The 135,025-nt window shown below is 56.9% G+C and overlaps 8 protein-coding genes across 18 annotated transcripts; 4 read left to right on the plus strand and 4 right to left on the minus strand.

The window, feature by feature from the left end:
• Window positions 1-10,159: 10,159 nt before the first annotated feature.
• On the minus strand, window positions 10,160-32,940 carry ARL16 (ADP ribosylation factor like GTPase 16). Of its 6 annotated transcripts, none has more exons than XM_039502443.1 (8): window positions 32,808-32,940; window positions 31,001-31,160; window positions 30,698-30,757; window positions 30,133-30,200; window positions 29,613-29,691; window positions 13,229-13,342; window positions 11,913-12,028; window positions 10,160-10,923 (listed from the first exon to the last, which is right to left on the minus strand). In XM_039502443.1, exons 3-8 carry the CDS (start codon window positions 30,740-30,742, stop codon window positions 10,752-10,754), a joined length of 594 nt encoding a protein of 197 aa, XP_039358377.1. In that variant the 5' UTR covers window positions 30,743-30,757; window positions 31,001-31,160; window positions 32,808-32,940; the 3' UTR covers window positions 10,160-10,751. The 6 variants fall into 6 exon arrangements, with proteins under 6 accessions (XP_039358377.1, XP_039358374.1, XP_039358375.1 ...); XM_039502440.1 differs by having other exon boundaries at window positions 32,234-32,917; XM_039502441.1 differs by lacking the exon at window positions 31,001-31,160 and having other exon boundaries at window positions 32,808-32,927.
• Window positions 15,047-28,841, plus strand: HGS (hepatocyte growth factor-regulated tyrosine kinase substrate). Of its 3 annotated transcripts, none has more exons than XM_039502437.1 (21): window positions 15,047-15,197; window positions 17,697-17,781; window positions 18,190-18,265; window positions 18,911-19,003; window positions 21,014-21,137; window positions 22,021-22,073; window positions 22,664-22,732; window positions 22,967-23,091; window positions 23,528-23,606; window positions 23,733-23,831; window positions 24,267-24,362; window positions 24,755-24,793; window positions 24,883-25,026; window positions 25,229-25,442; window positions 25,687-25,859; window positions 26,097-26,237; window positions 26,317-26,494; window positions 26,573-26,706; window positions 26,983-27,099; window positions 27,437-27,532; window positions 27,851-28,841. In XM_039502437.1, the coding sequence occupies exons 1-21, from the start codon at window positions 15,161-15,163 to the stop codon at window positions 27,959-27,961; spliced, it is 2,283 nt and encodes a 760-aa protein (XP_039358371.1). In that variant the 5' UTR covers window positions 15,047-15,160; the 3' UTR covers window positions 27,962-28,841. The 3 variants fall into 3 exon arrangements, with proteins under 3 accessions (XP_039358371.1, XP_039358372.1, XP_039358373.1); XM_039502438.1 differs by having other exon boundaries at window positions 25,232-25,442; XM_039502439.1 differs by lacking the exon at window positions 15,047-15,197 and adding an exon at window positions 16,718-16,762.
• A 19-nt stretch (window positions 32,941-32,959) lies between the features above and the next one.
• On the plus strand, window positions 32,960-39,451 carry MRPL12 (mitochondrial ribosomal protein L12). Its single transcript, XM_039502448.1, has 5 exons — window positions 32,960-33,259; window positions 33,619-33,805; window positions 34,305-34,385; window positions 34,823-34,960; window positions 38,727-39,451. The coding sequence occupies exons 1-5, from the start codon at window positions 33,186-33,188 to the stop codon at window positions 38,841-38,843; spliced, it is 597 nt and encodes a 198-aa protein (XP_039358382.1). The 5' UTR covers window positions 32,960-33,185; the 3' UTR covers window positions 38,844-39,451.
• Window positions 39,452-41,176: 1,725 nt separating this feature from the next.
• SLC25A10 (solute carrier family 25 member 10) lies at window positions 41,177-49,193 on the plus strand. The gene is made up of 11 exons (XM_039502447.1): window positions 41,177-41,353; window positions 43,155-43,274; window positions 43,752-43,866; window positions 43,950-43,998; window positions 44,442-44,483; window positions 44,866-44,909; window positions 45,814-45,884; window positions 46,043-46,135; window positions 46,653-46,730; window positions 46,977-47,033; window positions 47,562-49,193. Exons 1-11 carry the CDS (start codon window positions 41,264-41,266, stop codon window positions 47,661-47,663), a joined length of 861 nt encoding a protein of 286 aa, XP_039358381.1. The 5' UTR covers window positions 41,177-41,263; the 3' UTR covers window positions 47,664-49,193.
• A 6,102-nt stretch (window positions 49,194-55,295) lies between these two features.
• Window positions 55,296-80,676, plus strand: GCGR (glucagon receptor). 2 transcript variants are annotated; one of them, XM_039500247.1, is made up of 14 exons: window positions 55,296-55,398; window positions 70,675-70,840; window positions 71,059-71,155; window positions 72,338-72,445; window positions 72,987-73,108; window positions 73,332-73,438; window positions 73,644-73,797; window positions 73,886-74,045; window positions 76,197-76,257; window positions 77,868-77,937; window positions 78,927-79,015; window positions 79,286-79,424; window positions 79,577-79,618; window positions 79,829-80,676. In XM_039500247.1, exons 2-14 carry the CDS (start codon window positions 70,787-70,789, stop codon window positions 80,102-80,104), a joined length of 1,479 nt encoding a protein of 492 aa, XP_039356181.1. In that variant the 5' UTR covers window positions 55,296-55,398; window positions 70,675-70,786; the 3' UTR covers window positions 80,105-80,676. The 2 variants fall into 2 exon arrangements, with proteins under 2 accessions (XP_039356181.1, XP_039356182.1); XM_039500248.1 differs by lacking the exon at window positions 55,296-55,398 and adding an exon at window positions 67,849-68,554.
• Window positions 80,677-96,924: 16,248 nt separating this feature from the next.
• On the minus strand, window positions 96,925-109,039 carry MCRIP1 (MAPK regulated corepressor interacting protein 1). Of its 3 annotated transcripts, none has more exons than XM_039501984.1 (6): window positions 108,902-108,980; window positions 106,177-106,332; window positions 105,948-106,027; window positions 105,523-105,641; window positions 99,092-99,193; window positions 96,925-98,665 (listed from the first exon to the last, which is right to left on the minus strand). In XM_039501984.1, exons 3-6 carry the CDS (start codon window positions 105,953-105,955, stop codon window positions 98,601-98,603), a joined length of 294 nt encoding a protein of 97 aa, XP_039357918.1. In that variant the 5' UTR covers window positions 105,956-106,027; window positions 106,177-106,332; window positions 108,902-108,980; the 3' UTR covers window positions 96,925-98,600. The 3 variants fall into 3 exon arrangements, with proteins under 3 accessions (XP_039357918.1, XP_039357919.1, XP_039357917.1); XM_039501985.1 differs by having other exon boundaries at window positions 106,177-106,329; window positions 108,902-108,924; XM_039501983.1 differs by lacking the exon at window positions 106,177-106,332 and having other exon boundaries at window positions 108,902-109,039.
• A 4,516-nt stretch (window positions 109,040-113,555) lies between these two features.
• Window positions 113,556-116,751, minus strand: PPP1R27 (protein phosphatase 1 regulatory subunit 27). Its single transcript, XM_039500249.1, has 3 exons — window positions 116,546-116,751; window positions 115,201-115,351; window positions 113,556-114,381 (listed from the first exon to the last, which is right to left on the minus strand). Exons 1-3 carry the CDS (start codon window positions 116,730-116,732, stop codon window positions 114,258-114,260), a joined length of 462 nt encoding a protein of 153 aa, XP_039356183.1. The 5' UTR covers window positions 116,733-116,751; the 3' UTR covers window positions 113,556-114,257.
• A 3,902-nt stretch (window positions 116,752-120,653) lies between these two features.
• P4HB (prolyl 4-hydroxylase subunit beta) lies at window positions 120,654-133,195 on the minus strand. Its single transcript, XM_039501577.1, has 11 exons — window positions 132,939-133,195; window positions 132,615-132,821; window positions 130,986-131,119; window positions 129,945-130,082; window positions 126,299-126,403; window positions 125,913-126,038; window positions 125,299-125,499; window positions 124,432-124,552; window positions 123,309-123,490; window positions 122,752-122,838; window positions 120,654-121,735 (listed from the first exon to the last, which is right to left on the minus strand). Exons 1-11 carry the CDS (start codon window positions 133,114-133,116, stop codon window positions 121,655-121,657), a joined length of 1,560 nt encoding a protein of 519 aa, XP_039357511.1. The 5' UTR covers window positions 133,117-133,195; the 3' UTR covers window positions 120,654-121,654.
• Between the last annotated feature and the right edge of the window lie 1,830 nt (window positions 133,196-135,025).

Raw genomic sequence — 135,025 nt, forward strand, 5'->3', positions numbered from 1 at the left:
ACAAAACACACGAACCAGGGGTCACCCAATGAAATTCATAGACAGCGCAGCAGGTTTAACACAAACAAAGGAAGCGCTGATTCACAAAATACAGTCAACCTGGGGAACTCTGCCAGAGGATGCTGTGAAGGCCAAAACTATAACTGGGTTCAAAAAAAGTTACACAAGTTCCTGGAGATAGATCCATAAATTGCAATTAGCAAAGATGGTCAGGGACACAACCCCATGCTGTGGGTATCCCATACCCTCTGTCAGAAGCTGGGACTGGACGACAGGGGATGGCTCACTTGATAATTGCCCTCTTCTGTTAATTCCCTCTGAAGCTCCTGGTCCTGGCCACTGGTGGAAGTCAGAATGTTAGGCCAGATGGACATTGGGCTCACCTAGTATGGCCAGTCTTTCGTTCTTAGCTTATGCCAAGGCTCTCCTGACTCAGGGTATGGGAGAGACAGACCCTGGCAGGACTCATCACTAGCTGGGAGAAGTTAAATGGATTCACCTTCTGTGCAACACCCCGAGTTCCCAGAATAGCTGTGGCCCAAATCGAGCAACCCAGTAAATGGCCAGCGCTGTGGGGTGGGTCAGGTTCCTTGCGAGATGCTGCCAGAAAGAACGTGAATGCTGAGGGGGAGGAGGGATAGCTCAGCGGTTTGAGCATTGACCTGCTAAACCCAGGATTGTGATTTCAATCCTTGAGGGGGCCACTTAGGGATCTGGGGCAAAATCAGTACTTGGTCCTACTAGTGAAGGCAGGGGGCTGGACTCAATGACCTTTCAGGGTCCCTTCCAGTTCTAGGAGATAGGTATATCTCTAATTATTATGAAGCTAGTGCCTGCTCTGGCCAGGGACATGTGCTCCTGGCAAGTTTGTCTACACTACCAAGTTTTGTTGACAAAACTTATGTCGACACCCAAAAGTCAACAAAACAAAAGTTGCCAAAGGGCATTCGCACTTGCTCCCTCTGTCGACAGGTCATGTCCACTCTGGGGACACCATCACAGACAGGGTGAGCAATGCACCGGGGTCGGGGGATGTATCCCACAGTGCAGTGTTGTGGGAAGGATGCGCTGATCGCTGCCCATTTGGGATGCTCTCCAAGCAGGGGCAGCTCCAGGCCCCAGCACGCCAAGCACGTGCTTGGGGCGGCAAGCCGCGGGACCAGCGGACCCTCCGCAGGCAAACCGCCAGAGGCAGCCTGCCTGCCGTGCTTGGGGCGGCAAAATCCCTAGAGCCGCCCCTGTCTCCGAGTTCTCCCACAGCCCCCTCAGCTGCCGGGAGCAGCATCATGAGCAGCTCTGTGAGCAATCCGTGCTGAGAAACGGCAAAGCAGCACCGCAGTCTGTCCCGTTCCCGCGGCAGCCTGCCAGCCGCTGTGTTCCCAGTGCCGGGCAGAACAGGAGCAGGCCAGTGATTTGCTCTTTGTTTGTTCCCAAAGGGAGCAGCACACAGATACTTCCCGGAGCTTTGAAAGGGGAGGGCGCCTGCCTGCAGGGCAGCAGAGATCAAAACACTGGGCAGAGGGATCAGGGCCAGAGTTGTGGGATACTGGCGGAAGCAGCAGTGTCTACACTGGCTCCTTGTTGACAATAAAGGGAGGGAGCAAGACAAAAGTCTCTTGTGGGGGTGGAAGTTTTTTGTTGCCAAAATGGGGTGTTTTTCATGACAAAAGTCCCAGTGCAGTGCACACTCAGTGCAGTGTGCAAATGGTGCAGGGAGCATCCAGTGCAGTGTGCAAATGGTGCAGCGTGCACCCAGTGCAGCGTGTAAATGGTGCAGTGTGCAAATGGTGCAGCCTGCACCCAGTACAGCATGTAAATGGTGCAGCATGCACCCAGTGCAGCGTGTAAATGATGCAGCCTGCAAGGAGTCCGGGGCGGGGTGGATGCGGGGCTGGAAGGGGTCCGGGGCGGTGGAAGGGGTCCGGGCGGGTGGATGTGGGGCGGGGGCTGGAAGGGGTCCGGGGGGGGGTGGATGCGGGGGCTGGAAGGGGTCCGGGGCGGTGGAAGGGGTCCGGGCGGGTGGATGCAGGGCGGGGGGAGCGGGGGCTGGAAGGAGAACCCTAACAGCTCAGGGCCGCGTTCCGGAGCAGGTCCCCCCGCCGTGGCGTGGCCGGAGCCCGGGGATGGGTTGTGGGGGGAGCCTGGTGGGGGGCTCTGCCCGGCTGCCGCTCCCCGGGGCTGGCCCGAACAGGTGCCATCACGCATCTCCTTCCTCCCTTGCCAGGTGCGCCGGACCTCGCCTCGCTCTGCCCAGCCAGGCGGGGCCGCAGCCCAGAGACCCGGGCCGGGCCGCTGCGCCCTCGAAGCTGTTCCGCCTTAATGAAATCTGCTGCTTCGAGCTTTGGCTAAGTCCGTTCAGCGGGTGCCCGTGACAGACAAGCTGAGCCGGGTTCAGCCAGGGTTAAATTGATGCAAACCCCAGTGAAGCTGCACTTAACCAATTGAAGGAGATTAACTAGATCAACTGATGGTGCCACTCTTCCAGGCCAGCCCAGGCCCGGCCTCACAGGTTGTGTTGGGCTAAACCCCCCACCAAGCTGTATTTGAAGCTTTCTGAGCCTGGCCATGGGACCTGTGTGTGTGCAGAGACTGCCTGAGACTGGACTCAAAAGGTAAAGTCCAGACAAGAGCCCGCACCCAGTGATGCTGATTGATGTGAGACCCTTTCAAAGAGCCACAGCAAAGCTTTAGCATAAATCAGGTTCTTCCAGCACAGCCCAAGGACGCACAGATGGGTGCAGAGTTTAGGGGAAGGGGAAAAACAAATAGGGATTTAAAAAAACCAGCACAGCAGAAGTTCCTGTATAAGAGGAAACAAAATGCCCCCAGGGTAGGGGGCTAGATCTCACCTTAGACAGGGGCGGCTCCAGGCCCCAGCACGCCAAGCGCGTGGTTGGGGTGGCAAGCCGCGGGGGGCGTTCTGCCAGCGCTGCGAGGGCGGCAGGCAGGCTGCCTTTGGCGGCTTGCCTGCGGAGGGTCCACTGGTCCCGCGGCTTCGGAGGACCTCCCACAGGCAAACCGCCGAAGGCAGCCAGCCTGCCATGCTTGGGGCGGCAAAATGCCTAGAGCCGCCCCTGGCCTTAGACAATTCTACACAGACAGGGTAACATTTTCAAAAACACTTAAGTGACTTAGGAGACTGGCTCTGAAGTCCCCACATCATTTTTGAAAATGGGACTTAGGTTCCTAAGTCACTTCAGCATTTTTGAAAATTTCCCCCCTGCACTTTTTGTGCTAAACAAGGTTTCCTAAAGAGGCAATGGCAGCAAGCCCCAAGAGCCTGACTTCCAGACCTCAGTCTCCCCCTCTGCTAGGGAAGGGGACGCTGGGACCAGGACAGCAGGAGAGGGAAGAAATGGGTCACAGTCGTCACTTGGTTGCAACAGAAGCTGCTCTGTGGTACTAAGTGGCAGCTCTGGGCTGTTGACTGCACGGAGGGCACTGGAATGTGAGGGAGGTTTCTCTCTGCTGTCACCGTTGCTTCACACAGCACCTGTATGAGCACAGTACCCGGATAAGTAGTGTTCTCTCTGTGTATTCGTCCCTCGTAGCGAGGCAGAAAGCCCTGCAGACTCTGTGCTTTACTCTGTTGTGTTCAAAACGCCTTGAGCTCTGTTCTTCTGGCCTGAGCCAATGCCCGTTGGAGCTGACAGGAGTCTTTGCTGGGGTGGGTGGATCAAAACAGGTTCTGGGTTCCAAAGACCCATTTGAACTCCCACCTTCAAATATATCCCTGAGCTCTCCCCCATTCATAGAGGTGTCTCAAAATGTCACTGGGGCAAGATGGGAAGGAACTATCTATCTGGTGACCTGACTCTCCATCCATCCTGGGTTCTTGCCCTGCTTTGAGTGAAATTAATCATTTGAGCTTTAATGTTTCCGGATTTAGAATATTTATACAGATCCTTCTTTTGTTAAGGAAAGTGGAATCTGAGCACAACCTCGGTGTGTCTAGTGCTGTAAAGAAACTCATGAGGAGGTTACAGGGCAATCGTGAGTATCTTTTCCAACCTCCTAGCTGACTGTGTGCAGGGTTGTAGGAGCTAGGGGTTGGACTTGTCCCATGTCGGTGCTTTCAGAAAGTTTTACCTGCTGTGCACTCCGAAGTGACTTGAAAACAGGATGTAGCGTCTCCAAGTAACTCGGGTGATTTTGAAAATGTTACCGTGTGCTAGTGCCAGCATGTTCCACTCATCCCAGGCAACGTCCCTTTTTGTTCTGGTTTTTGTTTTTTTCCCCAAGCAAAATATTTTGTCACTCTTTTCCATCTGGAAGGCTGTCCTAGTCCAATGGGCCTTTATTTTCCTCCCCAAACCAGTTACCTCTTTCAAATGTTGGCTGGCTTTATGCGACCACACACACAGTTGTTTTCATGTGTATATGCAGAGCAAATTTTGCAATTACTTTCAGACGTTTCTAGATATACATTTATTTTCATATGCTTATAAATACAAATAACTCTGATCCACACATGGTTGTGGAGGTGACGGGGTGAATGTGCAGGGCCAGGAATCTGGGAGGGAGCCAGGATCGACTAATTTAAATCACCAATTTTATTTGGCAGGCTGGAAACCTTGATTTAAATCACCAAGTTTAACTGTGTGTTGCATTTGAACTTAACTTTTCTTTAGAAAAATAACTAAGTCTTATCGGTTGGTAACCATTTAAAACACGTTACTTTACAACTAACCGTAACCTTTCCACTCAGTTTTTCTTTTTGGTAGCCTGGAGGTTACATCATATCCATACACATTTATTTAAGCAACTATATTGTTTAATTTAAATTTTTTCAGATTCTTAATTTTTGTATTTTTATTATGTTATAAAATGGTAACTGCATTTCATTATTTACTAGTTGATGATAATGAAGTTTTTACTTATGGTCTCTTTCAATCTCTATTTGGATGAAAATTCAATTTTGCACAAAAACAGCATTTTAAAGTGTGTTTTATTAAACAAAATTATCATAAATGTGCTGGATACGCCAGAAGAAAGTTTCTCAAAACATACTTTGCTTTTAAAACTAACTGGTATATTAAACAAAGGAAATATCGTCTGTAACTAGTTTGAACGGATTGTTTCTGGTCCCCATGCCCTTCACGATTTTAGAACTAGCAGATCTCATCTCAAACCTAGTTTTTATTCATAGTCCAGAAGAGGAGAACAAGCCTTCCTGCTTTTTCAACTCCCAAATGGTTTCTTTACTATGAAGAAGCTAGTCACTGAAGTGAAGTAGATGGATAAACTGAAATGAAGAAAATATTCCCTCAGCACCTGCAGAAGCAGCTATTGCTGTTAAAAGCTGGTTTAGCCCTTTAGCAAACTCAGGTTCCAGGTGCTGTGCTGCCCTGCATTGGAAGGGTGGGGTTCGTTAGGGGAGGCTGGAGGAGGAGGGGAGTGGGCAGGAGGAGTACCCGGAGAATGACACGGGTGAGAAGCAGGGTACTGTGGGAGAGCTATAAGGGCATTGAGGGAGGCTGGGAAAGACTATACCATCCGCTACCCTATATCCGCCCAGGTGTAAGAACACACAAACGCAGGCACACGGTTCCTGTGGACTTGCAAAAGTCTGCTGGACGAGAGCCCTGCGTTCGGTGAACTCCGCACGCCTCAGCAAGGCTCCCCTTCCCTGGGCCTTATCTTCCAGCCCGATTGTCACCGTGGTGCTCATTCAAAACACTAGTAAACTGCAACCAAAAGACATGTTTAAAAAGGAATGGAGGTGGGAGGTGTCCCACTGGAGTCGAGCTCCCCCAAAACAAGATTACGTTTTCGTTAGGAAGCCCAAATGGAAGGATGTCTGTGGCAGTAGATCCATAATTATTCATTTCCAGAGTTCTCCCTCGTCCTTATTCCTTGCCCCGCTTATACCCCCGCCCCCCAGACTTCGTGCTTTCTCCTTGGATTGTCGGAAATACTCACAAGCCAATATAACAAATTTGTAGCAGATTACAAATTCCATGTCGTATTCAGGGGATCCAAATCATGAAGATACGGCTGAGTGGGGAGCGGTGGGGGGGATGGGCAGTTCTGGGTGCTAATTTCTTATTCTCTTATAGCTCAACGCCTGGACCTGTTCTCGAGGTTTGTGAAAAAACACAAGGGCAAAATCATTACGTTTGGGAAGCAGCAACATTTTCAGCTGCGCATTTGTGACCTGGACGAGACGTTCTATGCAGGGCAGTCGGACATGCTGGAAGACTGGGAAGTGCTTTACCTGCCGAAGCCTGTGAAAATGGAGGTTCTTGGCATCGTGGATGACGTGCCATGTCTGGCCACTGGACAACAGCTGGTTATCCTTGCTGCAGACAACGGCAGCATTTATGCATATGAAGAGGAGTTGTTGCACAGAGTTGGCAAGACCTTAAAGGAGTTTTTAAGAGAAGGGCTACAGCTCTTCGGAGAGGACGTCTATCCATGTGCAAAGGACCTGGAGCCTGAGGTAAGTCATCAGCATAGCTGTCTCTGGGAGATGCTGGCAGCTCCAGGTGCCTTTGAGGGAGAGATGTGGTCGGAGTACAGGAGTGGGAGCCAGAAACGTTTCACGCTAGCTTCTGCTCTGGCCTTGCATGAGTCACCCAACCTTTCTGCTTCAGGTGCTTACCTGTTGACAGGGGATAGCAGGCCCTGCTCACCTGCTTCCTGAGGGGTTGTGACCATTGCTTAGTTAATGTTTGTAACCAAAAAGGGCTAAGAACACTTCTACAGGGGATGCTGGAGGACTGGGAGGGGATACCCCCAGCGCAGGAATCCCTAAGAGAAGAGATGTTGAAATCCTCTCCTTTCAGCTCGCTAACAGCCATTCTTGTTCTTCTTGCAGAGTGAAGAGAAGTGGGTGAAGGACCCAGAGATCAAGCAAATCAGGCAGAGCACCAGAGACTTCATCAAGAGTAAAGAAGAGGGGGCACTCTGCTGGTCGCCGGTCCCGTGGCTCCGGTGGACCTCCCACAGGCGTGCCTGTGGATGCTCCACCGAAGCCGCAGGACCAGCAGATCCTCCGCAGGCACGTCTGCGGGAGGTCCACCGGAGCCGCCTGCCGCCCTCCCGGCGACCGGCAGAGCGCCCTCCGTGGCATGCCGCCCCAAGCACGCGCTTGGTGTGCTGGGGCCTGGAGCCGCCCCTGCCTCTGGGGCACCTGGCATTGGCGACTGTCGGCAGACAGGATACTGGGCTGGATGGACCTTTGGTCTGACCCAGTATGGCCATTCTTATGGTGTCCCGAGCCTCTGTTTGCCAGAAGCTGGGAATGGGCGACAGGGGATGGATCACTTGGTGATTCCCTGCTCTGTTCATTCCCTCTGGGGCACCTGGCATTGGCCACTGTCATGATACAGACAGGATATTTATGTTCTTTGGCTACAAAACAGAAACCTATCTGTGCCCCAAAACAGCACTTTCCCTCTCACCTCTATGACTACATTGTGTCTTTAAATGGCTTCTATGAGGGACTTTGTCACAGACTTCTTGAAGAGTTCCCATCGTTACAGTGACCAGCTGCTGTTTAACTACTCTGTGCCTGACACAGGCGCAACATTCTGGTTTTCAAGATGTGCAAGTTTGTCCTGCTACTCTGGGCATTTTCTTTTGAAGAATGGCGTTGTCCCTTGGGGAGTGGAACATGGAGCAAATACCGGATGCAGAGTCTTAGTGACTAATGATGTATGTTCCCAGGTGACGGAAGTGAAACGTTTCACTACCATCCAGGAGCTAACAAGCTTCCTGCAGAGCTTTAATGCGCAACTGTGGAATGAATCACCGGAGGGACCTCATGTGCTGAATGCCACTGAGTTCACCTTTTCAGCCTCAGTTATCACTTGCTGCTTCTACGATGATCCCCAGGGTGGCGCTGACCTCCAACCCTTCTATGGTGCTTCCCTCTCATGTAAGGGGCGCCATGAAAGATACATCATGATCGAGTTGTCCTCTGTAAAAACATGGCACAAGGCCATGGCCTATGCAGTGCATCATGGGGCCACTGGCCCGGCCATCACCTTCCCAGAGGGGGTGTATAGCCAGGCCTTTCAGTTCAATGTTAAAGAACAAAAGTATCAGGAGAAGTCACCCTGTAAGAAGTGTCAGCACATGTTTAGGAATGTGAACTTTTGGCCCCCGGCCCTTCCCATTGCCCCCACAAACAGGGACAAGGGGCAGTATGGGAACTGCGCTGAGGTGGAGTCCTTGAGCAAGCTCCTGCTGGGGACCAGAGTGGTGGAGGAGGGGGTTCGGTCAACAAGGACCCCCCCTCTAAACTATGAAGCCATAGAGCGGGACTTCACAGGTACAATCGAGGCAAAAATTAAAGCAAATCTTATTCAGAAACTGCGGTCAAGACAGTTCAAGGCCAAGCCATTACAGGTTTTCGATCCCCAGTGACTGAGAGTGGCAGTGATGGGGGAGTCAGGCTGGCATTCTGTGCAGCACCCTCCTGATTGGGGGCTGTTGCAGGGGTCACAGGCTGCTCTGGTTCTACTGCCCCCTCCAACACAGCCCCCAGCAGCAGAGCCTGCCCAGAGTGCATGTTCTATGAGGACACCCCCCAGCCCTGCCGGTCCCATATACTTGCTTGCAAGTGGTGTACAGGGTCTGTGTGCTGGAGGGAGCACACCCCCCAGCATCTAACTGGATAAGGACTGGGGTAGAGGGGGGCACAGCTCATGTGTCTCTGAAGCTGTTTGATTGGTAATTCAGCCTACGCCACCTCCTGACTCTCGAGGAGAAACAAAGGGGACTTGCTAAGGCTTTGATGCAGCCCCTGGGTCCAGGCTCTCCACTCAGAGCCCAGTTCCTAGCCTATCGCACCAACACTGGGGGCTGCACTAAGTTTGGAGCCTGTCAGTGTTTGTGGGAGGCTCCATTTAGAACAAGTCCCTTCCTGCAATAGAGCTGCCATCTTGGGCCTCAGCTAGTCCATCCCCCAGGGACTGATACACGACTGCTTCTGATTGCACATTCCCTAGTGTTTCAGCCAGCCCTTCGCTTGGGGGGACTGTTCCACAGCCTGACCCATCGCCCAACTTTTCCTTTTCTTAGTATCATCTCCTTCCCCGCTGTTATTCTGCATGGGTCCCCTGGGAACAATTCCACTCCCTCCCAGCTGTTCACATCCTTCAGACATTTAGCTGGTGATGCTGCTTCCCATCTAATCTAACACTCACAGCTCTGACTTGGCCAGCGGCACTCTCTGGGGATACCGTAGCTCAGAGCCATGGGGGACACCTTTAGAGTTCAGAGACAGTCAGTGACAGACACCCAACTGTGAATTCCTCATTACCAGAAACTGTCATGAGCTGGAGTGAGACCTCTTCTCTTTGCAAACTGGCCCTCAGGATGGCTGTGGAGTGTCCAAGCCCCACCTCCCTGGACAAGGATCACCAAGTATACTACACCCTCACTATAACGCCCTTCACAATAGCAAACCTGGTCTCTGGATCCCACCTCCAGCCCTGCCCAGGGGGCAGAGAGCTCTGCCTGCCCTGGGGTTACAGCCGGGCAGATTGCTCCTCCGGCCCCGGGGCCCCAGCTGTGGTTCTGGGACCAGAGGAGCTCTCAGCTCTGCTGTGGGGCTTGAGGTGTCAGGGCCTCCCAGCAGGGCTCTTTCCCTATAACAAGCCCCTAGCTCTAATGACCAAATGGCTTGGATTCCCAGGGGTTCATTAGAGCGAGGGCATACTGTGTGTGCCCACCTAAGACCAGATGCTTCCTCCTCACTTGGTGGCAGATGCTTCCCCTTACACAGAAATGGAGCTCTTGTGTGACTGGCACCGTGGGACTACAGCCTGCTGTACTGGAAATGCAGGTGGTGGGCATGAAGGTGGCTTTACATTAGACTGTAAACGCTTCTGCCGTGGGACCTGTTCTTCCTAGCTGTTGGTACAGCACCCAGCGCAGGGGGGCCCTTCGGTGCCAATGCAATGCAAACAGTACAAGTTTGGTCTATTGGATATGGGTTTGGAGTCCTGTGCAGATTGGCTGGTTTTGCTGTATGTAAATAAACTCACCTGGTTTTACCTAACCTACTTGAAGTTTTGGGGCAGGGGCCAGTGCATCTGGGAAGCCCCTCACACACCTTCTGGGGCATTATAACAACTGTTTTGTATACCGCTAAGAAGCCTAAAGTGGCCTGCCCTCGGAAGACACGGCATTAAACCAGAGGGAGAAGGGAACTACACTCTGCTCTTTAATAAACTGATAGCAATGTTGAATCACTAACAAACCCCTCCACAGAGCTCCTGCCTGCAGATGGGCTCCAGTGGGCAGGCCTATTACCTCCTAGCCTAGAAGCAGCATAGGGCCAGCAGTCAAAGCAGGAAAAGGTGGGGTGGGGCGCTCCATCAGCAAGGCTGCCAAGGACAGGGGAGTCACAGGACAAATGTACTCTAGTAAACATGAGGCTGTGGTCTCTGCACATCCCAGCCCCCCAGCAGTACGTTCCTCCTGCCCCAGGGGGCAAGCAGGCTGACTCGCAGTCTGGAATGAATGAGAGAAAGTCCTGAATTCACAGTTTACTTTGCAATTCAAGGTACCAAAAGTCTGGGGCAGCTCCATTGCTACCACCAACCTGCTGGGAGCACACACTGTCTTGCTGCTGCCCCCCTGCTCTCATTCCCAGGTGGAGGGCTGATGAGACTGCTGCTCAGCTACCTCTCCTGCTCCTGGATCCTAGTCTTGGTGACAGAGTAGGTGTGAGCTGCCTGGAGTCAGAGTCAGCTCCCATCAGCTGGCAGGAAACACCAAAGCTGGACACAGCAAATTCATCTGGGATCCTTGAGAGTGGAACGAAGCCATTGCAGCACGTCGGACAGCCCCGTGCCGTCACGGGCGCTGGTCTCCACCACAGTGATGGGCTGGTTAGCACAGGTAATGATATCTTGAATCCGGAACAGCGATTTCATCTCCACCAGGGACATGTAGCAGGGCAGGTCACTGGAGCCACATTTGGGGATGGGAAGAAAGGGAGGGAGAGAGAGAGAGAGAGAGAGATTGTGCTAAACCATCAGTGACCCAACTTAGAGCAATTGGAATTTCTGTTGAGCCATCCCTGTGAGGGGCTGCACAGGGTGACTGGCCTTTTAGAGAGCATTAGGGCCAATTTACCCACAACTAAGGCTGGTCAGCCAGCCTTGGGGTTAATTGATTGCCCATGTGGTTGATTAGTCCTCAATTAGGGGTGCCTGACTGTAATAAAATAGCCAGAATTCAGTAAGGAAGGGAACCCAGCAAGGTGATGGGGGGGGCTCCTGGACAAAGGAGACTCCAGGCAAGAAACAACCCAATAAAATCATGGGAAACTGGATGAGAGCCGAATCCCAGCTCCGGGGAGTAGACCTGGTGAGATCTTTATGCTATGTTAGCCAAGGGACTGGTGAGAGTACTGCCCAGCTCTGGGGAGCACTGGGAAGGCCTTGAGGTAGTATTCTGCGTTAAGGGCAGAAGGACTGGTGAGAACAGTACTCCAGATCTGGGGAGGAGAGCTGGGGGGAGAGGTGTTGTGAACAAGGAAGATACAACGACCATGTAAGAGGAATCTCCAACTCTGGAGCTAGGAGTGGGACCCAGGACCTGAGTGGAAGCTCTTTCCTTGTTTGGGATTTGTTCTGTTAATTAAAGGGATATTCTTCAATGCAAGAATGTTTGGACTTAATTACAAAGACAGGTTGTGGAAGCTGAAGCAGCACCTCTAGTGCTGCAGCTGGTCACTTTAGGATGACAGAGGGCCCTCAGCGGAACCAGATGAAATGGATAATCTAAAACGGGTAGAGCATTCCCCCCAGCCTACCTGCCTCTCAGGGACTTATCTGGCTGCAGATGATGATATAGGCAAAAAGTGACTGCACCAGGAGTCCCAGATTTCCTCCCTTTGCCCTCCCCCATGGAAACTGATCACTTTCAGCCTGGAGGAATCCTTGCCTTACATCTTATTGAACAGGATCAGGACGGATGCCGAGGCAAGCTGCTCTGCGGAGAGAAGTGACAGGAGCTGGACGCAGGATGAAGAGATCTGGGTGGGGTTAGCCGCATCAATCATGAACTGGGAAGAAGCAGAGCGAAAGATCCAGGTGGGAAATTAATTAAAATGTAAGGCGGTCGCTTGGGAGATGTGGGTTACCCCACAGACCAGCTCCAGAAGGGGGAGTGGGAGGAGATTAAAACACAAGGGAAACGAAGTGAACCCCCGTAAGTGAGAGGCCCTGGTGTAGAGTTCTAGGGCCTGGGGGCCCTTCCCTGGATTTGGAGCCTCACTCCACAGACCACTTGATGGTTATGTGCCCCCCCGCTCCCCGCCATGCCTATAAACACACAGGGCCCCAGTTGCTCAGGATTAGCACAGCTCAAGATGATGGAGTCACCCTGCTGTAAAACAGGTGAGTGAGATTAGAATCAAGCCCACAAGGTGATCCAGAGGGATCTCACAAGCCCTGAGTGATAAGTTGCAGGGAGAAGCTGAGGCATGAAAAATGGAAGGCCAGTGAAGAGTCTGGCCCTGAGGTGAGGCGTTCCCTCACTCCATGGCCATTTCCACTCATTCGAGGACTTTGGACAGGGGGAGTAGGACCTGTGCTACTGTGGAAGGATTAGATTTTTTTCAATAAGTGTCAGTAAATGTCAATTTCACTGTACACACAAATGGGTGAAAAAATTATTTCCATTGATAAGTCAAATTTACAGATAGGCAAAGTAAGAAAAATGTTGCTTGAGAATGTGAGAGACTCAGAATTGTCTGACTCCCCCACCCCCATTTTCTCCAATTGTGAAAATTTAAATAAATAAAAATTTGAAAAAATGCTTAAAAATAACAGTGATATCTGCTGAAATGATTTTAAAAAAATCTATTTCTGCCAGGCCTAATTATGTCTAAACACCAGTGATTTCCCCTTAAGTGAGTATTACAATGCAAAGAACTTTACACAGTGACAGGAGACAGCGTGGTCTGAGCATGGCCAGGATTCCTGGGTTCTATTTCATTTTGCCATTGACTTGCTGTGGGGTCTTGGGAAAGTCACTTCCTCTCTCTCTGTGCCTCTGCCTGCCCAGCTGTACAATGGGATGTATCTCCCTCTCCCAGAGGGAGCTGTTACCATTACTCAGACATGGTGGGTCAATCAGCCCTCCACATGCAGTGCAAGGCAGTTCCAATGTAGCCTGAGCCAATGGAATGTCGGGTTAGATGTTGGTGATGGGCCAGGAAAAGGTCACATTCAGAATTCAGACCCAAGGGATCTGCACTCACCAGGACAGAGCTGCAGTCTCCATAGTAACTAGGCCAGATAGGGCCCATGCAGCCCCCCAGCTCCCGAATCGTGATCTTCTTCTGGATCAGAAGGTCAGTTAGATTTGTGCCTACCTGCAAGGTTAGATGACAACACCAGCCAGAGTCAGTCTCTGTAGAGACATTTGTGTTCCTCACAACCGAGTCCATCTCGTGTTAGTACATCACTGAACTGCTGGTTAAAAAGGTGACCCTTTGGGGCCTGTCTATGCTGTGAAAGAGCACTACGGCATGGGGGTAGGTGTGCTGCAAATGACACTGCCCTATTCATAAGGGAGAACCAGTAAAAGGAAGAGGATTGGATTGGATTACTAAGGCTGCAGTAAATCAAAGAAGAGGGGCAGCTATGGGAAGAAACTTCCCAGCAGAAGTTCAGTCAGCAGTCACCTGCAGGGGCCTCACCCACCATTCAGGGTTTAAGGGGGTGTCACATAGGGATGGGATTCCCTGGGACTGACCAAGTGGAGCAACATTGGCTGAACTGGTATCAGAAGGTTTCTGCTGATGTCTTCTGAGTGACGCATGCAGGTTCCTCCAAGACGGCCTTTTGTTCTGTGTAGCCGCTAGCCAGGCTGAGTCTCCCTGGCTCTGTTAACACCTTACTAACACAAATGCAACAGAATCCTGGCCCCACTGCCTCACATTGACCCACCCAGAGAGCAGCAGCCTGGCCCCTCATAAGGTTGATCTACAACTAGCTGAGCGGTGCTGGACAGAAGCCCTGGAGTCTGGTCTCGACTGAGCACTCAGCCATGGCCGCATCGGGCCAGCAAACGGCACCGAAGACCCTGACACTGTGAAATGCAGACAGGCCCAGCGAGCCAGAGCACTGCCCGGCCATACCGTGGGCAGTGTGGGGGGAGGCTCCCCAAGTTCTCGGGACCCATCCTTGGAGCACAGCTGTGCAGGAAGCTGTTAAGGAGCAGGGGAGGAAGGAAGATCATCACCAGACACTGCTTCGCCCAGGGGCCCGGGGCTGGAGCTCGGAGCACTGCCCCCCTCCCGGCTTGAGGGGGTTTCCATGTATACGGGGTTACAGTCTGGTTCAATGGCTCTCAGCCCCCCAGCACCTCCCCAGGGACCCCACGGCGCTGGCCAGAGACTAGAGCCGGGCATCGCCGCCCCGTCCCGGGAACGGGCACCCCGGGAACATGCCACCTCTGCATCCCCCGCCCAGTTCCCTCCGGGCACCCCCCGGAAACACGCCCCCCCTGCACCCCCCGCCCAGCCCCCTCCCCTGCCCCAGGCACCCCGGGAACACGCCCCCGGCACCCCCGCCCAGCCCCTCCCCGCTCCGGACACCCCGGGAACACGCCCCCGGCACCCCCGCCCCACTCCGGACACCCCGGGAACACGCCCCCGGCACCCCCGCCCAGCCCCTCCCCGCTCCGGGCACCCCGGGAACACGCCCCCGGCACCCCCGCTCCAGGCACCCCCGGGAACACGCCCCCGGCACCCCCGCTCTGGGCACCCCCGGGAACACGCCCCCGGCACCCCCCGCTCCGGGCACCCCCCGGGAACACGCCCCCCCGCCCCCCAGACTCCTGCGGCCGAGGCAGGGTCTCCCCGGGCGGGGCCAGGATATTCTGCAGCCGCTTCACCAGCAGGGTCTTGCCCACGCCCGAGGCCCCGAGCAGCAGGTACATGGGGCAGCGGGGCCCGGGCCCTTAGCGCAAGGCCATTACCATGGAGATGCGCTGCCCCGCTTCCATTGGCGGATGCAGCAGAGAAGCTGAGCGCTCACTGGTTGGTTGTCCTGTCTCTCTGATCTCCCGTTATCCAACCACGACCCGTTCAGAGGAAGCCCCGCCCCTGGCGGAAGGCGGAAGCGGAAGTGCGGCCTGTGGCGATCTGAGGCCGAGCGCAGCCGGGTCGGCTGGTTTCGGGGGCACCATGGGCAGAGGCGGCGGCACCTTCGAGCGGCTCCTAGGTACCGGGGGTCCCGGGGTGCGCGCGAGTCGGCACGTGACCTTTGACCCTCGACCCCGGGGGATTCGCCCCCCCACTCCCCCGCGCTCATGCCCCGCAGGCTCTGGGGCCCGGGAGCCAGGGCAGCGCTCGGGGCTGGGTCTGTGCGGCCCGGGGGGCTGGGTTCGGAGTCTGGCGGGGGCCTGCGGGGCTTAGCTGGGGGTGAATGACAACAGCCCGGGCTGAGGAACCGCTCCCCCACCTCGGAGGCCCGGCCCTGGCCTCTCCCTGTGAGAGGGGCCCAGTACCTGCCCCGAGGGCCCAGCGCAAAACAAGCTCCCTAGCCTGAGCCTGACCAAGGCGGGTTAACGCTGTACCAGCTGCTTCTCCTGGCCCCATCCTAGTCCTCCAGCTCTCGGGAGAGCCCTCTGCACAGGGCTAAGACCAAAGCAGACTGTGAAGAACTTCAAAAAGATCTCACAAAACTAAGTGACTGGGCAACACAATGGCAAATGACATTGAATGTGGATAAATGTAAAGTAATGCAGATTGGGAAAAATAACCCCAACTGTACAGACAATATGATGGGGGCTAAGTTAGCTACAGCTAATCAGGGAAAAGATCTTGGAGTCATCGTGGATAGTTCTCTGAAGACATCCGTGCAGTGGCAAGCAAAAAAGCAAACAGGATGTTAGAAATCATTAAAAAGGGGATAGAGAATAAGACGGAGACTATCTTATTGCCCTGATATAAATCCATGGTACATCCACATCTTGAATACTGCATACAGATGCGGTCTCATCTCAAAAAAGCTATACTGGCATTAGAAAAGGTTCAGAGAAGGGCAACTAAAGTGACTAGGGGTTTGGAACGGGTCCCATATGAGGAGAGATTAAAGAAGCTAGGACTTTTCAGCTTGGAAAAGAGACTAAGGGGGGATATGATAGAGGTCTATAAAATCATGAGTGATGTGGAGAAAGTGGATAAGGAAAAGTTATTTACTTGTTCCCATAATATAAGAACTAGGGGCCGCCAAATGAAATTAATGGGCAGCAGGTTTAAAACAAATAAAAGAAAGTTGTTCTTAACACAGCACACAGTCAACTTGTGGAACTCCTTGCCTGAGGCGGTTGTGAAGGCTAGGACTATAACAGGGTTCAAAAGAGAACTGGATCAATTCATGGAGGTTAAGTCCATTAATGGCTATTAGTCAGGATGGATAAGGAATGGTGTCCCTAGCCTCTGTTTGTCAGAGGGTGGTGATGGATGGCAGGAGAGAGATCACTTGATCATTACCTGTTAGGTTCACTCCCTCTGGGGCACCTGGCATTGGCCACTGTTGGTAGACAGGATACTGGGCTGGATGGACCTTTGCTCTGACCCAGTACAGCCGTTCTTATGTTCTTATGGAATCACTTTTTCACTTGAAGCCCCATGACAGTGATTTAAAGATCAACATCAATTATTTCACTGCTCTTCATAACAGGTGTCTCCAGCCAATGCATCAGTGTGGGCCGCGTTTGTGTATCTCACCATTCTGCCCCACAACCAAGCCTGACACCTGACTCCCACACTACCTGTGAGCAGGTATATGGTTATTCCAATACAGTGCTGGGAGGTGGCTCCTGATGCTCATGGCAGAATGGGACCTCTGGTTTCTGTCCCCTTTGTTCTCCCTTTTAGACCAGGTGCTTTTCCCTTACCTTGGAAAACCCACCTTGCTAAAGATCAAGTTCTGCTATGTGACTAATAGCCTGGTAGCAGAGTGGGAGGTTCAGAACTGTGTCAGGGAGTGTGATACACTCAGGAAGCATAAAATATTGTTAATTAGAAAAACAGGTGTAGCTGTTGTGGGATGAACAGAGGCTTGGTGTGGTGTCTAAATCATTCCTTTGACAAACCTGAAAATAACAACTATGATTGAAAGATTGAGAGTGGGGGAGGGGCCCAAGTTTGTTAGTGGGTTATGGACATCAGCTTGGACAGCTGCAGTGACAGGATGGTAAGACTGCCACATAGAAACCTAGATAGGTACAGAATATAAATCCTGAGTTATACTAGCAGTACCTAGGAACCTCTTTCTGCAGCTTCATAGGCCTAGCTGGGGAGGGGGGGGGGTCATAACTTACTTACTGCAGACTGAAGTGTAACAAGTTTGGGAATTGAGTCCTTACATTTTCAGGCGAGCAGGTCAATTTTGGTGACGGAGCACCATAAAAACCCTGTACTTACCCACAGTGAGTGGATGTGTAAGAACAACTTTTGTTTTGCTGTATGGGTTTTGAAACCAGAGGCACCTTGAAACCTCAAGGGACTTGGGAGGAGCCAAGCAGTTCTGATTAGCAGCACAAAAATACCAGGGATTGCAAAGAATCTGTGCAGTTACTGAGCGTCTGAGGGTCTGAATGACTGACGGGGAGTCACTGATCCGAGCGAGATCTCGTATGTGAATATAACTGAGAGGGTGAAACAGAGGCAGGCCAGTTCCGAACTAGCTAATGGATATTTCAATTCCTTGCAGATAAAGCTACCAGTCAGCTTCTGCTGGAGACAGACTGGGAATCCATCCTGCAGATCTGTGATATGATTCGTCAGGGAGACACTCAGTAAGTGCCATATCACTTCCTGATATGCTCTAAGCATTGACATCCTTTTCTGCCCTGCTCACTGCATGAAGGCTAAGAACATAGGCCTAGGCACCCTGGGTCAGCCCACTGGTCCACCCAGGCTGTTACTTTATGTGGGGCAGGTGACAATGCAATTCAGCATCTTGAGATAATGTTTCTGACTGGGGAAGCTGCAGCTCATGTTCTACCTGGGATCCTGAGAGAAAACGGGCCTTGAACATCACTGTTCTTCCTCTTTTTCTGCTTGGCTTCTGGAGTTGCCCATGCCATAAACTGTGTTCTTTCCCATTGCAAGGATGGGGTTAGTGGCCTATTAAGTGGCAGCTGGACTCTTCCTGCAGGTTCTCATCTGCCTGAAAAATATGTGTGCTCTCTCTCTTTTTCCAGAGCTAAATACGCAGTCGGTGCTATCAAGAAGAAAGTCAATGACAAGAACCCCCATGTGGCTCTCTATGCACTAGAGGTAACCTGAAGCCAACCCAGCAAAGTGAAGTCTCTCCAGGCCTCTAGTAACATGTAGCCCAGGTGGACGCTCACTCTTCCACAGACTTTTCTCTGAGGAATGAAGTCCCCAGGAGTACAGCTGACAGCTGTGCAGAGCTCACCCTCCTCTGATGCTGTAGCTTGGAGGGCGTCAACCCATGGCCTGTGATCTGCTGACCCTGTTTCTTTATTTCCAGCTGCCATACTGAATTAAACCTCTAAAAAAAGACATGAAATCCTGTCATGCTGTTGCTGTACCAAGCAGGTGGTTGCTGTAATTGCAAGTGGGACATTATGGGATCCTAAATGGCAGGGGGGCAAAGGCCACCAGTAAGTTCAGGGGGTGTTCCTTGTTATATCCCTACATTAAAGTGTGACCCTACTATTACCAAAAAGTCAAGACCCCCAGTTCAAGATGCTGCTGGGCTTTTGGAAGTAGCAGATGTTTCTCTGACTGAAGTTGGCACAAAGTGTTCTGGGTTAGATGGTGCCCCCTGGCTTGTGTGCAGGTTACAGTGCCCTGCAGACAGGTACAGTCCACGCTGCGACTCTGCTCTCATGCTGCTGGTCCTGGGCTCTGTAGGGGCTATGGGTATTAATCTAATCTAGTTCTTTTTCCTTGCAGGTCATGGAGTCTGTGGTCAAGAATTGTGGCCAGACAGTCCATGATGAGGTGGCCAATAAACAGACTATGGAGGAGCTGAAGGAACTATTCAAGGTAGAAGCACCTTGCTCACTTGTTTCCCTCTGGATAGGGTTGGGGGAGAAAGGTGGAGGCATTGAAACTGTAAATGCAGCATCTTTCTAGGTCACTGTTAACACAGAGGCCCTTGGGGATTTGGAAATGGGGCAGCAGGAGGGCATGGGAGAAACAGAGTGGGGAGCCCCTGTGTAGAAATCCATGTCAGAAGGAGCGAGCTGAACTGCTCAGGTGAACCACAGGGTCTGTGTTACTTGGAATTTCTCATGAAGCATCATGGGCAGCTCCAGGAACCAGCTGCTGGGGAGGGAGTGTCCTGAAAGCAAAGCTGCTGTCAGGCTGTGGAAGGAATGATGGCTAATACTGCAGCACATACTACACTGCTCTTTGGGGGCCAATTGATGGCAAGTCCTCACCTTGGTATTGGGCTTGGTTTAGTCAGAGCCAGCAAAGGCGAGTGAAAATACCCATCTGTGGGGGTGGAGGGGCTGGTAGGAAGAGGTGCTGGAGGGGGATGTGGGTTCTCTTCCCATAACCCAAGATGAGATGGAAAGTTTAAAACGAATAAAGAAATCCCTTTACTCTGAGTGTGTAACTAATCTATGGGACGAGCTGCTGTAGGATGTCGATGTCAAGCCAATAGCCGAGCAAGATTCAGAACTAAGCTTAGTGCTGGCATGAATGAGAACAACATGTTCAGTGACACCGGTGGGATGATGCTTACGTGGGCTCTTGATTCTCGCGTTCCGGGGCACAAGCCTGTCTCCACCCCAGCTAGAGAGGCGAAGACATTCTCCTGCCCCATCTCCAAGGCACACAGTGGGACAGGAGTACACAGCTGAGTTCAGTAAAGGGATTTTACTCCTTCCTCTGTAGCATCTACCACTGGCTGCTAGCCGAGGCAGGTGACTGGCCATGTCTAGCAGCTCCTGTATGAGCATTGCTAATTCTGTCAAGGAGTCTCTTCTACTGTCCTCTTCCTAGGAAGACTCTGGCCTAGTTCAGCTAGATCTGGTCTGACATAGTAACTGCTGCCTTGAGCCTGGCTTTTCTTGATTTACAGTGGCAGCCACTAAGTTAGGTGGCGGGGGCTGGTTTTCTGGCAGCCCTGGTATCCTAGAGTTCAGTGTGGCTTGAGCATACCGTCTGTGCTGGGGGCGGGGCGCATGGGGGTTCCCCAGACCTGTGCAAATGAGGGGCTCTGAGTCGGTCCATTTGAGCCCTGGAGCAGCCTCTCCTCAAGGGTGCTTTCTGTCTGGCCAGGCACTCATTGTGTACCCTGGGCTCCGTGGGTTGCTAATGCAAAGCATCTGTTATGTCACAGTCACTGCCTCTCTAGTGACTGACACCGTACTGAACGCAGGCTCATGGACTGCTCAGAGGGGCGTTCGGGTAGGTATTGAGCTTCCTGAATATATGATCAGATCAACAGTCTCTGATTCTTCTCAGGTTCTTATGTGAGCTGTGCTCAGAGCTCCCTAAATGCCCGAGGTGCATTCTTGCGCATTACTTTAGGGACTTTCGCTCTTCTGAATCCCTGACTGCTGCTGAAGTAACTTGGGTTGCCCCTTGGCTTTGGGGGTTCTGTCGTCACTCTCTTTGTGGTGCAGGCTCCTCTCAGGTCTGTCTGAGTTTGGAGCTGCAGATGTCTCTACAAACCTGTACTGAGCTCTCCCACAATTGAATGTGAAGCTTGAGAGTGCTTGGAATCTGCTTCTCTGCTTGCTGAGGGAATTTCCCGGAGCAGCCAGTCATGTGATTTGGTGATGATCAGCTGATGGCAGTGCCCCTCTTGGAGGCTGGTTCAGACTGAAACAGGCAGTGCGGAGCTGCTTGCAGCTTCCTGAGCTGCAGCGCCTCCTGCCTGCTGAAGGTCAGGAATTCCTCCCGTTGCCTGGGGTATGTTTGGAGTGTTCCTGACAGGGTGGGGTTGTGAACCGGAGTTAGTGTCTGTGAGCTGGGGGATGCTGGGACAAAGAGCCCCCACAACAGCCCGTGCTGGGCTCAGATGCTTTCCCCTCTGTGCAGAGACAAGTGGAAGTGAACGTTCGCAATAAGATCCTGTACCTGATCCAGGCCTGGGCTCACGCCTTCCGCAATGAGCCCAAGTACAAGGTGGTGCAGGACACCTACCAGATCTTGAAGGTGGAAGGTAAGGACTCCGTGGGGAAAAAGGGGCAGGTGAGTCTCCCATTGTGCTGACAGCCAAGCACAGAGGATGAGCCATGGGAGGGCAGGGAGCAGGCAGCAGTTCCAATCAGGTGTGGGAGAAGGGCTTGTACAAACGGGTTTACACACAGTGGCCTCCCTGCTACCTGATGGACCCGTTGGGGTGACTTGAATCCAGTTCCTGTTGCAGAGCAGCCTCCACCAAGTGGCTGCTTCACTCTGGTCCTGCAGCCCACTAGGAATGATGTGGTTTGGCAGCAAGTCCCTGGAAGCCAGAGCTGGAATGTTCTCCTAGGAATGAGCACGTCCTCCTGGGAATGGCTCCGTTCCTGGGCACTGTTCCTGGGGTGGGCAGCTGAGAACTTGGATGTGTGTCTGGATTTCCCCAAAGTGCTGGGTGCATTGGAAGGCAGTGCCTGTGATTTTGGGCATTAACTCCCCTGATTCTGCCTGGGATGAGTGGCTGCGAATCTGTGGGAGTCCCATCCTGGCAGGAAATGCTGCATTTCTCACCCTGATCTCAGGCTTCGAACATATGTTTTACCAAAGGGTCCCAGTTGCCTAATCTGAGTGTGTGTGGCCGGGGTTGTGCTCTGCATTCGGAGTAGACTTGCCAGACCTGGGAGCAGAGGAATGCCCTAGGATCTGTTCATCGATGTACGGACACTCGCTCTCCCAGCTCCCCTGTGAGGCAGGTGACTGTGGCTCAGGTTAAGTGATTGCTTAGAACTCCTGCACAAATGGCAAAGCGGGGACTAGAACCTAGGAGCCCTGCCTCTGTCCCCAGCTCTGAGCACTAGGCCCCACTGCCTCCAGTCTGGTGGGACCCCACTTTACAGTGAGATGTTGTTCCACTCTTCCTGCAGGTCATGTGTTCCCAGAATTCAAGGAGAGCGATGCCATGTTTGCTGCAGAAAGGGTGAGCTCCCCAGGGCAGAGCAGTGGGGAGGAGCTCTGGCATTACGGAGGGGGCTGCTGCTGTCATTTCTGTCCGACCCTTTAACTGGTGGTTAAATAACATCAAATCCCAGAATCCCAAAGCACCTTCTGTGTGTTGTACAGCTGCCTGGATTCTATACTCCTCACCGGGGTGCAGCCAGCCCTGGGGCGGGGGAGACAGTTCAGGAAAGGAAGTGCTGAATCCCCTCTCCCCTGGGCCTGCCCTGGCAGGGAGCCAACCCAGAGCACATAGAGATCAGTGATCCCACATGAGGGCAGCCTCCTAGTCCTGTGGCTTGCCCAGGGCTCCTGCCCAGCATGCTAGGGCGTCACTGGCTCAGCACAGGAGCATCTGACCGTGACTCACTTTTGCGCCAGTGGCCACGGAGCAGACTTGCAGGGGAGAGCGCCTCCTGCTGCGGGGGTCTCCCCCATCCAGGGAATGGCCTGGCTTGGGCTAGCCAGTGGGAGCTCCAGGGTGGCAGCCCGAGAGGCCCTCTGGAGCCAGCATCAGGGCTCTGGGTGCTAGGCCCTGGTCCTTTCCTTATGCAGGTTTCTGTGCTCTGGCAGGCTCCTGACTGGGTGGATGCTGAAGAGTGTCACCGATGTCGAGTGCAGTTTGGGGTTGTGACCCGCAAGGTGGGTGCTGCTGCTTATTCCTCTTTAGTTCCCTTCCCTGCATGACACCGCTGGGGACTTGGTCTCCTCCTCCTTTGCCCCGCAGTGTGGGCTTGGCTGGGAAGCTGAGCTTTAGGGGAAGGTGGTCAGCAAGCACCCTGTGCAATGGCCATGGAGGGGCACAGCCCTGGTACTGGGAGGGTGCCTCCTAGTACCAGCTGCCAAGGCTGACCTCATCCCTCTCTTTGTTTGCAGCATCATTGCCGGGCCTGTGGGCAGATCTTCTGTGGAAAGTGCTCCTCCAAGTACTCCACCATCCCCAAGTTTGGCATTGAGAAGGAGGTGCGGGTGTGTGAGCCCTGCTACGAGCACCTCAACAAGTCAGTATCTCCAGGGGGTTCTGCACACCGCACGTGGGTTGGAGCGGCCAGGGCTGGTGGTTGGCATGGGGCCTGCCTTCTGGAGCAAGGAAGGGTCACCTCAGCCCCGTGTAGTGGAGCCTCTCTGAGTCGGGTTCCCCAGGGGCTGGGCAGCCTGGCAGGAGACGGGAGGGATTCAGGAGATGGCACTCAACGATGGGAGTGTACAGCTGACGCCAGGGACTGGCTCTGCTGCCTCCATTGCCCCCATCCACTGACTGGTAGCTGGGAGCTGCGCTCCTTGTTGGGGATGGGGTGGGGAGGGCGTGTTGTGCCCCGGGCTGGGGTGGAGTAGGGCCATGGCCCTCACTGGGACTGGGACAGGATGGGGCCAGGCAGGGCTCAGAAATGCTGCCTGTAGGCCCGGGTTTCTACTGTCACCTCTATCTGATTGTAGGAAAGCTGAGGGCAAAACTGCTGCCACCACTGAGCTGCCACCCGAGTACCTGACCAGCCCCCTTTCTCAGCAGTCCCAGGTAAGTGGCTGGCTGGCTGTCCTGCCTGCCAGAGGTCTGAGCTTGGCTGCAGGCAGGGTTAGCCCCAGCAGTTCCCTTCTCCTCCTGCTCACTGTCCCACTGAGCAGCCCCCCTCTCCATCTGCAGCTGCCCCCGAAGCGTGACGAGACGGCCCTCCAGGAGGAGGAGGAGCTCCAGCTGGCCATCGCCCTCTCGCAGTCAGAGGCCGAGGAGAAGGAGAGGATGGTTTGTACCCAGCTCTAGGGCTGCGTGAGGGCGCACTGCCTGGATGCTCTCCAAGCCTCTGGCAGGTTACTGCTGTGGGCTTTGCACCAGCACCAGCCGGTCCCCAGCCCTGGGCTGGTCGGAGCCCTTCCCTGGGGCATAGTGGGTCAAGGGGGGTGCTGTGCTGCAGGTCTAATCCCTGCCATGGGTCTGGGGTGAGGGTCTCTTTCACCAGGCTAGTGAGGGCTGGTGCTGATCATGCCAGTGGGGCAGGGCCTGGCAGTTGTTAGCTGTGCAGACCCCATGCAGACACTAGCAGCTCCTGCCTCCCAATGGCTAGTGAATGTGCAGTGGCTGGGCCTGGCCCGTGCGAGGTGCCTCGCCCTCCAAGCCAGGCTTGTCTCGAGCTGTTGAGCTGGACAGTTCTCAGGGCTGATCTTGTACCTCCCTCTGCAGAGACAGAAAACCACCTACTCTGTGTACCCAAAGGCTGAGCCAACGCCTGTCACCTCATCCGCACCCCCAGTCAGCACCCTCTATTCCTCCCCTGTGGTAAGTGCACAGCTGCCCTGTTGGGTCAGCACCCCCAGATCTCTCTGTCAGGTCACCGGGGTAAATCCTTGCTCAGAGGGAACCAAAGCCGTGAGAGCATGGCACTGAAAACACTGCTGTGCTGGGGGCACCCAGGAGACCCTGCTCTAAACACTGGGTGCACTATTCCTCTGCTGCATGGACAGGAGGTGAATCACCGCCTGGCTGAAGGAAGAAAGAAGTGCCCGCTGTCCCTCCCAGTTCTGCACTCCTGCTGTTGCCTGGCACTGGGTGGCAGGATATGCACAGGTCTGGGCAGGGTATCTGTCATAGCAGTGAGTTGTGTAGTGGGCTGCGGAGTCCTCGTGTGTCTCTAAGATCTGACGTCCCCCCTTCTCTCTTTTTCTCCCCAGAACTCCTCTGCTCCACTGGCTGAGGACATCGACCCCGAGGTAAGGACACAGGCCCTTCTGGCGCACAGCGTAGGCTGGTTCCCAGTCAGGCTTGGGCGCTGATCTTCTCCCTCTGCTTTTCCCGGCAGCTGGCTCGGTACCTGAACCGTAACTACTGGGAGAAGAAGCAGGAGGAGGTTCGCAAGAGCCCCACCCCGTCTGCTCCACTGTCCCTCTCAGAACCAGCTGCCCAGCCTGGGGAAGCTCATCCCATGCCGCTCGGTGTCGTGGAGGTAAAATAGGGGCCCGATCTCACACCCGTCTCTCTGAGGTCTGGCGGGGTCAGTTTGAATCAGTGCTCCCTGGGAATTGCCTGGAACCAGCCTTGCCCCGGTCATGAAGCACAAGTCCGGCTCCGGTCTAGGTGTGGGTTGTGGATCCCCACTCCTGAGAGGGCGGGGCTCAGGGGCTGACTGTGCTGCCCTGTGTCTCCAGCAGCAGTACCAGAACGGGGAGTCCGAGGAGAACCACGAGCAGTTCCTGAAGGCTCTGCAGAATGCCGTCACCACCTTCGTCAACCGTATGAAGAGCAACCACATGCGGGGCCGCAGCATCACCAACGACTCAGCCGTGCTCTCCCTCTTCCAGTCCATCAACAACATGCATCCCCAGCTGCTGGAGTTGCTCAACCAGCTGGACGAGCGCAGGCGTAGGTGGCTTCTGCTCCATTCCTCGGGGTAGGACACGACTGCTCCCTGCCAATGGCTTGTGAGCAGCTCTCTGGGACTGTGTGGAGACTGCCGGGGGGGTGTCTCTGTGGAGGAGCATACCCCATGGGGGCCGCCTGCTCTGTCTGGAGGCAGTTAGTGCTCAGGGCTGGGTGAGCTCAGCAGATAGCAGGCCTGGATGCTGCCTTGCCCTGCAGGAGCCTGATGCTGCGTTTTTCTCCCCAGTGTACTATGAGGGCCTGCAGGACAAGCTGGCACAGATCCGGGATGCCCGCGGGGCCCTGAACGCTCTGCGGGATGAGCACCGCGAGAAGCTGCGCCGGGCGGCCGAGGAGGCAGAGCGCCAGCGCCAAATCCAGCTGGCACAGAAGTTGGAGATCATGAGACAGAAGAAGCAGGTGAGGCAGGGAAGTCTTTTCCAGGTGCCTCATGGAGGGCAGGTGTCGTGCCAGGGCCATTCCCAGGGCTTGCTGGTGGCCATGGCAGCTGTTCCAGTTTGTGCCCTGGGCTGGGCGGCTCTTGGGTGGCTGGAGGCAGCACTGTTCTGTGGAGCGGGTGGAGTCTCTGGGGTTGGCCTTGGTGTATGAGCTGCATGGCCAGGCTCCTGAGGTGTGTGGTGGTGCCGCTCCCTGCAGGAGTACCTGGAGATGCAGCGGCAGTTGGCCATCCAGCGGCTGCAGGAGCAGGAAAAGGAGAGGCAGATGCGCCTGGAGCAGCAAAAGCAGACCATCCAGATGAGAGCCCAGATGCCAGCTTTCTCTCTGCCGTATGCCCAGGTACAGCAGCCATGCCAGGGAGCCCTCCCATGAGCACTCTCCTCAGAACTCTCCCCTTCACGCTCTCTCCTTTTTGCAGCTCCAGGCCATGCCAGCAGCAGGAGGGGTGATCTACCAGCCATCCGGTCCCACCAGCTTCCCAGGCACCTTCAGCCCCGCAGGCTCTGTGGAGGGCTCTCCCATGCACAGTGTGTACATGAACCAGCCAGCTCCAGGCAGCACTGGCCCCTACGCACCGATGCCTGTTACAGGGGCAGGTGAGAGCCTGGGCCATGCAGAGGTAGGCAGGACTGGAATGCAGCAGCAGTCACCTCACTGTGCCCTCTCTGCTCCAGATCCCAACATGGTGAATGCCTACGTGTACCAGGCAGGAGCAGGAGGCGGGCAGGCAGCACCGCAAGGGCAGGTGGTTCCCACCACCAACCCAGCCTACTCCTCGTATCAGCCGACACCGACACAGGGCTACCAGGCAAGTGAGCAGAGCGCTGGGTCCCCCTCGCCCGCGGTGTGCCGTACTCGCTGTAAATCTGGAACACAGGACTCTGCAGTGGGTGGCACAGGCTGTCCCCTCCCAGGCTCTCGGGATCCCCTGCCGCACAGTGGGGGTGGGGGATCAGTCCCAGATTGCCTGGGTCTCCCCTGGTGTCCCCTGTGGGATGGGTGCTCCCTGGACCCTGAGGGTGCTGGGGGAGAGCTGCGTGGCTGCCTGGGGTGCCCCACGCTCACCCTGTGCTCTTCCCTGTAGAACGCTGCGTCCCAGTCACAGAGCGTCCCTGCCATCTCGCAGGCCCCCCAGTCTGGCACCATGGGCTACATGGGGAGCCAGGCTGTCTCCATGGGGTACCAGCCCTACAACATGCAGGTGAGCACCCCCCAAGGGTGACTGGCTCGGTGCCCTCTTGCAGACTGGCTTGGGGGTGGGGGTTGGTTCCATGGAGGCTGCTCACCAGCCAGGGAGTGAGCGTAAATGGGGCCTCGGCTGGCACTTGTGGGGGAAGGGCGATAGGGCTGGATTTTCTGTATCCCCTTGACCCATGTAGGAGACGTACCCTGGCCCTTCACTGCTACTGTTCTGAGCCCCAGGTCCCTGGCAGCGTGGGCCCACTGGGCCTGGCTGGGAGCTTGAGGGTCTTTGCCCCCTCGGTAAGGGGCAGTGGTCTGGCGGCCACTCTGATTGCTCTCCCCTGCCCCCACTCTAGGGCCTCATGTCGACCCTTCCTGGGCAGGAGCCGGCTCTGAGCAGCCTGCCACCCCAGCAGACTTACCTCTCGGGACAGCAGCCCATGTATCAGCAGGTGAGTCTGCCAGCCCTGCATGAACCCGGCATCTCCTCGTCACCCTCACTTCAGCTCCCTCCCCAGGCAGTCGGTCGCAAACTGCCCTGATTACCCCCCTCCCTCTTATCGCCAGGAGCCTTGGCTGTGGCCCTGCCTCCCCTATGCAGGGCGCTGAGACCTCCAGATCCAGGTGTATTCACCTAAGGGCTGGGCATGGGTGCGAGTGACCAGCTGGGGTGGGGCCCTGTGCCGCCACCAGCAGCCCTCTGGGTAAGGTTTGTGGGAGGGGGGTGCCAAGTGAAAACTGCCTCTTAACAAAGGGTTTGGCTGTTCCAGATGCCGCCCCCTGGAGGGCCCCCCCAGCAGCAGCAGCCGCCTCAGCAGGCCCCGTCGCAGGTACAGCAGGCCCAGGGCAGTGGCGAGGCCCAGCTCATCTCCTTTGACTGATCTCGGCGAGGGGGCTGCCCAGTGTAACACTATTGTCTGCAGGAATCACTATGTACTTAACTAGCCATTTCTGTCTCTTCCCTGCCCCCTTCCCTGTGGAATGGCCCTACTCAAGGGGAGGGTGGGACCCTGGGGCCCCACCAGCTGGCATGCACCCTCCTGGCCTGGCAGGGGCCTCCCTGCTGCTCTGGCTCCCTGTGGCTTTTTCCCTGCGCTGTCCCCGCCTGGCTGAAACGAGCCATGGTTGCTGGAAGTGAAACCCGTCCCCGCCCCGACAGGGAGAACGAATGGGCGCTTGGCCCTTCACGAAGAGACTTCTGCAAGGCAGAGGCTGCAGCCTGGCTGCTGGGCTTCCCCCCAGGGCTCCGTGGGCAGGATGGTGACTGGGAGCCAGGCCTGAGAAGAGCTCCAGGAGAGTGAGCAATAATGCCACAGGCCAGGGCCTCCCTTCCCTGCTCTGCAGCAGGCGAGAGATTTAATCATGCCCCAAGTACTCGCTGCTGCCTTGACCCCAGAACAAAGCGGGCAATGAGATCTGATGCAGAGCTGCCCCTGTGCACAAAGCTCGGCTTCTGCCACTATCCCTCTCTGCACAGTGTGCACCATGGCTGGCTCCTCCTCTGCCCCAGTAGGAGCCTCAGCCCCTCACCACAACTTGCACCCCCCACCCTGATCCCCTGCCCCTCCATGGGAGCCTGGCCCTGTGCTTGCATTCCATGCTCCTGGGAGCTCAGGCCCTTCCGCATGCCCTATGCCCATATCCTCCACCCCCTCCTTGGGAGCCTGGCCCTCCCTGCTTTTTGAACACTCATCTCTCATACGTAGTGGTGGAGTAGCCAGAATGGAAACAGTGACAATAAAATGTATTTAAAGAGCTGTTGCTCTGGGCCTGGTGCTGCTGTTCCTGCGAGAGCAGGGCCACTGCAGAGGGGTTTGGTGGAAGGCTGCTTGGCAGGCAGTGAAGCGGGGCTGTAACATGCTCCAGTGGTGATGCCTTCGGTGCCAAGTAGGGCCACTCCTCCTGCCCCCATATGTGCGTAAGAGCAGACAGGGTCAGCCTGAAGGGAAGGAGGATCCCTGCCTGGGCCTCTCACGCTGCAGGGGCTTGGATGCACTGCTCACTACTCCTAGGCTGCTGGCCTCAGTGCAGGCCCCAGGGAGCAGCTACCCTCAGCCCATGGCAGAGACAGATTAATTTAAAAGCAATTTATTCTTGGGTGTCCCTATCCCATTGGCTTCAGGCAGCCATGCTCAAACATCCTGCAGCCCCGCTGGGCCTATGCCAGCTCCAGCTCCCTCCTCTGAAAAATCAGGCAGTTGGTGTATTCTGGCATTTCCAGCTGGCAATGAGGAAAACCGGCATTAAGGTGCAGAACAACCAGGCTTCTGAAGGGCTTTAGAGAAGCAAGCAAGGCCTCCAGGTGTGAGCTGCAGGGTTGGAGTAGAGCTGTGTGTGTGGAGGGGGGCTGAAGTGCAGCGGGCTGGGGCCAGCTGCAGTGCTGTGGCTGGAGAAAGTTTGCCACTGCCTGCTCATGCTGCCAGTCCCCCATTTTCATAGGAAGTACAATTCAATTCAGCAGCTTCTAGGCTCCCTGCAGCTTAGCCCCAAGCCTTGAAACCTGCCTGTTTCCCACACCACACTGAACCTTACCATACGCTCGAGGGGCAGTGCGTTGGGGGTGGCCAGCTGCCGCAGCTCCTCCACATCCCGCAGCCCCCAGCCTGGATTCCTGCCAATCAAAAAAACAAGAGAAGGCTGGAGAGGCACAGAGCAGTGTGCCGGTCTCTGGGGTGGATATGGCTGCCCTGGACTTTCCAAGGGGTGGGGCTGGCCTCATCCCCAGCTGCTGCCACGTGATGAGTTCCAGCCAGCCCTGGGATATAAATGGGTATGCTGCCTGGGGAAGAGCCTCCTGCAGAACACAGCCTGTGCCTGTAAGTAGGAGCCCATCCTGGGGAAGCTGCCAGAGGTGGCTTGTGCTCTCCCAGGTCGGGGAGACAGTTGCACCTGGGAACAGGACGTGATGTGTCCAGGCTAGAGCCCATTGCCTGTGGGCTGGATGCAGATTTGACCCCTTCAAGGCTTTCACAGGGCAGGCCAGCCCCTAACTACCACAATGCAGAATTGCTGGAGCCCCTGGGAAGAATTCAGCTCCTGGGGCACACCTCACCTCTCCTGGAGCTTCTCCTCCAGCTCCACATTGCATTCAGGGCTGATGATCCCATTGATGGCAAAAGGCTGCAGGCACAAAGTGCAGTCAGAGTCGCTCCTTGCCCTTCCCCAGTCCTCCCTTCCATGCCCTGAGGAGGTGGGGGCAGCAGCTGATGGATGTTTAACCCCTAGGCTTTATTTGATTTCAGGCCTCTCCCATGGGGTCTGGACATGGCATTGCCAGATCCAGCAGGCAGGGCTACAGGAGGGGTAAGATGTAATACAGTGTGGGCTAGGACAATAGCAGCCGGTGCCTGCCACCTCGCTGGAGGAGCTGCGCGGAGCTCTGGGGACCCGCATCCCCATCTGCTGCTCAGCAGATTGCACAGCCTGTCCTCGGGGGAGGGAAAACACAGGCTCCTGGAGACCGTGCAGGGGTCCCAAGACCTCTCTGGTGGTCCACAAAGGGGCCTTGGGCTTCAGATTCCTGGAAAGACATACCGGGTAATACCCTCCTGCTGCTGGGGGGGGGTGGGGGGCATGCAGCAGAGGTTGCTGGTTGGGATTCTATTCTGCATACTTACCCCATAGATCAGGCACACTCCCCCAGGCTTCAGCAGCTGGCCCATGCCCTGGAATAGTCCCTGAAATGCAAAGGCAGGATGTCATCCAGGTGGGCACGGGGGGGCTGAGCCCAGGGCAGGGCCTGCCCCATATCCCAGTAGGAGCAGGACAAGGTGCCAGCACTGCTCCTCCCAAGCAATAATCCCTTGGGGCGACGCGGGGTGCAGGCCTGAAAGGGAGAAAGAATGTTGTTCCCACAAAGGGTTGCTTGCTGTGGCGCCCCCATGTTCCCTGCAGGGCTCAGTTTGTCCATACATGCACACCTCCAGGCCTTGGGCAAGGAAGTGCAGCAGATTGAGGATGATGATGACATTGCAGCAGCCCTGGCTCAAGCCTGCCCACTGGTCCCAGGGCTGAGAAACATCAATGGCCAGCGGCGTCTTCACGTTCTGCACCTTGGTGGCTCTGATGTAGTCAGAGATGCTGGAGGAAGAGAGACAGGTAAACCGGGAGAGGCTGCTGGTGTGTGTCTGGTGGTGCTGAACTGCACCCAGACAACGGCTGCCGCCTCCTGCTCCCACAATGGGAGATGCTGCAGGAGCTGCCCTGAGGTGCCAGGCTGGGATCCATTTAGCTACTGCCAGGGCCACAGTACTGCCAGCATCACCCTGCAGTGCAGGCAGTGGCTGTCTTGCTGATTCCAGGGCAGGGAAGAGGTGCATTCAGCTAGACCCTTCCCCCTCCATTAAAAGCCACAAAGGGGCAGGAAGTGAGGCCTTGTAGGGGATGCATCTGGCTGCTCTCACCCAGACCATGGGCAAACACCATCTCCCTCCCTGTTTTGCTGTAAGCACTGATGCCTGGACCAAGAAGTACCCAGCATGGCAGCTGCCTCCAAGGGAGTGCAAGAGGAGGGATAGGGCTGCAGAAGAATTGCAAGCGAGGTGGGCCATGCAGCCTAAGCCCAGCAGCTCTACAGATGTGTCTCCTTGCCCTTGGAATTTGTCCTGTGCTGGGGCCACTATAAGTGTCACCCCAATGAAAGCTGTTATAAGCCCATGGGGGTGGGAGTCACTGCTAGATGGCATGTTCCCCTCCCCCTCCCCGATGCAGGTGTTATATGTTCTGATTAGCCTAAGCCTGAACAGCCTAGAAGGACTTAGCAGGGTTTGCACAATTTCCAAAGGCGAAGTGAGCACAATCCCCTGCTGAACACCAACAGACCCTTGTTGTCACTGACTGAAGTGGCAGTGTTTGAGAGCTGGGGCCTACCCCCCCACCCCTGTGGACTGGGGAAAGGAGCTGGCAATGCTGTGGGAACAGCAGGTCAGGGCCTTTGTGCTCCTCACTACAGACTCCCCACCATGTCTGTGATTGGAGCTGTAGGCAGCCCCACCACCATGGGAGTGAAATCCTCAACTCCCCAAATCCTTCCTCGTACGAAGCAGTCAGCAGCCTGTCAGCAGCCAGGATGGGGACACGAGCAGCTTCCATGCTGTGGGGTGCTGTCCCTGCCTCTGCCCAGGGATCCTGGAAGGACCAGACACAAGACGTACCTCTCATGGGCAGAGGGGCTGACTTCTGAAGGCTGCCAGGTGACATTAGGCAGGGCTTGGGCAAAATGCACCACATGTTGCCCAGTCCCAGAGGCCAGCTCCAGCCCAAAGGCTTGGCTTGTATTATCCACGGAGTCAGCCAGCACCTCCAGGATCAGCTCCTTATTCCTCTCTGCCATGGGAGACACCAGCATCTTCTGCCACTGACCACAGGTCTTGAGGTTTCCACTAGAATGGGGCTGCCTGGATTTCTGCTCCTGCCTCTTGTGTGACGGGGCTGGCTCTGCTCACAGAGGGCCCGGCTTAGATTTATTACGGCAAAGGAGATTACTGAGTGACGCTTGGCCCGGGAGAGCGGCTGCTTAGGTGGGGCGGACAGATGGGGGAAAGGCCTGTGTGGTTTCTCCAGCCACGGGAGGCCAGCAGGGTGTCCAGGCCCCAGCCCTACAGCCACGGTTCAGGGCCTCAGCGTGTCTCTTTGGCCCCGGCTGGGAATGCTGCCCAAGGCAGCGTGTCCCCGCTGGGCGCAGCCCCGAGGGCAGGGCCCGCAGCACCCCACAGAGCCCAGGCTCACACAGCAGGGCATGGAACCCAGGCGTCCTGGCCACGCCCTCGCACAGGCCCCGCCCCTGTCTGCGCCTCCGCGGCCACTGCCGATCAAGTTGCTCTTGTTGCGGAAGCGGTGCATGCTGGGTAGTGTGTAGTCGTTACTCGGAGGATTTAGCGCGCGCCGGAGGGTGACCCGCCTGAGCCATAGAGACGTGGGAGGCGGAGGCTAGACTGTCACCCTTTGCCAGTGACATGGCCTGGGCAGGGCTAGAGCGCCCCGGCGACCATAGAGACTGGGGGGCAGAGCGCCGCCGCCGCCGCGTCCTTTGCCTGCAGCCCGCCTCCGAGGCCGAGCGTCTCCTTCCTGCTGCCGGGCCCCAGCGTGCTCGGTGCCGGCGCCGCCATGCTGCCCGCCGCCCGCCCCGTAGGGGGGCCCTGCCTGAGGGGGCTCCGGGCCGCCGCCCGCCTCCTGCTCCGGTACCGGGGCCGCCCCGCCCCCACGGGAGCCCCGAGCGGCCGGGTCCCTGCGCGCGGGCGGGCGGGCGGCCCTGGGGCAATCCCGGGCCGGCGGCGGGCGGGCGCCCCCTGCTGGCCGTGCAGCCCCGGCCCACGCGCGGAGCCTACTCGGGGCCTGCGGGTCCCGCCGCCAAGCTCGCGAGGCGCGGCCCGGTTCCCGGGGCGGGGGGTTGGTCTGCGCGGGGCTCCCCAGATCGGTATCTGCAGCGGCGGGGCTGTGCGCGGGGCACCCCCGAGCCTGGCTAGAGCTGCCCTGCCCGGGCTGTGTCCTCCCCGCTGAGCCGGCAGAGCCTGACCGCGCCGCTCTTTCCCTTGCACAGGCAGCAGCTGCCGGGAGTCTGTGCTGTGAGGATGCTGCGGACCAGCTGCCAGCGAAGGACAGAAGCCCTGGCCAGCGCCCCCTTGGATAACGCCCCTAAGGAATATTCCCCCAAGATCCAGCAGCTGGTGCAGGACATTGCTAGCCTGACACTACTGGAGATCTCGGACCTCAATGAGTTGCTGAAGGTGGGCAGGGTGCCTGGCCAGACTCCAGCCTGTGCTCTGCCCCTCCGTGTGAAGGGGGTCGCGACTGGTACCTGCTGGGGGGGGGCACAAGTCTCCCCTCTTCCCCTCACCAGATTCTCCATGGAGCTCCTAGCTGTTTGCGACCGCCTCTCCCTGTGGCTGCAGCTGGCCAGCTCCAGGAGCTGCTGCACAAGAAGGAGGCCCAGCTAGCAAACCCTGGCAGAAATTGGGGGGCACGTGATTTCCTCCCCCCCCCCAATATGTAACCTCTGGAAAGTGCCCCACTTTGTATAGTTGGGCAGGGTAATGGCCTGGGCTGTACTAAGTTGGGACATGGAGGGAGGGCAGGATACAGGAGCAGTTGATTGTCAGAGCACAGAATGGAGCTGTTCCTCTGTCCTTTGTCTATGGCTGAGGTGTTCTATGGCTGTCCCTCTTCTTGCTGGGAACACAGGGTATCTGTTCTGTGCTGTTGATTACACCTTGTTATCTTCTGCAGAAGACACTGAAGATCCAGGACATGGGGCTGATGCCGATGGGTGGAATGATGCCACCACCTGCAATGCAGTCAGCCACTCAGGTAACTCCCAGTTGCTCTGCTAGGGTCCTCCTCTGTGCCCCTGGACAAATGCCAGTGGAAGGGAAGCGCTGTCTAGGAAGATGGGCATTGGTTTAACCTTGTACTTTGGCAAATTTAGTTCTAGTGAGTCCAAAAATGCCCCACCTGTGATTCTGAAGGTTGGTTCTGAGCTAAACAGACCTACTCCAGGTTCTCCTAGGGATCTTTATACCTGTGGTGGTTCTAGACAAGGAACTGGAGTGTTGGTAGAAGTTTATATAGCTGCCTGTCAATCTTGGAGCATCTTTCTCTGTGCAAGTGCTGTGCCCCTCTGCAGGTTTGCAGTGAGGTGAGTTCCCCGGTTGGCCAGAAGGGGCTGTTTGTCAAGTCCTGTGTGTGGCAGGGCGGAAGGGTCCTGAATGCTTTTGTACTTGGCCTCACTAGGCTTCTGGTTCCAGGTAGCAGAAGAAGAAGAGACCCCCAAGAAGCAGGAGAAAATTCATTTCACTGTCAAGCTGACTGAGGTGAAGGCTGTGGAAAAAGTAAAACTGATCAAGGAAGTGAAGAACTGCATGCAGGGGCTGAACCTTGTCCAGGTGAGGAGATGGCACTTACCTCTGCCTGTATGATCTTGGTCACTGCTTGAGCAGCATCTCCCTGGGGCTGTGCTGAAAGCTCGGAGCCTCTGCCCAAACTATTTTCAAAAGTGCTTTTTAAAATGGAGACATTGGCTTTACTTCAGAATAGCAGCTTGGATTCCTTGGTGTCCTTGGGCTCCCTTTCCAGTGCACAGCAGTGTCCCAAGTGCATGGGGATTGAGCATTAGGCCTTCCAACAGGAAGGCTGTGTCTACACTACCATGGTAAGTCGACCTATGCTACGCAACCCCAGCTACGTACCTTAGGTCGAGTTACCGTGGGAGGTCAATGGGAGAAACTCTCCCGTCGACTTACCTTACTCTTCTTGGTGAGGGTAGAGTACAGGGGTCGACTGGAGAGTGATCTGCTGTTGATTTGATGGGTCTTCACTAGACCTGCTAAATCGACTGCCAATGGATCAATCTCAGAGCGTGGATCCAGGCTGTAGTGTAGATGTAGCCGAAGTGTCTGCACCCCCTTGTCTCCATTGCTTCCTTCAAAACAAGGGTCTCTTCTTCCCAGGACTTCTGTGTGGTTGGTTTCTAGAAGCAATAATGCACATTCTCACCAGATGGGGGCAGCAAAAACCTACCCCATACCATGAGAGAGGAAGACACGCCCCCCCCCACTCCCCCTTAACAGCAGTAGAGTTTGTTTATCCTATTAAGTACAGGAAATCCCAATCAACAGCTTAATTTACAGGCACAGGTTAAACAAGCCATGTAAGGCATTTTTTACTGAACATGTGAAAAGTCAGGGCCTAAGAGTCCAAAGACAGAGTTGTCAGAACAGTTCATATTGGAGTTGGAGCTTATTTATCTTAAACTCTTCTGATGTTGCTTGTGTATACTGGAGGTGGAAATAGTTCCGCAGACCTGTTTAAATTGGGCAAACCAGCAGCATTTAACAAGCAAATGAAATATTTACATTTTAAAGACTGCATTTACTGATGTGCGATTAGATTGTCTTCCTTCAGCTCCCTCTTCAGCATCTCAGGGAGACTTGCGGAGAGCCACAGCAGAAAAGTTAACTTCTCCTCTGTCACCTTCTGTGAACTGTCTGCAGATCTTGGCAGAACCCTTCAATAGCAACTCATCTGAACTTTCTCCATGATTTACAGGGAATGGCATGCGTCCATCCATTTCATACAGGTGTCCATCCACATTGACAAACAGAATAAAATAGAAGTTCACTTCCTCCTCCTCTACTTGACACTGGCCTTCTGGTGCAACAGCACTATGGACTTCCTGAACAGCCTTGTTGTTTTCAAGGTGTTTTCAGTCACCAATGCCTGTGGATGCAGTAAATTGGCACCCCTACACATTGTACCCAGGTGCACTCTCCCCAGCAGGCAATGCCACAATTTATCCTAAGATCCCCTGCAGGGCTCTCTGGGCTAGCTAGGGCTTCTCATTGCAGCTGGATTCAGTCCAGCAATGGCTTCTCTCTTGAAGGAGTTTTGTTAATTCAGAGTTACTCAGGGATATATCCCTCTCATTCACCAGCCTCTGTAAGCTGAAATTCCAGCCCTGGCCTGCTTCCCTGCATACACGTGGCTGTGGCAGGGCACTCTGTCCTCTCAGAGGAGACTGTTGTCTCATTCTGGGTTTCTCACACCCGTAGGAGCAGGGATGGTTTCTGTTCTACAGGCCATCTTTAGTAGCTGTGGTCTAGGCCCAATATGAGGCAAGGATGGTAAAAACTATCAGGACATAGAAAAGGTAGAAATATATAACAAATATTTCTGTTCTGATTGGGAAAGAAGCAGTAGGAGCAAAACACTAGAAAAAAGTGATTTTTAAAACAGCAGCTAGCCTACACGTGTGTGCATCTTATCTAAAGTCCTGCCATCCCATAGTGGTGATGATGTATCTGGCTGTGTCTACACTAGCACTTCTGGTGGTTGGGGTGGGGGGCGGGAGACAGCTGTCCCTGACTGACCTACTTTTCATCAACAAAAATGCCAGTGTGGATAGCGCTATGTTGGCAGGAGACGCTCTCCCCAGCACAGCTACCGCCCTGGCCGGGGGTTGTTTGTGCCAGCAGGAGAGCTTCTCCCACTGGCACAGAGCAGCTACGTGGGAGACCTTCCAGCAGCACAGCTGTGGTGGTGCAGCTGTGCCACTGTAAGGTCTGAGTGTAGGCCTAGCTTCTTCTGACCTCTCTCCTTTTCTCTTCCCCCTCCCACTAGTTCCTGTGTCCAGCTTCCCCTGCTCCCCTAAGGGGGTGCTCCTCTTAGTAACCCTGTGGGAGTTCTTTTGTTTTGTTGATGGACTTTGGCCCTTCTGGTCACCCTGTTCTGTAGGCTCAGCAGGAGATCAAGCAAAATTCATTTGAACCAATTGTTTCGGCATTGTCCGTTAGCAATTCTTAAGTGACCATCCTGGGCCATGTCCTCTTTCCTGCCTGTAGAAATACTTAAACCAAGCCCTCTGCTTCCTTCCCCAGAGCTAAAGAGGAGCTAGCTCTGTGTACCTCAAAACTTGTACTTTCCACCAACAGAAGTTGGTCCAAGAAAAGATAGCGCCTTACCTACCTTGTCTCTCTAACCCAATATATTCATACGGAAAATACCACCCCAATAACCAGCTCAACATACAATATTAATCCATTATTAAAATTCAGCTTTATAGTCATCACGTGCATTTTTACACAGCCTAATCCAGGGTCATACATCTGGGATTAAAGTGCATGTTATGATTATAAAATGGGGGACCATGTCATGGAAAATGGTAACTTTGAAAAGAATTTAAGAATCATGGTAGAAAATCAGTTGGATGTGAGCTCCCAATTCATTGCTGTAGAGCTGGGGCATCTAAATGCACCCGCGTCCTAGCCAGCGGTGGAGCATCTGCTGAAATGCCGCCGAATTTCGGCGGCATTTCGGTGATGACGCTGCTTGCCGCTGACAAGCAGCGTCATCGAGAGGCGTCGCTGCCGAAATGCTGCAGAAATTTGGCGGCATTTCGGCAGATGCTCCACTGCCGCCACGGTCCTTCGGCTGGCACCCGCCAGACGAAAAGGTTGGGGACCACTGCTGTAAAGGATGAACTCTTAGATGTATAAAGTGGAAAATATCAATCAGGAGCAAGGAGGTGACATTCCCTCTGTAAACAGCTTTAATGATCCCATTACTGGGATACTGTGTCCATTTCTGGGTGTCAACACTTCAAAAAGATTGTTGGCAAATTGGAAAGGGTTTGGAAGAGAGATACAAGTATGATCTGAGGTCTGAAAAACTTGCCTTAGAGTGAAAGACAAGAGGCCTAGTGTATTTGGTTTCACCAAGACAAGGTGTAGCAATGACTCAATCGCAGTCAAGTACCTATAAGCGGCAGAGATGTCTGGTTGCAGACAGCTCTCCTGTCTAGTAGAAAAAGGCAGAACATCCAATGGCTGGAAAATGAAGGTAGGCAAATTCAGGCTAAAAACAAAGTGAATGTTTTTAGTAGGGAGGATAACTAACCATTGAAACAGCTTACCTAGGGACATGGGGGATTCTCTATTGCTTGAAATGCTTAAACCAAGACTGAAAGGCTTTCTGAAAGAGATGCTGTGGTTCAAACAGAAGTGATGGGCTTGATGTAGAGATTATTCAGGGTGGTTCTCTGGCCTGGGTTATATAGGACATAGAGGATAATAATGGTCCCCTATGGCTTTAAAATCTATTAATCTAGTTAGTGAAAACAGCTAGTTTCTGACTGTCTCTCTCTCTCTCTGGCAGGCAAAGAAACTGGTAGAGTCACTTCCACAGGAAATCAAGGCCAATGTATCCAAAGAGGAAGCAGAGAAGATTAAAGCAGCACTGGAGGCAGCAGGAGGGACTGTGGTTCTGGAGTAGATGGCCCACTCATGGCTGAGGGACTAGTGTACCTCCTGCCCATGCGGGGCACCTGTCCACTGACTGTCGCAGGGTTCCTGTGCATTTCCAGGGGGCTGAGATCTGCCCTGCTTTTCTGCAGTGGGCTTTGCTCTGTTACGATGGCCCTGCACCAGTGGGGTGTGTTCAGTGGGGGGGCTGACATTTGTACCAGCACCGTAATGAACTCTGAATCTATTAAAAAGGTGTGTGGGAGGGAAAGTCTGTGAACCAGTGATGTGTAAAAGACCAGTCCTCCCCGAAGCCACTCACCAGACTGTGCACGCCAGCCAGCAGAGCTGCCTGAGGGTGGAGTGCACCCATGCGCCAGCCCATGTGGCTTTGTGCCACCGAATAGGCCTGTCACTAGGCTGTGATCACTGATATTTTCACCCCATGTATCTACTCTTTTTCCTGTCCCCCTCTTTCCAATGGTATCTTCCCAGGTGCCTTCTGTGTGTGGGGGGAGGGAAGTCCTGTGCTAATGCAGGAGTTTGACCTTTCGCTGCAACTCAGACAATCTCAAACTAGGCTGTGGCTAATTATTTACAGGTGAATGGATAAGGAGCTGAGGGAAGGGGTATTTTTCTTGCAGGGTGACGTTCGGGTTGGGGTGGATTCTCCTCCCTAATGGGAGTCTGAACAGCATGGAGGCTTGGACTCCGTTCTGCTCAGCTGACTGCTGCTGTGCAGGGTGGGCACCTGTCTATCGCAGGTGACTGATGTGCACTTGGAGGGAGGATTTGCCAGCCCAAACTAAGGCCATGTCTATACTTACAGCAGCAGAGCTGTGCCTCTGTAAACTTGTAAGAGCGCTTGTGTAGCTATGTTATGCCGACAGGAGAGAGCTCTGATCTCAACATAATAAAACCAGCTTAGTGGGTGATGGGAGAGCGTCTCCTGCTGCCATAGCAGTGTGCACACCCATGCTTATGCCAGCAAAATTTATGCTTGGGGGGATGTTTTTTTTCACAGGCCTGAGCAACAAAAGTTTTGCTGACATAAGTGCTAGTGAACCAGAGCCTGTGGGAAAGTCCCCCTGAACCCAGGCCAGCATCTTGTTTCTATGACCCTCCGTCTCCAGTGTCATTGGCTAATCCTGGCCACTGCTGGCCACCTTCATTCACAGCCCCTCCCTTTGCTTTACCTTTCTGAGCTGTTAATAATCCATGGGGGAGGGGCTCTGCAAGCCCAGCCCATCACTGCCCATGTTTGCTGAGCTGCCACTCGGCCAGGCAGAGGGGCAGCCTGGCCAGAGGGCAGCTCTGCATTCAGGTTATGGGTAGGCCAAGATCTGAAAGGGGTGCTACAAGCTAGCCAAGGTGCTGGGGAGTGGGGTTTGGAGCTGAGTTTACTCTCCAGCAGTTGGCCAGCCCACAGAAGGCTGCACATGTTACAGAGAGGGAATGACCAGTGGTTTTCAAACTTTCTGTGCTAGTGACTCCTTTCACAGAGCAAGTCTCTGAGTGTGACCCCCCCCCCATTATTAATTGAAAACAGGGTGGGGTAATTTAAGGGGGCCTTTGGGCTGTCAGCCCTACAGAGCTGACAGGTCATGACCCCCATGTAACCACTTTGCATCCCCTTGAGGGGTCATGACCCCCATTTGAGAACCCTCTGGATTAGAGCCTCTGACCCTGCCTGAGCCCACACCCTGGCCTGGCATATGCTTTCTCCTTGCTGCTGCCTGTTGTGTGTGTGGGGAGGTGACTAGTCTCCTGGCCTACTCGGCCCTAAAAGCCCAGGTACCGGGGCTCAGGCCATGTCTGCTTTGAAAGGTTACCAGCTGGAGCAAGCTTGGGCTCTTGGTCCAGCGTCTGTATCCCTGAACCCTGCACCAGCCCTCTCGGGGTCCTGGCTGGATTAGCCACAAAGCCCCAAACCAGGCCCAGGAGCACCCTGCTCAGGCCATGTGCTCGCACCTCTACCGGCTCATCCACACTCCGCTTTGTCTATGAAAGTGCCTGCGGTGCTGGTAGGGCGACCAGACAGCAAGTGTCAAAAATCAGGGGTAGGTGCCTATAGAAGAAAAAGTCCCAAATATTGTGTCCCTATAAATTTGGGAATCTGGTCACCATAGGTGTGGGAACTCTGCCTTGCCCTGGGGTGCAAAGGGGGTGACCAGCCTGCACTGTGCCGTTGCCCTGCAGCTGCCCTGGCCTGCCAAGGGGGGCGGGCCAACCCCCACCAAGCTGGGTCCCCTGGCCTGGCTTCCGGCTGGGGCTGGGGCCTGTTCTGGGCTCCTCTGCCGTCGCCCTTTTAAGCCTCCCTGCGCTGGCGTTGCCCATTTAAGGCCGGGGCGGGCAGGCGGGGCTCCGCTGCGCTGGGACGGGCCGGGCAGGGCTGGGACGGGCTGGGACGGGCTGCCCGGGGAAGCGGATCGCGCCGCGCGGACCTGCCCGATGGCGGAGAAGCGCGTGTCCCGCTGGTACTTCGGAGGCCTGGCCTCGTGCGGCGCCGCCTGCTGCACCCACCCGCTGGATCTGCTCAAGGTGCGGCCCCCGATCCCCCCTCCGGGACCCCCGCAGTGCCCTGACCCCCGGACCTCTCCGACCCCCTCCGGGACCTCTCCAGTGCCCCAACCCTCCGGGACCCCCCCAGTGCCCCACCCCCCACCCCGGACCCCCCCCAGTGCCCCGACCCTCCGCCCCTCCAGTGCCCCAACCCCCCGCCCCTCCGGACTCCCCTCCAGTGCCCCGACGCTCTGCCCCCGGACCCCAGGTCCCCAGTGCCCCAACTCTCCTGCCCCCTCGGACCCCTAGGACCCCCAGTGCCCCAACACCCCGCCCCCGGACCCCTAGAACCCCGTGTCCCAATCCTCCTGCCCCTCCTGGGCCCCCAGTGCCCCAACCCTCCTGCCCCCGGACCCCTAGGACCCCAGTGCCCCAACACCCCGCCCCGGACCCCTAGAATCCCCCCAGTGTCCCAATCCTCCTGCCCCCTCCTGGGCCCCCCAGTGCCCCAACCCTCTGCCCCCCAGCCTCCCACTGCCCTGGCACACTGGCACTCAGCAGCGTTGGCTCTGACCACCCTAGCCAGCTGTTTGGAGGCTCCATTGCTCTCTCTGCCCCCTCCCCGGAGCTGTTCCCTCAGCACTGCGGGGTCTGCAGGCTGGCTCTGCACAGGGCCTGGCTGCCCTGTAAGCCCCTGCCTGGGCTCCCAGGAATCCCTAGGGCACAGGCCTGCCTTGGGAAGAGGGAGGTGTTTCCTTTGCCCCCATGCCACCTTCCCCACCACAGGCCCCATATTCCTGGGCCACTCTCGCTGCCTTCTGAAGCCTGGTCCCCAGCCAGGGGCCCGATGCTCTCCTTAGTCTTATCTCCTGAGGACTTCGGCCCCACGCCTGGCACCGCACGGCCGTGCTCAGCGGCACCGCACGGCCGTGCTCAGCGGCACCGCACGGCCGTGCTCAGCGGCACCGCACGGCCGTGCTCAGCGGCACCGCACGGCCGTGCTCAGCGGCACAGGCTGTAGGCGCTTGTATAGGCTGGGGCGCTATGGAGTGCGTGGGCGTTGGAGCAGAGGTGTAGGGGATCCCCTGGCTTACAGAGCCCCCATCTTGCAGGGGGCACTCTGCTACTGACCTGGAAGATGTAGTGACCCTGGGGTGGGGCTGGGGCCTGGTCAGGACTCCTGGGTCGTCTCCTGGCTCTGCTTTTCCCCCAGGCTGGGCAAGCAGAGAGAGAGAAGGTATTTCTCCCTGGAACGCTAGGGAGGCCTCTGCTGCCAGGTGCTGCGGCCCTGGAAGATGGCGGCTCAGTGGAACTGTGCTGCGGTAGCTGGGAGTGAGATGAAAGGCCCCTGCTGCCCTTTGCCGTCTCTGGGGCTCCCCCCCCCCCGGCATGGCTGTCCCCCCTCACTGGCCATGGCCGGGCGGGTTCTCTTACATACGCCGCTGAGAAGAAACAGGCCCCGGGACATGGCGTGGGGGCATCCCATGCTGGGAGGGGCCTGCATTACGTATAGGTGCCCTTTGTCCCACCCCGATCCCCCCCACCCCACCCCGCGCCTGCCATGGTCCCTTTTCCAGGTGATGGGGTGTGGGGCTGATTCCCAAGCTCCGGTCGCGTGGGGGAGCCCACGGGGCTGTGGTCACTTGCTGGGGCTCTCCAGCACATGTGCTAAGGATTAACCCCAAGAAGGGTTGGGACCATTGTCCCCGACGTGCGGGGAAAGGGTCCCAAGCGGCTGTCCCAGTCTTGGCTCCGCAGTGGATGGAGGGATCAGCCCTACCCTGCGCTCCGGGCTGGGGGTGTTGGGCCTGACCCCCTGCATGCTCTCGCCCTGACCCAGGTGCATCTGCAGACGCAGCAGGAGGTGAAGATGCGCATGACAGGCATGGCGCTGCGCGTCATCCGCACTGATGGCTTTCTGGCGCTCTACAACGGGCTGAGTGCCTCGCTCTGCCGCCAGGTGAGTGCCCGGGGCAGCATCTGCCCCATTTCCGCCGTGAGGGGGCGCCCCCCATACTGGGCCCTGCATCTCCTGCTGCAGAGCACATACCCCAACCGGTTACCCAGGTTCTGTGCCTCCTGCCATGGGGGTCACCCCCGCTCCCCCCCCCAGTCCCTCAGCTTCCTGCCGTGGGGGTTGCTCCCCTCCCATTACCCAGGCCCCGGGCCTCTCCCCGTTACGCAGGCCCCACACATTCCCCCCAGATGCAGGTCCAGGTCCTGGCCTCGGTAGTGCTCCTTTCCAGGGAGCAGCTCCCCTTGGCTGAGCTGGGGAGCAGCAGCCCAGCCCCGGAGCCAGGGGCTTGGTGCCAACTGTGGCTCTGTTTACGGGCCGGATGCCACATGCTGAGCAGCACCTTTGGGAGCTGTCTGCGGAGGGCAGGGAGTCCCCTGGGGTGCAGCAATTGGGCCCTGCTCTGACTCTCTGTCTCCTCAGATGACGTACTCCCTGACCCGCTTCGCCATCTATGAGACCGTGCGGGACCGCATGAGCCAAGGCACCCAGGGACCTCTGCCCTTCTACCAGAAGGTGCTGCTGGGTGCTATGGGAGGTGAGCAGGGGCAGGGGAGCCCAGGCCATGGGCTATGGCCAGGCTTGGGGAGTCCCATGACCCTGAATCTTCTCTGGTTGCAGGTTTCACTGGTGGGTTTGTGGGGACCCCGGCAGACATGGTGAACGTCAGGTCAGTTCCACGTGTCTCGGACGCTCTGCTCGCTGGGGATGTGGCTGGAGTGCAGGGCAGAGGGAGATGTGGGCCATCCCATCTCAGCTTGTCATGGACTCCATGAGCTATGGCCTGATCCAATGTGGCAGATCCTACGTCCTGCACCTGGAGGGACCGGAATTGCCCATCCATGCCTGGGGCTGCCCCAGACCAGGGGTTCCAGATCCCTGGGGTTGGCCCCTCTGATGTCACAGGAGCTGGTGGTGGAGAAGCCCTGCTAGGTCCCGCTGTGTGGCCCCATTTCCCCAGGGAGCACCGGTCATAGTCGCATGCTGGGTGAGCTCAGGCCGGCTCAGAACAAGGGGGGCAGAGTCCCACCCCAAGGGCTGATCACAGGGGCAGGTCGCTCAGTCTGTCCTGGTCTGTCGCCCCTCACCTCCCCCACTGCTCTATCTCTGTAGGATGCAGAATGACATGAAGCAGCCGGTGCATTTGAGGCGGAAGTGAGTGACGGTGCAGTAAGTGGGGGGACCCCAGGGACTTGAGACCAGCTGGCTTGGGTCCCTCCCCCCCAGCATGTGGTGGGGGGAGGCAAGGATCCTTAATGGGATGCTAAGGGGCTGCTCACATGGTGACACTGGGGGGGGGGGATCCACTCCCCCTGTGCCCTCCGTGTGCCATCTCTGTGGACGGGAGCTGCAGTGAGGTGGTATGGCCACAGGGGGGCAGCATTGCTCCAAGCGTCACAGTTGCTGGCTGGGGGGCGGGGTGGGGGTGACCCCAGCTCTGCTCCTCAAGCAGGAATTTCCAGCAGCCCTGGACGTATCGAGTGGGGCTGATTGGAAGGGCTCACGGCTTTACCTCTTTCCCTTCTTGTCCCTCCAGTTACTCCCACGCCCTGGATGGCATGTACCGAGTGCTTCGTGAGGGTAGGACTCTGCCACGGGCCTGGGGGCACAGGGGCCTGGGGGCACAGGGGCTTGGCATCTCCTCTGGCCTGAGCAGGGGCACCCCTGGCTGGTGTTGTGAAGCCTCAGGGCAGGAATTGCTTCCGGGGGACACCAGGGCAGCTAAATGGCTCGGTTTGGTCAGAGGCCAAGTGGCAGCTGGGTTGGGGGGCTGGATCCAGCTGATTGAAGTCTGCAGGGACCAGGGGCAGCCTGGTTGGCAGCCCTGTCGTGGGTGTGGCTGGAGGCTGGGGTCGAAATGGCCAGGCAGAGCGGGTGCTGGAGATGAGCAGGGCCCAAGGGGCAGGCTGAGTTGGGAGGGCGTTAGGGGGTGGTCGGGATTGTTCATCCAGATGCTGCTTCTGAAGTGCAGCAGCCTTAGGAGCCCTCTGAGCAGTTTGGATTTGTCCCGTGGGATGACACAGCAAGGGCCAGGCCAGACGCTGCAGTGAGAGGCCCCAGCCCCGAGCCCTCCAGTGGTGGGAATGAAACACTCCCCTCAGCCCCCAGCTGGGAAGGCAGAGCCTGAAAGGGGAGTTGTTTTTTCAAAGAAAGGAAGAAGAGGCAGAGAGACAAGCAGAGGAGAGGGAGAGAGCCAGAACAGGCTGAAAGGAATCAGTGCTAGGGTGAGTGACGTCTCTTCCCTTGGAGCCAGAGGCAGGGGCCCCTGGGGCGTTCCCCCGCTGGGTGGTGGAGGGTCCGGGGCTGGAGTCACAGCCAGAGCCTGCCGCCCTGCACAAACCCAGGCTCTGGGTGGACGGCTGGCCTGGTGGGCAGCTTGACACAGGGCTAATGGGAAGGGCGGCTCCGGGCTGGTCTGGGGCTGAATTCACCCCCACACACACTGTGCACTGATTCCCCTCCCTCTCCCTCTCCCTCTCCCCAGAGGGCTTGAAGAAGCTGTTCTCAGGTGCTACAATGGCGTCGAGCCGAGGGGCCCTGGTCACCGTTGGACAGGTAGGAACCCTCCCCTGGGCACTGGGGGGCGGCTGGGACTGGCTCTGCCCCGGGCCTCACGGGCCACCTCTGGGCAGTGGGGGAGCCAGTCCCCTGGGATGTGGGGAGACACGGAGGCAGGGTGGGATGAGCCGCTAACTGCGCCCCCCTTCCTGCAGCTCTCCTGCTATGACCAGGCCAAGCAGCTGGTGCTCACGACCGGGTTTCTCTCCGACAACATCTTCACTCACTTCCTGGCCAGCTTCATCGCTGTGAGTAGGAGCAGGGTGGGGGGAGGGCTGCCCGATGGTGCTAGTCATGGGAATTGCAGCCAGGCGCTAGGCGTGCACCCCACAGGGCTGCTGGCTTCCCGTGCCTCAGGCTGCTGCTGCAGAGCTCTTGCCCCAGAGAAATGAGACAGTGGGATGAGGAGACTCCCCCAGGCCTCTTCTGTTCACAGCATGTAGGTTCTTGCCCTGTTCCCCTCTGCAGATTAGTGACCCGGAGCTGGGATCTGAACCTGGGACCTCCCACACTACGTGCATGACCTAGTATTCCTGGAGCTAACGGAGCCGCTCCACTAGCTGGCAGCAGTAGTAGACTCTCAGCCGCATGTGGAGCAGCCCCTAGAGACCAAGAGACTCCTACTCTGCTCGCTGGGTGGGTTACGTAGGCAGCTCTGTGTCCGTTCACCTGCCCTCTGCCCAGGGACTGGAAGGGAAAGGGCCAGTGGCACCACTAGTCCCAGGGACTCCCTGTCTGTGACCCACCTTTGTCCCTTCCCCCCAGGGTGGATGTGCCACGTTCCTCTGCCAGCCCCTGGACGTACTCAAGACCCGCCTGATGAATTCGCAGGGAGAGTACCGGGTGAGTAACCCTGCAGTGAGCCCAGGAAGGGTCACAATCTGTCCTGCCCCTCCCCACCCCCCTTCCCTGCCACAATCTCACCAGCTTCCCACGTACCTCCCCACTGCCCCATGGCTGGATCCCTGGCTCCTCACGCCCCAGATCTCAGCCCAGACACGCCTGTCTCCAGGGCAGCTGCGAGCCAGATCAGTCCGAGGCAGTTCCCGCAGTGGGTCTCCTGGCTTATTTCCCTCTCTTTCGTTTCAGGGCGTTGTCCACTGCGCAGTGGAGACCGCCAGGCTCGGACCTCTGGCCTTCTACAAGGTACCGGGCCGCGGCTGGGGGTTGGAGGGCATTGGGGGCCAGTAGGGGGTGGAAGGAGTGTGGGAGCAGGAGGGTGCTCGTGTGGGGGCTGGGGGGCAGAGTGTGGGGGTGAAAGGAGCACAGGGGGCGGGCGATGCGGGGCCTTGCCCAGGCTCTCCCTGGGGCAGGGCTGCCTGGAGGGGCAGCCCCAGGACCTGCCTGCCAGGTGAGTGGGTGAGGGGCTGTGGGGGTGGAGCCCATGAAAAGGCCCATAGGGGCTGGGGCCCCGGCACTGGCTGACAGATTCATCCACTGTGCAAACCCCACGCACCCCGGCTGTCTGCGCACCTCTCCTGCTGCCCCTCCCCTTGGCCGCTGGGACCCGGCTGCCGCTCCCCTGCCTGGCCACTCCTGCTCCCCGCAGCCTCCTCCTGTCCTTCTCTTCCACCCCCAGCTGCCCCACCCTTGCCCCCCCCCCCCCCCCGAGGGCCGAATTGCAGGACAGAGACTGACCCTCCCCTTTCTCCTTTCCTGCCCGTCCCCTTCCAGGGCTTTGTTCCTGCTGCCATCCGCCTGGTGCCTCACACCGTCCTCACCTTCCTCTTCTTGGAGCAGCTGCGCAAGTACTTCGGGATCAAAGTGCTGGCCTGAGGGGGGGAAGGGCCCTGCGCCTTCCAGACCCGGCTCCTCCCCGGGATGAGACCCAGCGAGACACCACTGAGGTCCTAGAAGGCCCCTCCCCACCCTCCCTGCCTACCACTAACCCAGCTGGGCCAAAGGGCCCCGCCCCTGGACTGGGCCATGGCAATAGGGATGGGTCCTCTCCTCCCTGCACCTTACAGGCCCCCGGGGGGGGGCATGCCCTGGGAGGCCAAGGCTCTTCGGAGCCGGTCCATCCCTTGCTCTGTGACAGGCCCCCGTCCCAGGGCGCCCTTGTTTACAGCAGAACCTGGCAGGTTCTTCAGCGATGGGGGCTCAGGCGGGTCCGGCTCCCCCGGTCCTCAGGACAGCCGGGTATTACTGGTGGCGGCTGGGGAGGGGATCGCGGGCTTCCCCAGAGGATCCCATGGGTGGAGAAAGGAGACCAGGCTCAGGGTGCTGAACCAGTTCTGTTTGGTCCCCGCCTCCATCCCTGTGTGATCTCTGCCCCTGTCGGGCGGATGGCATCCCCCTCCCCTCCTTCCTGCAGGTCCTTGGCCTGCTGTCCACGGGTGCCCCCTCTTCGAGCGCCGCCCCCGGTAACACTCTCCCCAGTAGTCTGGCTCCCTCAGTCCCTCTCCTGCCTCTCCCACCTGCTGCCTCATGCTTTAAAGATCAGTTTGTTCAGCCAAAATCTCCCAGACACCCAAAGGTTGTTGGGCTCTTCAGGGATCTGTGCTTTGTACCAATGATGGAGAAAGGACCCTCCCCTGCTCAGCTGCCCCAGGCAGAGGGTGGAGCGCCGGCTAGGGGAGCGGAGAGGAAAGTCCTTCTCCCACACATGCAGCCCAGCTCCTGTCCTGGGCCGGACAGTGCCTGACCCGCTGTGTCTGCGGCTCTGCCTCAAACCCGCCCAGGGCACACGATGCCTCGGGCCACGATGGGGACTTGGCAGGAGTCACCTTGGAAAGTCTCTCACGTAGATGAAAAGTAGCTGTGGGAACCAGTCCAAACAGCACATGCTGTCTGGCCTGCACCCGGTGGTCCGGACCGACAGACCGATGGGTGTGAGCTGTGCATGGCACACGGGGGTTGGAGCAGTTCAGGAGAGATCTGAGCTGTTCTCTACACCCAGCGCTAACCCCGTGGTGGTGCAGCAAAGTGGGACCCCGACATCCAGCACGTTCCGGCAGAGCTGCCTTCTCTGGCAGACCGGGCCTCCTGCTGGCAGCTTTGCTGGGCTGCCCTGTGCTGGCCCTGCTGCTTGAGGATCTGCTGTAGTGTCTGTCTAAGGATCAGAATGAGTTGTGGGGGCTGCTCCAAGCCAGCGATGGATCCTGCTTGTGAAGGGAGCGTTTGTATCTCATGCCTGCTCCTTGCTGCTGCTGCCCCCACGAGCCACGACTTCTGAAATGCTGCTGCTGCCCGCGCGTGGTCGGGCCAGGCAATGAGCCATGTGCCAGGTGTCCTTCCCGTGCTGGTGCCCCTGGGATCAAAGAACTGGAGCATTTGTAACCGTGATAATAAACCAATGGAACCGCTGCAGGTCTGTGACTGTTGCTTCTTTCATGGGGGATGGGGAGGGACGGGGGCGTCAGCTCTGTCCCTCCCCAAACTCCCCAGAGCCTTGCACAGGGGCAAAAATCTTAGCTGTCAAACAGGCCCCAGAGCCACCTCATCCCCAGCGCCTGGGGCCCTGTCCACCCACAGGGTGCGTGGGGAGGGGAGAACCACACTGGGGGGTCTCAGCTGGGCGCTCCCCTTTCCCCCCAGTTCCTGTGCCTTGGCACATCTCCCGCCCAGCGGCAATGTCTGGAACCCAGAGCGCTGCCCCCCCCCCAACCCCCGGGGACAGGAGGCCTCTGCATGTCCAGCCCATACCCCGCTAGCTCACGGTTCCACCCTCTGGTTTGCGCTCAGGGTTCTTGCAGGTGCCCCAGCTCGTCCCAAGTCGGCTAGGGGTGCTGCGGGGGGCAGGTGAAGCTGCTAGCCGTGGGGTGCTCTCACATCGCTGCCAGAGCTGTGAGAGAAACTGCTGGGCAGAGGCTGTGCCATGGGCACCCGCCGGCTTCACACATTTCACTGGCACCAGGGCCTGGATGTGACACTAATTGGGCTCCAGCAGCTGGAACAGAGCCAACCTGGGATGGAGAGGCAAGGAAAACTCGTCACCTTAACGAAGCCTAATGATGCCATCTGGCCTCGCGCTTTGTTCCTGTCTCTGCTCCCCAGGAGAGGACTCAGGCATGGCCCAGGTGAGGGGGAGGAGGGAGCCGCAGCAGCAACCTCACAATTGCTGCATGTTCAGGGTGTAGGGGAGGTTGGGGCATGTGGGGTGCAGGCTGTGCACTGGGACTGGCCTTTGCTCCCTTCTGCAGGCTCTGTGGCAGAAGCCTGAGCCAGAGCCTCTCACCCCCAGCCCAGCGCAGCCCTAGGCTGTGTCTGTCTGTGCCGTCTGCGTTTCCAAGGACCTGATTAATGGACAAGCAGCAGGACTCCTGGTTCTGCCACTTCTGAGCCTGACACGCCGGCTGCGGGGGGCAGCAAGAGGAAGGCCAGGGCTTCTGCTGAGACGCCGGCTGTGATGCCATAGGCAAGGTGGGAGCAGGGCCCTGCTGTGAGGCTGTTTGCACGGGGCGGGCAGGAGGCCAGGCCATTGGGCACTGGTTCCATGCCGAGGGGGTGGACGTTCAGAGTCCCTGGGATTCTACTGAACCTGCGGTGGAGCCATGAGCGTCAAGCACAAGGTAAAATGTTTGTGCCCAGCCGCTTGTGGGGACGGGAGGTGGACCCGAGTGGAGCTGTCAGTTATGTGCCAGCCCCAGCCGTGGGCTGGCCCTTCTATGATCCACGCCCTCCCAGCACCCCAGCTCAGGCAGTGCCCACTGCAGGGCCACTCAGCAAGGCTGTGGTGATGGTTGTGGGTTGCTGCCGGCGGTGTTTACGTGAACGCGCTCTCTGCTGGCCCAGCACAGGATAAACATGGGCCTGCTACCAGCCAGCAGAGACTGGGACCCAGAGGGTCAGTGCAGCTCCTTGCTGCATGGGGGCTGGGCCATGCATTGCACACACGGAAGTGATGCACTTGAGCACGTAGAAGACGGGTTAGAGGGGGTTGCAGTGCATAGAACAGCAAATGCAGGTCCAGACTCCCAGCAGGGGATGCTGTTGGGAGCAGGTCAGATGCTCAGGCTGTGGCGGTAGCTTCTAACTAGTCCAGCTCCAGCTGGGACGTGCGAGATGCCGGAGGCAGGAAAGTGAAATCAGAGCCAGCAGCCAGCATGGACAGTAACCCAGGCCAAAGCTGGCACAGGGACGTTGGCCAGTGCAGGGCCCTGTGTGCCCAGAGGGCTCGTGCACCCCTGGGCAGCACAACACGCCAATGCCAGCCCTGCCCTGCCCTGCCTCAGCTCCGGCCAAGCAGGGATCTGATCTCCCTCTCCGCAGACAAGGGGAGTGTGCAGCAGGGCTCGTCTGGGATATAATTCATGGCCAGAATCGCACGCGCTGTGTATCGGCAGCCATGCTGTGTGTACACGCGTGTATTCCCAAGGGCCAGCTGGGTCCCCCTGTACCTTTCCCAGAAGGCCCCAGCATGCTCTCCCCCACTCCCAGAGCAGCTGCTCTCCGGCCAGGGGCGGCCTGGTGGCTAGTTCTCTGGAGCCTGGATCATGGCGCAGCGCCCGGAGGGGGCAGCCTGGGCAGTGAGTGAGACAGTCCAGGTCATGCTCTGATGGGACGATACCCTGTACCCTGCTGTACAAACGCCTCCCACAGCCCCACAGCCAGTGCGCCCCCCCCCCAGCGCTGGGCAAGGGAGAGGAGAGGCATGTCCTCTGCCCCTAGGGGTGGGTGTTTGTGCCCCCAAGTCTTGTACCCTTCCTCTGTCTCCTCAGGGGGCTGAGCCGTCCCTATGGCCACTGGGGAGGTGACGTCCCTCCCAGCCAAGGCTGAGGCCTCTGCCCTCCCCTAGCAGGACACTAGCGCCGCATGCGGCTCTCCGCAGCCCCTGCACGTTGGGTGCAGGAGGGAGGATGCCCTCACTCTCTTGCAGCTGCGTGTGGTGATGATTGGCAGGACCGTGGTCTCAGCCACGCCAGCAGCGTGTCTGGACTCCGGTGCAGGACTCTACATTGACACAGGGGTTGCTGAGAGCTGCGTCTGGCCCCAGCTGTGTCACTCCCAGACCTCATTGTCCCATGATGGCTGGGGCTTGGGAAAACATTCAGCTGCAAGCCTGTGACCAGAACGGCTCTGCACTTTGCAATCACCCTAGAGGAAAGAGTCGTTCTCAATGCCGTCCCAGACCCACACCCCGTCCCTCTCCCCACTCTGCCTGCTGCCAGCAGGCCCCTTATCTAGGAATTTATCAGCTGAGCTGACACCACAACAAACACATGTTCTAGCCTGCGCCGCAGGGAAAGGGCAGCAGCTTCCCGCTGCTCAGCCAGGGATGCTTTGTAAAGAGGAATTAGCGTCTGCCGCTTGGCCAGGGGCGCAGGCCTGGGCCCCACGTTTCCTCGCTGGCTGCCTGAGCCGAGGGATTCAGGGTTGTATTTCTGCTGCCAGTGTGAGCAGTGCTTCGTAGTGACAGAATCAGGGGGATTAAGCAGTTTAAAGGGTGACAGATTCCAAGTGTGCCAGCCATTAGCAGGGGGCCAGGCACCAGGAGGGGTTATGGCAAGGGAATTGTTATTCTCTTTTTAAAAGCAAACTCTGCCAAAAAAGTGACATCCTGTCCCCCTCAGGAGCCTGGGCTCGTGCGTTCTCTGCCTAGCGGCTCCTGGCACAGAGCTCATGGAGCTGTCACTGGGGCCTGGACCGTTTGCTTTTATTAGCTAGGCTTATTCTGGAGACCCCCCTGGGACGGGGATGGGCCTGAGGGTTTATTTAGACTTGGGCTACACTTAAAAGTTAGGTCAACACAGCTACATCGCTCAAGGGTGTGAAACGAGCCCGGCCCTGAGTGACGGAGCCAGGCCAGGCTAACCCCGGTGCAGACACGGGGTGTGAAACGGGCCCGGCCCTGAGTGACGGAGCCAGGCCAGGCTAACCCCGGTGCAGACACGGGGTGTGAAACGGGCCCGGCCCTGAGCGACGGAGCCAGGCCAGGCTAACCCCGGTGCAGACACGGGGTGTGAAACGAGCCCGGCCCTGAGCGACGGAGCCAGGCCAGGCTAACCCCGGTGCAGACACGGGGTGTGAAACGAGCCCGGCCCTGAGGGACGGAGCCAGGCCAGGCTAACCCCGGTGCAGACACGGGGTGTGAAACGAGCCCGGCCCTGAGGGACGGAGCCAGGCCAGGCTAACCCCGGTGCAGACACAGCTGTCTGGACAAGGTAACTACCTTCAGGCGGGGAGCTGGGGTTCCTAGCCCAATGCTGCCATTGGTGCAGGCTCTGCAGTGAGTCTCTGTGGGGCCGCGCAGCCTTGGCACAGTTGGTGTTCAGTGAATGGAGGGTCCATCAGGGCCACTGGACACCAGTGGAGATTCCCAGGTACTGGAACTAATCCCAGCCCTTTGCCTCCACAGACCTGCTCTTCGTTCCCTTCCACCTTCTCCCACCCCAACCTTGGCTCCTGCTTGGCTTAGACGTGACCTTTCGGCCCAGGCGTTCGCTGTCTGGATGGGCTGGCCGGGGCTGGGCCTGGAGGCCAGGCCTCTTGCTTGTACAAGCAGGTTCCCCCAACTCGTTCCCCTACCACAGCCCCACTTCTAGGAGGTCCCCTGCTTTCGGCAGAGGCTCTTCGGCTCCATCCTCAGCCCCCCCGCAGGAGGCTCCTCCTGCCCGGGAGGATGGTTTGGTCTGCCGAGAACAGGCCGGGTTAGGACATAGCCACCCAGTGCGGCATAGCTGCTCAGTGGTGTATGTTCTGTACCAGAGGGAAGGCCAAGATGCTGCAGAGCTGTGGGAGGGGAGGGAGAGGAAGCCAGGCTCCCGAGTACTTGGCTGAGAACAGGAGGCTGGAGACAGACAGGGTCGGAGGCCAGGCCAGGCTAGGCGCTGGCAGACTGGAGAGGTCACAGTGGAGACACTTGTCCTGAGTCTCCGAGTGGCTGTTGCTGGTGGCTGTCTGTGGGTTCATGTCTGACAGTTCTGCCGCCTCCCTCCAGCGTCTCCAAGAACTGTTGCATGCTCGGCAGGAGGCCAGCTGCAGCCCCCTGCCGGTTCTGTGTGGTGTGGGGGCCAGCGAGCTGGGGGCAAGCACTGGTCAGTTATTGGCAGCATTTTCTCTCACGCTTGCTGCCCAGAGCAGGCTGCTCTGGATCTGTCTCCTGCAGATTTCACAGGAAAGTTTTCACAGGCTGTCCCGCCTTGTCCTCTACTGACCCTGGAGCTAGTGCTTCATGGATTTCCTCCACGTGAGCCTTCATGGCTCAGCACCTCAGTCCCCGAGAGGGCCAGGCACCTGGCATCATTACAGGCAAGCCACAGCCATGTCCCACTTTCTCACACTGGCACATCCTGCAGGATGGGACTTCCCTTTGCAGGTGTCATTGGTGTGGCCCTACTAAATTCACGGACATGAAAAACACATCACGGGCCATGAAATCTGGTCTCCCCGTGTGAAATTGGTGAAGTCTGGTCTTTTGTGTGCTTTCATCCTATGCTATACTGATTTCACAGGGGAGACCAGCGTTTCTTACATTGGGGGTCCTGACCCAAAAGGGAGTTGCAGGGGGGGTCACAAGGTTATTTTAGGGGGGTCATGGTATTGCCACCCTTACTTCTGTGCTGCTTTCAGAGCTGGGCGGCTGGAGAGTGGCAGCTGCTGGCCGGGATCCCAGCTCTGAGGCCGCACCGCCGCCAGCAGCAGCGCAGAAGTAAGGGTAGCAGTACCGCAACCCCCCCTACAATAATCTTGCGACCCCCCCCCCACATACACAACTCCTTTTTGGGTCAGGACCCCTACAACTACCACACTGTGAAATCGCCAATGAAAACAGCTGGAATCGTGACATTGACAATTTTTTAAATCCTGTGACCGCGGAATTGGCCAACATGGCCCATGAATTTGGCAGGGCCCTAGTCACCAGTCACTATCTGTGCTGCCCCAGGCCTCTGGCACGTCCTGCACTGGCCTCCGTTTGCCTGTGTGTTAATGACACGTTACTGGCACTCACGCCACAGCTGATTCCGGCCCCTCGGGTGCTGTGGCTGGGCTGACACTAGGACAGCGCCCCTGGCTATTAACCAGGATAGCACTGAATTCTCCCATTCCCCAAAGATGGTCCCCACCCCCCAGCTCTAGGGCTGGCACAGGGGATCCTCCACATCTGGGGCTGGGAGTGAAGGGGACAAAGGGAGGGGCCAGGGGGTAGGGTTAAAACCCCACAGCCCTCTTCTCCAGGGTCTCAGGACGCCTCCTTGGGCCTTTGGGGGGGACTGGGGTTGGCGCTACCCCCCTGCCCTGAACGTGTGGGGTGGGGTGTGGCTGGGAGGAGACATGCCCCCCCCCCGGTGCTCTGCCTGGCCTGGGGCGCTTTGCTGCTCCGCACGCCCGGGATCTCCCGCTGCCCCTGGGGGCCGCTCCTGCCTGGGAGGGGAGCAGAGGCTGCGAGAGGGAGAGCGGCTCCCTGGCCCGCCGGTCCCTCCCCCGCCAGCCGGTCCCTCCCCCTGAGCCGCAGCTCCTGCAAAAGTTTTCCGCGGAGCTGCAGAGCCAGCGAGGCGGATCGCAGCTGGGCTCCAGCCCGGGCACCCAGAGCCTCTCCTGGAAGATGCACCCTGGAGCCGCGCCCCACGAGGTACCGCCCGGGTCTGGCGGCCTGGATCTGCTCCGGGGAGAGGGGGCTGGGCACGAGGGGACTGGCCCTGGGGAGCGGGAGGGGACGGGACGGGTTGGGGGCAGAGCAGGCGGGAGACCCTGCGCTGCGCTCTCCCCAGGGCGCACGGGGGGGTGTCGCTGCGCTCTCCCCAGGGGCGCACGGGGGGGTCGCTGCGCTCTCCCCAGGGGCGCACGGGGGGGGGGTCGCTGCGCTCTCCCCAGGGCGCACGGGAGGGGGGGTCGCTGGGTGTTTCCCAGGGGCGCACGGGGGGGTCGCTGCGCTCTCCCCAGGGGCGCACCGGGGAGGGGTGGCTGCGCTCTCCCCAGGGGCGCACGGGGGGGGGTCGCTGCGCTCTCCCTAGGGGCGCACCGGGGAGGGGTGGCTGCGCTCTCCCCAGGGCGCACGGGGGAGGGGTGTCGCTGCGTTCTCCCCAGGGCGCACGGGGGGGGGGTGTGTCGCTGCGCTCTCCCCAGGGCGCACGGGAGGGGGGGGGGTCGCTGGGTGTTTCCCAGGGGCGCACGGGGGGGTCGCTGCGCTCTCCCCATGGGCGCACGGCGGGGGGCTTTTCCCAGGGGTGTTTTGCTCCGTGCCTGTTTCCCGTACTAGTCCCGGTCTGGGCTCCTGGGCGCGTCGCGCTCCCTGTCCCTGGGTGATTTGTTCCCAGGGTTAGGGGCAGGTGAAGAGGATGGGGCAGCCCAGGGTTCCGCCGCTATGACCGGGGCATCTTTTGGCTGTGGCCGGGGAGATGCCGGGACTCTCTGCCCTGGCTCTAGCGCCCGTCACCGCGGTATCCAGGCCGCGCTGCCCCAGTTTTCCTTTAAAAACTTGTCGCCGTCCCGGCGGGGAGGGGGGTGAGGCCGAGCCAAACAAGAGACGTCACCCCGAATTGCTCAGGGGCGACCCAGACCAGTAGCAGTCCGGGGGGAGCACAGGCCGCTGGGGGTGGGGGCACAGGGAGAGGTTAGTTCAGGGGTCGGCAACCTTTCAGCAGTGCTGTGCCGAGTCTGCATTGATTCACTCTGCTTTAAAGTTTCCCGTGCCAGTCACACATTGTAACGTTTGTAGAAGGTCTCTTTCTCTAAGTCTATAATCCATAACTAAACTATTGTTGTATGCAAGGTAAATAAGGTTTAAAAAATGTTTAAGAAGCGTCATTTAAAATTAAATTAAAATGCAGAGCCCCCGGACCGGTGGCCAGGCCCTGGGCAGTGTGAGTGCCACTGAAAATCAGGCAGCTCGCGTGCCATAGGTTGTCCACCCCTGGGTTAGTTAGTGGCCAAGGAGCAGCGCAGGAGTGGCAGGAAAGCTCCCAGCTCTGGCTGTCTGGGTCAGAGAGGCAGGATTCCTTTCCCCCCCTTTTCCATGGGCCATGCATGTCCTAGGCTGGGTAACAGCACTAGCCCCTGAGACAGGTGCCATTCAGCTCAGGGATGTTAACTCTGAACCCTAATAACAGGGATTACAAGATAACTTTGTTAACTGTTTCACTGCTGATCATTGTGACAAACGCCCAGATGCCCTGGTCTAGCACATCAGTGGGTATGTAGTACCCCATCATGCCAGTCCTGGCTCATGGCTGCACCATCCCCTTGGCCCAGGACCTTGCTGTGCTCCAGCAGCTGTATCTTCCCAGCCCTTCCCATCCCTTCATGCTGAGTGGCTGCATTGCCATCACCTGCAGACAGCCCCCACCTGTGACCCCACATACTTGTACCTCCTCCCCACCCGACACCCCCTGCCTCACTCTGGAATCATTTCCAAGCAGCAAGTCACCCAACAGCAGCAAAGCTTGAGTCTAATTACTGCTAATGGCCGGCCGCTGGCCCGGCTCAGGAAACAGCTCAGCAGGGCCAGGGAGCCACTGGGAGAGGAGAGGCAGCGTCTGAAATGTTTGTGCTCAGAGCTCTGGCTCCCCTCCCCTAGGCTTCTCCAGGGCACCAAGAGCAGCGACTCCACCAGCCTCTCGCTCTCCCTGTAACTCTTGGGCTAAGTGGCTCAGAGCAGTGGCCAGAACGTCCCTCCGTGGCAAGATGCGGGGGGGGTCTGCAGTGCTGCAACACTTTGCTGGTGTTAATAATCAGGACAAAGGTGCCGGAGATCTAGCGCCTCCGGAAGAGGTGGGGCACGGCCTGGAGCAGAAAATGGCTCCTAGCAGAGCCCCACCTGTCTCTGCTGCCCCTCTCCCCCCCGCCCCCCACACATCCCAGCAAGATCTGGTGGGTCCCAGATCCATGGGGGCAGCCAGAATGGAGCAAAAGATGGTTCCTCTGGCCCATGGCCTGTCCCTGTTAGTGGGGAGGGAGGGAGGGAGGGAGGAAGTGGCCCTTGTGAAACCAGACTGTGCAGCATGCCAGAGAAATGCTGCAGGTCACATGCAGCGTTGACCCCTGTGGTGGCTGGGAGGGACTCCAGCACCTTCCTGATGTCTGTGAGTTGAGAGGGAAAGTGTTTAACAATGCACCTCATGGGGCAAACTGGAGGGGGGAGGTTTCCTCCTGATCCCAACTGGTTGGCAGCTTAAACTCTGGGCCATGTCGATCCAGAGCTGTTTATCCTGGCTGGTGTTACTGCAAATATTTAGTCATCCTACTGTCTAATCTGATTTGAAACTCACTGAGCTCTTTCGCTTACCGGTACCCTGCAGCAGTGAGTGCCTCGGGTTAATGATACATTGTGTAAAAAAACAAAACCCATCCTGGGGTCTGATGCTGTGTCTTTAAAGGTTAAGGAGCATGGTCCAGTGCCTCTGCTGGTGCGGGCGGCTTTGTGGCAGGCAGGAGCTGGTTGCGTCCTTGCCCTGTGTCACAGGCCATGCAGGAGACGGCTAAAACGGCAGGCACTGGCAAGCTCTCCCTGGCCTTTGGCTCGGTGCTGCTTGTTTCCATCTGCATTTCTCCCAGCTGGAGAAAGGGAACCATTCCCCTGCTTGGCGACCGCTCCCAGAGCCCGTTCTGTGCTCTTGGGCCCCACTGAATGGCACAACGGGTCGGGGGCAAATCAGGAGTTTTTCCTTGTTGAATGGAGCTGTTTTGATTTGTGTGGGGCTCCATAAAAGGTTGGTTGTGTGGCAGGATGGCTCTCTGTGAAGCGCCACCTTGCTTTAGTATTATGGGATGGTGCAAATAGCAGCATCTCCCTCCAGAACCCTCTTCTCTTCCTCTCCTTTCCATGTGAACTAGCCCATGTCTCCAGTACCCTCCCTCTCCCCATGTTGTGTGGCTTTTCTCTGCACTCCCTGTTATCTGCCCTGTTGGAGATGCACCCACCAGAGCTGATCATGGTATCGCTGGTATCACAAGCTCCCCCTGGGCCGAGAGAAAGGCCACGGCACTGTCCATCCATCTTCTCTTGGTCTCCATTTCGACCCAGCTGCATGTTGATCAGCCGGCTTCCTGCAGTGACGTCAGATCTTTTCCCTTTGGTTTTACAGCTGTGACCTGAGCAGTGTCCGAGCAGCCGAAACTGTCCCTCACCATGGGCTTGACCATGGCTTTCCCCTGCTGGGCTCCCTCTGCCATCTTATCGCCCAGGTACCTGGTTCCACCAGGGCGGAGTCCCTCCTTTTCTTGACTGGCCACAATGATTGTGTGTCATTGGCATGTCCCCGGGCAGTGGCTGGTGCGCACGCTTCTCTCTGCAATCCTGGCAGCCCGGGCCCCAGGCGCCTCTGGGAAGGGGCTTTTCCAATGACTTTGCTTTTGATGCGCGATGTGATGGGAACAGTTCGTGCAGGGTCCCACCCATGTGAGGGGAATGACTAGTCAGGGCATGCCCTGAGCTTGCCTAGAACGCTGGGGAAACGCTAGTGTAGATGGGCCAAGCCTGGGAGAACTTGGTGTCAATCCGACGCTCTCAAACAGGGCTGGAAATAGCCAGTGGTTACTCTACTTTTCACACCAGCGTGGGGGGAACCGGGCAGACTTTAGAACCTGGGTGAAAGCTCGTGGATTATTCCTACAGGTGAATCTGATCTGGTGGGGTCACCCTTGACCCTGGAGCGGAGGCCCAAGCCCTGTTCTTGTGGGCCGCCTAGCAGCACCCCTGCGAGTGCCCTTTGTGACTCTGTTCTGAACTAGGCTGTGTCAACAGAGTGTTTTTAAAGCTTTTGTTTAACCAGGTCCTTTGAGTCCATGACCTTGTTGGCCAGGCAGCTGCATGTGCAGCTGTGAAGCCCATGCAGAGAGTTCACCTTTGCTCTCTCTGGTCCTGACACGTCACGTCCTGAGTGAGGGGCTTCTTCAGAGCAGAGCCCAAGCTCTGGGGGAGGAGGGGGATACAGGCAGGGCTTTGGCTTACAGATCATTGCCCTCACGTAGTTTCCTTTCTGCCCTGCTGTTCGGTAGCCAGTGCTGGGGGTTGGGTGTCTTCTTGCACCCAGCCTGGACCCTGTCCTGCCCTGTGCATGTGCTCTGCTGCTCTGACCCAGGTTCAGCGCAGCCCCCGCAATTCCTTCTGCTTCATCTGTGTGTATGCAGGAAAATGTGAGCGCCTGCAGTCTCCCCATGGCCGCGTTGGTGCTGCCCTCCCCACAATCTCCGCCCCGAAACTGGCACTGCCCTGCTGAATTCAGTATTCTGGGTTCCGTTGCCTCGAGAGAGAAAAATAGACTGAGCAGGGAAGAGACAAAATGTGGATTAAAAATACATAACAAGAAACCTGTAACCTGCAAACTTCAGCCAGCAGCAGGAGGGTGAGAACACGGAGCCCTCGAGTCCTGTCCCCCAGACAGGTTGCGCACTGAGCCTTGGGGGAGATCTGGCCCAGTCCAGCAGGGCTGTTGCTACATACCTGGTCCCACAAGCCACGTACCAGCCTCTCCCCTCCCGGCCATTCCTGTGCCCCATTCTGCCCCGATGCTCTGTGCACTCAGACTCTCAGCTCCCCTGTCATGGCTGCGAAGGCCTGCACGCTCTGGGCTCCATCTCACTGTAAGGCCCAGCGTTCGGAGAACCAGGCGGTAACTGATGGCTGTGTGCAATAGCCAGCATCCACCCAGCTGTGTCTGCTTCTGACATCCACATGGGTGATTCAGGAAGGAACCATCGTATCTGGGGAAGCGTCTCCCCTCGCGATTCCTGCGCAGCAAGGGCTCCCGTGGGCCTGTGAGCAGCATCTGGCTCTGGTGGTCTCATTCCCTCGCTCTCTGGGCGGCCATGGGCATTTCTGCTGCACTGTGACTGACCAGCCGAGTCCTCAGCACAGTGGGGTTCTCAGCTCGTTCTCCTGGTGATGCTCCAGGAAGTGTCTTCCAGCTCTGTGAGACCCAACGCGTTTGTTAGCTAAATGGACACGATGGGATCTGAGGGTCTGGTAGCCCATCTTCACAGCAGGGAGCTGTTCCTAGGCCGTCCCACCAGGTACTGAGCTCTGGGGGCCGGTGGGACATGCCGACCACAGCTGTGCCGCTTGCCTGCTCTGAGCGCTGCCGTATCGCCCCTAGTTCCCTGCGTCGCATGGGTTTTCATTTCCTGACTCAGACACTTGGTGAGCAAGACAGTCTGTCTCCAGTCCATCCCAGTGAATCGTTGCTGGGCCCTAGGGGTGCCAACCCTCCCGGATTGGCCTGGAGTTTCCAGGAAGTAAAGATTAATCTTTAATTAAAGATTATGTCATGTGATTAAATCTCCAGGAATACGTCCAACCAGAATTGGCAACCCTACAGAGCTTGGAGTGTGATGGGGAGCCCAGGGCTGTGGGTCAGGGCAGCTCAGAGCTGTGGGGGGGGCAGGGCTATGGGTCAGGGCAGCACAGAGCTGTGGGGGGAGCCCAGGGTTGTGGGTCGGGGCAGCACAGAGCTGGGTGTGGGGTAGGGTGACAAAACAGTAAGTGTGAAAAATCGGGACACGGGTGGGGGTAATAGGAGCCTATATAAGAAAAAGACCCAAAAATTGGGACAGTCCCTGTAAAATCGAGACATCTGGTCACCCTAGTGTGGGGGGAAGCCCAGGGCTGTGTGTTGGGGGAGCACAGAGCTGGGGTGGGGGGAGCCCAGGTATGTGGGTTGGTCAGGGCAGCGCAGAGCTGTGGGGGGGGAGCCCAGGGCTGTGGGTCAGGGCAGCGCAGAGCTGTGGGGGGGGAGCCCAGGGCTGTGGGTCCGGGCCGCTCAGAGTTGTGGGGGGGCAGGGCTGTGGGTCAGGGCAGCACAGAGCGGGGGGGGGAGCCCAGGGCTATGGGTCAGGGCAGCGCAGCGCTGTGGGGGGAGCCCAGGGGTATGGGTCAGGGCAGCACAGAGCAGGGTGGGGAGCCCAGGGCTATGGGTCAGGGCAGCGCAGAGCTGTGGGGGGAGCCCAGGGCTGGAATAGCTGAGGGCCCTGAGGCAGAAGTGAGGGCAGCAGCGGTGCTGTGGGGGGACAATACGTAACCAGCCCCTGTCAGGCCCCCCAGGCTGGCCTGCTGTCAGGAGTCCTAGGAGCGCTCTCAGAAGAGCCAGGCTGGCATCACATCAGCTCCTGCCCTCCGACGGCCCCTCCCCAGCTGTGCCAGATCGTATCTCCGAGGTCAGAGACAAACCAGCCATGGAGAGGGCGCCACTGGCCCCCGGCTGACCCCTTTGCGTCGGTGCTCAGTGCTGGGCTTGGGGAGACGCTGCCTGGCTGCTCGTTTACTCAGAGATGGGCCTGGGGGACGGGGTGTCCCCGGGGGGTCAGGATGACACTTGGGGCAATGGGGTGGTGCCTCTGCTCCAGGGCCGGATCCAGACCCCAGCGCTCCAAGCGCGCGCTTGGGGCGGCGTGTCGCGGGAGGGTGGCAGGCGGCTCCGGTGGACCTCCCGCAGACGTGCCTGCGGATGGTCCACTGGTCCACTGGAGCCGTGGGACCGGCGACCGCCAGAGCGCCCCCCGCGGCGTGCCGCCCTGCTTGGGGCAGCGCAATTCCTAGAGCCGCCCCTGCTCTGCTCTGAGTCTTCGGAGCAGCGAGGGGCCATGCTGGGGCTGAGCTTTCGTGCCCTAGTATGGCAGGGGTGTCACCACACTGGGCTGGCCTGAGGGAGTGGTACAGAACCGGAGGTTTCCCCGTGGAGATCCACGCAGTGCTGCACTGCCATGATCCCTTACCCGCTGCTCGTACGATTTGTGTGAGATCTGGGCTGAGTCAGCGCGGGAGGGGCCCTCGGCATTGACTGGGTAGGAAAATCCCAAGGGGCGGCCTGGGGAAGTGGACGGGCAAAGCCCCTCTCCCTCTGCAGCTTGGGCGCTGAGTGGAGCTGGTGCTGTTGCGATTGGCTGCCAGCTCTTAGCTTTGGGAAGTGGAATGAATGGCCCACCCCGTGTCTCCATTGCTCCCCCAGGCTGTCGGACTGGCCCAGAGCCCCCCAAAGGCACGGCAGGCTCCCCAGCCAGTGTCCTCAGCCAGGGCAGACACACCTCCCAGCCAGTGAGCGGGAGATGGGCGGCAGATCCAAGCACTCCAATTCCCTCCCAAATGCCACCAACCTGATGGTATTGGTGAGACAGTGGGCTAATCCCCACCCCCACCCCAATCCCTCCCAGGCCACTCATGGGGCGCTGCTCAGGTCCCCACGCCCCACGCCCGCTGCTGCCTGGATTGCTGACGTCTGTGCATCCAGGGCATTGTAACTGTTCGCCTGCCCTTTGCGGGTTGTTTGTCCTTTCCGATTGTGGGCCCCCCGGGGCCTCTGAGCGCTACCAGAGCGAGAGCAAGTCCAGCAAAGTGCTCCCTTTCCCCCCAGCTCTGCAGAGCTTTCCCCAAGCTGGCGCTTTCTCTTCCCTCACGGCCGGCTGGCGCTGTCCCTCACTGTATGGAGCCTGCTCTGGGTCCCGGGGCCTGTATCCCCCACAACAGGGGCTGGGCTCAGCGGTGTGGGCCTCTTGCTGCCCAGAGACACTGCCGGCTCTGGTGCCCCTTCAGTGCTTCATGTCGGAGTGGGGGAGCCGTAGCCAGAGGGGGGAATTGTAGGCTGGAGCATGGGGACAAGCAGAGGGGTCAGATTCCTTCATCCCTCCTCCCTGGGGCTTTTCCTTCTTTGAGCAGCCTCAGCCCCAGGAGCCTGATTCTGTCTGATGGGTCATTAGTGCTCAAGCCCCTCCGCAGCCCTGCTGCTGCAAGGCAGTTCGCACTGTCTGACTGGCTCGCCAGCGCTAGGAGCCTGACTTGCTGCCGGCCCAGTGTCACCCCTGCCTGCTGCACTTCCAGGAGTCATGGCGGCAGATTCTCTTACTCTGGTTCAAAGCTCTTCAACCCAACTCAGCAGTGGAGGCCAAGGCAGCAGGAGAGCTCTGGCCGCTGGGCAGCCGTCCCTGGCAGAGCACGCTGCCTGGGCAGCGCCGGAGGTGCCCCTGGGCCAAGGTTTCTCAGCAGAATGGACACCCAGCCGCTGCCCCGGCCCCTCCTTGGCCCTTGCAGAGGCAAGGGGGTGTGAGGGATTGCACCACACCAGAGCAGGGGCTCCACCCACAGTGCTGCATGGCACAGGGCAGACGCCATTCCCAGCCCAGACCCTTAGCTAGCAGGGAGCCTGTGGGAGGCCCCTGACCCATCCAGCAGTGGCAGTGGAGGCCCCGTACCCAGCTTTACATGAGTCTGTTCCCCAAGGACTGACAGAGGATCCCCCACAGCCTCGGAGAAGGAGGCTGGGGACACCTGGGCCTGCCCATCCTGTAGCTGCCCGGTGCTGGGTTTGCTGGGCTGGTGGCCCCAGTATCCCTCGTGTTGGAAGAGGGGGGTGAGGAGAGCTGGCTGGGGGGCTCCTCCTTGCTGGAGCCCCATGTGCTGCTGGGGGGGCAGAGTGACGTGCCCGCTGGGGGTGTGTGGAGGCAGAGGCAGCCAGGGTCTCGGCGGAGGCTGGTGCATCTGTGTACACAGCTTTCTACTTCTCCTCCCCGAGAGAGCGGCAGCCGCTCCATGTCCTGGCCATGCAGTCGGCGCATGGCCAGGCTCACTGGGGAGCATGGCTGCACGTCTGCAGCAGGGGGAGGCCGGAGGCTGCCAGTGCACAGGAGTGGGCAGCCCAGCCCCTCTCCATGCTGCAGTCCCAGCAACCCGGAGAGAGTGTGGTCCCCAGGCCACGGGAACTGGGGGCCATGCACGCCCCACCCCCACTGTGCTGCACCCAGGCTCTGAGCTTGAGCCCCCTCCCCAAAACCTCCCCACCACTGGCCAACCCGCCGGGGGTCTCCAGAGCATCATAGGCACCTCTCCCCCAGAGCCGGCGCTGCTGGGGCAGGGAGCTCCTCTGGGCCTCACTGCGAGTGAACCCGCCGGTGGGACCCAGCAGGGACTGACAGGCTGATGGAGTGGTTTGGGGCCGATGTGTCAGCTCCCTGGCAGAATCCCTGTGGAAATCTCCTTCTCATACACTCAAAGGTCAGAAAGGACCATTATGATCATCTAGTCTGACGTCCTGCACAACGCAGGCCACAGAATCTCACTCACCCACTCCTATAACAAACCCCTAACCTACGTCTGAGCTATTGAAGTCCTCAAATCGTGGTTTAAAGGCTTCAAGTTGCAGAGAATCATCCAGCAAGTGACCCGTGCCCCATGCTACAGAGGAAGGCGAAAAACCCCTCCTAGGGCTTCTGCCAATCTGCCCTGGAGGAAAATTCCTTCCCGACCCCAAATATGGCGATCAGCTAAACCTTGAGCATGTGTTCAGGACTCACCAGCCAGACACTCAGGAAAGAATTATGTGTAGTAACTCAGATCCCACCCCATCTAACATCCCATCACAAGCCATTGGGCATATTTACCGCTAGTAGTCAAAGAGGAATTAATTGCCAAAATTAGGCTATCCCATCATACCATCCCCTCCATAAATTTATCAAGCTCAGTCTTGAAGCCAGATACGTCTTTTGCCCCCACTACTCCCCTTGGAAGGCTGTTCCAGAACTTCACTCCTCTGATGGTTAGAAACCTTCATCTAATTTCAAGTCTAAGCTTCCTGATGGCCAGTTTATATCCATTTCTTCTTGTGTCCACATTGGTACTGAGCTTGAATAATTCCTCTCCCTCCCTGGTATTTATTCCTCTGATCTATTTATAGAGAGCAATCATATCTCCCCTCAGCCTTCTTTTGGTTAGGCTAAACAAGCCAAGCTCTTTGAGTCGCCTTTCATAAGACAGGTTTTCCATTCCTTGGATCATCCTAGTAGCCCTTCTCTGTACCTGTTCCACCTTCTCACAGACTCATGCAGCGCCAGAGCCCTCCTCAGCAAGGGGACAGACAATGAGACTTGCCAAAGCAGGGGGTGTGCTCTGAGCCCTGGCAGGGGTGGGTGGCAGGGCCAGGACTGGCTGAGCACGGGGCTGGCTCCAGGAGACAGAGGAGTTTTCACTCTGCCCTCTGGGGGCTGGTTGGGAGTGAGCTGGATCCCTGGGCCCAGCCCTGCTCATGGCCAATGGAGAAACTTGTTCTCTGCAGGCTTGTGCAGCCTTCTCCGGCCTGTGGCGCAGCTGTGCTCTCCCGTTGGGCTCACTGCTCCAGTGGAAAGGAGGCCACGTGCTAAACCCAGGGGAACATGGAGGCTCCCCCATGACCCTGTCGCAGTTCCGCTGGGACTCTGGGGAGTGAGGGCACCGCTCACCCCACCAGGCGTTAGAAGTTGTGTTCACACTGGGCTGCCCCATAGCTGCCTGGATGGGACTGAGAAGCTGAGGTGCCGTTCCAGCCAGCCCAGGGTTAGGGCACAGGCCGCAGGCTGAGCCATGCTGCATACAGGGCTACTTTCAGGACGGTTTGCGCTCGGCACAGCTCAGCCGGGGCTGCGCGGCTATTTCCCCTGGCGCTGAGGGTGTGCGCGGACAGGGAATCGCAGGCCCAGCTCATAGTGTGGCCATCGCCAGAGAGAGATGGGCCCGACGGAGGGGTGTGGGAGTCTTGGGGTAAGGCGGGCTGGGAGCCTGCTCTGCCTTTCTGCAGCCAGGAGGCTGAAAACCCTTTGCGCGAGTCCAAGGAGCCAGAATGAGGAGGGTCCCTGGGGATGGGGATGGGGCTGGGCAGCAACTGGTGCCTTGCGGCGGTGCCACAATGCAAGAGAACGGGCCCAAACAAGGGGGCTGGGAGCCGGTGGAAGGGAAGGGAAGGGCAGCGCAGGCAGGGGGGCAGTGAAATCTGGCCAGCTTGGTTAGGAGTGGGCTCGGGGGCTGTGGCACAGCCTGCCAGTGTGTGAGGGGGGCTCATGTCTGGGCGAGGTGCCTGCACGGCTCCTGTGCCGCCCTTGTGGGTGAGGGCAGCTCCTCAGGCAGGTGCCTCAGGGCAGGACCAGCCTCACAGGCCAGGGACATGCCGGCTCGTGGGAGACACCGCACGATGGCAGCTGGGCGACAGAGAATGGGGAACAGGAGGGGAAGTGGGGCAGGCGACCTTCTCCCTGTGGAGCTGCAGCCCACACAAGGAGCTTGAGCCTCACGGGTGGAGGGCCCATGGGGCAACAGCCAGGATAAATGGGGAGAACGGCCTAGGGGTTGGCAGTGAGCTGGCCCATGTGTGGGGCAGCCTCCCCAGGGAAGGGCTGGGGGGTCCACTACTTTGGACTTAAACCGGGGCAAGGCAGAGGCCTGGGGAACTCCCTGCAGAGTCTGGACTGGCCAGGGCAGGGAGGGCAGCAGACTGGATGCCCAGGGGTGGCTCCATCTCTAGTCCCTTGCAGCAGGTGAGCCAGAGGCCTGTGCTGTGGGAAACATGGACGGTTCCCCTGTCCTGGAGCCCTCTAAATATGGAGAGAGCCTGTGTGTCCAGCCCAGCCCCAGGCAGCGTCTGGTGCTCCCAGCCCTGATTCATGTACTTCTCAGGCTCCCAAACAGCAGCTGCTTCCGCCCCAGCTCCCAGGGTCTGGGGAGAGGACAGGCGATTTTCCCAGGGATAAAAATAGGTGAGTGGCAGAGGGGAGAGTCCTGGGAGAGTCCCTGTGCCTGGGTGGCACAGAGCTCCCTCCCCACGCGGGCGGGGAACGTCTGAGGCTGGCGGGCAGAGGGCTCTGAGAACGGGGCTCTGCCCCTGGCTGGAGTAGCCAGGCCAGCCATCGTCACTGCAGGGAGGCGCCCCAGCTCGCAGACACTGGTAGGCAGCATGGCCTCAGGCGCCGGGGCGGGGGGGAGGACTGCAGGGTGCCGGTGTTTCTGTGATGGGCAGGAGGCAGAGCATGGCTAGTAACCCCCGTCTGCCCCAGGGCTGCTCCAAAGCGTGTGGCCAGTGCTCTGAAGCCAAAGGAGGCAGAACCCACTCCCAGCCTGGAAGGAGCAGCCCAGCGCCAGCTACTGGGCACACAGCAGCCTCTGACGGGCAGCGAGCCCCTTGTCTGCTCTGGCCCAGGGCAGCCACCAGGCCCCCGCGCTTGGGGTTGTGTGAGGAGCTCTCCAGGGCATGAGTGGGCGGGGAGTGCTGGCTGCAGAGAGCTCCTGCCCCGTTGCTGGGGACAGCCGGAATGCCCAGAGCCCTAGCGATGCCAGGCCGCGCCCTGCTGTGCTAAGGGCTGTTCGGGGCCTGGGCCGTGCTACGGGGGTGCAGCGAGAATGGGCCATTTGTCAGCAGAGCAGAAATCCCGCTCAGGAGCCCTTTAACCAGCTTAGGGAAGGATAGAGGGAATTAACACCTCATGAATTGGGCTTTGTGTCTGAGGCAGGGATATTGTGGGCTTGGCAGGGAGGCAGCCTGTGCCCTGCAGCCCGTGGGAGCATGGCAAAGCTCTAGGTGTAGGAGCTGGGCCTGGGATGGTGCAGGGAGGCGTCACTGTCTGCCTGGTTCACCCTGAGCCAGGGGATCGCAGCTGTTAATCATTAACGGCTGCGGGGAGGTAGCAGCTCCCTGTTCCGCTGGCATCTGTAAACAAGGGGGAGCAATGGTGCTGCGGGGGCTCCTTGCTCACGTCTTTGCCTAGAAGAGGACAGGGTGAGGGGGTGACTCCCCGCCAGAGAAAGTGGAGAGCTGCAGGCCGAGCTCCTGGAGCATGGACAGGCCCAGACTTGGCGCCTGGGCACCTGAATGAAGCTTCTAGCACAGAGGTCGCTGGCTGCGCAGCCGCCTCTGGGCCTCGTGCCTGCCCAGCATGACCCCGCTGCCCAGTGCCTGGGCCATGCTCATCCGCCCTGGGATGGAGCTGGTCAGGCTGCCGGCCGGGCTCTGCAGGGCTCAGCGCTAGACCCAGCGCTCTCCAGAGTTGGCACCGTTGAGCCAGAGGTAAATGCCAACTGGCTGCTGATAGAATTTGCGGCTGACATGCAGGTTGGTGGGCTGGTAAATAGCCATGAGGCCAGGGCAGTTATACAGAGCTCTCTGGATCACTGCCTAGGCTGGGCCTAGTCAGACAAAATACACCCAAAGGCAAGGGCAGAGATCTGGGAACGAGGCTTGACGCCCCTGCCTACGGACGGTGGGGCTGGACTCTGGAAAGCGTTCTGGGGTCGCTGTGAACTGCAATTGAGTCTGAGCTCCTGGGGTGCATAAAGAGGGGAGTAGGAGCAGGGAAGGGCTGCAGCCTCAGTAAACCCCATCCAGATCTGGGGTCTGCTTTTTAAAAGGACATTGAAAGCTTGGAGGGGGTGCAGAAAAGAGCCCCAGAAATGCCCTGTCAGGGTTGGTCTAGGTTTCCTTGGTCCTGCCTCAGCGCAGGGATCTGGACTTGATGGTCTCTCGAGGTCCCTTCCAGCCTGACATTTCTAGCCAAACACAAGTTATCGGGCTCAGTACAGGGGGAGCTGGGGGAGATGTAATGGCCTGTGAAATACGGGAGGTCAGACTAGATGATCCAATTGTCCCTTCTGGCCTGAAACTCTGGATCCAGCAGCAGTTGGGAGCTAGGCAGGCACAGATGGTGCTGTGGGGTCACCTAGCCTGGGAGCATGGCGCAGAGCGCAGCCTGCAGGCGAGGGAGGCCCAGATCCTGGGCGAGGAAGGTTTGTGATCTGGGACTCCAGGAGTAGCCATGGTGATTTTGAGCCCCTAGGGCAAAGCGGGGGGGAGCTGTGCCCTTGCTGAGAGGGGAGTCATGTCGCCCATCAACATGGACATGCCAGGAGGGGGAATGTATTGCAGAGCCTCACCAGGACATCCTGCTCCCCCAGCCATCGTGAACAGGACAAGTGTTGGAGCTGATCCCTGAGGGAGGGAAGCCACTCAGGCCAGCCCTACATGCCCCGAGAAGTGACCAGGTGCACAGTGGGCCTGGCCAGTGGGTGGCTGGCTTTCCCAGCATCCCTAGCAGTGGGACCAGCCAAGCCCAAGCCAGCCAGGGCTGTGGGGAGTGTGTGCTCTGGGGTGGGGCTGGGGATGAGGGTTTGGGGTGTAGGAGGGCACTCCCGGCTGGGACTGAGGGGTTCGGAGGGTGGGAGGGGGATCAGGGCTGGGGCAGATGGTTGGGACTCAGAGGGTGTGAGGGTTCTGGCTGGGGGTGCAGGCTCTGGGGTGGGCTTGGGGATGAGTGGTTTGGGCTTCAGGAGTAGGCTCTGGGCTGGGGCAGGGGGTTGGGGTGTGAGGGGTGAGGGCTGTGGCTGGAGCTGTGGGGCAGGAGGGGGATCAGGGCTGGGGTAGGGAGTTGGGGCACGGGAGGAGGTCAGGGGTGCAGGCTACGGGTGGCACTTACCTCAGGCAGCTCCCAGAAACAGCGGCATGCCCCCCCTCTGGCTCCTATGCGGAAGTGCAGCCAGGCTGTCCCGTCCACAGGCACCGCCCCCACAGCTCCCTTGGCCATGGTTCCCAGCCAATGGGAGCTGTGCAGCCGGTGCTTGCAGTGGGGGCAGCATGCAGAGCTCCCTGGCTGTCCCTATGCCTAGGAGCTGGAGAGGGGACATACTGATGCTTCCGGGAGCCACAAGGAGCCACGGCAGGCAGGGAGCCTGCCTTAGCCCCGGTGTGTTGCCAACTGGACTTTTAACGACCTGGTCAGTGCTGACCAGAGCTGCCTGGGACACTTGGCAACCCTACCAATGGCTACTAGCTCGCCCCATGGGCTCCCATTACAGGGCCTGGTGTCTGCACCACTACAGCGACTGGCTCAGGTCCCTCCCACAGGCCTGACCCTGCCAGGGCTGAGCACCTTTGCTCCCGCGACCAGGGTGGGATTTCAGAGAGCTCAGTGAGGGTCTCAGCAGCAGCTGTGCCTCCTGCATCGGGTCCTGCCAGCACGTGGCTGGGCCCAGCGTGCAGCCCCCGGGGTCCTAGACTCAGCCAGTGGCCACCCACCGAGACAGCACTGCACTTCGCCCTACCTGCCCCACAGCATGCAGGCTGGGCCCCCGGCAGCGCAGCCCCGTCCCCATCTGCAGAGCGCCCCAAGCACTCTCTGCCTTTGTCTCATGCAGGGTTTCCTGTGAGCCGGGCCAGGAGCAGGGGGCGCAGCCAGGCCTAGGCCGTTCTGTAGGCAGCAGGTTGCTTCAGGCCATTCCCGATGCAGTTTTGCAGCCCTACAGAGGGATGTCCCAGCCGCGCCTGCTCAGCCTCCTGCTGGCGCTGGTCTTCTACTGCCAGGTAAGGGCTAGGCCAGCCCGGCTTCTCCCGTGGGGCTGAGCCCCACCCGCTGCCGGGCCTGCCGTGCCCGGGGATGGCTCTGTCATGCCCAGCTCCTTGCTGGGCGGAGGTGGAGCGGCAAGGGAATCCCTGGTCTCTGGGGCCCTGCCCACTCTTCTCTGGCCCTGTGGGGGTGCTGCTGGCTGGTCGCTGACGGGCCCTCCGTGTACCCTGTCCAGGGACATTCAGCCCAGATCACGGATTTCCTCTTTGAGAGCTGGAAGGCCTACAGCGAGGAGTGTCACCAGAACATGAGCCTGCAGCCCCCACCCACAGGTGAGAGCCGCGTGCCTGGCCCCAGGTGAGCGTGCGCCCCGCATGCCGCCCCCCCCCCCCGGCGCAAGGGGCAGCCGATACAGCCGGGTGAGCCTGGGAGTGCAGAGACGGGACAGGGTGTGCTGGGGTCGGGAACAGCCGCCTGGGCAGGGGAGAGGATGGCAGAGGAGAATGGGACCCTGAGCTTCCTGCCCCTTCAAAGGGGCTGCAGTGGTGGTATCGGGCCCTGGCGCGGCACAGCCCTCAGGAGCTCACATGGCCTGGAGACAAGCAGCATGCTGGGGCATGGGGAGCAATGCCAGGGCACACAGTGGGGGTGGGGGGGCAATTCCAGGGGAACACGGGGGAGTGAGGGGGCAATTCAAGCAGCACATGGGAGGATGAGGGGGCAGTTCCAGCAGCACACAGGGGTCAAGGGGGCAGTTCCGTGGGCACACGGAGGAGCAAGGGGGCAGTTCCAGGGGTCAAGGGGCAGTTCCAAGGGTACACGGGAGGTGAGGGGCAGTTCCAGGGGCACAGGGGAGCGAGGGGGCAGTTTCAGGGGGGCAGTTCTAGGGGCACAGGGGAGCGAGGGGCAGTTCCAGGGGCACACGGGGAGCGAGGGGCAGTTCCAGGGGAACACGGGGAGTGAGGGGGCAATTCAAGCAGCACATGGGAGGGTGAGGGGCAGTTCCAGCAGCACACGGGGGTCAAAGGGGCAGTTCCAAGGGTACGCGGGAGGGGAGGGGGCAGTTCCAGGGGCACAGGGGGAGCGAGGGGGCAGTTTCCGGGGCACACAGGTGTCAAGGGGGCAGTTCCGGGGGCACACGGGGGAGCGAGGGGGCAGTTCCAGGGGTACACGGGGGTCAAGGGGGCAGTTCCAAGGGTACACGGGAGGGTGAGGGGGGCAGTTCCAGGGGTACAATGGGGGTGAGAGGGCAGTTCTGGGGGCACATGGGGGAGCAAGGGGGCAGTTCTGGGGGCACACGGGGGTCAAGGATGCAATTCCCTGGGCGCACGGAGTGGCATTCAGGGTTAGTTTTGTAACTATAGAAAACTATTGATTCTACCTGCTCTCCCCCCAACTCCGCCAATGGCCTCTCAGCCAGGGGGGCACCCATTCTGGGTGGGGCTGGATGGCAGGGGGCTGGCAGAGGCGCTGTGACCCCTCATCCCTGCTTAGGGCCTCTCTTCTCCCTGCAGAGCTGGTCTGTAACCGAACCTTTGACAAGTTCTCCTGCTGGCCCGACACGCTGCCCAACACCACAGTCAACGTCTCCTGCCCCTGGTTCCTGCCCTGGCACAGGAAAGGTAACTGCCTGGGGCTGGCCCCTGGCCCGGCCGCACTGCCCTGTCCTGCTGGGTGCACACTGCACATGAGCAGCAGCTGCCATCTGCTCTCCCTGAGCTCCGGGGAGCTCCTGCGGCTTGCAGTGCCAGGAGCTGTGGGAGGGGGTGCTGAGGAGAGCCCTGTGCTGGCTGGGGAGGCAGGGGATGGAGTGTGGGGTGGGGAGCCGGGATACTCACTGCCTGACCCTCGGCTGCCCCAGCTGGCTAATGGGGCAGGGCAGGGTTCATTGGCTCTGGGCGCTGTCGGCCATTCAGGACCCTATCACTGGCAGCAAGGATGGACATGGCAGGGATGGGACCAAGAAGTGTGGGGCGTGGAGGACTAGCCAGCAGGGCCAGTGAGGAGTGCAGGGGCTCCAGCAGGTCTGAGGAGGGAGGGGCGTGCATGGGGGGCTGGCATGGGCAGACTGGGGGGACTGGCAGGGAGAGCACAGGGGCCCGGTGTGGGGAGCACGGAGGTGTCTAACCAGCCGGTTCGCCATGGCCCGTCTCCTCCCTGCAGTGAAGCACAGATACGTCTTCAAGAAGTGTGGGCCGGACGGGGAGTGGGTGAAGCGCCCCAATGGGAAGCCCTGGCGGGACAGCACAGAGTGTGAGATGGACGCAGAAGACCTCGAAGCCCAGGTCAGTGGGGGCCGGACTGGGGCCGGGCTGAGCCTTGCAGCCCCCATGGAGCGCCGTGAGCGAGTCTCAGCTTAGCCCCACAGCAGCTGGGAGTTTGGGATGGCCCAGCACCTTTGCCTCCCACAGCATACGGGCCGTTCCCGTACCTGGGCTCTGTCGCTCCAGCCCACGGACAGATGTCCCTGCCCAGCCCTGCTCAGCAGCTCTCTCCCTCTCTTTCTAGGATAAATTTGCCAAAACCTACGGCAGCTTTAAGATCATGTACACGGTGGGCTACTCAGTGTCCCTGGGCACCCTGCTCCTCGCCCTGGCCATCCTGCTGGGCTTCAGGTAGGGCTGGGGGGAGAACTGCGGTGGAGAGACAGGGAGGGAGGGGATGAGAGGCAGCCAGAAGAGGGAGCCGGGGGTTGGGGGGACTTGGGAGATGAGGCCACGGCTGGGGTAGCTGGGGCTGTAGGACCCAGGGTGGGCAGTGGTGGGCACAGGCTGGGCACGGTCCTTGCTGGACACTGACTGGGGCTCCTGCTTTCGGCAGCAAACTGCACTGCATGCGGAATTACATCCACATGAACCTCTTCGCCTCCTTCGTCCTGAAGGGGGTCTCGGTGCTGGTGATCGACGCCCTGCTCAAGACCCGCTACAACGAGAAGATTGACGACTACAACGTGGGCATCTGGCTCAGCGATGAGGTGAGCCCCCTGGCCCTTTGCCATGCTGAGAGCTCTGTGGGGCCAGCGCCTTACTGAGCCCCCGCACTGACTCCCACCCCTCCCCCAGGCCGCTGCCGGCTGTCGAGCAGCCACCGTCTTCATGCAGTATGGCATCGTGGCCAACTACTGCTGGCTGCTGGTGGAGGGAATCTACCTCCACAACCTGCTGGTGCTCGCTGTCTTCTCCGAGCGGAGCTACTTCACCCTCTACCTGTGCATCGGCTGGGGTGAGCGCCTGGGCACGGGGGTCAGGCACCAGCCGCGGCACACAGCGCCTGGGCAAGGGGGGTCGGGCACCAGCCGCGGCACACAGCGCCTGGGCACGGGGGGCTGGGCACCAACCACCGCACACCGCGCCTGGGCAAGGGGGACGGGCACCAGCCGCGGCACACAGCGCCTGGGCACGGGGGGCTGGGCACCAACCACCGCACACAGCGCCTGGGCCCGGGGGGACGGGCACCAGCCGCGGCACACAGTGCCTGGGCACGGGGACGGGCACCAGCCACGGCACACAGCGCCTGGGCACGGGGTCGGGCACCAGCCACGCACACAGCGCCTGGGCACGGGGTCGGGCACCAGCCGCGCACACAGCGCCTGGGCACGGGGGTCGGGCACCAGCCGCGGCACACAGCGCCTGGGCACGGGGGTCGGGCACCAGCCGCGGCACACAGCGCCTGGGCAAGGGGGGTCGGGCACCAGCCGCGGCACACAGCGCCTGGGCACGGGGGACGGGCACCAGCCGCGGCACACAGCGCCTGGGCACAGGGGACGGGCACCTTCCGCGGCACCCTGCGCGTGGGCACTGGGTTCGGGCACCAGCCTCGGCACACAGCGCCTGGGCACGGGGACGGGCACCAGCCGCGGCACACAGCGCCTGGGCACGGGGACGGGCACCAGCCGCGCACACAGCGCCTGGGCACGGGGTCGGGCACCAGCCGCGGCACACAGCGCCTGGGCAAGGGGTCGGGCACCAGCCGCGCACACAGCGCCTGGGCACGGGTCGGGCACCAGCCGCGGCACACAGCGCCTGGGCACGGGGGTCGGGCACCAGCGGCGGCACACAGCGCCTGGGCACGAGGGGGATGGGCACCAGCCACGGCACACAGGCTGGGCACGGGGGGTTAGGCACCAGCCGCGGCACACAGCGCCTGGGCACGGGGGTCGGGCACGAGCCGCGGCACACAGCGCCTGGGCACGGGGGGATGGGCACCAGCCACGGCACAGCACCTGGGCACGGGGGGGGGATGGACACCAGCCACGGCACAGCGCCTGGGCACGGGGGGATGGGCACCAGCCACGGCACAACACCTGGGCACGGGGGGATGGGCACCAGCCACGGCACAGCGCCTGGGCACGGGGGGATGGGCCCCCGCCACGGCACCGCGCCTGGGCACGGGGATGGACACCAGCCACGGCACAGCACCTGGGCACGGGGGGATGGCCACCAGCCACGGCACAGCACCTGGGCACGGGGGGATGGGCACCAGCCACGGCACAGCACCTGGGCACGGGGGGATGGGCACCAGCCACGGCACAGCACCTGGGCACGGGGGGGGGGATGGACACCAGCCACGGCACAGCGCCTGGGCACGGGGGGATGGACACCAGCCACGGCACAGCGCCTGGGCACGGGGGGATGGACACCAGCCACGGCACAGCACCTGGGCACGGGGGGATGGGCACCAGCCACGGCACAGCACCTGGGCACGGGGGGATGGACACCAGCCACGGCACAGCGCCTGGGCACGGGGGGATGGACACCAGCCACGGCACAGCGCCTGGGCACGGGGGGGGGATGGGCACCAGCCACGGCACAGCGCCTGGGCACGGGGGGATGGGCACCAGCCACGGCACAGCACCTGGGCACGGGGGGGGGAATGGGCACCAGCCACAGCACAGCGCCTGGGCACGGGGGGATGGGCACCAGCCACGGCACAGCGCCTGGGCAAGGGGGATGGGCACAGCCACGGCACAGCACCTGGGCACGGGGGGATGGGCACCAGCCACGGCACAGCACCTGGGCACGGGGGGATGGGCACCAGCCACGGCACAGCGCCTGGGCACGGGGGGATGGGCACCAGCCACGGCACAGCACCTGGGCACGGGGGGATGGGCACCAGCCACGGCACAGCGCCTGGGCACGGGGGGATGGGCACCAGCCACGGCACAGCGCCTGGGCACGGGGGGATGGGCACCAGCCACGGCACAGCGCCTGCCCAGAGGTGCACAGACCATGCTAGGGTGAGGTTGGCATGTTGGGCGCAGTGACTGCTTTCCACTCCAAGACATGCACCTGGTGCCCCTGTCTCAGCCTATGGCCCCTGGAGGAGCTGCCCCACTATGTGTCTCACCTGCTTCTGTCTCTTCTTTGTCCCCAGGGGCCCCTGTCCTGTTCCTCATCCCCTGGGTGGTTGTGAAATTTTTATATGAAAACATTCAGTAAGTAGAGCCACGCGTGTGCAAAGTGTGGGAGTGTGAGCTGTGAGTGAGGTGTGGGCAAGCAAAGTGTGTGGGTGTGCGAGGTGTGGGCACATGCAGTGCATATGTGAGGGCTGTGTGTGAGGTGTGGGTGTGATGTGCAAGGTGTGGGTGTGCACAGGCGGTGCGTGTGAGGTGTGGGTGTGCACCGGCTGCACGTGCAAGGTGTGGGTGTGCACAGGCTCTGCGTGTGAGGTGTGGGTGTGCGCAGGCTGTGCGTGCGAGGTGTGGGTGTGCGCAGGCTGCGCATGTGAGGTGTGGGTGTGTGCAGGCTTCATGTGTGAGGTGTTGGTGTGCGCAGGCTGTATGTGCGAGGTGTCGGTGTGTACAGGCTGCACGTGTGAGGTGTGGGTGTGCGCCGGCTGTGCGTGCGAGGTGTGGGGTGTGAGTGTGTAAAGACTGTGTGAGGTGTGGGTGTGTGCAGGCTGCGTGTGCGAGATGTAAGAGTGCGCAGGCTGCACATGTAAGGTGTGGGTGTGTGCAGGCTGCGTGTGAGTGTGCACACTGCATGTGTGAGGTGTGAGGGTGCACAGGCTGTGCATGCAAGGTGTGGGTGTGTGCAGGCTGCGCGTGCAAGGTGTGGGGTGTGGGTGTGTAAAGACTGTGCGTGTGAGGTGTGGGTGTGTGCAGGCTGCGCGTGCAAGGTGTGGGGTGTGGGTGTGTAAAGACTGTGTGTGTGAGGTGTGGGTGTGCGCAGGCTTCATGTGGCAGGTGTGGATGTGCACAGGCTGTGCGTGCGAGGTGTGGGGTGTGAGTGTGTAAAGACTGTGTGAGGTGTGGGTGTGTGCAGGCTGCGTGTGCGAGATGTGAGAGTGCGCACGCTGCATGTGTGAGGTGTGAGGGTGCACAGGCTGTGCATGCAAGGTGTGGGTGTGTGCAGGCTGCGCGTGCAAGGTGTGGGGTGTGGGTGTGCGCAGGCTTCATGTGGCAGGTGTGGATGTGCACAGGCTGTTTGTGAGGTAGGGGGGAGCAGTGGCAGGTGGCTGAGGTGCTGCTCAGACCAGGAGCTGTGTAAGGGTCACTCCGTGGGTCACACAACTATCCTGAGAGGCCAAGCGGATGGCAGCCCGGGCTGTGGCAGGGCTCCCGCCAGTCTCTGGCTAGAGACTGCGCTGAGCCTGAATGTGGGGGCAGATCAGCCCCCAGCCTTTCCTGCAGGATTCAAACACCTCCCTCTGAATCAGCTGCTGCCAGCCGCTGCTGGATACGGGCACAGGGTGGATGGGCCTGGGTCTGACCCGTCTGTCTAGTGCTGTGCACGGGGTTCATTGGGGCACTTGCAGCTGTAGTTGTTTGCTTGGCCGGCAGAGGCTGTGTACAGTCTGTGCGCTCACGGGGGTGGCGTCTGTGCCTGTGTGGGCAAGGGGCACGCGTCCGGGCAGGACCAAGTTTGTGCCGGGGGGAGTCCTGGCCTGGTTCACACCTCCTTGGCCCTTGTGTTACCTGGAAATCCCTGCCAGGAACCTTGTACCACCTTGTGCTAGGCTGGGCTGATCTTCCTGACGGGGCACATGGCACATTGATACAAAGGTGCCACTTCCCCCATCACCCCCCTCACTCTCACCTCCCAGGTGCTGGAGCACCAACAACAACATGGGCTTCTGGTGGATCCCCCGCTTCCCTGTGTTCCTGGCCATCCTGGTAAGTCCCAGCCCACCCCTCCCCTCTCCTCACCCCGGGCCTTTCCCCTCTCCGCACCGCAGGCCCCCTCCCCTCTCCGCACCGCAGGCCCCCTCCCCTCTCCGCACCACCGGTCCCCTCCCCTCTCCGCACCACCGGTCCCCTCCCCTCTCCTCACCCCAGGCCTTTTCTCCGCACCACCGGTCCCTCCCCTCCTCACCCCGGGCCTTTCCCTCTCCGCACCACGGGCCCCCTCCCCTCTCCGCACCACCGGTCCCCTCCCCTCTCCTCACCCCGGGCCTTTCCCCTCTCTGCACCGCAGGCCCTCCTCTCTGCACCACCGGTCCTCCCCTCTCCGCACCGCAGACCCCCTCCCCTCTCTGCATCACCGGTCCCCTCCCCTCTCCGTACCGCAGGCCCCCTCCTCTCTCCGCACCACAGGCCCCCTCCTGTGAGATTCTCCCCTCCATCCAACCCAGGCACCCCATCCTCCTGCCCAGCACACACCCATTCCCTCTCTTGCACGCCCCAGCTGCTCACAGATCACAACTTCATATTCAGCTTCTGTTGCCTCCTGCTCATGGAGCTGTTGGGCTGCAGTCAGGGTGCATTTTCCCACTTTGGTCCACAGCAACCGTGTCCAGATGAGTCATGTCTTTTCAATGAGAGTGAGTCTCCCAGAATCACATGACTCCAGGAGCTGGGGCTTTCAGAAAAACACCAAATATTGTGAGAGTTGGTGACACTGGGTTCCCCTGCATGGCTGCCCTACCCTGCCCAGACAGAGCCCCAACCGCAGACAGGGTCCCTTTTGTCCTGCACTGGCTGCCTGGGGCTGACTAGACTCCCCAGGGTGCATCTGGGACAGGGCTGGGCACGGTCACCTCTTCCCAGTGATACTTCATGAGGCTAGGGTCACCAGCCCCACAAGGACTCCCTTGCTGGGGTGGGGACTCTCCAGTCCCTGGCCCCCATCCCCATCTGCCGCTCACCCTATTTCTCCCTTTCAGATCAACTTCTTCATTTTCATCCGCATCATCCAGATCCTGGTCTCCAAGCTCCGTGCCCACCAGATGCGCTACACAGATTACAAATTCCGGTGCGTACCGGGGGCTGGCCAGCTCCCCTGGGCCTCACCCTGCCCTCGGCCCAGCTCTCCCGCTCACACCTTGGGGAGGCTACTGCCCCACAGGCCTCTGTGCGTGTGCCCACTGCCCTGTTGTGCCAGAGGGGGCTCTGTGTGCCCATGGAACCCGGCGCTGTGCCTGTGGTGCCCGTCTAACCATGGGGCCCCATATATGTAGCATCTGAAGGGGGAGGCGAAATGGGTGGGGAATGGCTGGCTCTGATTGGTCAGGCTCCCTGGCAGGCTGGCGAAGTCCACGCTGACGCTGATCCCGCTGCTGGGCATCCACGAGGTGGTGTTTGCCTTCGTCACGGATGAGCACGCCCAGGGTACCCTGCGCTACGTCAAGCTCTTCTTTGACCTCTTCCTGAGCTCCTTCCAGGTGAGCTGGGCCTGGCACCTGAACGGGGCGCCCTCAAGCACCCTCTGGCCCAGCCTCTGTGCTCTGTGGCCTCCCCTCCCATGACCCTGCGGGGGGGGGGGATCAAGTGGCCTGGGCCATGCCCTCTCATGCCCTCTCTTCTTGCTGCCTAGGGGATGCTGGTGGCCATTCTGTACTGCTTTGTCAACAAGGAGGTGAGTGCGAGCACCCATGACTGCGTCTGCCTGGGACCCCGTACCTGCATTCTGCAGCGCAGGCCCGGTGGGGAGGACTCTGCTGCCCTGTGCCATCTGGGCCCCAGCAGGGGCTCTGGGCTTGGCCTGGCCTGTCTTGCTCTGGGGGAGGCGGAAAGCTGGCTGTCGCAGGCCCTGGGCCAAGCTCACCCCGTCTGGGGCTGTTTGCAGGTGCAGTCGGAGCTGCTGAAGAAGTGGCAGCGCTGGAAGCTGGGCAAGGACCTGGAGGAGGAGTACAAGCACACGTACAGCCAGACCCCCAATGCCCGCAACGGGGGCAGCAGTACTTGTGAGAAGCACAGGCTGGTGGGCAGCTGCATCACTGGGCTGGGGCGGAGTCAGCCCACGGCGCACACCAGCACCCACTACCTCGAGAAGACGGGCTGCAGCACCAGCGAGAGGCACCCGTGCTACGAGTTCCCCGAAACAGCCGCCAGCAACTTCTGAGCCCAGCCCCCGGCACACAGCCACGGCGCCAGGCCCACGCCCGTCACGGGCAGGCTCTGCTGGGCAGGGAGAGGGAGCCAAGGGCTCAGGCAGCGGGCTTGCAAGAGGCAGTGCCTTTCAGCCCTTCCTGGGGCTGTCCGGGGATCGGGGTGTACACCAGGGTGTCGGGCTGACGACAGGCATGCTGAGAATGGAGCGTCTCCTGCTGCCCCTCTCCATCCTTTGGCGGCACGTGCCAGGTGGGCACGTGATGGTGTCTGTGCACAAGGCCTGCACCCCAGCACAAGTCCACATGGAGGGCACAGCACCCTGTGCCAGCCTGGCAGGGTGTAGGGAGCCTGGGAACAGTGCCCGCTGGAGCGTGGGGGCAGGGTGTCTGCCTGCTGGGCCGTGTGTACAGCTGCTTCCTGCGCTTGCTCCTGCTGCCCGAGGTTAATTTATCTCTGCAGTAGCTATGTAAATAGGCATGGGGTCCACGGGGCGGCGGGGCAGGCTCTGTCTGCGTCTGTCTGTGCGTGGCGCGGCACATCACTCCGGAGGACGTGGGCACCAATAAACCCTGGGGTGTGTCTCATGGCAGCGAGGGTCTGACGCTTCCTGACTGGGAGCTGAAGGGGCCGGGGGAAGGGGAAAGGCCGGCTGGCCCAGGGAGGTGAATGTCGGGGAGGAGGGGGCACTTGCTCAAAGGAGGGGAGCTTGCACAAACACAGGGGAGAGGGGGCGCATGCACAAAGGTGGGTCAGAGGGTCTCTGCTGGGCAAGTGGGTTTCCCTGAGCAGCAACTCCTGCCACAGCCAGCGAGCTGGGCCAGGCTGCAGAGCCTGCCCCATCCTAGGCCTGGCATGTCAGGCTGCCAAGCTGGGGTCAGCGCCGCTCCCTTCTGTGGCACCCAGGCCCAGCTGCAGGCTAGTCTCACTCCCACACATCCTCCTCCTCCCTGCACTTGCCTAGCAGCCCCATCCAGCCTGACCTGAGCCTCCCCTCCTGCCCCTGGCACAGGGCAGAGAAAGTAAATGCCACCCCTGCTCCGGGAGCCTTTTCCAGCCCCTGGGAGGGCTGCGTCTCCCCAAACTGGCACATGCTGGCTGGCTTGCCTGGCCACAAGCAGTTACGCTGTGTGCCGTGTGCACCGTGTGGGGCTTTCCCTGTGCACTGGGCCAGGGAGCTGAGCACAGGGGCCAGCAGTGTGGCTGGGCAGACATCAGGCTGTGAGAGCATAAAGCACAGGGGAGGGGTAGTGCAGCAGCTGCAGCTCTACTGTCCCCAGAGCAAAGCATGAGCTAGAGCATCTGCCCAGGGCTTCCGCCAGGAAATCTGCAGCTGCAAGAGTTAGACACCCCAAGGCTGCGGGGGCTCTGGCTGGCACTGGCCGGATGGCGGCCCAAGAGGTGACCCTCCTGCAGGCTTGGCCCCGCCCACTTGGCTTTGGCCAGGGCAAAAACACCAGCCGCTGGCACTTGGCTTGGCATCATGCAGGCCAGCAGCAGTGTCGCGGGCGTGCTGCCCCACAGGTGTAGGCCCCTGCATACAGCCACAGGCGTTCACACGCATGCTGGGTGCCTCTCAGCACCCCACAGCCCCCCCAAACACTCATAAGGTGCTTTTGCACCCCATGTGAGCACTAAGCCATCGAAAGTGGCGGCTTTGGGAAAGGAACAAGCTCCTTGTGTGGGGGATTAGCCCAGCGTGCCTGCCTGCCTGCCTGCGTACAAGCTCTGCCCCACGTGCACAGCCTGGCAGCACTCCCATGCACACACCTGCCTGGGCAGGTGACAGTGTCAGGACTCCTGGGTTCTGGTCCCAGCTCGCTCTGCTGCCTGCAAGGACAGTCATAGCACATCTGGCAGCAAGGTGGCCACAGGGTTACAGGTCAGGCTTGGAGGCGGTGGAGCTCAGGGGGCAGATTGGGGCCCACAGTGAGGCGGTCTGCACAGGGTTACTGCTTACAGACCAGACCTGGAGGGGCTCTGGGCGCTCAGGCTGTGCTCACCCTGACAGCTGTGGCTTGGGGAAATCTTGATGCATTTAAGGAGCATTTCCTGCTGCAAAGTGGCCCTAATTTCCTCTGCAGGGAAGGAGCCAAAACTGCATCTGAGCTTATTGATTTAAACTACCGTAATGACCGATCAGCACTGCCTGCCCCATTAGCGTGACACTAGCAAGCTAGGGAAGGTGCTCTTGGCACGCCAGCTGTCCCAGCCCAGCACTGCTGTGTGCCTTCCCTGGCCCTGGTGCCACAGCAGCCTTGGGCCACTGCAGAGCCAGCCGCCCAGTGCACAGCTAACCCTGCCCCTGCAGCTGGCAAGCCCGACAGCTCTGGCTGAGCACTTGGGAAACAGCCGCCCCGAGTGACCATAAACAGTCCCACACTATAAACCTTGCTCAGTGCAGAGGGCGCCCAGCCAGACTAGCTGTTTACATCTCCACCAAATCACGCTCCTCGGGGCTCGCACTCCATGTCCCGGCCCCGCTGTCCCCAGGAACTGCTGCCCCACGGTCAACAGCAGCTGCCCCAGCACCTTGGCGCCAGCCTCAGCCATGCCTTTCAGTGAGACCCATCACATCACCAGCCTTGAGCCTTGCCCCAGCCCCGCCCCCTCCCAGCATCCCTCCCCTCTCCCTCCCCCTGTGTCCTGCATGACACCCTGCCCCTGTGCTGCGGGTCTCTCACCTCATGCTCTGCCTCTCATGGGGCTTGGGTTGACCTTGCTTCATCCCAAGCAGGACTTCTGGGAACCTGCACATTCCCCGGCACCCAGGGTCCCTGCTCTAGTCCCCCCCGGCCCCCAGGCAGCCTGGGCCATGACTGTTTGCCAGTGCCAGATCCAGCTCCAGGCCCAGCCTGTGCTGATCATTTGTGACTCCAGCAGCAGCCCTAGGCCCAGGCGATTGGGAGGGGATGGGGGGGGGGGAATTGGAAGAAGCTGTGTGTGTGGGGGGGTAATGTATTTGCTCCCAGGGTGCCCATGAACTCAATGTTTTAAAGGTGAATTAATCATGTCTGTCACCCAGGGAGATTAGGGCAGAAGCTCCAGGGTGCAGGCACCATCTCCCAGCAGTGAAATGCAGGCAGAGCCCAGCCAGGGTGTGGCCAGCATTTAACAGCTGCGGGGACCCGGGCGAGGGGAGGGCAGGGCACCCCCTCCACGCTTGGTCTGTCCCCCTCCCAGGCGGCTGGGGGTGGGTGAGGACGGCTGGGGTCTCCTCCATCCGTGCTAGTGTACTGCTGGCTACCGGCGCACCTCCCCCCCCATGTGTGTACCTGAGCTGCCACACCCCCCCCCCCCGAGACACTGCCCGCCCGTGCGGGCTGTCCCCAGTTGCTGGGACCATAGGGCACAGCAGCACTACTCGCCCCTGCCAAGGCAGTCAGTGATACAGCCTGGGCACGCTACAGGGGCAGGGGAGGGAGGGACTCACCAGCATGGAGTTTGGGGTTAGCAGCCCACCTCACCCTTAGGTAGCATGCACAGCTCTCATTCCTGCCTGGCTCAGCACTGTCTCACCTGCAGCCCCCTGCCTCTCACCCCGGGGCGGGGGGTCTCCCCTCCAGCACTGAGCCAGCCCAGACCTGATTAGTGTGTCAGCTCTGCAAAGCCCTGGGCCCAAGCTTTCCCCAGCCCAGATGTGCTGCGCTCGGTTCATTTGGATAATGGCTGTGCTGAGCACACAGTAATTTTCCACTGTTTACTTGCCCACTCCCAGGCTGCCCCAGCCAACCCAGGCTACCGCACCCACAGAGCAGTGCTTAGTCCGACCTGCAGCAGCCTGGTTCAAGGTTGGGCTGCTCCAGGGCTGAGCAGCTACTGACTTGGCCTCGGCCTCCCTTGTAAGCCAGGAGCCCTCAGGAGGCGAAAGGAGCCCAGCCCCCCGTCTACTCTCTGTGGGTCGGGGGGGCATCATGGGGCAGTTAGATGCTCTGTGGCATGGGGTAGTCAATTAGTCTTTGTCTAGGTCCCAATTTCTCGGTCAAGGTCCAGATGCCCGAGAAAATATTTAAAAAACAAACAAAAAACAATGCTAATAAGTAAATACAAAGATTTCGGGATCCAGTCAGAAGTGTCTGGTGGTCCAGCTTTGGCCCGCGGACCGCTATTGACTACCCAGACTCTGTGGCATTGCCCACACCAGCAGCAGGCCACTGCCACCCTGCACAACTTAATACGCCAGGCAGTGGGTGTCATATCACAGCAGCTCCCCAGAGAACAACTCTCAGCCCCGCCTGCAACCCTGGGGGCCCCAATGGGTGCCTACGAGAGCACGAGCCGGCCCATGGCCAGCCGGACAGTGACGCTGCCTCACCATTTCCCTGCCTGGTGCCAGGACGGCAGTGTGGCAGCTCATGGCTCCCGCCGCCACATCCCACCCAGAACCCAGGCAGCCAGCGAGGGACAGAGCCAGAGCCCTGGCTTGACACCGCTCTCTGACCGTGCTGCGTGTGGGGACAGCAGGGGGCTGGAGCTGCCCACCATGGCCATCTGCTGACATCACTGGGGGCCTCTTGACGCGCTAACGAGGCTAATTGAAGCAAATTGCTGGCGCAGGAGGCAGTTTCTGAGAAGGTAAATACAGTCCCTGTGAGGCACCAGGCCCAGCGAGCGTGTGGCTCCCTGTGTTGCCATGGAGACGCATACACCGCCCTCACCTGGCGCGTTGTGCCTGGAGCCCCAGCCCCACTCACTGGGCCAGGGCAAGGCTGGGTGGCAAGGAGGGGCCTGATGAGGTGGCCTCTGGCCTCACAGGCTCAGGTGCAGTGATAAAAAGGAGGAAGGGGGGGGGCGGGGAGGGCACTGTCCCACCCCCTTTCCCTGGGGCTGCAGGCAGCGGAGGAAGGGGCAGAGCCTGCAGCCATTGCCTGTGGGAACCAGGCAAGACGGACCAGAGGGCTGCCCTGCCCTGGCAGAGCATAGGAAGGCAAAGCTGGTGGCAGGACCCTGGCCCAGCTGAGCGGCAGAGAGGTGCTGCAATCCCAGCAGGCAGGCAGTGCCGGACTAGGGACTCGGCATCGCTGTAATGCCACAACATGTGCCACCTCTTGGCCTTACAAAGAGCTGCATCGTCCCCTGCCTCCTGCTCCCCAGGCCTTGGCAAGCCAGGACCAAACGGTGGGCCCTGCACTCAGCGGGGGGGCGGTGGGAATGATTCACACACTATAGGGGGAAGTTGTCCCCAGTAAGAGGAGACTTGACTGGAACAGAGCCAGCCCTCCCCACAGCCAGCTCGTCTGCATAGCTGCTCAATCAGCCAGAGGCACAGGAATGCAGTGAAGCTCATAGCCCCCGCCGGAGCCCTCGCAGACGGGTGCCAGGGCCTCGGGGCCGGCTCCATGGACGTGAGCAGCCGCTGCGTTGGGAGCAATGTCTCAGCTGCTCTGGAGCACTGAGCGGAGCTGGCAGCATCAGTCACAGCCCAACAAGCACGGCACCCTGGGCGCCCCGGCTCATCGGGGGGCTCTGCTACTTACACAGCAGCTTAGTGACAGGTTCAAAGAGCAGCCGTGAGCCTTAGGTAACAGCGCTAGTGCAGCCTGTCTTGGTGCAGCTCGCCAGCGTATGCCAAGCAGGCACATTGCTCAGCCCCCAGGGCTGTGCTGCAGCCGACCACCTTGCCAGCTGGGGCAGGGGCAGATTTAGACTGGGGCTCTGACAGGAAAGTGTTGGGCCCTTTCCACATTCCCAACTGCCCTGATGACACTGGCGCGAGGGTGGGGCACAGCATTCCTATGCGGCCTTCAGCTAGAGCCGCTCTCAGGAAAGGGGGCTGCCCCAGGCACATAGAGGGGGCTTCCTCTGTGTAAGCTTGGGTGAGTCCCTTCCCCACTCTGTGCCTCAGGTTCTCCACTTGTACAGTGACAGGACAGAGCCGTCCCCATGTGCAAGTGCTTTGAGCTCCCCTGCTGGGAGGTGCTGCCTGCACCAGGAGCCGGGGGGGCTGCGAGGTCAGCCAGGCTGCATCTGAGCATTTGGGGGCTGTTTCCGAAGCACAGGGTGCCCAGCCTGGATCCTGAGGGTCGGCGCACTGATCACTGAGGGGCAGCACCACGCTCAACAGCATCCACGTGCCCTCCTTCACGCAGACTAGGGTGTCCCATGCTGTGGGAGAGGGGAGTCAGTGAGCTGTCATGTTGTGGCGGGCAGGCAGTGTTGGGGGTGCTGCACAGCTGCTTGTGGTAGCTGCCAGGCTCTGCCTGGCCCATGCCCTCAAATCTGCACAGGCCACTCAGAACAAAGGCGCAGTGATTAACCCTCCTCCGCCCATGGGTTCCCATGGCAACAGCCATCACATGGGGTCACTTAACACCAGGCTGCAAAGCCCCACAGCCCAGCCTGAGGCTTTGCCAGCTCCACGGAAAGGGTCCCTGTGCTGGCTAGAGCCAGGGTGGGGCTGAGGCCCCTGTTGGCACCCGCAGGGGGTGGGTGGGGGAGTGGGCAGCTCCAGCACCTGAACCCAGCACAATGTGTCCCAGCTCAGCCAGCTCTCAGCAACCGCCAGCGCCCCGTGGGGTCCCCAGCCTCCAACACAGATCAGGCTCCTGTGGGCAGGGGTGGGATGCCAGGACCAAAGTGCCAGGGCTGGGTCTATCCATACAGACATGTGATACGGATCGGAGGACTGGGAGGCTCAGGCTGCTCTAGCGATGGCGTGACCAGCCTGACACCTGAAAGGCCTGTTAGCAACTGGTTCACCACTGACTGAGAAATGGCAACAGCGCAGCCACAGCACGGCGGAGCGAGCGTGGCCTGGCAGGCGGGCACAGGCCTGGAGCCTGGCCCCCAGGGTTCTCGGCCTGGCTCAGCATTGGCTGCCTGAGTGTGAGTCCTGAACCTTTGGGCCGCTGCTGCCCCATCTAAAATGGAACATGTGCCCCTGCCCCACTTCAAGGCATGGGGTGCAGGGGGAGATGGGCTCTGCCTCATTGCAGCCACAGCTGGCACCTCAGTGCTCAGAAACAGAACAAGCAATCCCCCTCCTTCGCCAGAGACTGACGGGAGACAGCCCACTAGGTCACGGGGGGGTGGAGGGACTTCGTGATGGGGAGCCATGTCACAGAGCCAGGCCTCCCTCTGGTGTGTGTGCCGGGAGGCCGTGCTCCCATCTGTTCTGAAGGAGCTTCGCCCCCATACGCCGTGCTTGAGACCAAAGGGTTCGTCTAGCTCCTAGGCTGGGCTGCTGGCTGCAGTGTCCCCTGCTGAAAGAGACGCTGAACCCTGTGGGGCAGATTCTCATACCAGGGGTTGGGAGGTGGGGTCGGGGGGAGGGAACGGCTTTCCTTGTCCCATGGACAGGCCTGGCTGCAGAGCGGATTAGCTGGTGTTCCCAGGGAGGCTGGTCCACTGGATGGCAGTGCCAGCCAGGGGCTGGTGCAGTGAATGGCTGAGCATGGCGCTGCCTGGCCCGCCATGGAGATGGTAAAGGGATGCCCCCAGGAGCCCATACCTGGCCAGAGCAGAGTACAAGAGGCCATGCTGCCAGCCCCTCACCGAGCACCAGCAGGCACGATGGACCAGGGCCAACTCATGCTCAGCACAGGCAGGGCTCTGGCTCCCCACACGGAGCTGAATGACGCTAACCAGGCCCAGCACCTCTGGAGGTGTGAGAAAGGGAAAATACATTCCCCTGCCTGCTGCCCTCGGCCCGCCCCCCAGCTGTGTGTTGTCTATGGAGGCGCACACCCGTCAGCAGGGTACGCATCCCCCATGCCAACACCAACTGGGCTGGGCAGAACACAGGCTGTAGCAACCACCTCTAATTCCCGTGTTCTTCCGCTCCTAACACAGCCCCACGTGCACATGGCCACTCCACGCATACAAGCACTGCCCTTGTGAGCGCCTGTGGGCAAGGGCCATGTCTCTGTGGGTGTCCATGCTGCGCCCAGCATAGCAGGCCCTGGGCACCACCGCACCAGCCATGCTGAATAACAGCTCCTCAGGCCAGGGCCAGCTCATGTGCAGCACACACGGGGCACACGCCAGGGCAGGGCCTGACACTTATAGCTGTATCAACAGTGCCACCTTCTGGCCAGGATTGGGAACCGCCCCCTCCCAGCATTTGGAGTACAAGAAGGGCTCTGGTGGATGGGCAACAGGTATGCCAGCCAGGTACCTGAGGACCTCTCTGGAGCCCCAGCCCTGACCACCAGGCCACGCTGCCGCTCAGAAATCCAGCTCAAGACAAGTGCTGGTGGCAATGCAGCCGCAAGCTCACCCCAGACATCACAATGAGCCATGTGCCCACCCCAGGGCAATGAGGTTACCAGGGACCTCCCCATAGGCCAGAGCCAGGTCACCACCACCTGCTGGGTGAGAGAGGCAGCCTTCCCTCTGGGATCCATCAACTGTTCCTGGGAGCGCAGAAGCTGCACTCCCCTCCCCACCCCCACGCCTGATTCCCTGTTGCCACATGGATCTAGTCCAACCACTCACTGGGCCAGGAATGGCTTGCCAGACGCTCTCACCCTCCTGGAGCACACTCACTGGTGCAGCCTTTCCTAAAGATGGTTGGGAAATGGCTGTGAAGAGCCCCAGAGTTTCTACAGCAGGGCCCCAGGAACGAGGTGTGGCCAGCACAGTGCCATTAGGAAATGTGCTTGTGACACTGCTAAGGGGACGTTCAGCAAAGCCCCAGCTCTCAGGGGTGTGAAGGAGAAAATGTTGCCATAACTGTTGCCTCTTCTTTTCCTGTTAGACTAGGTGAGGTGACTCACTGACTTCCATGGGGCTGGGGCTGTGGGTTTGCAGAGGTGTGAGGGAGAAGGAAGCAGAGGAGGAAGTTGCAGCATGTAGCCCTGTGGCATGGGCTCAGGACAGTGTATGGCTGGATTTAGGCAAAGCCATGAAGCACGATGGTCACAAACCAGCGGGAGTGGGGCTCTTTGGAAAGAGGCTGGAGAGGGAATGTGCTGACGCACCAAGGGGCTCTCGTGTTGAGGGGGAGGCTCTGTTTGGGAACGAGATTTAACTGGGAGGCCAGTGGTGCGAAGTGAACAGCAAAGGCATGGTTTTACCGCCATTGCTCAGCCAGAGCCTTGCACTCCCAGCCCATGCTGTATATTGGACCCCTCCATTGAGGCCAAAGCCTCTGTGCTGAGCCTTGTTGAATGCAAACAGCACAAAGTGCCACATGCTGCTGAGCCCCACACAGCCCTGGAGCTGCCATCGCCCACGGAGACACAGCTAGAATCTCCAGGGGCCAAATGGCAATGTTAGGTGAGCCAAGCACGTCCCCTGCCACTGACTGAGCTGTGTCAGATCCAGCCTGGTGCCACAGGCACTGCCAGTCACATGCTTTCTCCACTCTGAGCTCCTCTGCAAAACCCAGGAAGGACACCAGGAGCCAGTGTCTGTGTGCACACCGTACATGCAGACAAGCAGCGATTCCAGTGCCCAAACCAGGCAGCTCGCGTCCGTAGAGAAAGGGACCAGGACAGAGGATGTTAACATGCAATGAGCAAACTCCTGTAATAATGCTGCTGGGCTCAGCAAGCCCCCAAAAAGGCTTCAGCCAAGCTAGAGCCCAGCAGCCAGGGAGCCTCAGAGGGCACCGACAGAGGGGACAGCTCCGAATTTCACATCAAGGTGCTGAGGGTGCAACGTACCTAACAGCATGTCCCAGCAAGTCCTGTGCCTGGTTAGCATGGGGAACTGTACAGAAGGGCCCATCCATCCTCACCAGGAAGGAGAGTGTCCGCAACTCAGCTGGTAAGCAGCCCTGTGGGGGTTGGCTGCACCCCAAGAATGGAGCAGGCCAGCATTCCACAAAGCCAGCCCAGCTCCGGCCACAGGAAAGTGGAATTGCTCCCATGGCCACTCTTGGATGTGCCGCAGCTTGGTTCCTTGGGATGCTCTGGGGTGGCAGCCACTGGCACTGGGGCAGAGGAGACCTTTGCCCTGAGAGCGCTGCAACGAAAGCACAGTCACAGCACCAAAGTATCTCCAATCACTGCTACCCAGCATCAGAACACTACTTCCCCTCACCCCCCAGGCAGGGCCGGCTTTAGGAAGTGCGGGGCTCAATTCGAACAGTTTTGATGGGGCCCCGGCAGGGATGGCAAAAAAAAAAACCACGTAAAAAAACACGTGGGGCTTGTACTTACTGGGCGGCACTCTGAGTCTTCAGCGGCACTGAAGGACCCGCCACCGAAATGCCACCAAAGACCCGGAGCGCCGCCGGGTGAGTAAAAATTAAAAAGGCACCTCTAGCCAAGGAAGGGATTCTTGGCCACTTGCCCCCCACTCTGGGCGGCCCTGTCCCCAAAGGCACGGGGCCCGATTCGGGGGAATTGACCTAAAGCCGGCCCTGCCCCCAAAGCCAAAGCAAAGCAGGTCTCCTCTTCCTGGCTGCTTCCGGGGGTGGCTCTGCAGGGGCAGCTCCATGAGCCGAGCCGGGGCAGCGACAGGTAAAGGCCGGGTGCCAGGCAGAGATCCTCTCCTCTCCCCTCCCCTCCCCGGTGGCAGACGGTACAGTACAAAATGACTGATAGCCGTCCTCATCATCATCCTGTGAGTGCTCCTGGCTGGCCTTGGTGAGGTCGGCCAGGGGCGCCTGGGCAAAAATGGGAATGACTCCTGGTCATTCCCTTCTTTAAGCTTTGTGTCCTGGAGATTCAGTCCTGGCAGATGGTGCAATAGGGCCAGGCAGAACAGTTCTAGCAGGACCCAGTCTCAGTGTGAAGCACCCACACTTAGCACACCTAGAGACACACCCCTTGTGCTGCCTACTGGCAGGGCAGGGAAAGAAGGAAATGGCCTTGTCTTTCCTGAAGTCAAGAGCTCCAACACTGACTGAACACAGACAGGGCAGAGTTACTCTGCAGCCTGGCCAGCCCTGGGTTGGCAGTGTCTTGCTGTGACTAGCACTAACCACAAGGGGCTATTTAGCACTATGACACCTGCTGACCCAAGCCATGGCGACCCTGTGAACATTCTCCCATCTGGGGCAGCTGTGTCAGGCCAGCTCATGGGGAGACTCACTATTCCAGGGACCTGTGTCCTGTCCAGTCCTCATGGGGATTTCAGGCTGAAGAACATGTGAGAGCTCAGAGATGAAAATTCCCAGGGTAACCACCCAGACTGTGCACAGCCACCAGGATGACGTTAAAACACAATGTCCATTTGAGGGGACAGGCCCCAGGGGCCTCTGATGTAATAATTGGGTCTATTGAGCTCAACTCGAAAAAGTGTTAGAAAGTTCCTAAGACGGGATGGGCAAACTACGGTCTGGGGGCCACATCCAGCCCTCCAGACGTTTTAATCCAGCTCTCGAGCTCCTGCCAGGAAGCAGGGTCTGGGGCTTGTCCCACTCTGGCACTCCAGCTGGGGAACAGGGTCAGGGTCTTGCCCCACTCCGCATGGCTCCCAGAAGCAGCGGCATATCCCCCCCCTCTGGCTCCTACACATAGGGGCAGCCAGGGGGCTCTGCACACTGCCCTTGCCCAAAGCACTGCTCTTGCAGCTCCCATTGGCTAGGAACTGCAGCCAATGGGAGCTGCAGGGGTGGCGCCTGCGGGCAATGCAGCACACAGAGCCTCCTGGCCGCACCTCTGCGAAGGAGCTGGAGGGAGGACATGCCACTATTTCTGGGAACTGCTTGAGGTAAGCGCTGCCCAGAGCCTGCCCCACTGACCCTCTCCTGTGCCCCAGCTCTCATCCTCCTCCCACCCTCTGAACCCCTCGGTCCCAGCCCGGAGCACCCTCCTGTACTCCCAACCCCTCATCCCCATCCCCATCCCAGAACCCGCATCCCCCAGCCAGAGCCCTCCTGCACCCCAACCCCCAATTTCGTGAGCATTCGTGGCCTGCCATACAATTTCCATACCCAGATGTGGCCCTCAGGCCAAAAAATTTGCCCACTCCTCTCCTAAGATGTCACAATAACCAAGAACACCCAGTGCTGATGGGAAAAGATGACAAAGCAAGACAGACAGACAGATCTAGTCCAAACCAAAGACCTCCTCCTGCTATAACTCAAGGCCTGTGTTAAGATCATGCCCGATGAACAAGAGAAGGGTGAGAGCAGAAATTGGTGTGTCGGCCTAATTGTGGGCAAAATAATGAGGGGCTGAGCTGTTCCAGCCAGCCCTCCCCTCTGGGGCCCTCAGGGGGAGCCTATGGGAGGAGGAGGAGGCTGCCATGACACTGGCTGACTGAAAGGAGGGCATGCGAGAGAAGGGGAAGAGGAGCGAGCTTCACCATCATGGCTGCCACCCCCTCAGTCTCCTGGGACCTTCTTCATCCTAACCCTGAGAGATGCCTGACTAGCTTGGGCCAAGAGTGGGACCTGCTGACATCACCACCTGCATGGGCTCTGGCTAAATCCCAACCACCACCTGGGATTGGAGACTTTGTCCCCCCTCCCCACCCCCGGCTGCATCCTTTTCCTTCTCCCACTTTATTTCTCCCCTCCTAGACCTCTCCTTTTGCCCTCTGTTTAATAAGAAGCTGGCTTAGCCAGCCAAGATGGCACATTTTACAACACTGCTGCGAGCCTGTGATCAGACAGGCAGCTAAATGCACAGCCCTGAACAGCCCGATGCTGGTGCAAGTTTGCCAGGCCTCAGAGTGGCTGATAAGAGCATGTGCCATGCCTGTGTTTTTCCAGCAGTGAGGTTACAAGTGAGTGTCACACCAGAGACAGATACTGCATTTTCCATCTTTGCTGCCCGTCTCTTTCCTCTTGTGTGTGTGTGTCTGGCTTTGGGTTTCTAGGAAATGGGATCAGACATTAACAGACGTTAACAGCAGCAACGCCAGCTCCAGCCCATCTCAACTAACTGCTCTTTTCCCTCAAACAGACACTTTTGATCTTTAATACAATCTGAAAGACTGTCAGATGTGGTGGGGGAGCACTCCCCTCCATATGTAAATACTCTCCAGCTAAAGGCAAAGGGCACAAAAGATGGTGTTAAAGTGAAAGCCTGACTTAATATTTTACATTTCAAATACTTTAACTCAGTGGTTCCCAACCTTTTTCGTCTGGTGGGCGCCAGATGATGAGCCACCATGGACTGTAGCCAGCGGATGAGCATCTGCTGAAATGCTGCTGAGAAGTGGCAACATCAGTAGGCGTTGCTGTCGAAATGCTGCGGACAAACAGCAGCATCCAGCGGCATCACCGCCGAAATGCCACCGAAAATCAGCGGCATTTCGGCGACGCCTCTGGATGACTCTGCTTGTCAGTGGCATTTCGGCAGCTGCTCGTCTGCTGGCCAGTACGCGGGCGCACATAGATGCCCCGGTGGGCGCCATGGCACCCACGGGCACCATGTTGGGGACCACTGCTATAACTGTTTTTCCTCCCCCACCCCTGTATCTTTCATAAGAGGCTTTTGAATGGTGTTTGCACCATGGTACTATGCAGGCTGAAATCTCTGGACACTAAACCCCAAAGACATCTTAGAAACATTGGGCTGGACGGCACTTTGCACGGTTCTCAAGTCCAGCCCCCTGCACTGAGGCAAGACCAAGCAAACCTAGACCGTCCCTGACAGGGACTTGTCTAACCTGTTCTTAAAAACCTCCAATTACAGGGATTCCACAACCCCCCTTGGGAGCCTGTCCCAGGCCTTAGCTAGCCTGAGACTTAGAAAGTGTTTCCTGGTAGCTAACCTGAATCTCTCTTGCTGCATCTTGTCTACCTTCAGTGGACATGGAGAACAACTGATCAGTCCTCTTTATATCAGTTCTTCATGTATTCGAAGGCTATCATCAGGTTCCCCCTCAGTTGTCTTTTCTCAAGACTAAACAGGCCGAGTTTTTTAACCTTCCCTCAAAGTCAGGTTTTCTAAACCTTTGATAATTGTGGTTGTTGCCCTCTGGGCTCTCTCCAATTTGTCCCCATCTTTCCCAAAGTGTGGCGCTCAGAATTGGCCACAGCACTCCAGATGAGGCTTCCCCAGTGCCCGGTACAGTGACCGCCCAGGGCTTACCTGGGACAATCCTGTTAATACAGCCCAGAATAGTAGTCTTTTATGCAACTGCATCACATTGTTAGCTCATATGAAATTTGTGATCCACTACAACCCCCAGATCCTTTTCAACAGTCTTACCACCTAGCCAGTTATTCCCCATTGTGTAGTTGCGCATTTGATTTTCCTTCCTGAATGTAATACTTTGTTCTTGTCTATATTTAATTTCATCTTGTTAAGTTCAGACCAATTCACTAATTTGTCAAGGTCATTTTGAATTCTAATCCTGTCCTCCAACATGTTTGCATGCATCTGCTCCCAGCTTGGTGTCATCTGCAGATTTTATAAGCACATTCTCTGCTCCATTATCCAAGTCATAAATGAAAATATTGACTAATGCCAGACCGAGGACTGCCCCATGCGGACCCCATTAGATATGCCCTCCCTGACAGCAAACCACAGATAAAGAGTATGGTCTTTCAACCAGTAGTGCACCCATGTTGTAATAATTTCATTTAGACCACATTTATCTAGTTTGCTTATGAGAATGTCATGTGGGACTGTGTCTAAAGCCTTACTAAAATCAAGATCTATCACATCTGGTGCTTCCTCACTATGCCCTAGGCATGTAACCTGGTCAAAGAACAAAATTAGGTTGAGTTTTGCATGATTTGTTCTGATAGAACCATGCAGGCTATTCCTTATAACTCTGTTATCCTGTAGGTGCTTACAAATTGATGTTTCGGCTTGGAAAAGAGACACCTAAAGGGGGAGGGGGATATGAGAGAGGTCTATAAAATCATGATGGGTGTGGAGAAAGTAAATAAGGAAGTGTTATTTAAGCCTTCTCATAACACAAGAACTAAGGGACACCAAAAGAAATTAATAGTCAACGGGTTTAAAACAAACAAAAGGAAGTATTTCTTCACACAACGCACAGGAAACCTCTGGAACTCCTTGCCAGAGGATGTTGTGAAGGCCAAGAATATAAAAGGGTTAAAAAAATAACGGGATCAGTCCATCCATGGCTATTAGCCGGGATGGGCAGGGATGGTGTCCCTAGCCTCTGTTTGCCAGAAGCTGGGAATGGATCACATGATGATTACCTGTTCTGTTCATTCCTTCTGGGGCATCTGGCATTGGCCACTGTTGGAAGACAGGACACTGGTCTAGATGGATCTTTGGTCTGATTCAGTGTGGTCATTCTTATGTAAGAGGGAGGAATTGGTGGTCAAGCTGAAGGTGGAAGGCAATTTGGGGAAAGAGATAATAAAAAATCATTAAAAAGCGACAGAGCATTCTGTGGCACCTTAGACTAACAGAAGACTTACTAACAGAAGACTTATTTCTGTTAGTCTATAATGTGCCACAGGACTCTCTGTCGCTTTTTACAGATCCAGACTAACACGGCTACCCCTCTGTGAAAGTGAAATGAATTATATTAAAGAAATAGAATGAATTAAAGACTGCTGTATGTGCCTTTAAGTAGAAATGAAAAGAATGCTGCGATCCAGGTGTCAGGAAAGCAGACATTAAGGCAGAACAATTGCTCCACTTAAGGGCGATTGGTGAAGTATTAGCCTTAGATCGATAAGAGTTAGTAAGGAAGCAGGATTTGCATGCTGTGCCCCAGGTAAATTTTACAATTTTGTTCTCTTTGTCCCTTTGTTTAGTTCGCGCCCTTTTATCTGTATAAATAAGACTGTTTGGTCTTGCATGGAGCTCACATTATCTGGGTGTTATTAGCAGAGCGCTGTGCTAATAAAACAGAGTGGTCTGACAAACTGTGAGTCCTGAGTCTAACTTTGACACCTCTGATAATAAAATTTTGTTATCACCTATCCCCTTTGAACCTAGTTTAAATCCCTCCTCACTTGGTTAGCAAGCTGGTGAATGAAGATGCTCTTCCTCTTCTTGGTCAGGTGGCCCCCAACTCTTCCCAGCAGGCCTTCTTCCTGGAACAGCATCCTAGAGTGGAGGAAGCCAAAGCCCTCCCACAGACACCATCTCTGTGACCATGCATTCATCTTCAGGACGTGTGTCCCCCTGCCTGGGCCCGTCTTCAACCAGGAGGATGGAAGAGAACACAACCTTGTTAAACACTGTTTAATTTTGAACATCTTCAGGGTCATGTTAAGAGCTTTGACTCTGGGCCCATTGATTCCATCTAAATTAATACAACACCTCCCAACTCAGAGGTGCTTTACGCAGTTGGTGCATAGCCGCAGCCTGGAGTGTGGGAAAGAGGGGCTGCATTTGCTACACTCTGCGTGATTGGGGCAGCTGCACTTGCAGTTTCAGGCTGATAGCAACATTAAAGCTGTCCACAGCCTCCATTTGCATCAGCTTTCACCCTTGCTGGGCTGGCTAAGCTGCAAAAAGACCCTGCACTGGCTGAGGCTGCACCCACTTCCACCCCAGAGACCTGGGCCCTGACTCTCCTTTCAGAACTGCAGCCTCAAACAGGTAATGGAGAGACTTTAAACATCAAAAGTGGGAAAATTAGGAAGTAATTGGAAAAGCATCTGAGTGAGCAAGAGCTGTGGGTGTGCATGGCTAAGCCTCTGCCTGAGCTGTGTACAGCTACAACTGACTGGGGCCCGGAAACAGCTTGAGGGTTGAGAGCAAAGGGATGTGGAATCTGCAGAGGGACAAGGGATTGTGCATGCGTGGCTGCACTCCTTGCTCCTTAGCTGGGCCTCCATGGGGGAGTTCAGCCACCAGTACTGCAAGGCCCATCCCGCCATTCCCCTGGGGCAGGGTGTCCTCTCAGCCATTCCCCAGCTCTGCATGCACTGGACAGCAGACCAGTGGCTGAAGAAGAAGTGGGAGCATGGGTGGTAAATCAGCCCCATATCCAGCACAGCCAGCCATGGAGCAGCCTGGGAGCAATGGACAGATGTGCACAGAGACAAGCTCAAAAGGACTAACCAGCTTTTATTTACAACACTCCTCAAGTGACAGACAGAGCGAAAGAACAACGTAGGTCATTGACTTAACAACAAAGGGAAGGTAACAGTGACCACAAATCCTGCCTGCACCGCTCTTAGCCCTGCAGTGCCTGGCTGCCAGTGCCTGCCACCATCTGTGCTGGGCAGAGCACTTGGCAGCTCCCCTCCCTGTGAGCTCCCAGGCAGGGGGCTGCTCCTGCAGCACTGCAGGGACAGGATGCTGGTCTCTGGGACCACAATGCTCCTGCAGTGCTGGTGACAGCCGCTTGACTGGTGGGGTTGTGCTTCACAGGGCAATAGTGATGGCAGAACCACTCAGAGTGGGGCCATGCTGAGACCTCCCAGCCTTGTCAGGTACTAGGGTCCCAAGAGGGCCACCTTCTGAAGTGCTTTCCGAGCCCGGGGGTGGGGAGACGGCCTTCAGCCTGGCACTGCAGCAGCAGCTTGCTGTAAACTGCCCTAGCTAAGGGATGTCTTTAGGAAGTGAGCTGGGCTCCACTAGGGGCTGTGTAACTATCTCCCCCCTCCAGGCCCACCCCACAGAACAGGCCTGGCCGGGAAGGGGGTTACTGCACAGGGGGGCCCAGACAGCTGGAGGGAGGGGGACAGGAAGGGGGCAGGAGGGCTGGGGAATCCTTCTAGTACTAACGTTGGGAGATGTCGGCCAGGCAAGGATGCAGATAGAAACAACTTCCCATAGTCAAGCCTCCCTCAGCAAGTGCTGCCCCACCCCATCCTTCCTGCCTGGAAGGAGCTGCCAGGGCACCTGGCAGGGAGCGGAGAATAGTCCACTACTCCAGCTGTAAATGCACCTTGGTCTCTGGGGCTCAGGACCAAGGGTGCACCCCTCCTAGCTCCAGCAGGGCAAGGCCTGGCAGGAAACAGCTCTGCCCCCTGAGCCATGGGACCTGCCCCAGCCCTGTTATGGGGAAGAGAGCCAGTCAGCTCTTTAATATGGACAATATCTTGGAGTCCCACAATCCCAGAAGCTGTTAGCAACCAAGTGCTAGGGGCTCAGCTGCAAACTAACCCCACCTACTTGACAAGCAAGGGGAGGGGGAAGGGTCACCTGCCCAGCAGCACGGCTGTGAGGAAGGCCGGCAAGCCCGCTGGCACTGAGTCGCCATGGGGCACAAAGCAGGGACCAATAATGCATGCTCCTCCTCCAGCCTCTGAACGTGCCCCACCTTTTCCTTGCAGCCTGTCCACAGCTGCTCCTCGATACCTGGGGGAAGGGGTGAACTAGGCTTGGCCTCCACTGGCCCAAACGCAGCCACTCAGCTCTGTCCTCCCTAGCAACAGAGCCCCAGGGACCACACCAACCAGTCGGCAGCCAATAGAGCAGCCCATGGCTGACTGAGGACAGAGCTGGGAGGAAGAGTAAGCTGACTTTGTGGGCCCAACACACGGTAGAGAAAGGCAGCCCGAGGCGAGGCTACAGGGAAGGGGCAGGAATCCAGTACAACACGCTCTAGGCATCCGCAATGGAGTTCAAACTTGGGCAGCTTCAGAGCCAGCCCCAAAGCCGCCCAGCTCTTCCACGGGCAGAACACAGATCAGAGGAGGAAATCAACACAAAATCTTCAAATTAAATTTGCTTGAGGACCTCAGGACACCAGCCAATCAGCAGGCAGAACCTGCCTTAGGATTTCTTAGCATCCTGTGTGTTTCTCCTCTTCAGATCACTCAAGTCAACAGGTTTAAATGCTGTGAGGAGGAAGAGAGGAGAACTCAGTATGGGGTCTGGGCTCAGCACTGCCAGCATCACCCTACCCGCCCCCAAGACTCAATTCAGGGGCTGCGCTCAGCACTGCATCACCCCTCCACGTTACCAGCACCCACCACGCCCAACACACACTCTGCAGGAGTCCAGGCTCCAAAGCCACAGGTCTCCTCTGCCCCTCATCATTAAAGGCTATTTGTCCCACTGGCTTGAAGGCTCCCAACCTGGTCGCCCCCATTCACCTTCCTGTAGTTGGATGGAGTGGTTAGAGCTGTGCATTCAGTTAGGACAGGTCACTGGTGTCCTGAGGGGGTTCCTCCCCTCTCAGCAGCCAGTGCTCTGCTCCACTTACTTGAGCACTATGGCACTTGTTCCCCTGGATGGGCCAAAGACCCCACAGGCAAACTCACCCTTTAGGCTGGGGTTTGGTATCTTCTCCACATACTCTTCCACCAGGCCCCTCTCATTGCCCGACATCTGGTTGCGAAGGTCTCGCTCCACACACTGCCAGGCTGGGGAAGGAGCACAGCGAGAGAGGGAGGGGAGGGTGCTGTGCCTGCTACAGGACATGCCTAGGTCTCCCTCCAGCTGCTCCCACGCTCTCATCCCAGCCCTCAAGAACCCCGTTCCCTGCACACACCAGGGAACTTCACAGTTTCATAGAGTTTAAGGCCAGAAGAGACCATTAGATCATCTAGTCTAAGCTCCTGTATGTCACAGGGCATTAAACTGAATCCAAACAATGGCACTGGTCCATTACTCAATGGAAATGGCAGAATTATCAATAAAGATGCAGAAACCGAAGAATAATATTTCTGTTGCATAGTTGGGAAAAAGCCACATGATGCAGTCATAGATGATGATGATGATCATGAAGAAACACTTTCTGTTCCAACTGTAATTCAAATGTATGTTAAACAAAAGCTACTTAAGTTGGACATTTTTAAATCAGCAGGTCCAGACAACTTGCATCCAAGAGTTTGAAAAGAGCTGTCTGAGGAACTTGCTGGACCGTTAATGTTGATTTTTAATAAATCATGGAAAACTGGGGAAAATCCACTAGAAATGACCTCACTCATCGGTATCACCCATTAACAACTACTTTGAGATCTGTCAGTGAGACAGTTTTTAATCCATTGAACGTGTATGTCCTGTTAGTTCTATATAATGCAAGTTTTTAATCAAAATTGTATGTGGTACAATTGCCTTGGAGAAATCTAAGTTTACTATATCAACACAGCTGCCTTTATCAACCAAACCTCTAATCCTGTCAAAAGACAGCAAGTTTGTTTGACAAGATTTGCCTTCACATTAATTATATTTTTAGCCTCTAATTCTTTGTTGACTGAGCCCTGAACTAACCATTCCATTATTTTACCCAGGATCAATGTCAGGCTCCCAGTCTAAATCTTGCTGGGTCATCCCCTTTCTCCTTTTTAAATACTGGAATTACATTTGCAGTCCTCCTGTCCTTTGGAATTTCCCAGTTTTCCAAGATTTGTTAAACATTAATATTAGTGGTTCAGCAAGATCCTCAGCAGTTCCTTTAAGACCTTTGGGTGTAAGTTATCTGGGCGTGCTGATATGAAAACGTTTAATTTTAGCAGATGCTGCCTCACACTCTCCTATCTTGTTACAGATAGTAAACTTTCTATTCCATCCACATCGTACAAGTTGGACACATAAGAATAGTCATATTGGGTCAGACCAATGGTCCAGCTAGACCAGCATCCTGTCTTCCAGTAGTGGGCTGGTGCCAGATGCTTCAGAGGGAATGAACAGAACAGGGAAATTTATCGAGTGATTCATCCCTGTCATCCAGTCCCAGCTTCTGGCAGTCAGAGGTTTAAGGACACCCAGAGCATGGGGTTGCATCCCTGACCATCTTGGCTAATAGCCATTGATGGATCTATCCTCCATTAACTTATCTAATTCTTTTTTGAACCCAGTTATACTTTTGGCCTTCACAACATCCCCTGGCAATGAGTTCCCCAGGTTGACTGCAGTATAGAAATCATAGACTCGTAGAACTAGAAGAGACCTCGAGAGGTCATCTAGTCCAGTCCCCTGCACTCAAGGCACAATGCACAATGTGAAGAAGTACTTCCTTATGTTTGTTTTAAACCTGCTGCCTATTAATTTAATTGGGTGACCCCTGGTTCCTGTGTTATGTGGATGGGTAAATCACACTTCCTTAATCACTTTCTCCTCACTATTCATGATTTTAGAGATCTCTATCATATCCCCCTTTAGTCATCACTTTTCTAAGATGAACTGCAGCCTTTTTAATCTTTCCTCATATGGAATCTCTTCCATATCCCTAATCATTTTTGTTGACCTTTTCTTTTTCCAATTCTAATATATTATTTTGAGCTGGGAACAATCAGAACCCCACACAGTGTTCAGGTGGGTGGGTGCCAAGGATTTATATAGTCGCATTATGATATTTTTGGTTGTATTAGCTATCCCTTTGCTAATGGTTCCTAACACTGTTAGCTTTTTTTTACTGTTGCTGCACATTGAGCAGATGTTTTTAGAACTATCCACGATGACAGCTAATTCAGACTCCATAATTTTGAATGTGTAGTTGGGATGATGTTTTCCAATGTGCATTACTTTGCATTTATCAACACTGAAGTTCATCTGCCATTTTGTTGCCCAGTCACCCAGTTTTGTGAGATCTGTTTGTAACTCTTCGCAGTCAGTTTTGGATTTAACTAGCTTGAGTAATTTTGTATTGTCTGTAAACTTTGTCACCTCAATGTTCACCCCTTTTTCCAGACCATTTATGAATACGTTGAACAGCACTGGTCCCAGTGCAGACCCCTAGGAGCACTGCTATTTACCTCTCTCCGTTCTGAAAACTGACCATTTAGTCCTACTCTTTGTTTCCTATCTTTTAACCAGTTACTGATCCATGAGAGAACCTTCCCTCTGATTCTATAACTGCTTAGTTTGCTTAAGAGCCTTTGATGAGGGATTTTCTCACAGGCTTTCTGAAAGTCCAAGTATATCCACTGGATCACCCTTGTCCACATGTTTGTTGACACCCTCAAAGACTTCTAATAGACTGGTGAAGCATGATGTCTCTTTACAAAAGCTGCATCAATTCTTTAACAACAAATTGTGTTCATCTATGTGTTTGATAATTCTGTTCTTTATTATAGTTTCAACCAATTTGCCTGGTACTGAAATTAATTGCCAGGATTGCCTCTGGAGCCTTTTTTTAAAAAATGGCATTATATTAGCTATCTTCCAGTCATCTGATACAGAAGCAGATTTAAATTACAGGTTATATACCACAGTTAGTAGTTCTGAAATTTCACATTTGAGTTCCTTCAGAACACTTGGGTGATGCCATCTGGTCCGGGTGATTTATTACTGTTTAGTTTATCAATTTTTTCCAAAACTGCCTCTAATGACACGTCAACCTGGGACAGTTCCTCAGATCTGCCACCTAAAAAGAACAGTTCAGGTATGGCAATCTCCCTCACATCCTCTGTAGTGAAAAAAGATGCAAAGAATTAATTTAGCTTTTCCGTTATGGCCTTTTCTTCCTCATATAGTCCTTTAGCACCTCAATCATCCAGTGGCCCCAATGATTGTTTGGCAGGCTTCTTGCTTCTGATGTATTTTAAAAAAATGTTGTTTTTGCTAATTGCTCTTCAAATTTTTTGTGCCCAATTATACTTTGACACTTGATCTGCCAGAGTTTATCTCCCTTTCTATATTCCTCACTAGGAGAGGACTTCCAGTTTTTGTCTCTAACCACCTCTTATACTCTGTTGTTTAGCCATGGTGCATTTTTTTGGTCCTCTTACTGGTTTATTTTTTTAAATTTGTGGGTATACATTTTGTTTAAGTCTCTACTATGGTGTTTTTAACTACTGTCCCTATAATTTGCAGGCATTTGTGACTGTTCCTTTTAACTTCCATTTAACTACCTTACTCATTTTTGTGGAGTTCCCCTTTTTTAAGTTAAATGTGGTGGATTTTCCCCCTTACAAGGATGTTAAATGTAATTACATTATGGTCACCATTACCAAGCAGTTCAGCTATATTCACCTATTGGATCAGATCCGGTGCACCATTTAGGACTAAATCAATAATTGCTTCTCCCTTTGGGGTTCCAGGACTAGTTGCTCCAAGAATCAGTCATTAATGGTGTCTAGAAATTTTATCTCTGCATCCCATCCTGAGGTGACATATATCCAGTCAATATGGGTATAGCTGAATTCCCCATTCTTATTGGGTTTTGTGTTCTTGTAGCCTCTCTAATCTCCCATAACATTTCACAATCACGGTCACCATCCTGGCCAGGTGGTTGGTAGTATATTCCTACTGCTATAATCTTATTATTCAAGCATGGAATTTCTGCCCACAGAGATTCTATAGTACAGTTTGATTGATTTTAAGATTTTTACTATATTTGACTATACTATACATCCTCCTGTTTCATTCCAAATACTGTACATAAATATTTATTTAACATTTCTGCATCTCTGTTTACAATTTTATCATCCGTCATGGGGTACTTCTTGTCAGGAGCGGCGCCAGGGTTTCTGGCGCCCTAGGCAGAATTCGGGGGGTGGCATTTTGTGCGCTCCCCACGGGGCGTGCGGGAGCTTCCAGTTCCACTCCCATTGCGCTGCCGAAGAAGGACCCTCCCCCGAAATGCCGCAGGCGACAGCGGCAGTCACTGAGCTGCTCAATTGGCTGCCGCTGTTTTCCGCGGCACGTCGGCAGAAGGTCCTTCTTCGGCGGTGCGACGGGAGCAGAATCGGAAGCTACCGTGCGCCCCGTGGGGAGTGCACAAAATGCCGCCTCCCGAATCCTGGCGCCCTAGGCGACCACCTAGGGTCGCCTAATGGAAGCGCCGGCCCTGCTTCTTGTTCTGAATATGTTTTAAAAATGCCTTATCTTTAACTCTATTGCCCATTGATATTTCATTGATTCCTTTGGCTTCTCTTACCAATCACCTACATTTTTTAACTTTTAACTTATATAAATTGCCATTTACTTCCATTCTTTATATATAAATTTTGTTTTATTGCTTCTTCCCCAACTCCTTCTAACCCGTCTGGCTTCTTGGCCAGCATAACTTTCATGTCTGTGGAATCATGGCTTTTTGGGCATCCAAAGGGATATCCTTGAACAAGTCCCAGTTTCCACTGACACTTCATACTTTAAATTTAATGTTCCCAGACAGTTATGGCAACAATTGCTTTTAGCTTTGGAAAATGAACCCTTTTAAAATTCTAAATATACATTAGTGTTTGGTACCATGTTCTGTTTGCACAACATAAACGTAAAGAGATCATGATCACTGGTACTCTAGGCTACTGGTAATTTTTACGTCACCAAGTAACAATTATTTGTCCATCAGAATGAGGTCCAACCCCACCTTCCAGTCCCCATTTCCTTATCACCCTGCTCCCAAGTCTAATGTGTCTCCCTCCAACTTCACAGTGGGATCACATACATGAAAGTGCCTTCACTGTGGGCTTGGTAAAGAGGAAAGACTGCACTAGGAGGATGGGGAGGGCAGATACCTGCAAGAGCACAGGAGAACTGGCTCATGTCTGGCCTGGGTGCTGAGTACCTCATGCACAGTCACCCAGGCTCCTGCTTAAAATGGCACGTATGCACTTGCAGGCTGGCACCTCCCCCCAGCCGGACTGCACCCCACTCCAGAGGCCACTCACCAGCAGCTCCCTATGGGTGGCAGCTCACAGACAGACAGAGCACAGTTACATTCAAAGGGTTTCTTTGCAAACCTCAGGAATCGAAGCTTCATTTTACTTTTTAATTGAAGGACTAAATTCTCCAGAAATGGCCAGGGCCAAAGGCACGCCAGAGACAAACACCACGCACCTGAAAATCCTATTTTGCCAGGCCTTGCCTCCCCTCCATAGCACCACGTGACCCCAGGGGACTCAGCAACACAAAGACTGTCTGTTTCCTGTGCACTCAGCACTCTGAGCAGCAATGGCTTCATTCAGTCGGAGGGCATTGCTCTTGGGCAATGGGATGTTGTTGGAAAGACCTTCCCAGACACTGGCAGGGGATGAGAAGCCCTTAGAAGAGTCTCCTAAGGGTTGTTCCAGCCTCAGCCAGGCTATGGAAGGGGCTTCCACACACACACTGGGTCCTCTTAACTTGGTCAGTTTGAAATCAGTTTGATTCCTCTCTCCTTGTCTCAGCACAGCAGGCTCAGGAGACATGAGACAGCACAACAGCTACTGAGACAGAGACTGTCCCACAAGGGAGTTTTACCTGGGCCTGGTTTGATTTGCTTCATGTGCGCAGTAAGGCCTCACTCTTCTGGCTGAGACTGAGATGTCTGTTTAGAGCCTGTGAATGAGCGAAGTCACATCTGCCACACAGCAGAGGCCACCACCCAGTGCCTGCTCTGGGCTCATTCCAGTGTCGTATTTCTGCCATAGCAATTGGTGGGTAACAGAGTCCCACAGCAACGTAGACTCGCATTGCAAGGCATATTAAGTAGTCGCATCCCTCTTCTCATCATCACCCCATAGGGAATGGAAACTAATGGGCCCTAGGCTATCAACGCGGAAAGAAGAGCTCAGGAGCACATGATGGGATGAGCAAAGCTCCATACGTCCTCAGCTCGGGGAGGGAGCAGCAGCCACACTGTTCTCTGACTCCTCCTTGCCCACTGCTCTGATGAGGCACCATGGCAGGAAGCCTCTTGTGTAATTCCAAGGCTGAAAGGCAAGTGGCACCAAAGAGGAAGGGAGCCTGGGGAGAAAACATGGCCTGGGGGAGTTGCAGATCCCAGATCACTCCAGCCCTGCCCAGGAGATGCCCACTCACCCACCTTCATAAATGAAGCGCACATTCTCCTCGTGAGCAGGGGTGAAAATCTCACTGCTGTTGCTTGGGGAGCGAGGACTGCTGTTCCTCTTGCCATTGTAAACGACCCTGGAGACAGGGGAGCTGAAACCAAAGAACAAGTCCTGATGAGAGCCCATGGGCAGATGGGGAGAAGTGAAAAACTCTGGAATGAACCTCAGAGAGGGAGTGCAGGAAATCCTGCAGCAAAGGCCCTGGCGCAAGCAGTCATGCAAGCTGGCACCTCCCCAACCCTTAAACCAGCAGCATGGCCCAAGCTCAGGAAAAGTAAAGCCATCACTGTTCATGCCCTGCCTAACCCCATGGCGTTCCCCCCAAAAGGACTCCATGCCCCCACCCCCTGCCTTGCCCTCATCCACAGGCTCTCTACTTTGTTTGAAAGTGTCTCACCTGGTCATGGCTGCCTCCACACTCAGACCTCTCTAATCCTGCCCTTGCCAGTGCAGAACTTGGCAGATAGGAGATGGATGCTGAAACAAAGTGAAACGGAGCTAAGTGTCTCCCGAATACCAGCACCTTCTCTATGCAGCCACCCCTAGCTGAGGCTTCATGTGCTCCCATACTGCAGCTAAGAGCATAGCATCAAAGCCTAGAGAAGCAACAAAGAATCCTGTGGCACCTTATAGACTAACAGACGTTTTGCAGCATGAGCTTTCATGGGTGAATATCCACTTCTTCAGATGCAAGCCTAGAGAGGTCACAGAGAGACCCAGGGAGTCAGCTTCTTAGCATAGGTCTGTGGGGCTGCATTCTGACCCCAGCTGCTGCAGCACTCCTCAAGAAATAAATGAGAAGGATTTCAGATGCGGGTCTTACCACTTTAACCCCATTGTTGGCAATGCCAGGGGGGCTCGATGCCATCAGTGATCAGGGCAATGCCAGTACAGATGCAGTTGTACAACTTCCCTAAAGTGGGCACAGTTATACTGGTATAAAAGTGCTTATAACCAGGATAGCTATTCCCACACAGCAAAGGGAACAAGCCATAGCCGGACAAGGCATCTCTGTCCCAACGTAACTGCATCCACACTACAGATTATACTGGTATAACTATATTGGTAAAACACTCTGCCCTTGACTGACAGTTCTCCTGGCACAGATGCTGTGCATGCAGCAGGCCTTCAGGTGCAAAACAGCAGCAAATTTGGTGTCACCCTGAAAGAGAGAGGAGACACATCCAGGGTGATGCTGAAGTCTGCCAAGGAGAATGAACAAAGGACAGGTTAGTCTGAAGAGCTGGATCAGCTTCCTGGCTCCAAGACCCGCCAGACTGCTGTGGGGGATGGCCATTGCTTGGGACATTTCAAACCATACTGGCCAATGCACTGGGAAATGCGGGGAATGGGCAGAACAAACCCTCGGGCTGCAGTGGGACTGTGGGAAGGGTGGGGACTCCTGCAGAGCTGCGCACAGATGTGCCCGTGAACCAGGTTTGGCTGGCATTACTCCCAGCATGCACATCCCCAACCTGGGCTCTCCCAAGGGTATTTCTGAAGAAGGCAGAGGGGCTGAGAGCAGTAACACCTCCAGGGGTGGGAGTACAAGTGCTGCTGTTGTCCTGCATCCTTCTCCGCTGTAGCCAAGGAGCTGTAGGCGGGTGGGGGTAGGGGGGCCAGAGGAGGTGCCTGCTATTTTAGGATTAAAGGGGACTCCCTCGTGCTGGATGTAGGCAGATATGCAGGGATGTGTCAGACCCATCGCCACGGCAACACTCAGGGCATGTCAGATCCATCGCCACGGCAACACCCAGGGCATGGGCCTTGCAGAGACACAGCAGCCTGTGGCAGGGAGAGTGGCTCTAGGAAGGGGCTCTCCTAATCCCATGAGGGCCCTGCATTTGTGCCCCCCACCTTCCCCAAGATCCAGGCAAGAGTGCTCAGCACAGGCCAACTGCGGGGAGGCTGTCACTGCCAGGGGCTCAGGGTGGCTGGCATGGGGGGAGGGCTATCATAGGGGGGCTCTCAGTGCTAGGAGCCCGGGGGGGGGCTGGCACAGAGGGGCTATTGGGGGCTGGCAGGGGCGGTGCGTGGGGAGACTATCATAGTGGACTGTTGCTGCCAGGGCCCCAAAGGCCCAGCATGGGGAGAAGTCAGTGCATGGCTCGGGGTGGGGTGTCAGTGCATGGCCTGGGGTGTCGGGGGACAGTGCCGGGAGTTCAGTGTGTGGCCCAGGGAGGCAGGGGTGTCAGTGCATGGCCCGGGGCGTCAGGGGCGGGGTGTCAGTGCATGGCCCAGGGGTGTCGGGGGCAGTGCCGGAGGGGTGGGGTTCAGTGCATGGCCCGGGGTGTCGGGGGCGGGGTGTCTGTGCATGGCCGGGGCAGGGGCGGGGTGGTGTCAGTGCATGGCCCGGAGTGTCAGGGGCGGGGGTGTCAGTGCATGGCCCGGGGTGTCGGGGGTGTCAGTGCATGGCCCGGGGCAGGGGCAGGGTGGTGTCAGTGCATGGCCCGGGGCAGGGGCGGGGGCAGTGCATGGCCTAGGGGTGTCGGGGGTGTCAGTGCATGGCCCGGGGGCAGGGGCAGGGGCAGTGCATGGCCCGGGGGCAAGGGGCGGAGGTGTCAGTGCATGGCCCGGGGGGGGTGTCAGTGCATGGCCTGGGGGGCGCAGGGGCAGGGTGGGGGCAGGGCATGGCCCGGGGGCGGGGCAGTGCTTGGCCCGGGGGCAGGGGCGGGGTGTCAGTGCATGGCCCGGGGTGTGTCAGTGCATGGCCTGGGGCGCAGGGGCAGGGTGGTGTCAGTGCATGGTCCGGGGGCAGGGGCAGGGGCGGGGGTGTCAGTGCATGGCCCGGGGTGTCAGTGCATGGCCTGGGGGGCGCAGGGGCAGGGTGGTGTCAGTGCATGGTCCGGGGGGGGCGGGGGGGGCAGTGCATGGCCCGGGGGGCGCAGGGGCGGGGGTGTCAGTGCATGGCCCGGGGGGGGGCGGGGTGTCAGTGCATGGCCCGGGGGTGTCAGTGCATGGCCTGGGGCGCAGGGGCAGGGTGGTGTCAGTGCATGGTCCGGGGGCAGGGGCAGGGTGGTGTAAGTGTATGGCCCGGGGCGGGGGCAGTGCTTGGTCCGGGGGCAGGGGCGGGGTGTCAGTGCATGGCCCGGGGGTGTCAGTGCATGGCCTGGGGCCGCAGGGGCAGGGTGGTGTCAGTGCATGGTCCGGGGGCAGGGGCGGGGGCAGTGCATGGCCTGGGGTGTCGGGGGCGGGGCTGTCGCTGCTGCTCCCCTGGCCCCGGCCGGGGTTTGGGGGCCGGGGGTCACTCCGTGGCGCCAGGCCTCGGCGGGCCGTTCCCATGGAGACGCGGCGCTTGGGCCGCCCCAGGCCCCTGGTCGCGGGGTCCCGGGCTCGCGCGGCTCCGCTCACCTGGGCCCGGGCCGCTCCCGGCTCCTCTCGCCGCTGCCAGGCCGGGACGGAAGTGAGCGCATAGGCCGGGCCCGCGCAGGCGCCGCGCGGCGGGGCGTGATGGATGCAGTGCAGCCCGTCGGGCCCAGAGCCCCCCCGGGGCCCAGAGCCCCCCCGACAGCCCCCCAGCGCCGCCCCCTGGGGCCCAGAGCCCCTCCGACAGCGGGGCCCAGAGCCCCGACAGCCCCCAGCGCCGACCTCCCCGAGCCCCCGACAGCCCCCAGCGCCGGGCCCAGAGTCCCCGACAGCCCCCAGCGCCGATCTCCCCGACAGCTCCCGACAGCCCCCAGCGCCGCCGGGGCCCAAAGCCCCTGACAGCCCCCAGCGCCGGGCCCAGAGCCCCCGACAGCCCCAGCGCCGCCCTGGGGCCCAGAGCCCCGACAGCCCCCAGCGCCGCCCCTGGGGCCCAGAGTCCCCGACAGCCCCCAGCGCCGATCTCCCCGACAGCTCCCCGACAGCCCCCAGCGCCCCGACAGCCCCCAGCGCCGGGCCCAGAGCCCCGACAGCCCCCAGCGCCGCCCCTGGGGCCCAGAGCCCCGACAGCCCAGCGCCGACCTCCCCGAGCCCCGACAGCCCCCAGCGCCGATCTCCCCGACAGCCCCCAACAGCCCCCAGCGCTGCCCCGGGGCCCAGAGCCCCGACAGCCCCCAGCGCGGGCCCAGAGCCCCGACAGCCCCCAGCGCCGCCCCTGGGGCCCAGAGCCCTCCGACAGCCCCCAGCGCCGATCTCCCCGACAGCCCCAACAGCCCCCAGCGCTGCCCCCGGGGCCCAGAGCCCCCGACAGCCCCAGCGCTGCCCCTGGGGCCCAGACCCCCAGCACCGGGCCCCCAGGCCCAGAGCCCCTGAGAGCCCCCAGTGCTAACCCTCCAGGGCCCAGAGTCCCCGTGCCAGGCCCAGAGCCCCCGACAGCCCCCAGCGCCAACCCCGGGCCCAGAGCCCCCAAAGCCCCCTTGGGGCCCAGCACCACCGAGAGTCCCCAGCGCTGACCCCTTCCCGGGCCCAGAGCCCCCGAGCCCCTCTGATAGCCCCCAGCAACGACCTTCCCCTGGGGCCCAGAGGCCCCGAGAGCCTCCCAGTGCTGACCCCTTCCCCAGGCCCAGAGCCCCCGCACCAGGCCCAGAGCTCCCTGACAGCCCCCAGCGACGACCCCGGGCCCAGAGCCCACCCCCAACAGCTCCCTAACACTGGGCCCAGAGCCCCCGGACAGCCGCCCAGCAATAACCCCCCCCTGGGCCCAGAGCCCCCCCAACGGTTTGTCTAGCCCAGTGTCCTGCCTCCGACAGGGGCCAATGCCAGGTGCCCCGGGGGAATGAACAGAACAGGACATCTATCTAGTGATCCCTCCTGTCACCCATTTCCCAGCATCTGGGACTTGGAGGTTTAGGGACACCCAGAGTGTGGGGATGCATCCCTGCCCATCTTGGCTAATAGCCGTTGATGGACCTGTCCTCCATTAACTTATCTAGTTCCTTTTTGAACCCGGTTATCCTTTGGCCTTCAGAACATGCCCTGGCAATGAATTCCATGGGTTGACTGTGCGCTGTGTGAAGGAGTGCTTCCGTTTGTTCATTTTAAAGCTGCCTGTTAATTTAATTGGGTGACCCCTGGTTCTTGTCTTATGGGAAAGGGTTAAATAAGACTTCCCTATTCACTTTCTCCCCGCCATTCATGATTGTATAGACCTCTACCATATACCCTCCTAGTTTTTCTCCCCACCCTTCATGATTGTATAGACCTCTACCATATACCCTCCTAGTTTTTTCTTTTCTAAAATGAACAGTCCCCGTATGGAAGCTCTTCCATACCCTGATACTTTTTGTTGCCCTTTTCTGTACTTTTTCCAATTCTAATATATCTATTTTGAGACAGGGAGACCAGAACTGCACACAGTATTAAAAATAGAGGCACACCATGGATTTATATAGTGGCAGCATGATATTTTCTGGTTTATTATCTAACCCTTTCCTAATGTTAGCTTTTTTGATTGCTGCTGCACATTGAGTGGCTGTTTTCAGAGGACCATCATTTTGTATGTATATTTGGGATGATGTTTTCCAGTGTGCATTACTTTGCATTTATCAGCATTGAATTTCATCTGCCATATTTGTTGTCCAGTCACACAATTTAGTGAGATCCCTTTGTACCTCTTTCCAGTCAGCTTTGGATTTGACTATCTTAAGTGATTTTGTATCACCTGCAAACTTTGCTACCTCAGTCTTTACTCCTTTCTCCAGATCATTTATGAATATGTTGAACAGCACTGGTCCCAGCTCTCCCTTGTGAAAGCTGGTCATTTATTCTTACCCTTTGTTTCCTATTTTTTAAGCAATTCTGATTCACGCGAGGACCTTACCTCTTATCCCATGGCTGCTTACTTTGCTGAAGAGCCTTTTGTGAGGGAACCTCGCCAAAGGTTTTCTGAAAGCCCAAATACAGGATACTGCCTGGATCACCCTTGTCCATATGTTTATTGACCCCTCAGAGAATTCTAATACATTGGTGAAGCATGATTTCCCTGTACATAAACCATGTTGCGTTTCCCCAGCATATCCTGTTCATCTGTGAATCTGATAATTCTGTTACTTCCAACCAGTTAGCCTGATACTGAAGTTAGGTTTACCAGCCTGTAATTGCCAGGATTGCCTCTGGAGCCTTTTATTAATATTTGTTTTAATCGGCATTACATGAGCTACCCTCTAGTCATCTAGTATAGAGGCTGATTTAAGTAGTAGGTTACATACCACAGTTAGTTCTGCAATTTCGTATCTGCGTTTCTTTCGAACGCTTAGGTGAATGCCAGCTGGTTCTGGTGACTTTTATCTATCGGTTTGTTCCAAAACCTCCGCTATTGACTCCTCAATCTGGGACAGTTCCTCAGATTTGTCACTATAAAGAATGGCTACGGTATGGGAATCTCCCTCACATCAGCTGCAGGAAGACTGATGCCAAAAATTAATTTAGCTTCTCTGCAATGGCCTTGTCTGCCTGGAGTGCTGCTTTAGTGCCTCCTCCACCAGGTGCCCCACTGATTGGCGGCTTCCTGCTTCTGATGTGCTTAAACAGTTGGTGCTGCTAGTTTTTGTGACTTTTGCTAGTTGCTCTTCAGCTTCTTTCTGGGCCTGCCCATTTATACTTTTACACTTGATTTGCCACAGTTCATGCTCCTGCCTGGTTTCCTCACTCGGATTTGATGTCCAACGTTTACAGGAGGCTTCTTTGTGCCTCTAACTTCCTCTTTTACTCTGTTGTTTAGCTATGGTGGCGTTTTGTTGGGCCTCTTCCTTTTTTTCTTTTATTTGGGGGATACATTTTGTTTGAGCCTCTATTATGGTGTTTTGAAAAGGTCTCCCTTCAATATGCAGGCGTTTCACCCCTGTGGCTGGTCACTATTACCGAGCAGTTCAGCTCTATTCACCTCTTGGAGCAGAGCCTGCCCTCCACTTAGGACTAAATCAAGAATGATCTCTCCCCTTGTGGGTTCTAGCACATGCTGCTCTGAAATCTGCCATTTATGGTGTCTAGAAATGTTCTCTCTGGAGCCTTTCCTGAGGTGGCACATACCAAGTCAATACGAGGCTAGTTGTAATCCCCCATTATTATTGTTTTCTTCCTTTGTAGTTTCCCTAATCAACCTGAGCATTTCACAATCACCGTCCCCATCCTGGCCAGGTGGTCAGTAGTATATTGCTACTGCTATACTCGCACTCTTCACGCATGGATTTAGTTTCAGACTAGCGGGTTTGGGGTGTTATTTATTGAGGGTTACTGGGCTAGGTTTAGAGGATGTTTGTGAGAGGCATCCTCCCCCATGTTTCTTTTATGGGTGGCTTTTTATGGCAGGTTATAGACCCTCAGTCTCCTGCCCTTCAGCCAAACGCTCCTTCCCTGGCAGCTCACTCTGTCTGGTGCTCTCTTGCTGTCAAGGCTCTGCTTGGTGCAGAACCTGGCACGAATGCTGCTCTAAACTCCCCCCCTTTGCTGCTCACCTGGGAGCTGGCTTTTTTAACGCCCTGTTCAACCTGATTTAGCCCTGCCCCCTTGTCAAAGGCCCCTCTCTCACATGCCCCCACCTGCTAACCAGGCTCTGTTCATCAGCTGCTGAGGTCCATGCCAAGCCCTTTGCTGAGGAGTGGGGGTTCCCAGGACTTGCCGTTTGGTCTGCAAGTGCATTGCCCACTTTGGGCAGCTCTGCTTGATTTGTACTGGTGCACAGGGCCCAATGCAAGGGGTCAGGGCATGGGGACATGCCCAAGTGCTGCTGTGTTATACCCACTCCCTCTCACCAGAGCATCCGTTAGAGTAAACCCTCTTCAGCAAGCCTGGCTAGGTGGACAGCGAGTGCCCATGATGGGGAACAGCCTAGGCATGACTGGGGCTTGTTTCCAAGCTCTGCCATCACATGTCGGCCATTCTATTTTTCCTTGACAGCTGCAGTGAGTTTGTTGATTCTTGGATCTTTCTTTTCATTGAGCATGTGGCTCCTGTGTCATGGTTGCTTCTGCTAATAGGATCCTGAAGCAGGTTGGGAGAGGTGATTTTGGGACAACTGTGCTGCAGGACAGGAAGAGTTACCCTCTACACCTGAGAAACAAAATCAATGGTGGCAGCACCAGGCTCTCCAGAAATCAGTTTTATTGAAAAAGTAAAAAGTATTTTCAAACAAAGAACCTGGCCACCAGGTCAACCTATTGGACATTATAGTAGAAAAGCAAATCTATAGTCGGCTCAATCCAAAATAGGACTTTTAACACTGTGACATTACGACAAGATATCTAATCTGTACAGCACTGCATGCTACCATGAGAGCTGGGCTACCATTCTCTCTCTCTCTCTGCCCCTGGACGGACAAGGGTTATTCTGAGGAGCTGCAGCTCAAAGAAACAGCTTTAATGCTTCCAGTGAGACAGTGCCACTGTCAGCACCAGCTGGGGCCTATCAGCATGTGCTTCCACACAGCACAGCCAGTGCCAACTCAGACCCCCGCTGCTTCAGTGTCCACACACCAGTGCCAGCCAGAACCAGCGCGTTCCAGCCACTGCTCTTTTGGCCAATCCAGTTGTAGCTGAAGATGGACACTGGCTCTGCGGTGGGGGTGAGAGCAGTGGAGAAGCGTCAGTTTCTCCTCGCGGTGCCCCTGGCGATCCGGGGGCTCTGGGGAGCTTGAGGTAGTTCGCAGCTCTGCAGTGCAGTTATTGGGTGAACTCTCTGCTTCCCCTAAACTGCCCTGATCAGCACCCCCAGGACTGACAACTGCACTGCCCCACCTCTGCTGCTGGAGAGTCCGAGTGACAGGAGCCCTACGCCAAGGAGAGACGCCTCAGTCCATCCTGGCAGCTTTAAAGAGCTCCACAAGGTCCCTGGAGTCAGCGTCAATGAGGTCAGATGGTTTCTCCCCTTCGTCATTGGTGGCATCAAGCCTGGCTCCTAAAGAGATGAGGTACCTGCAGGAGACAGAGGGAGGGGCTGCACTGGCAGGCAGGTGTGCTGGAACAATGTGAAGGGGAGGTGGGGGGTCAGCTGACCCAAACTGCAAACCCTGTGACCCTGTGGTGTAATGGAATCCACTTCCAGCCAGGGGACACGGCAGCACCCCTAGTTCCAGCACCCACGCTGGCGGTGGGCAAGGCAGCCTAGCAGGGGAGAGCAGACGTGCTTCCAACACTACTTCCTGGAGACAGCCCCAGTCCCTGCAGGATTAAGGGGGTTCTGGGCCTCAGCAGGAAATACTAGGCCTTGGCAACTACCAGGTACACATAGGGTTGCCAACCCTTCAGGATTGGCCTGGAGTCTCCTGGAATTGGCATCTATCTCCCAGTGACTGTTGAAAGTAATCCAGGAGATTTTGATATGTCATTTTCTTAAAATATCCTATCATGTTGGGGGAAAAAAATCTCTCAGAATAGCTTCAGTCACAGTTGGCAACCCTAGATATACAGGGTGTGGGGCAGGCCGCTCCCCCCCTCCTCCCGGAGCCCCAAGCCAGCACACCCCGCTCCCCCCCTCCTCCCGGAGCCCCAAGCCAGCAACCCCTGCCCCCCCCTCCTCCCGGAGCCCCAAGCCAGCACACCCCGCCCCCCCTCTCCTCCCGGAGCCCCAAGCCAGCACACCCCGCTCCCCCCCTCCTCCCAGAGCCCCAAGCCAGCAACCCCTGCCCCCCCCTCCTCCCGGAGCCCCAAGCCAGCAACCCCGCTCCCCCCAGAGCACCAGACTGGGCGGGTAACTGTCAGCAGGGCTCAGCCAAGCACATGGTGACTGCTGACCTGGCTATGTGGGTGTAGCCATTGCTGCAGGCCATGTGCAGGGGGGTCCAGCCATTCTCATCCTTCTGGTGAATGTCCGCGCCGTATTGCACCAGCAGTTTGACACAGTCGAGGTTCCCGGCCAGCACGGCTTCGTGGAGGGCTGCCAAGCCTAGAGAGGGGACCCGTCAGCTGCAGGGCCTGACCTGCCTGGCCACGGGGAGGCAGAGGGACCGGCCCTCACTGGGCCAGGGAGCTGCTCCAGGGGTTCTGGGACGTGACACGAGGCAGGGGCTTTGGGGGGCAGGGAGGGGAAAGGGCCCCAGCTTGGAAACACCTAGCTCCCCTCCTCTGCACCCCAGAAAGGAGCTGGCGCCAGGTCATATTTCCCCCTTACTGGGGTAAATGGCTCCTTGAGTGGCTCAGGCTCTGTAGCCCCTTCCCTCCCCTGCTGAGCCAGGGCTGGTCAGTGACATGCCAACCCACCCCCGAGCTCTCCCACCAATAGCCTGCATGTCTCCTCCAGGCCTCAGCCCTGAGTCACGAGTCCCCCACCTCTGGGTGTGGCTGGGTGGGAGCCTGGCACCCAAGCCAGGGATATTTTAGAGGGGGGTCTCCAGGGCCTTTTCTGACAGAGGCTGAGGCAGAGCCACAAGGGGCAACCATGTAATAACGACACAGGCCGTCACGCCGCCCCCGCCCGCACCAACGCATTCATCGGACCAGCTCCAGGCCTACACGCAGGCAGCAGAGTCATATGTATGGGGAAAGTCACTCAGTGAGTCAGCAGCAGGGCTGGTAACTGAACCCAGGAGTCCTGGCTCCCCACCCGCCACACTTCCCCTAACCACTAGGCCCCATTCCCTTCCCAGAGCTGGGAACCCAAGAGTCCAGTGCTCTAGCCACCAGTTCATGCTACTTCAGGCCTCTCCCTTGCCGTTCCCCTCCCTGACTGGCCATTCGCGCGTTGATGTACCCAGCACCATGTACAGTGACGACAAGGGGCAAGGGCCTGGGCTTTAACCCCTCTGCACTGAAGGGTGGCTCTTTCCATGGCTGCTAGGCCGATGCATTCCCACACTACTGGGTGCCCATCAGCATCTGGTGCTGGGCTAGCTCCTCCCAGAGGGATTGAAACACTTGCTCCCATCCCCCAACTAGCATCGATGGGACCAAAGACCCCCCTCCGCCACCACCAGCGGGGCATGAAGTGCCTTAATTACAAGGGGGTGAAACTAACACCCTGCTCTGCATGGGGTAAGGCTGTGCCTGCACATCCCCTGCAGAGGGCAGGCCCACCCACCCGGGAACCCCCCGCTGCTGCCCACCCATTAGCTCTGCCAGCGCCACAGGAGGTGTTACTCACCAGAGGGATACAGGGTGCTCAAGGTGACCTTCCTGGCTCGGATAAACCTGCCCACCTGCTCCAGGTCCCCCTGCCTGATGTTGTCCTGGAAGACGATGTCGTTGGGGAAGCGCACTGTCCGTGCTGGCTTGAGGCGCTGGGAGCAGCCGCGGTACCGGGGCAGCGAGGCCAGGTCATAGTATTTCATACTGGTGGGCACCTTGTGAAGCCGGCGAGAAGGCACAAGGGCAGAGACACAGTGAGGCTGCGACAGCCTGGGTGAGCAGGTGCAGGAGGCAGCACTGACCCCCCAACTCAGTGTCAGAGCACTGCGCACTCTTCTCCCCTGTTCTGGTCACTTCCTCCTTAGGCCAAAGAGCACCAGAGCTGCTAGTTCTGCAGGGGCCTCTCCTGGCAGCCGCAAACAGCCACCCTCTAGAGCAGTGAGGCAGCTATGAGCGTTCCCAGCCCCGACCACCAAGCTCAGTGCCAGACTCCCTGCTCGGCGCTGACGGGCTCCACCGGCAGCTCCCATTATATAGCCTCCTGCTGGCTATTTTGGGGACATTCAGCTCATGCTGTTTGCCATGAGGTGCTGTAATAGAGATGCCCTGCCCTCCAGCCTCCCACTTTTGGCACAAGTTAGAGTCTCATCTTACAGCCGACTTGTTGATGTGCCCATCTAAAGGGTCAAGCCATCTGCTGCCTATGTGGGTGCAGCCCCTGGTACCTGGCCCCGCTGCAGGCTCCCTGTGGCATGGAAACCAGGCCCACCAAGAGTCCATTAGGAACAGGCCTGGGAAGCCACGGACTGATGCATGCAGCAGCCTGCAGAGGCGTGAAACAGTGATTTGTCAAAGCCACAGACGCCAAGTTAATGCCGAGGTCATTCACGCTCCAGTGGCCATGGTAGATCCCCACACAGGCGAGGCTGGTGCTGCAGTTCATAGGGCAGGTCCTGGAAAAACAAGCTCCAGCAGCACCTCTTGGAGTGCAGCTCACCCCAGCCCCCCTGGAACTGCTGGCACAGGGCTGCTCCTGTGGCCGTTATCAGGGCCAAGCAGGAGAATAGCACCCAGAGCAGAGCTTCAGAGACTCAGGGAACACCTGCTGCAGGCACCTGCTGCATTCTCTGCTCCCCCAGCACCTCTCTGAACTGGGCATCTGCTGGGTGAGGATCCTCACAGATCAGTTATGATTAAGGCTACAGTTTAGCCAGAGGTATTTTTAGTAAGTCATGGACAATAAACAAAACTTCACTGTCCCTGACCCATACCTGTGACTAAATCAGGGTGGGGGCATGTGCTCAGGGGCCCAGCAGCACCAACTGCTCTGGCCAGCCACCTGGGGACCACTGCTTGGGGCCCCAGACTGGCTGCTTCTCCCACCCTAAGATTGCTGCCGGGGGCTACCCAAGCAGTGGCTGGTGTGGCTGTCCGAGGCCAGCTGCTTGGGTAGCCCTGGGATTAGCCACACTGGCTGCTGCAGAACTCAGAGGCAGGGTGGGCAAACTTTTTGGCCTGAGGGACACATCTGGGTATGGAAGTTGTATGGTGGGCCATGAATGCTCACAAAATTGGGGGTTTGGGTGTGGGAGGACTCCAGCTGGGGGTGGGGGCTGCAGATGAGGGGTTGGGGGTGCAGGAGGGTGCTCTGGGCTGGGACCGAGGGGTTCAGAGGGTGGGAGGAGGATGAGGGCTGGGGCACAGGAGAGGGTCAGGGGGACAGGCTCTGGCAGCACTTACCTCAAGCAGTTCCCAGAAACAGCAGCATGTCCCCCCTCCGGCTCTTTCAGAGGTGCAGCCTAGAGGCTCTGCATGCTGCCTTGTCTGCAGGTGCCACCCCTACAGTTCCCATTGGCTGGGAACTGCAGCCAATGGGAGCTGCAAGGGCAGTGCTTGGGACAGGGGCAGCAGCAGTATGCAGAGCCCCCTGGCTGCCCTTATGTGTAGGAGCCAGAGTGGGGTATATGCTGCTGCTTCTGGGAGTTGTGTGGAGTGGGGCAAGACCCTGCCCCTGGTCCCAGGCTGGAGCACTAAAGTAGGACAATCCCCAGACCCTGCTTCCTGGTAGGAGCTTAAGGGCCAGATTAAAACATTTCAAAGGCTGGATGTGGCCCCTGAGCCATAGTTTGCCCACCCCTGCGCTGAGGTCATGGAAGAATCACAGAATCCACAACAGACACGGAGCCCTAATTATGCTGACTAGAGCAGCAGGGGTTCCAGCAACATCTGTTCTCCCCCACTTTACAAGGGTGATTGGTTCAGCTAGAACTATGCTGAAACTTTCATCATGTTAATCTCAATGCCCAGGGTCATCCATGCCCCAGATTGGCTGGAGAGCCCTGCCAGAGGGCAAGAGCCAACAAAAACTTAATGTTCCTTTGGGAGCTGCCAGCAGAGGTTCAGCACAGTCAGCCATGCAGCAATTCCTGTAAACTCAAGACAACAACAGCTGGGCAGGCAGCAAATTGTCATCACTGCTAGTACTCAGCTGAGCATCACACTATTTACTTCCCTTCTCCCGCAGACCCACCCCCATTTGTTTGTTAGACTCTAGGCTCTTTAGGGCAGACACTCAGGCTTAGGAGTGATCCCCTCAGATCACAGATTTGGGGAGGGGGCTGGAGAGAGACAGCTCACACTGCTGGATCAGTTCTCCAGGCTCATGCCTGTGCTCAGAGGGCAACCATTAAGAGCTCAGTCCTGTTTGTGTCGGACAAACCCAGGTGTAAAGGGCTCAGTCCACATACCCAGCTGCAAAATGGATTTTCTGGAGGTGGTAACCAGCCAAAAAGCCTTTGCAAAGTAACCATCTTAAAAGACTCTTCCCCCTCTCTTCCCCTGCCGGAATGTTCAAAGCAGCTGCTTCCAAAGGGAAAAAGGTATCAGTGACCAGCTTTCCTCTGGGCACAGATGCTGCCTGGTAAACAGAGGGGTTGCAGAGCTGTAATAAGACTCCTATGGTTCCCTTTGCAGGATGGAGTCCAAGCAGCAGTGCCAGCAGATGGGGAAAGCTTGGAGAACACCCCAGCACACATCTACTTTGGAAGTTGTAGCACTTTCACATTACATGCTTAAAAGAAAATAGTCTTGGAGACCAAAGTCCTCCACCTAACCCCACAACCAGCAAAGCAAGGTGCAAATTGCCCCAAGCAGGCCTTGGGGGTCTTTCTACCTGAAGAACCCAGAATATGTGTTTACAAGAATAGTTCTGGTGGTCAGTAGCCAGCTTGGTAATAGCAGGGAGGCTCAGTGGGATCATGGGACCCTGACCAGCATAGCAACAAAACACCAAGTTCTCTGAATGCAGGTTCCTGGGATTAACTGAGGGTAATGACATCTCTAGGCCAGTGCTTTCAGCCAGGGGCATCTGGGATTGATCAGTACCTCAAGCATCCAAATCCATGCCCACCTGCTAGCAATACAGTGTCTTGGTAGGCAGCTACCACACAAGTGCAGGCAGGTTTAGGCAGGGCATTAGAGGTCCTGGCACAAGATGGCTGGAATATTTGTATTCCAACTGCACCCAGAGGCTGCTGTCAGGAGCAAGGGAGATTTTCCCTAGTTGCTCCCACTCAGATCTATGGCAGTCCAGACATTTCACTTCCAACACTTGTAGATGACAGGTACCATCAACTGTGGGGCAGGGTGAACAAAGTGGACTCTGGCTTCCAAGTATATGGTATTGCCCCAACACTGGTCTGCAAGGGGACAAGGCCATGAGCCTTAGACCCAAACTATTGCTTGGCCCAAAGACCATCACAATGTCTGGCTGGACAGTTGAAGGCAAGCTGGCATGGCCATTGCAGAAATTTTAGCGATACCTTTAATAACAATCTGACTCAATGCTACTCTCACTAACCTCTGGCATTGCTCATCACAGCAATGATTCAGCAAGGCAAAAGTCCTTGGCTCCTCTGCAGCACTGCATGTTTCAAGTGGAGGGTCAATATCACTCTTAACCTTTTTCCCCTAAGGGATTTTATCCCGATTACCGAGTTCCTGGCTCCTTCCCCCACATTCAGATCTCCCAGAGTTCAGATCTTGCAGAAGCCCAGCTGGGGGGTCAGGAAACAGGCTAATTAAAATGAGCTCTAGGTTTGACATTTAGAGTCAAAGACACAGGATAGTATTAAAATCTCAACTTTATTTGGCCAACAAGTTCAGCTCCAACATTGTGGTGGAATGCGTAGAACAAGCCTGATTTCGCTCAGACTCTCACAGCACTCCCATTCCCAAGCCCCCATCCCTACAACCCAGTAATCAGAAGTGTCCTGTTTGCTGCATTCTATCAGGCCCCCATGCCCTTGTCTGCCCAGGAAACCCATTCACAAAAAAATGCACAGAAAATGATTGAGGAACAGAGCCTTGTTTGATCAGGGAGATGTGGCAATGCCACTAGGTCCTGTCTACATGGGTGAGCCAGCAGTTGGGGCTTCCCTCCCCAGAGCCCGCCACAGCCAATGCTGGCAGAATGTTCCACCCTTCCTGATCTTTGGAACAGTCATCTCCATTCATCTTTCAAAGCAAAAGGCAAATGAGCCCTTCAGCCACGCAATGATGTGTTAAAGGGGAAACATCTGCCCACTCCCCCGCCCCAGGACCCCTGAAGTCAGGTTAGTGGTTTTTCCTCCCCCCACACACTGAAAGATGGCAATTCCAAGGAAGAACAGCGAGACAATGGTTAGGGCACTGCCAGGTGGAGAGTAGTTATGGCCTTTAGATTTAGAAGAGAAAACTAAGCTTTCCTAGGAGGCATTACTGGTGAGGCTCTGAAATGACAGGCAAGGAGACTTCCTGCCATTTCACAGCCCACTTCTACCCAAAAGAACAGAACACTTGGAACAAATCCATGTACAAAAAAGTACATCACAATAAAAAAAATAAGAGGCCCAGGTGCCTGGGCAGCTACCTAGCGACAGATCCCTTTTCAGAACTGAAAAATAAGAGGAGACAGTCAAGTGCACAGACAAGTTAGGATGAAGTGTTACTTTAAACCAATCCCTGCATTTCCAGCCAACACTCCTTCTAGTTTAAATCTGAACGGGTTTCTGGACTCGCTAGGCCCTGTGACAGGGCAGCCAGTGTAGTGTCTGCTCTTTGGGATATGCAGATTTGAGTCTCTTCTTTACAGTTCATCTTTGTGGATCTTCTGGTCCTCTTCACCTTCCTCAAGATCAATCTCATCAGCCTCCAAGTCTTCCAGATCCTGCGTTTAAATACAACATGTGTCAAAAGCTACTGGTTCTGATCTGGCACAATGCAGACAGGACCCTGGCGCCCCGGCAGATTTAGGCACAGCAATGAGGCAGCTGAAGCACCATCTCCTACCCCACTCACTCCAGTCCAATCCATGCTCTGCTCCACCTGGCATGTTAATGGCAACACTCATTACTCTGGCCATTCAGGGAACTCACAAACCCATTTGAGATCAGTGTTAAAAAAATCTCAGTCACATAAAAGCCAGTAGTTAGAGAACAATGGACAGGGGGGCCCAAAAGGCAGAAGGAAGCGGTGATTCCTGACACTGCATATACAGTACAGACTGCTCATGTTATAGGGATTGGGTAGGAGAATATGAATGCACTGACCACAGCTAATTACAAGAGACTAGCATCTCTCCTTTCACAACGTGAGCCCATGAAAGTGAACAAAGAAACTGAATTTAGAAACAGTGCACAGGCTGGCAGGAAGGGGAGCAGCTTTGCTCCAGAAGCAGAAAGGGCACTGCCATCTGGTGATGGGCTGTCCTGCCATCATGGTGGGCCTAAGAGCAAAGGCAGCAATTTCACATGGGTCTAGAACCACGGACATAGCTGGCCAAGGCAGAGAGGGATTTCTATGGGGAGGAAAAGATTTTGAACCAAGCACAGGCCTTGAGCATTCAAGCAGCCTCACAGTGGTGACCAGAGGTGGGAAAGGCAGGGCCTACATGGATTTAACAGATGAGTGATCCCTCAGTTCACATTCCCATGTTTATGCCTCACAGCCTGACAGCCCCAGCCAGCAGCAGCCCATCAGACTGCAATGGCCAGCCAGACTTCCAGCTTCTCAGAGATGTGTTCAGTGTCGCCATGCCCACAAAGCATCTAGCCTGCTGGGAAGAACTAGAAGTGGCTCTAGAAGCCAGGACCTATTGTAGGGGTTAAATCCTAATGCTGCTACTGACTCCACACTCTTTGCAAGCACTGCAAACCAAGGCTCCCCGATGAATGGGCTACTCACCTCTTCATCCCCAGCACCATCCTGGCCTCCACTTTCCAGGAACTTCTGGAAGCCTTCTAGCGTCCTCTCCCCATTGTAGTCTATGACCTGCAGGGGAAAAGCCAGAGAGATGCTGGTTAACCCAAACAGAGTCAAGCCCTTGGTGGGAACAATGCTCTTTCTGAACAACAGTTTTCAAAAATGCCAAGCAAGAGAAAATGTAAAATTCACCTTCACCCACACGAAACGAAGGAGCAGCTCAGCCACTAGACCGCCGAGATTGCTGCGAGAAGACAGCCCACAGATGAGCACATTGTCCTCTGCTGCACTTCACCCAGCCCCATCTAGCACTGCCCCCATGTCCTCCCAGGCTGTCTCCCTCACCCTCCTGCAACTCAGCCCATCCCCCAAAGGCAATTTGGAAGGTGCCAAACCAACCTTCGCAATCTAAAAGCCCATCTCTCAAATGGGTGCTAGAGCCCCAGGCACACAAGAGAGCAGAAAGGCTCTAAGCTTCTAGCTCTCCCTTGCTAGAGATGATCCACACACAAGTCCCTGGAATTCAGCAGTCTGCGTACGTTTTTGCCAGGGCCTGCAGGGAAGAACTTGAGTGTGGGAAAACTGTGGACTTTCACTGCCTCCACTTCGTTAGCTGTTGAGTCCATCTTGGCAATGACAATGTTCTCATGGTCCTTGTAAGTCTCTCCCAGTTTGTCCCAGATAGGAGCCAATTGTTTGCAGTGACCACACCAGGGAGCATCTGTAAATTAAAAGGCAACATAAAACTTGGAGGCCACCCCACAGAAAGGGCTGGGCCCTCTACTCTGATGCTTGCTAGCCTAGTCCAAGCCCTGCAGTAAAGGAGAATCTCCCCTTCACACGTTCCTCTTCCAGGTCATCCAGCTCCTGGGGGAAGGTGTCATCAAAAAGGAATCATTCAAAAATGAATAAGACTGAGAATACCCTATTGTCCTTCTATAAATCCATGGTACACCTATATCTAGAATACTGCATACAGATGTGGTCTTCTCATCTCAAAAAAAGATCTACTGGCATTAGGTTCAGAGAAGGGCAACTAAAATGATTAAGGGTTTGGAACGGGTCCCATATGAGGAGAGATTAAAGAGGCTGGGAATTTTCAGCTTGGAAAAGAGGAGACTAAGGGGGGATATGATAGAGGTATATAAAATCATGAGTGATGTGGAGAAAGTGAATAAGTTATTTACTTGTTCCTATAAGAACTAGGGGCCACTAAATGAAAATAATGGCCAGCAGGTTTAAAACAAATAAAAGGAAGTTGTTCTTCACACAGCGCACAGTCAACCTGTGGAACTCCTTGCCTGAGGAGGTTGTGAAAGCTAGGACTATAACAGAGTTTAAAAGAGAATTGGATAAATTCATGGAGGTTAAGTCCATTAATGGCTATTAGCCAGGATGGGTAAAGAAGGGTGTCCCTAGCCTCTGTCAGAGGGTGGTGATCGATGGCAGGTGAGAGATCACTCGATCATTACCCATTAGGTTCACTCCCTCTGGGGCACCTGGCATTGGTCACTGTCAGTAGACAGGATACTGGGCTGGATGGACCTTTGGTCTGACCCAGTATGGCCATTCTTATGTTCTTAAGGTGGTTCCTCCCCATATACTATTCCCAACCGGGCTGCTTTCCTGCCATTTGTTATTCAGCATGCTCAAAGTACTCACAAAACTCCACAAACACATTCTTGGTCTCATCAAAAGCAATGTCTTCGAAGTTCTTTCCAACAAGAACTCTGACAGGCTGTTTGTCCCAGTCATCAGGCAAATCTTGGCTCATTAGGTGGGGCTGGAATTGGAGAACAGGGACTGAGAACCAGCATGCATATAGCAATGTGGAATGTGCAGGCAAAATCATGCTCCCAGGAAAACCCCACTTCTTGCAAACTGTGGAACAGATCAGCCATGGGCTATAAGAAGTCAGCTGAGTCAGTCACTTCCTCCTCCTCTCATGGAGAATCCCCCATCCTCTAACCTGGGCATTTCTGAACTGCTGGTGCCCCTGCATGGGAAAGGCTGCAGCTGAGTACTTCAGAGAGGAAGTTTGTTCACTTTAAGTGTCAATTACTGAGGAAGTCATTCCCAATGTGACATTGGAACAGAGCTCCATTTGAAATTGCCACTGTGCTAGGCTATGCATAGCTACCTCCATCTTCAGATTAAGGCTGAGAATTCCCACCATGAGCAAGAGGCTACAAAGTTCTCAGCTGGCTGAGAAAACAGGAGTAGCAGCTGGATATGCACCACAAGGGCATGTGAAGTGCAGAGACAGGAACCCCCTGCTTTACTGTGGGTGCCTTCAGATGCTGATAAAGTAGTTATTTCTGTGCTGGCACCATGCCCACTGGCTCTGCCCTTTGAATGTCTCAGCATGTAGCTCACTAGATACTATGCCATTAAACATGCTACAAAGCTAATTTGAAAGGACTCACCCCACATGACCAGTATAAGGTTTCACACAAGCTCTTAGAGCAGGGATCACTCCCACATCTCTGCTTATGTCAGGGTCCAAAGAACTGCACTCATCCCTGTTACCTTGACTTTGCCCTCCAGGAACTGGTCGCAGAACTCCTTGATCTTCTCTGCTGTCAGTTCATCTGAGTCAGGTTTGTATTTAGTCATTTCCTCCTCCAAAGTGATGAGGCGCACAGCTGGGCACTCCTCCTTCTTTAGGCCAAAGAACTCCAGGATCCTCTGGTTGTCGCTATGGTCACTGTCTATGAAGATGAACAGGATCTTTGGAGGAAAGTCAAATGTAGATATTAAAGACATGAATGAAATCCTACAGTAGCGACTCTGCTATAAAGTCACTAAGCCAGCTGGCTTCCCTACCCTCTGAGCCCATGGGCCACTTTATTGTAGTGCAAATACTGGGGCTGCAGTGGCTGAAGCAATGTGCATGAAGACAAACACCTTAGTGTGCCACAAGTTACATTACAGGGCTGGCTTACACCAGTCAGAAGGAAAAATCAGGAGTCAAGCTGCCACTCTAACCTACACCCTCCTCAATGAGGTCTATACAAAGCAGCAAGTGACTAAGGCACCTGGCTATTGGGAGATCCATATACAGAAACAAGGTGACTGAGGGAGCTGTAAGAAATCAATGCCCTGCACAGGCTAGGAGTGACTGCCCTTCTCCAGCTCCTCACCTTTCCTTTGAAGTTTCCAGCTGCTGTCTTGAAGTTGTCTAGTTTCCCTTGATAGTCAGCAACACTCTTTGGCAGGAACAGCAGGATGTGAGTCTTGATCTCTCCTCCAAAGATCTTAGGAGCAGTCTAGGAGAAATACAATTCCACATTAGGAGGACAAATAAACCCAGTGCCAGAGCCCATGGGCTTTTCTGCACTGATGGTGCCAAGGGAGTCACCAAGAATACAAGTGCCACTCTGAGGTGCAAACTTATCCCTGGCTCCCTCTCGCATCTCCTGCTTCATCTAGGCACAGTAGGAAAGAGCAGCATAGCTTCCTATCCCATAGTCCCAGGGGCTCAGAACATGTGTGACCAAAGAGCTGATTATGTCCTGGAAGGCCATACCTGTTCAGTGAACTCGATGACCAGAGGCAGCTGGTTAGACTTGATGAAGTTCAGCAAGTTCTCTTTTGTAAGATCACCTTCAAAGTTGTTGCGACCTTCATCAAACTGGGGAGACAAAGGGGTTATTTTCTTAAGGGTTAAAGTTAATGCGTATGTGCACAGAGACACTTCCTGCCTTGGCATGCAGAGAGATGAGCAAGTACAGCACATTCCAAGTAACAAACTTCATACAGAACCAAGGCCTGGGAGGGGCCAGCCCAACTGCATGGTTCTGCCACCTACTGGTGAGGAAGCAGATTTCCAGCTAACACTGCAAGCAAGAAACAAAATACTCAGATTTAATCCATGATGTAATCTAAACCAAAGCACTCATTCTGCTGAGAAGGGAGACCTGAAGTTCCTGACAGTAAGCGGAGCAGCAATGGAGAGGACACTGAACCTGGCTCTTGGTACAATTCTGCAAGAATACAAAAGGATTCGGAAGACATGCCTTGGAGGGGGCCTTCTAATTTAACAGCTGCTTCGGAGCATTCTAGACAATGTTAGACAAACCAGTGAGAAGCTACAGCAAACCCCAGAGTCATAGTGACTGGGCAAGGGCAGCACTCTGCACAACAGAAGTCAGCACGCAGGTCTGAGTTGAAGCACATACATTAGCCAATAAACAGCTGTTAGAAATGAGCTGGTGTCAGGCAGCAAAGCCCACTACGCAGCTGCTAATAAATAGCAGTTTACTCAACCCACTGAGGATGTGTCACCCTCTATTGTTAGTGACACAAGAACACAGAGATTGGAGGAGAAGATGCAGCACAGGTGCCAAGTCCCATTTTCTACTAGACCATCACCTATTATTGTCCTTGATTCTCAGAACTTTCCCAGGCAGCCCAAAAGAGGGGAACAGCAGAGGAGCATCAAGGTTAAAACACAGGCTGTGCGAGCAGAACACAAGAACGGCCACACTAGGTCAGACCAAAGGTCCATCTAGCCCAGCATTTGGTCTTCTGACAGTGGCACCCCAGAGGGAATGAACAGGTAATCAAGTGATCCATCCAGTCACCCACTCCCAGCTTCTGGCAAACAGAGGCTAGGGACACTATCCCTGCCCAGGCTGGCTAAGTCATTGATGGACTTATCTGCCATGAATTTATCTAGTTCCTTTTTGAACCCCATTATATTCTTGGGGTTCACAAGATCCTCTGGCAAAGAGTTCCACAGGTTGACTGTGCACTGTGTGAAGAAACGTTTTATTTTGTTTTTTTTAAATCTGCTGCCTATTAATTTCATTTGGTAACCTCTAGTTGTGTTATGAGGAGTAACTGTTTCCTTATTTACTTTCTCCACACCAGTCACAATTTTATAGGCCTCAATCATGTTCCCCCCTTAGTTCTCTTCCACAAGCTGAAAAGTCCCCATCTTATTAATCTCTCCTCCTATGGAAGCTGTTCCATACCCCTAGTCATTTTTGTTGCCCTTTTCTGAACCTTTTCCAATTCCTATATATAAAAATGTGGGGTGCAGCAGCAAGATGGTGGAATAAAGTAACCCAAATGGCAGTATTGAACAGAGTCTCTTCAGCTGAGAAGCTGAACAAGAGAATGCTGGTGTTTAAGATTAAAAGCAAGCTGGATGACTTCTCTATGGGTAACTAGTTCAGCTCCTTAATATCCTCAAAAGGCTTGTTTAAAATGCAACATTCACACCCAGACAAGCCACACCAAGGAGAGTGAAGGGTGACCAGCTGGTAAGCCCCTTTCCCAAACTAGACCAGAACTGCCTTTGGAAGGCATTTTCCCCACTGACACTAATGGCAGGAGCCACCAAAATTGGATCCCTTTCAGGAGCTCCAGTCAAATTAAGATCTTAGGCCCTCTGACTTTACTGAATAATTAAACTGATAAAGGCAAGTCTCATGACCTGGTCTCCGTAGCACCCATATGAGCCTGCAAAGCCTTTGAGATCTGCCAGAGGAACAGCAGTGTGAGGAGACAAAGCTCTTGGGAACCAAAGTATGACAGCCACTGAAAATTCTGCTCCTTTAAGTAATGTTACATTTAGTTGTCCTGACTCCAGCAGAGACTACTGTGCTCACAAAGAGCAAAGGAAAGTCAGGGAGGAGCAGGTCACTCAAGACCTGTTGATTAAGAGTTAGCACAAGGAACAAGTGCCTTTCTGTTCCACCAGCCTCTAAAGCTGAAACACTTCCTACACAGACAACTCTGGAGTTTATAAACCAGGGTCAATAGCAACAGTGGTGAAAAGAAGAAGTCCTTCACTCAGAGGGACCTGCTCACTTGAGTGCAAGTCTTCGCTCCTGACACCCTTGTCAGATAAGCTGTAAAACCCTCTACAAAGATATTTCAACCAGCTAGCAGCAGTGGAAATAAACAGTGTGAAGATTCCATATAAACAGCCAGCCATCATAGACACCCTCTGGCATGCAGTGAAAGCAGCATTCCCTAAGGGCAAGGTACAACTGGAATAGCCTCAGACAACCAGAGGGGGATCCTACAAGCTTTAAAAGAAACAACCGCTGGAACAACTATTTGCTTTCCGCAGACAGGTGCTGCATCTTCAACAATTCTAACGTGAACCCCTAGACTCACGAGTCTAGTTTAAGTATAACAGCTTTAGGAGCTACAGTTCAACTATTCCAACAACTCTGGAGCCTTTTAATTTACAGAAAGAATAGTGGATAAGAGTACAGCCTGGTTAAACGGAATTAACCCAAAGCGGCTTTCTGCCCTGCCTCTCACTGCATGTCATGATGCACTAGCATCACCAGCTCTTCTCCCAGGGAGCTTCAGCTTCCCATCTCCCCAACCCTACTCCTCAGCTCTGTTCCCCATGTAGGCTGAAGGGTAACAAGATATTTTAATTGGCTGGAGGCATCAGCCACATCACACCTTCCAATTCTGCAGCTCTTGCCAAAACCATGACTCCTTAGTGCACCCTGCCTCTGCCACAAGAACTTGCAAACCCTCCTCCTAATCAACCCTGCTGTAACACGTCAGACAGCTGAGCCCACTAGGAAGACAAGGATGAGCATATTAAAGGATGTTTCAGCTAAAACAAGAGCAAGCCGAGAATGGCAGGGCAGTAGGATCCTGGATGCTGTTGTACAACAGCTCTTAGAGGCAGAAGGAGGCAACAGTAATGAACTCCATAAATACTTCAGTTCACAGCGAACATTAACTTCACAGCAGCCAGAAACCTGAAACAAGGAAAAGGCAGAAACTAAGGGCTCATGTCCAGGGAGTTCCAGGAATATGCGCAAGACACCACTAAAAGACACCCTGTCCAGATGATTGACAATGCTTCCCCCTGCTGAACAAGGGAGCTACAATTTCAAATCTGAAATCTAGGCAGTTTATAATTAGTTTCAAGTTCTACACCCAAACTGAGTCCTCCGGAGAGTCTGGAGTTTTACAACATTTTCTAAATTTTTAAAAAAAGGTTTTCCTCCCAACTGCCGTGGAAGATTCATGAACAGGGATATTAACTATACAGGGGAAAGAGTGAAAGTTACTCTACAAAGAGTACTGTTAAATGCTCCAAGTTCAGACACTCCTTAAATGGTCACCTGGAACATTAATAGGTAGAGAAATTCAGATTAAGCATGGCATGTGTTCTTTGAACCACTCCTTACCTTCTTAAAAAGGACAACACCGTCTTTGCTGAGCTGGTATTTGGAGAAGACATCACTGCTGGAAGAGATCCCAAAAGGAATGTCATCAACGGACTCAGCTGCCAGAAAGAATTGCTTGGCAGCCTCTGACTCCATATCCTGGGAGAGAAGAAAAAAGGTGTTTTACACTGGACATCAGTTTGAGGCATCCAGTGACTACGCAGCAAAGCAGGACAGGGAATGTTGGGCAACATCTGTGCTTGATTTCATAAGCTCCCAGAGTTGCAGCAGGCAGAAAATCTGCAGCAGACATGCAGTGTGCCTGTAGTGGGGTTATCCCCCCTCTCCTGCCTGGAAGGGCTTGAAATCAGCCCTGGGAGAGGGCTGACACAGAGGGCTGCTACTAGGAAAGGAGCAAGCCTTGGCTGATTAGGGAAACAGCCTCAGCTGGGGGCCACGCCCCAATCAGCACCCAGCTGGCTCTATAAAGGCTTGAGCCAGGAGTAAAGGCACACAGTCTCCTCTAGCTGTGGAGGGAGACAAGCCTGGCTGCTGGGGAGCTACAGAAGGTACCAGGAGTGGAGCAGGGCTGAGGAAAGGCCAAGGGAGCTGGGGAGCTCCAGCCTGGAAACCCCCCAGGCTGCGGCCTAGCATAAGGCCAACGGGTACTGGGGTTGTCGGGGACAGCCCAAGGCTAGACAGAGGCAGCAGGCCCAAACTCCCCTTGCCAGTGATGAGTGGCATACACTGCAGTCTGCCCCAGGGAACAGGGGTTAGTTGGTGACTGGCAGTAGCCTTACACTGAGGCAAGTTGGGGAATAGGGGGTGGGGGTTCTCTTGGGTGGGGAGACCTGGAGACTGAGGGGTTACTGCCAGAGGGGCAGCACCCCAGAGAAAGGGGCACTGGGAGGGACACGGGCCAGCAGTAAGGCAAATCACTGGCTTGCAGAGGGCACTCTGGAAGCTGGATGAGCTAATTCCAGACAGAGACCAGCAGGAGGCGCTGCAGGAGTGAATCTGCACACTTACAGTACACTTCTGAGATCTAAACCCAAACACTACCTTGAAGAGCCCAATCACAGTGACTTCACTGGAATCCACTAGTGCCTCAGCTGCAGCAACATCTGCCAGGGTAGTGGCAGCTGGACCAGTGCGTTTCTTCAGCCAGTTTACAATATCATCAGCTTCTCTGCCAGCTACATCAGAAAGATGAGAAAGTTCAGTGTTCATCCTTACTTTTGCAGACCAAGGCATGGGCATGCATCCTGACTCTAGGGACATTACAGAGCACCTAATCTGGGGTGTGAGGAAGTGGTCTATTCACCGCCCAGCCCCAATCCTCTACTTTTCTTTTCACCTTCCATCAGAGCAGATTCCTGGAGTGAGCAAAGCCCTGCACCTCCCTGGAGGTACTATGAAGTCCAAGGCATTCTGCATAGCACTAAAACCCACGCGTAGCACCCTGAACCAAGGTACACGGATTCTCAGGAATCCGCTCCTTTCACACACTGTTTCAGTCACCAGGCTGGCCCAAGCACATTTAGACTTTGACCAGTGTTATCAGCACTGCAGACCTCCTGGAGGATTCTGGGATTTTCATACAGAAAAAAATCAGTATTTCTCATCCTTTGTTTTAGCACCCCGGAGGGGTTTTTGCCCTAAAGAGAATCTAAATGTTTTAGAACTTACTACAGCCTTTATTTTAATCAGGTTGATCAAACATTCCCTCACCAAGATGGACTTTTACATTTAGCATTCACAGCAACTGCCCCAACCAGTTTGATTCCAGCCTTGTGCATCACTACATAATAATTACAAACGGAGCTTTAATCATACTGCTTTCCTATCACTAAACTCTAGGAGTGCATAGATGAAGGAACCACGTTACATATGATCATATACCCTGGCTTGGATGCACTGCTCAAGTACAGATTCAGCATTTTCTGCTGGTCAGGGATGAGAAATGCATATCCTTAAGTGACAAAGCCTACACTGGGACTTCTACTCTCTAGCACTGGAGAATTTACAGCTTCTTTATCTTTTAGTTAAAAAAAGTAGGGAACTTGCTATAGGGTGTCTCCAAACATATTCCTCTAATATCCCCCCCCCCCCCGAATGACACCAAAGAACTCCTCTGTATATGGAAGAAATAATGAATGACTAGACAATGAAGCCTACAATTCTGTTTTCAGATAACCCCTCATGTCAGCCCTGCTCTGTTACCAGATGCTGATGCTGCCTACGTATTCCACCAGCAATAATACACCCTGCCCCCATACACAAGTTTTGTAAACTTCTCTTTTGGAAGAGATCTACTACTCCTCATCTACCAGAGCATATTCTGGACACACTTAATACAGTCTAGTTACAGTCTCACTCCTCCTGACCATGGAGAGGCATACCACAACTAATACCCAAGACGAAGAAACATCAGCTCAATCCAGTCTGACAATCCACACCTCTGTACTGCCGAACCTGTGCATAAAACAGACTAAGAACAGGTCTAAGTTACGTCCAACGAGACTATGGGATGCTCAGCCCAACCTGCCCACTGGGTGTCAGAGACGGATCAACTTTGGGGTTTTAGTTTCGATTCAGAGTATTTACAACAAAATGAAGCCCAACCTACACCACCTCAGGACTGCTCAGGGACTCCTGGACGCGCCAGGCCCCGGCAGTGCCGGAGCTCACCTGTGTACTCTCTGGGCGCAGACTTGTCTCCATTTCTGAAGAATTTAATAGTGGGGTAGCCGCGAACCCCGAACTGCTGGGCCAGCTCGGACTCTTCTGTGGCGTCCACCTTGGCCAGCCTGATCTCGGAGCCATCCGCCTTCAGCGTGGCCGCAGCCTTGGCGTATTCGGGGGCCAGCGCTTTGCAGTGGCCGCACCACGGGGCATCTGCGAGACAAGGGAGGGGTCAGGCTGCTGCGGGGGGGGCCCGCGGCCGCCGGGGGAGGGGGGAGCAGCCCCGGAGCCGGGCATGGCGCCCCGCCCCCCCCCGAGCCCCTCACTCACAGAACTCCACCAGCAGGTGCTTGTGGGCCGCCAGCGCGCGCTCGAAGGAGGCCGCGCGCAGCACCAACACCCCGTCCTCCTCCTCCGCCTCCGCGTCCGGCTCCGCCTCCGGCTCCGCGCGGCCCGGCCGGGCCAGGCCCAGCAGCGCCAGGCCCAGCAGCGCGCTCAGCAGCTTCATGGCGGTGGCAGAGACAGGCCGGGAACAGGCGGCAGCAGCGACGAGTCGGAACCGCGGCGGGAGAAAAGGCCCCGACACCCGCCTCCCTCTTATAAACCCGCCCCGTGCCCGCCGCTGCCGCTCCTTATTGGCTGGGCCCGTCGCCCTCGCCTGCCTCTCCCATTGGCTTGGCCGAGCGCCCGGGCCTCTCTTCGTTTTCTATTTGCTGATCCGGTAGCCACGCCCCCTTCCGACCATCTCTGAATGGCTACTGCCTCACTTTTTCTTAGCATCCTGTAATTGGTCGCTTCGCCCGCTCTGTCACCTGTGATTGGTCAACGCTACCGCCTCAGGCTCTCAGCGGCCGGATCTGATTGGTGGCCAGACCATACCCGCCCCCACCGTTCTCCTCTTGAACGTGGCACTCGGGCAGCCCCTCCCCGCCTAGGGCGGTTGTGCGCATGCGCTCTGAGGGGTAGGGGAACTCGTTCGTGTTGGATTCTGACTGGGCCGGGGTTTGCAAGTGCCGCCTTCTGACCCGGAAGGGCGGGGAATCTCTTCCGGGGCAGGGCGAGGGCGTGGGGCTCGCTGGCCGTTGTTCCTGCGCAGGGCGCAGCGCGGCCTGGTGAGGGAGGCGGCCGCGGCCTGGCCGCTGTCTGGCCTTAGGGCGGGAGGCTGGTGCCGGGGGTCCCTAGTCCGGGCCCCGCTCCGGGGACGAGCAGCCCGAGCTCGATTGGCAGCGGGAAGCGCCTCGCCTGACAACTGGCCGCGTGTCCCCCGTTTCCCGGTGCTGCTGCAGCCCGCTCCGGGGCCTCGCGGCCCAGCCTGGGCTCTGGCCACTTCGTTCCCAGCAAGGCCGCCCCGCGCTAGTCGTGCCCCTCCCTCGCCCGCAGACTTCGAGCTTCTTCAGAGCCGCCGGCCCGAGCGTCAGGCAGAAATACCAGCAATTCCCGCCCCCGCGGCGTTGATGGTGAAAATGCCCCATAGTGTCGTGGCCAGAATCCCGACAGGAATGAAAAAGCAACTCGGCTATCCCTGAGTGTTCACCCAGCCCCCTAGAGAGATGCAATGGGGCCTGCTCCCCTATTCCCAGGGATGAGCTGCTAAAAATTAACAACCAGTTCTCTCCTCCTCTCCCCAAGAGGGGTCGTGCACCCTCCCCCCGTTCCCCCCAGGACTCCTGCCCCATTCAATCCCCCACATTCCTTGATGGCCCCCTGGGACCCCTGCCCTATCCAACCACCCCTTCTCTCTGGGACCCCTGACTGCTCCCTACCACCCCATCCAACTCCAGCTCCTTCCTGATTGCCCCCCCCAGAACCCTTGCCCCCATTCAATCCCCCTGTTCCCTGCCCTCTGACTGCCCCAACCCCTATCCACTCCCCCCCCAAACTCCCCTGCCCTCTTCCATCTCCATGCTCCTTTACAGTGCTGGAGGCCGGGCCGGGGCCAGAGCCGCTTGGCCTTAAAATTTAATTTAGTGCTGCACACATTCCAGATGAGAACATAGCACTGATTTACATAATGACCCTATAATATTGTCCATATTAATCTCTATTCTATTCCTTTTGCAGCCCAATGCCTTTGCTATTTTGACTGCAACTGCACATTGAACAGCAGAGATCTTAACTTAGCAGCCTACAGTACTGCCCAAGTCCCTTTTATAAACTGATGCTCTGAGTTTAGACCCCTGCAATGTGTTGGAGTAGTGCACGATTTTCCCTCCAGTGTGCAGTACTTTGCATTTACCATCATTGAACAGAATGCTGCCCATTTACCTAGCTTGACATTTTTCCTACCTCATGCTCACCCCCCATTCCAGATAATTTACATACAGTCAACAACATTGGGCCTAGCAAAAATTCTTGAGATCCTGTTAACTTTTTGCTAACATTCAAATTGATAATTTAATGCTCTTTGTTTCCTCTTA

The sequence above is a fragment of the Mauremys reevesii genome, linkage group 15 (genome assembly GCF_016161935.1).
Source record: "Mauremys reevesii isolate NIE-2019 linkage group 15, ASM1616193v1, whole genome shotgun sequence".
NCBI classification, from domain to species: Eukaryota; Metazoa; Chordata; order Testudines; family Geoemydidae; genus Mauremys; species Mauremys reevesii.

What these genes read in the sequence shown, in the direction of transcription:
- HGS (XM_039502437.1), top strand. Translation starts at nt 15,161, where the DNA reads ATGGGCAGAGGCGGCGGCACCTTCGAGCGGCTCCTAG. An exon ending in TCATGAGACAGAAGAAGCAG is followed by an intron (nt 25,860 to 26,096) that starts GTGAGGCAGGGA and finishes CGCTCCCTGCAG; the next exon opens with GAGTACCTGGAGATGCAGCG. An exon ending in GATGCCTGTTACAGGGGCAG is followed by an intron (nt 26,495 to 26,572) that starts GTGAGAGCCTGG and finishes TCTCTGCTCCAG; the next exon opens with ATCCCAACATGGTGAATGCC.
- ARL16 (XM_039502440.1), bottom strand. Translation starts at nt 32,427, where the DNA reads ATGCTGGTGTCTCCCATGGCAGAGAGGAATAAGGAGCTGATCCTGGAG. An exon ending in AGCCCCTCTGCCCATGAGAG is followed by an intron (nt 31,161 to 32,233) that starts GTACGTCTTGTG and finishes CTCTTCCTCCAG; the next exon opens with CATCTCTGACTACATCAGAG. An exon ending in GAGTGTGCCTGATCTATGGG is followed by an intron (nt 30,201 to 30,697) that starts GTAAGTATGCAG and finishes TTGTGCCTGCAG; the next exon opens with CCTTTTGCCATCAATGGGAT.
- MRPL12 (XM_039502448.1), top strand. Translation starts at nt 33,186, where the DNA reads ATGCTGCCCGCCGCCCGCCCCGTAGGGGGGCCCTGCCTGAGGGGGCTC. An exon ending in ACCTCAATGAGTTGCTGAAG is followed by an intron (nt 33,806 to 34,304) that starts GTGGGCAGGGTG and finishes TATCTTCTGCAG; the next exon opens with AAGACACTGAAGATCCAGGA. An exon ending in AGGGGCTGAACCTTGTCCAG is followed by an intron (nt 34,961 to 38,726) that starts GTGAGGAGATGG and finishes TCTCTCTGGCAG; the next exon opens with GCAAAGAAACTGGTAGAGTC.
- SLC25A10 (XM_039502447.1), top strand. Translation starts at nt 41,264, where the DNA reads ATGGCGGAGAAGCGCGTGTCCCGCTGGTACTTCGGAGGCCTGGCCTCG. An exon ending in ACCCGCTGGATCTGCTCAAG is followed by an intron (nt 41,354 to 43,154) that starts GTGCGGCCCCCG and finishes GCCCTGACCCAG; the next exon opens with GTGCATCTGCAGACGCAGCA. An exon ending in GACCTCTGGCCTTCTACAAG is followed by an intron (nt 47,034 to 47,561) that starts GTACCGGGCCGC and finishes GTCCCCTTCCAG; the next exon opens with GGCTTTGTTCCTGCTGCCAT.
- GCGR (XM_039500247.1), top strand. Translation starts at nt 70,787, where the DNA reads ATGTCCCAGCCGCGCCTGCTCAGCCTCCTGCTGGCGCTGGTCTTCTAC. An exon ending in TCTTCCTGAGCTCCTTCCAG is followed by an intron (nt 79,425 to 79,576) that starts GTGAGCTGGGCC and finishes CTTGCTGCCTAG; the next exon opens with GGGATGCTGGTGGCCATTCT. An exon ending in ACTGCTTTGTCAACAAGGAG is followed by an intron (nt 79,619 to 79,828) that starts GTGAGTGCGAGC and finishes GGCTGTTTGCAG; the next exon opens with GTGCAGTCGGAGCTGCTGAA.
- MCRIP1 (XM_039501983.1), bottom strand. An exon ending in TGTGCGCTTCATTTATGAAG is followed by an intron (nt 99,194 to 105,522) that starts GTGGGTGAGTGG and finishes CTCCTTCCCCAG; the next exon opens with CCTGGCAGTGTGTGGAGCGA. An exon ending in ACCAAACCCCAGCCTAAAGG is followed by an intron (nt 98,666 to 99,091) that starts GTGAGTTTGCCT and finishes TCCTCCTCACAG; the next exon opens with CATTTAAACCTGTTGACTTG.
- PPP1R27 (XM_039500249.1), bottom strand. Translation starts at nt 116,732, where the DNA reads ATGAAATACTATGACCTGGCCTCGCTGCCCCGGTACCGCGGCTGCTCC. An exon ending in GAGCACCCTGTATCCCTCTG is followed by an intron (nt 115,352 to 116,545) that starts GTGAGTAACACC and finishes TCCCCTCTCTAG; the next exon opens with GCTTGGCAGCCCTCCACGAA. An exon ending in GGCTACACCCACATAGCCAG is followed by an intron (nt 114,382 to 115,200) that starts GTCAGCAGTCAC and finishes TGTCTCCTGCAG; the next exon opens with GTACCTCATCTCTTTAGGAG.
- P4HB (XM_039501577.1), bottom strand. Translation starts at nt 133,116, where the DNA reads ATGAAGCTGCTGAGCGCGCTGCTGGGCCTGGCGCTGCTGGGCCTGGCC. An exon ending in TGCGCCCAGAGAGTACACAG is followed by an intron (nt 131,120 to 132,614) that starts GTGAGCTCCGGC and finishes TTTCTGATGTAG; the next exon opens with CTGGCAGAGAAGCTGATGAT. An exon ending in TCCTGGAGGGCAAAGTCAAG is followed by an intron (nt 124,553 to 125,298) that starts GTAACAGGGATG and finishes CTCCAATTCCAG; the next exon opens with CCCCACCTAATGAGCCAAGA.